Genomic DNA, 144179 nt, shown 5'->3' on the forward strand with positions numbered 1-144179 from the left:
AATCATTATTTTTCTGTTTATTTACATTATTCACTCAGACATTTCGTCTTAGCTTCCCTGCACTTCCCATTTATTTCATTCCTCGGCGACTTGTATTTCTGTAATCCTGAATGTCCCTGAACACTTTTGTACTTCTTCTTTCTTCGATCAACTGAAGTATTTCTAGTATTATCCATGGTTCCTTCGCATCTACCTTCTTGGTACCTATGTTTTCCATTCCAACATCTGTGGTTAATATTTTTAGAGATGCCCACCATTCTTCAGCTCTACTGCCTACTGAGTTATTCCTTATTGCTGTATCTATAGCCTTAGAAAACTTTAAGCGAATCTCGTCATTCCTTGGTACATCCGTATCCCACTTCCTTGCGTGTTGGTTCTTCCTGACTAATCTCTAAAATTTAACCTAATCTTCACCATTACGAAATTGTGATCTGAGTCTATATATGCCCTTGGATATGCCTTACAATCCGGTATCCGATTTCGGAATCTAGGTCTGACCATGATGTAAAATCTTACAGTCTCACCCGGCGTTTTCCAAGTATACCTCCTCCTCTAGTGATTCTTGAACAGCTTATTCGCTGTTACTAGTTGAAATGTATTACAGAATGCAAATAGTCTTTCTTCTCTCTTATTCCTTGTTCCAATCCCATATTCTCCTGTAACCTTTTCTTCTGCTCCTTTCTACAACTGCATTCCAGTCCCTGAGACTATCAGATTTTCATCTCCCTTCACGTACTGAACTTCTCGTTCAATATCCTCATATACTTTCTGTATCTCTTCATGTGCAACTTGCGACCTCGGCATGTAAACCAGAACTGTCGTTGTCGGTACTGGTTTGCTGTCGATTCTGACAAGAACAACCCTATCACCGATCTGTTAACATTAAAATATTCTCTGTCATACCATCGGATTCATACCGAATCCTACTCCCGTTATACCATTTTCTGCTGCTGTTGATATTATCCTGTGCTCTTCTGACCAGAAATTCTTGCCTTCTTCCCATTTCATTTTTCTGACGCCTACTACATCTAGAATGAGCCTTTCCATTTTTCATTTTCGTTTTTCTAGATTCCCTATTACGTTTACACTTATGACATTCCACGCCCCAAATCGTAGAACGTTGTCCTTTCGGTGGTTATTGAATCTATTCCTCATGATCACCTCCCGTATGGGATTCCTCTCCAGGAGATCCGAAAGGAGGACTGTTCCGCAATCTTTTACCAATGGAGAGCTCATCATGACACTTTTTTTTCAATTGAAATGAAGTCACACTGCGTCAACGAAGTGAATTATACTTGTAAATTATGCAAACTTGACATGTTGGAGATAAGAATCGCGAGAAAAATTACATACAGTAAGGACAGAGAAATGGAAATGAAAAGGTAGTGATGAAACACGTCACAATACGAAAGCACTGCAGATGGAGTAGAGAAAGGTTGATAATTTTTGGGAACTAATACAGAATGAATGTCAATACACAGTCAATAAATATTTTCAGGTATATTTAGGAAAGAAAAATAACCACAACATGGATCCGAGAGGACAAAAATATTTAAAAACTCGCACCATAAAGCAGACGAACCAGCACAAAGAGATATTTTCAGCGGAAATGTGTTAAAGTTTGAAGGATTCGTAGGCAGAAACAGTAAGATTGTGACGTCGGTTAAAATGGAAGGAAAGACACTGGGTCTTCAATGATATTCGCGGCAATCTGGCTCTACGAGGAAGAGAAATTACACGATATAAGATGTCAACGCTGCCCATTAATGAATACATCATCTTCATGGAGGTCAATGATAGCAGTGGTCAAGTTGATGGTTTGATAAACAACTTGACGGCGGTGTCACAGATCTCGATCATTTTACTGTCCGTAGTTTCACTGCCGTTTCCTTCATTTATTTTAGAGTCTGGGTAGACTGTGACTTTGCATGTAATATTTTAGTTGTTAACGCTTAAGCGCGTTAAATACGATTATCGCATCACAACATCATATGAATGAAAATGTTACTGCAAACAGACGTAGGTGGTCACTTTTTTTCAGATCTTTTCGGAAGATGAGAATTATTTTAATGACGATGCAAACTGTGACGTTCCATACACTGATGAGCAAAAACGTTGTAAGCCGGCCGGAGTGGCCAAGCGGTTCTAGGCGCTTCAGTCTGCACCAACGCGACCGCTGCGGTCGCAGGTTCGAATCCTGCATCGGGCATGGATGTATGTGATGTTCTTAGGTTAGTTAGGTTTAAGCAGTTCTAAGTTCTAGGGACTGATGCCCTTAGATGTTAAGTCCCATAGTGCTCAGAACCATATGAACCATTTGAAAACGTTGTAAACACCAGCTTAATGGAGCGGGGTGCACATTTGAAAGTAACTCAGCAGCAGTTCTGCTTGGAATGGATTCTGCAGGTCAGTTGTGCGTTAACGGAGGTCTGTCGCAACAGATATTGGCCACAGGTAGCGCAGTTCCCGCAAATTAAAGCCAGACGCTGAGGCCGAGCGGTTCTAGGCGCTTCAGTCCGGAACCGCGCTGCTGCTATGGTCGCAGGTTCGGGTCCTGCCTCGGGCAGGGATGTGTGTGATGTCCTTACGTTAGTTAGGTTTAAGTTGTTGTATGGGACTTATGACCTCAGATGTTGAGTGCCATAGTGCTTAGAGCCATTTGAACCACAAATTACAGGCTTGTGGTTTGTGGGTGTAGACCTGCTGCCCGTTGGCAGCACATATGTGTTCCGTCTCGTTCAGAAGAGTAGAATTTGGTAGCCAAGATATTAACGCCAGTTCACCATCTTGCTCTTAAAAGCACTGTAGCACTATAATAGCCTTGCTGGAAAGCCTTAAGGGATGCAGGTGACTGGCAATAATGTTTTTGTAGTCCTCATGTCTTATCGAAACACAGGTGAATGTCCCCCGCAGCAAAACATTGGTTTCACTTGCTTACGCCCTTGGTGTTGTAGTAGTTCCGAGTAGCTGTTCACCTGGGCGATGGCGTATCCGGACACGACATGTGATTCAGCAGACTTGACCACCCTTTCTAGTTAACTCACGGACCAGTCGCGATAATCCCTGCCCACTGCAATCATGACTGACGATGTTGTGTCAATATCGGAGAATGTAGTGGATGTCAGCTGCGGAGCCCCATATTCAGCAACGCGCATTGAACGATGTGCTCTGAAACACTAGTTCCTGACCATTATTGCTATCGACAGATCTGCTACAGATCGCCATCTATCCAGCTTAACAGAGGGGGCAAGCCTTCGACCTCAACATTCTGTAGTGACGCGTCGTCTCTCAATGTCTGTTGATTCACCTACTAGCGATTTTACCTTCTTCCACCACTTACCATGTGTGCTCACGACAGCAGCGAGAAAACAGCAAACTAGCTTCGGCATTTGCGAAATACTCGTGGCTCTGAACACTATGGGACTTAACATCTATGATCATCAGTCCCCTAGAACTTAGAACTACTTAAACCTAACTAACCTAAGGACAGCACACAACACCCAGCCATCACGAGGCAGAGAAAATCCCCGACCCCGCCGGGAATCGAACCCGGGAACCCGGGCGTGGGAAGCGAGAATGCTACCGCACGACCACGAGATGCGGGCGCGAAATACTCGTCCCCATGCTCCGCACAGTGTGCTAGAAACGTGGAAACGTGGCCATAATTGCTAAAACTGCTCCAAAATGGGGTCTCATGCCTTTCTGACATCGATTGTAATATCAAAATTGAAAAATTCAAAATGGCTGGCACAATATGACGGAGGTGAATAGAAAACGTTTTTGGAGAACATTCGTAACCTAGGAAACCTGCATCTGTTACTGTTATTACGGAAAATATATATTAGTAGCAAAAATTTAAACTTTCATAATGCACCTCTGGTCTAGGGGTAGCGTCGTCGATTAGCTACCAATACGTCATCGGTCCAGGGTCCGATTCCTCCACCTCTTAAACGTTGAACAAAAACCATCAGCATTCTCTGCCGAAGACTTCCACCATAACAAGTCACCCTGATTGTGAAAACGGTCTTGCGAAATAAGGCGGAGGAGCGGACACACTCTTACGCACGGAATGGGAAACTGCCCCTAAAGGTGGCAGAATCAGGAATGATCAACGGCACAAGGTTGCAGAACGTAATGGAAACCAATGCATTAAAAATATGTAATGTGTATCCAGAGGCTATGTGATGATGTCTCCATTGGCTAAAGATTCCGGTCTAGTCCCCCGTTCGAATCACCGGGAGGGGACACCTAAGTGGCGGATGACCATGAGGAAAGTATTCAATAACAAACAAAAGGATAACATTCTGCTAGACGGGGCATGGAATCTCAGAAGTTTGACTGCCACAGGGAAGCTAAAAATCTGAAATGGGAAATGCAGAGCTTCTGTCTACACATTGTGATTGTGAGTGATGTGAAATGCAAAGAAGACATGGATCTCTGGTTATATGAGTAAAGAGTAATAACAACAGCAGGAGAAAATGGTATAAAGGGAGTAGGATTCGTCATGAATAGGAAAGTAGGGAGGAAAGTGTGTTACTGTGATCAGTTCAGTGACAGGATTGTTCTCATCATAATCGATAGCGAACCACCAGAGATACGTGCCGACGTCGCAAGCTGAAGATGAAGCATATGATGATACTGAACAAGTAATCATTACGTAAAGGTAGACGAAAATCTGGTAGTCATAAGGGATTGGAACGCTGTTGAAGGAGGAAAGAGTAGAAGAAAGGGTTACAGGAAAATATGAGCTTGCTACGAGAAGTAAGAGAGAAAAAAGAAAAATTGAGCTCTATAATAAATTCAGCTAGTAATAACGAATCCTGGGAAATAAGGAAAGTTTTCAGATAGATTACATCATGGTCAGACAGAGATTCAGAATCAGATACCGAATTGTAAGGCTTATACAGGGGCATATACAGACTCAGATCACAATTTCATAATGATGAAAAGTAGTTGAAGTTTAAGAGATTAGTCAGGAAGAATCAATAAGAAGTGGGAAACGGAAGTATTAAGGAAGGAAGAAATTCGCTTGAAGTTCTGTAAGGATATAGATACTGCGATTATGAATAGCTCGGTAGGCGCTGTAGTTGAAGAGTAATGGAAATCTTTCTGAAAAGAGGAATCACAGAAGTGTGAAAGAAAAACTTAGGTATAAAGAAAGTGACTGCAAAGAAACCATTAGTAACACATGAAATGCTTGACCTGATCGATGAAAGAAGAAGTACAAAAATATGCAGGGATATTCAGGTATACAGAAACACGAGAATCCGATGAATGAACTAAATGGGAAGTGCAGGAGAGCTAAGACGAAATGGCTGCATGAAAAATTTGAAGAAATAGAAAAAGAAATGATTGTCGGAAGCACTGACGCAGCATATAGGAAAGTCAAAATAATCTTCGGTGAAATTAAAAGCAAGGGTAGTAACATTGAGTGTGCAACGGGAATTCTACTGGTGAATGCAGAGGAGAGAGTGGATAGGTGGAAAGAGAACAATGAAATTCTGTATAAGGGGGAAGACTTGTCTGATGTGATACAAGGAGAAACAGGAGTCGATTTAGAAGAGATAGGGGATCCAGTATTAGAATCACAATGTAAAAGAACTTTGAAGAACTTAAGGTCAAAGAAGTCCAAAGGGGTATATAACATTCCAACAGAATTTCTAAAGTCATTAGTGAAAGTGACCCAACGAGTATCAGATTTTTGTGTAGAACGACATTCGGAAAAATATCATCTAGACTGTACCGAAGACTGCAAGAGCTGACAAGTGTGAGAATAATCGCGCAATCTGCTTAACAGCTCGTTTACCTGTGTTGCTGACAAGAATAATATTTAGAAGAACGGTAAAGAAATTTAATGAAGTGTCAGATGACGACCAGAGTGGATTTAGGAAAGGTAAAGGCACCAGAGAGGATATTCTGACGCTGTGATTGATGACAGAATCAAGAATGAACAAAAATCAATTGATGTTCATAGGATTTAAATAGTTCAAATGGCTCTGAGCACTTTGGGACTTAACATCTGCGGTCAGCAGTCCCCTAGAACTTAGAACTACTTAAACCCAACTAACCTAAGGACATACACACATCCATGCCCGAGGCAGGATTCTAACCTGCGACCGTAGCGGTCGCACGGTCGCAGACTGAAGCGCCTAGAACCGCTCGGCCACACCGGCCGGCCATAGGATTTATTCTGACGCTGCGATTGACGATGGAAGCAAGACCTAAGAAAAATCAGCTGATGCTCATAGGATTTTTCTACCTGGAAAAAGGGTTAGACTGTGTCAAATGGCGCAATATGTTCAAAATTCCGAGGCAAATAGAGGTAAGCTCTAGGGAGAGACGGGTAATATACTGCAAGCTGTCGCTTGCTTTAATCATAAACATTTGTATATGAAATGTTGTATATGAAATTAGTCAATTTTCTCACGGCACTTTCGTTTCCTATGCATGCGTTCACTTTCTGAACTCAAATTACTAATCAAATTAATTAATGTAACAGGATTCAGTCCTACATTGCTGGTGTGCTCGTGTGCCACAAAAATTAAATAAAAACAGTGAATATTTGTCGGAGTATGAAGGCGAACAGTGGCTTAGTTAAGTTTACAAAATAATGATTAATAAGTTTTATTAATGCTCTTATAGCTACCACGAGCTCCTAAAACATACGCAACAAATGACCAACAAAAATCAAAAAAGGGATGGTGTTTGATTGGCAGAGCATACAGTGGGGTGGTAGCTATACAAACTCCTCCTTGAATTAATCCCTTTTACAACGCAATCTGACTTTGTGTACATCAATCCAATATGAGGCCCAATTCTATTCAGATGGAATCAGTTACAATCAAGTATACCAAAAACTATAGTTCCCCTCAGGACAGGGAGCTGTGAATATCATTTAACTACCCTGCGTCAGTGACGCAGCACCCATTTACCCTTTCACCTTGATTCAGGCGACAGCAGAAAACAGCGCGCTGTGGGCAAGGAGTGGTGCGCTGTAATGTTCTGACGCATCCACGAAAATTTGCATACTATGCGGTCAGGCGTTCAGATTGTCAGAACGCGGGTAACTTCCCTAACGCAGCCCTGAACTCTCGCCAGTCTTTAATGTGAAGTGTTCCCGTTAGTTGGGTAGGCCAAACTAATTTGACTCACAGGCAAGAGGGTGCGTGCTGTCGTTGTCTCAGGGAGACACACGATATGTCCGACATGATATGCAATCCCACTGTCGGTACAGCAGGAAACTGCCTCCGGCTCTTAGTCCACCGCAAGATACTGATCACAAGTCTCACCCTATGGTAAGACCTGAAGTGCTCCACCAGGGAAGGACCAGAAGATGAAGAAGCAAAGAATCACGAGTACTTTCCACCAAACTTCAGTACAGGAGCGGAATTAGAGAAAAACAAAAGCGCCCCCACATTGCACAAACCAATCGAACTTTTCTATAATCACTGAATCTCTCGTCTTGAATGTTCTGTTAGCCTGGTAGCCACAGCACTGGGATTCCTACGCTGGAGGAGCAACCCTCCACTTTGCATATCCTGCGAGGATCCAATCAGTGACTCCATATCTCTCTTGTCTGAGAAAAGAAGATTGTGGACCATGGAGGCGTCGTTCTCACGGTGAGCATGGCCACGCCCTATCTGACCCTAAGCGAAAGGAAGAGATTTCTACGGCCAGAAGTCCCTCTGCAGGTACGATCCACTGCTGCTTCCCAGAATCACTCACACAGCCAGGTCTTTGCACTTAGAATTTATGGCACCCAGTCCACATGTCTCCCTGTTCTCTGTCGCCTCCACTACGTTCCGCCGGATACAAGTTCTCTAGAGGTTACACGTGCAGTTACAAGAGCATTCTGCCCACAATTTCCAACGTAAACATTCATAAACTACACATACCAAATGTAGTACTGGGGAACACCGAGATTATGACCTAAAATCTGAACGTTAACCTGACTGACAGTGTTGTTAAAGTGAGAGATTGGCGGCACAACTTTTACAGGAACCAAGAAGGAATATTAAGAGTGGAAGACGAGGTGCTCGGATAAAAATGGTGTGTGATAGGGATATAGTCTTTCGCCCCTACTGTCAGTTTCTAAATCGATGAAGCAATGATAGGAATGAAAGCAACGCTTGAGAGTGGAATTAAAATACGTGGTGAAAGGATATCAATGATAAGATTAGCTCGCGACTTTGCTATCCATAGCCAGACTGAGGAAGGATTACAGGAGCTGCTGAATGGAATGAGCAGAATGTGGATTGAGAGTAAATCGAAGAAAGACGAAAGTAATGAGAGGTATCAGAAATGAGAACTCTGAGAAACTTAACATCAGGATTAATTGCCACGAAGTATATTAAGTTAAAGAATTCTGCTACCTAAGCAAAATAAAAAGCATGACGGACAGAGTAAGGAGGACCTAAAAGACAAAGTAGCGCTGGAAAAAATGGCATTCCTAGACAACGGAATTCTACTAGTATCGAACATTGGCCTTATTTGGAAAAGAAATTTCTGAGAATATGAAATACAGCACTGTATGGTAGTGAAATACGAACTGTCAGGAAACTGAAGAGAATGCAAGCGTTTGAGATGTGGTGCTACAGTCAAATGTTGAAAATTGATAATGTAAGTTCTGAGAAGCTTTTCCAGAGAACCGACGAGAAAAGGCATATATGGGAAAGGCTGACAAAAAGAAGGGACTTGATGACAGGACATCTGTTAAGACGCCACGGAATAACTTTCATGGAATTAGAGAGGCGTGTAGAGGTTCAGAACTACAGAGGAAACCAGAAATTAGAACACATCCAGCAAATAATATAGGATGTAGTTTGCGTGCAAGTGCTACATTGAGACGAAGAGGTTGGCACAGGAAAGGAATTCGTGATAGGCCGCATCAAACCAGTCAGAAGAATCATTGCAGCATGTACCAAGAGGGCAACAGCTTTCGATAGCAAACTTTCGATTTTCCTTGCAGATGGTTTCTGAAAAGAAGACTTATGTAACAGTGAAATATAATTTAACAAAAGTTAATAGGTCTAGGATATGAAATACTATTGCTTGTAAAAAGTAATTTTTATGTGTTTACTGTATTTACGTTTTATATAACATATATAAATTATATTTTTATATTTAGTAATAACATTTTTTTTCGTAAAAGCTTATTCGCGTTATTAGACAAATAAAATTTTGGATGATATGTGCATATGTGTTTCATTCGTATTTTAATAAAATTTTAAATTACTTTCCGCCAATGTAAATAATGGTATTTTGCAAGTCCTCAGTGCCAGAACTGGATTTTAAGGAAGTTTCGAGAGAGTTTTGAAATTCTTTTGTTTGCTTGCAGTTAAGAAGATAATTGTTAACTAATGATTAAAGAATGAAACAAGTATTCATAAATAAGTAGATAATTTCTGAAATAGCCTAGATTGAAAGAAAACTGTGATATCACTGAACAAAAATACTTGATCCAAACGAAATTTAATTTTCGGAAGATACAGTGGGCCGCTAAGACCACGATTCAATAGCTCCAAAATTACTGTAGCGATTCTATTAAACGTCTACATCTGCAAATACGTATGTACTCCGCAATCCAACATACACTGTGGGTACTAGTAGTTTCCTTTCCTGTTACACTGACAGAAAGAGCTAGTGAGAAACAAGTTATATGGCTCTATATGATGCCTAATTTCTTTTATCTTTGCTTCTTGATCCCCACGAGAAATGTTTGTTGGCTGCAGTAGGATAGTCCTGCAATCAGCTTCGTTTGCCGGTTCTCTAAATTTTCTAAATAGTATTCCTCGAAAAGAAGGTTGCCTTCCCACCACGAATTCCCATTTGAGTAGCTGAAGCATTTCCATAACACTTACGTGTTGTTCGAATCTACCGTTATCAACTCTAGTATTCAGCCCTTGAATTCATTCGATGTCTTCCTTTAACCCATCCAGCTATGGATCCCGAACACTCGAGCAGTACTCAAAACTATACTCAAAACTAGGCCAGACTATCGTCCTATAAGCAGTGTAGCGGCACCACCGTTTGGGATAGGGAAAGTTAGTTTTGAGCAACATTCTGAGCACAAGTTACAGCCAGCAGTGGGCCATATTGCAATGAGTTATGCATACCAAGAGTTGTGAAGTAGAAAGGAGGCCACAGGGCCGTCAGATTGCTGAAAGAGTATACGTAGCGGTTTTGCATGTCGCAAATCACAGGCAGAAGGGGCCCACTGGAATATCTAGCGTGTTATGAGTACGTGGCGCAAAGCGGCACTTATGTCAAAACAGAGGCGCATAGCCACGTATAAATAAGTGAGGGATTCTTACGAGATTCATTCAAGTGTGGCAGCTCTCCAGCACAGTGGGGTGTGTCACACCGCCAGCTACATGCAGCAACAGATGGGGTGCCAGCGTTCCAGTCAACTGTGGGTCGCTGGTTCGACCCTCTGTGGCTGATATGGTGTCCATAGCTGGCCAGAGGGGAGCCACTCCACAGCTTGCTACCACAGGCAGTCGTCCTGGCTTCCAACACATGATGGAGGCATCCCTAGACGAGGGCCGCAGTTTCGGACTCCGGATCACAGGCACTTTTTGCCACTCCGATCTTAGCAGTGCCAGCGAGAATAACACTGCTGGCCGCCTGTGGCTCACACCAAGCTGCACTGAGTTGGCGGGGACACAGACTGCAGAGTCAGCTGCCAGTATCCTGATGAAGCCGCAACTCCACTGCCGTACAAGGCCGACTCACAGCATTCCATGCATGGGTCGCTGAGGCAGCCATTCTGTGCCAAGCTGTTTTGCAGACAGTGAAGAGGTGTCCTCAGCATTGTGGGACCCAGTGATGCAGAACGAGAGGAATGGGGACACTGTAGTTAGAAACAATAAATCGCTGGGAAAGCTCGGACGAGTCTCAATACATTGCCTTCTACCTCTTTCCACTACATTTGGTGTTGCTGTTAAATTCGGTGGCAGAAGTTGCCACTACATTTGGTGTCAGAATAGCGGACGTCATCTGTCCAGTATGACGTTTGAGCCCACCGCCCGCATTACATTCACAAGATGTGGTGAGTTTTGACCAGAATTCTTTTCAGTATTAGACGTTTTCTTGCCTTTTTGTGTTTTTGAGTGTGCCTCATGCCAGGCCATTTTAGATGTTTTGCTTAAGCATATTATTTTTTTTCTCAGAATAAATGTTAGTGAATTGGGGCAGAAAGATTTATTATTTTTCTGTGGCATTTAAAAACTTTTGTATTGGTTTGAGTATGATGTTACCGAGTATGATGATCCTGAGGTGTAGAGAGTTGGATTATTCTTGTACTTAAATGTTCTGTTTCAGGACTAACTCGGAACAAAGGCAACACAATGTGCAGAGGGCAAGGCAATGCTGATGGAAGTTGCAGAGGAGTATAAGAACTAGCATGAGGCTACGGAAGCAGGTAGGATGGATGGAGGAAGCGGTGCCATGGGTAAGACAGAAACGAGGATGGCTAAACACAGGTGGGAAAATGTTAAAGACAGATTTTGGAACGGTACACGAAAGTGATATAAAAGGACTGAAGAACACAGTGGAAGCATTGAGGCAATTCACAGAGGAAAGTAGGGGAACGGAAGCTTGCCATGCAACTTGGGTAGGGACATTGGAAGGGGGCCGGCCGAAGTGGCCGTGCGGTTCTAGGTGCTGCAGTCTGGAACCGCGAGACCGCTACGGTCGCAGGTTCGAATCCTGCCTCGGGCATGGATGTGTGTGATGTCCTTAGGTTAGTTAAGTTTAACTAGTTCTAAGTTCTAGGGGACTAATGTCCTCATAAGTTAAGTCCCATAGTGCTCAGAGCCATTTGAACCATTTGAACCGTTGGAAGGGGAAGTCCTGAATAACAACACACGGTTGCTCCGCGCATTAGCAGGGCAGGTACTGGAATACGCTTAGGCGTCAGAAGACGTAAAAATTCGCAACCTTGGATCCCTATAGTGGCATCTAGAAGTGCTGGATAGCAGGGTGGTGTTAACCAGTCTTTAGCAAGGAGTAGCTGACGATGCGTGGAATGTACAGGGAGTAATAACGAATCTGCAAGAAGTGCTGCATCATGCATTGCAAGGCCAGATAAGTTCCAATTTGTTACCGTCATACCAATAATCACACAGCTTGTGCAAGACGCAGAAGGAACTACTGTCACGGTTATATTTAGTAATGGAGCCCAGCGAGCAAAATTTGCTGTTTTTCTACCATGTCGCAATAGTAAGGGTAATAACCGACCACGCACGAGTGTATAATTTGGTCCAATTACAGGTTTAGAGAAGAATGTGAGGTTTCAGTGTTACACGGTCCATTCATATCAAGTTAGGTGGGGAGCTTTGAGGAAGTTTGTTGAAGTGAAAACTAGAGAGATATTGCTGATCTCAGCAACAGGAAACCGGTACACTAAGATGGCAAGGCAGGAATTGCAAAGCTGCCACAGAGGGAAGGTAACGGTATGCCCTGCCAGGGCGGTATGTACTAATCCAGACACATGTTCGGTGCTGTTATTTTTATCCAGGGGGAAAGGAATAGACTGTCCAAGGGACATTGTAGAGCCAAAATTGAGCTTGCAAAGGGATGGGATGCATTGTATCTTCTCCATCTATGAGAATCTTTTAGTAATAGCAAGTTACTTTGAGCAGGAGTACTTGCAGAACCAAAAAAGTACAGAGCTTGAGGGGAGCGGAATTTTAATCAGTGGAACTCCATACAACATAATAGGACCACCCTACCACCTGCCAGCGTCAATTTCAGGAGCAATGCAATTGAATGTTACGCAGCCACATCTGTACTGGCCACAAGCCACTTTAGAGTTTTTGCCAAGGCAGAATCTGACCTTGTTAAATCAACCTCAGGAGCCAGCTCTGTTGAGATCCGTAAACCAGTTCATTGTAGAGCAAGAGGGGTGCATATCAGCCGAACAGCTTGTGTAACATGTCGCTCAGTACAGGGAAAGGAGACGGCAAATAACGATCATTTTGAGCACCTCTGTGCCATGTGTCATCACAGCCTTAACTTTGTTATGTGTTGTTTTCTTTCTGATCAGATGGAGAGTTAGTTCTAAGAGAGAGTCAAGGGTGGTCCAAGTCCCAGTGGATTGGATACCTAGGGCATAAGACGAGTAGGTAAGGGGTTGCTCGAGCAATGGTCGTCCAGTAAAGAGTTTTTAAATTTGGTTTCATGTCATGGTTTTAAGGGCACTAGACCGCATTTAAATTTTCCAATAGATAGGTGCCGACCCAAACAAGTTAAGAGCTTGTTAAGGGTCGACCTGAGGACCGAGTCTTTCCAAAGAAAGGTATAATGTAGCGGCACCACCGTTTAGGATAGGGAAAGTTATTTTTGTGCAATATTCTGAGATCAAGTTACAGCCAGGTGTGGACCAGATTGCAGTGAGTTACGCATACCAACAGTTGCGAAGTAGAATAGAGGCCACAGGGCCATCAAATTGGTGAAAGAGTATACGTAGCGGTTCTGCATGTCACAAATCACAGGCAGAAGAGCTCCACTGGCCAACCTAGCATGTTATGAGTGTATGACGCGAAGTGGCGCACATGGCAATACAGAGGCACACAGCCGCATATAAGTAGGTGCGCGTTTTTAACGAGATTCATTCAACTGTGGCAGCTCTCCTGGATGGCGGGGCATGTCACACCACCAGCTACATGCAGCAACAGATGGGGTGCCTGTATTCCAGTCCATGGCGGGTTGCTGGTTTGACACTCTGAGGCTGACGCGAGGTCTGTAGCCAGCCAGCAGTGGGCTACTCCATGGCTCGCTACCATGGGCAGTCGTTCTGGCTTCCAACAAATGGTGGAGGCATCCCGAAGTGAGGGCTGCAGTTTCAGACTCCAGATCGCAGGCGTTTGTTGTCACCACAATCTTAGCCTGTGAGAAGCACGCAGCTGGCCGCCTACAGCTCACACCGAGCAGTGCTGAGTAAGCAGGGACATAGACCGCTGAGCCAACTGCTGCCATCCTGATGACGACGCAAGTCCACTGCTGTACAAGGCCAAGTCACAACAGTGCGTGCACGGGTTGCTAAGGCAGCCATTCCGTGCCACGCCGTTTCGCAGGCTGCAAAGTGGTGTCATCAGCGTTGCAGGACACAGTGACACAGACAGAGACGAATGGGGCACTGTAGTTGGAAACAATAAATCACTGGGTAAGCTCAGACAAGTCTTAATATGATGCCCCGTACCTCTTCCCACTACACTTGGTGTTGCTGTTACATTTGGTAGCAGAAGTTGCCACTACAGCAACCTCCTTTACAGATTAATCACACTTACCTAAAGTCCTCCCAATACACTATAGTCGACTATTAAACTACTCTATAACATTTCTCACACACACGTTCCAACTCATATCGTCTTGACTCCGATCCAATATGCTTCCCTTTGCCAAAGTCGCTTGTCAGCAGATTTCCTCATTTGCAGCCCATTTGGTTCTGCTCCACTTATATAATTTCCTTGTCGTGTCAAATGTGTGTAATTTCATCGTACAGCATTCAATCTCACAGTGTGCAATTATCATACTGTGTTTTCTTGTCAATGTGCAGTGCGATGGTTAAAGCATACAGCGTGTTTATTAGGATTATCGCAACAATACAATCTGTGAATGTAAGTGGTGCTGCTAACAGTAGTAGGTGCTATATTTTTGCGAGTCTCCGCCTGAGGATGAGCTTGCTTTGTCTTCCGGAGACGTGTGTGTGTGAGTGTGTGTGTGTGTGTGTGTGCGTGTGCGTGTGCGTGTGGGGCTGAGGCAGCAGAGTCGCCCCCTGGCGAGTCGTTTGGCAGCGCCCCCTGGCAGGCTGACCACTGGCAGCCTCCCTAAACGACTGCGAAATTTGCCGCCGCGGGCCTAAGACCAGAGCCGTGGGCCGTGAGCCGTGGGGCGGCCCGCTGCCGCTGCCGCCTCATTCCGCATGCAAACTGCCCATTTGCTGCACCACGGCCCTCCACTTCAGCTGCGCGCACCAGAACGGCCTTTGGAAACACATTCCATTTAGGTTTTCCGCGTCACAACACCACCAGAACACGCCCGTAGCCAATATACACTGCCTCCGGCTTTCTTAACCACTGCCTTCAGCTGTCGCTTCTCATCTCATTACATGGCTGCTAATATTTTGCTAACGGAACTGTGCAGAAGAACGTCTCTTGGCGTGAACTAAATGTTACAGAGCTATCGGTCTCTTTCTTTTACTGGTTAATTCCCCACTAGCTCCGAGTTACTGAACATGTTATAAAAGTGTCAACGATTTCTTTGTTGTTGCTGTTGTTGTCTTCAGTTCGAAGACTGGTTTGATGCAGCTTTTCAGGCTACGCTATCCTGTGCCAGCCGCTTAAGCTCCGAAAAACTACTGCAACTTACATTCATCTGAATTGGCTAACTGTATTGATGTCTTGGTCTCCCTCCACGAATTTTACCCCCACACCTCCCTCCAATACTAAATTGGTGATCCTTCGGTGTCTCAGAATGTGCCCTGTGAACTGACTCCCTCTTCTAGTGTCTGCACCGTTTACATACCTTTGTTGTCGAGCAACGTTCACGCAATGCCAACATTCGACGTCCATCGCCTCGTGGACAGTGGTCATAATGTTTTAGCTTATTATTGTATATCAGCCTTTCTAAACGCTGTCAGTTTGCTTGAGTTGCCCTTGCAAGTCCTTTCTTCTCTCGAACAGAATTACAGAGTTATCGCCAAATCGGAAAGCTTTTGTTTCTTTTTCTTGGACTTTAATTCCTGCTCCTAATTTTTCTTTGGTTCCCTTTGCTGCTTACTCAGTGTACATACTGAATAACACTGGGGATAAGCTACAGCCAGATATCGTCGTATTTGCCACCCAAGTCTTGCAGTAAGTGTTATCACTTGGGCACATGTAGGAAACAGTAAAAAGTTATTTGCAAAAATGGTTCAAATGGCTTTGAGCACTATGGGACTTCACTTCTGAGGTCATCAGTCCCCTAGAACTTAGAACTACTCAAACCTACCCAGCCTAAGGACATCACACACATCCATACCAGACACAGAATTCGAACCTGCGACCGTAGCGGTCACGCGGCTCCAGACTGTAGCGCCTAGAACCGCTCGGCCACTTTGGCCGGCAGTTGTTTGCACTCAGCACATCTTAACAATTGCGTAATCTATTTCAAAACATAACCTGATAAATAGTAAATAATATTCTCCTGGTATTCACTGAGTGGTGTTGAATCAATAGCCTGAGAGTAGCTAGTATCTTCACTATCATCATTACACTTACCACTTTGGTTCTTATGGCACATAAATTCATGCACAATGAAAGATCTCACTTTCTCAACGTCATCCACATTGCTCTTGTCACTTGCAGTAACATTGTTCTTGAGCAACATTGTTCTCGGAGCAGACTGGAACTGTAATGTGATGGGATTCTTATTCGAACAGAGCAAAGATCTGGTGCAAGAAAGAAAAAAAAAGAGTGGCAGATGATCTTGTGACAGCTTGTATTTCAAAAATACCTAAGACGTTCAGTATCCCGCTACAGAAACTCGTGGGAGAGGCTTCTAACAATATTTACGCACATGAAAAATGCCAGCACAAATGCTTCTCGTGGATGTGCTAATGCACACATGTCATCAGTCCTCGATGTTTGAAGGAAATTTTCTGCACGACCATGAATGTCAATAAAATAATTTACATTTTCAGTTCTCAATGCCTGTTTAATCCCCTTATCATCAACATTCTTAGGGCTGCACAAATCAAACAGTTAATCTATAATTCTGATTAATTCTATAGTGGCAGAGCCGTCCTGCTCGGAGCTCCCTACAAATTCAATGGCATCAACAACACTAGAGCTAATTGTCTGGGCTGCTAAAGAGAAATTCATTTTCTTATTATTGAAATTCACATGTGAACCAGGCAGTAAATTGGCGAATTTTAAAGATTCACTCTCTTGCAGATAATGTAGTTTCAAAATAAAATTACATTTCATATCTCCAGCTTCACAGTTAACAATTTTCTTTTCGGCTGAAGTTTTACGAACTAGTATCAGTTTATGGCACGGATAAAGAATTTCATGAACATTACTTTCATTGGAAAGATGTTTGAAGTAGAGGGCAGAATTTTCCAGATTCGGAGAGCACCCATGATTCTTCAGTGTCTGAATATTGATAGCAGCACAATCACATGTCACTGACCTCACACGAACATCTACATAAAAGAGTCTTAGTGCCCAAACTATCAAAATTTCAGCTATTACATCTGATGACAGTTTATTTACAAAGAAATATGCAATTGGGCACCTAAAATTTTCAGTATATAACGTTGTCTGAATCATTATAGCTACAGTAGCCAATTCTTCTGCATCTATATTCATAATGTTGACCAAATCAACATAGCCTGCATACTCTCTATTGTTGGTGTTCCACACAAGCTACTCCCTAGTTGACATACTATAAAAAATTAGTGCACAAACGACTGGTATTATGTCTTAGATATTTGAAAACGTCTTGTAGATAACGAGTTTCAGAATTAACTGATCACATCCAAACATGAAGAATACTGGGGGTGGGCAAGAGAAACATGAAGCGAACAAATCTGTATGCCCTAGGGGACTAGAAAGGCAGAGTGAGGGCAAATTGTTTAGTTAGTTCACTGTACCTGCTATATTGCGTCTTTGTAACACTGTTTTTCAGTTGGGTAAGAATCAAGTCTCAGCCGCTAAGATGTTCCAGAAGAACACTTTCCTGATTGTCATTGATTTACACACATCAATTGGTTAGAAAATCGGTACCAATGTGTCACTAGATTTCCAAGTATTCTCCCCTGTCAGAATCATATTTCTGATTTGCAATCTACAAATGAAAGAAAACCATACGATTGCGTTATACACACATCAAAAAAGTTTGGCATCACATCGGTTCCGAGAGTTCCGGAACCTGTACAGAAAATTGGAGCAGAGATCAACATAGACATCATTTCCGCCCTTTCATTCCTCATGAAGACCACACATTGCATGTTGTACCACCACACAGCGGGACATTCAGATTGATGTATACATAGGTACCTCTAATACCCAAGAGCACGTCCTCTTGCATGCCTGTATTCATCGTGACATATTGTCCATAAGTTCACCAGGGCACTTTTGGTCCAGATTGTCGCTCTCCTCATCTGCGGTTCGGCGTAGATCTCTCAGAGTGGTTGGTGGGTCAAGTCATCTATAAACAGCTCTTTTCAATCTATCCAGGCTTGTGCGATAGGGTTCATGTCTGGAGAACATGCTGGCCACTCTAGTCGAACGCCGGCCGCTGTGACCGGGCGGTTCTAGGCGCTTCATTCCGGAACTGCGCGACCGCTACGGTAGCAGGTTCTAATTCTGTCTCGGGCAAGGATGTGTGTGATGTACTTAGATTAGTTAGGTTTAAGTAGTTCTAAGTTCTAGGGGACTGATGACCTCAGATGTTAAGTCCCATAGTTCTCAGAGCCATTAGAACCATTCTTTTTCTTGTCGAACGATGTCGTTATCCTGAAGGAAGTCATTGACAAGGTGTGCGTGATGGGGACTCGAACTGTCGTCCATGAAGGCGAATGCCTCGCCAATTAGCTGCCGATATGGTTGCAGTATTGGTCGGAGGCTGGCATTCACGCATCGTACAGCCTTTACGGCGCCTTCCTAGACCACCGGCGGCGTACGTCGGCTCCACATAATGCCACCCCAAAACATCAGGAAATCTCCAGCTTTCTGTTCTCGCTGGAATGTGTATCTAAGGCGTTCAGTCTGACCAGGTTGCCTCCAAACACGTCTCCGACAAGTGTCTGGTTGAAGGCATATTCGACATTCATCGGTGAAAAGAACGTGATGCCAATCCCGAGCGGTCCACTCGGCATGTTGTTGGGCTCTTCTGTATCGAGCTGAATGGTGTCGTGTTGGCAAAGATGGACCTCGCCATGGAAGTCGGCCATGAAGCTGCGCATCATGCAGCCAATTGCGCACAGTTTTACTTCCAACAGTCCTGTGGGTGCATGGAAAACATTATTCAACATGGTGACGTTGTTGTGAGGGTTTCTCCGAGCCTTAATCAGTAGGAAGCGTTCATCCACTGCAGTAGTAGCCCTTGGGCTCCCTGAGCAGGGCATGTCAGCGACGGTTCATGTCTCTCTGTATCTTCTCCATGTCAGAACAACATCGCCTTGGTTCACGCCGAGGCACTAGACACTTTCCTTGTTTAGAACCGTTCCTCGCAAAAGTAACAATGCGGACGCGATCGAACCGCGGTTTTGACCGTCTAGGCATGGTTGAACTACAGACAACACGAGCCGTGTACCTCGTTGCTGGTGCAATGACTGGAACCGATCAGCTGTTGGACCACCTCCGTCTAATACGCGCTGCTTATGCATTGTTGTTTACATCTTTGGGCGGGATTATTGATATCTCTCAACAGTCAAAGGAACTGTGTCTGTGATACAATATCGACAGTCAACGTCTGTGTTCAGTAGTTCTGGGAACCGGGGTGATGCAAAACTTTTTGTGTGTGTGTGTGTGTGTGTGTGTGTGTGTGTATGTGTGTGGTTTCTTTTTTTGAGCGCTGTAATCAATTCTGCCATTGTTTCTATCTTTCTTTCACACCGCTTCAGTTTCATCTGCAATCGTCTTACCTTTTTTCCTAAGGGCCACAATTCTGTACGAAACATAGGTCCGAAAGTTGCAGTCACACTTCTCTTGACGGCCATCGGATTCACACAACGTATTTGTTGTTTGAATCTCATTCTTTCCCACAAACAAAATTTAAAAAATCCGTCAGCAAGAATTACGAGCTACTATATTTCAGAAAGATACATTAACAGAAATGTATATTGATTGGTGACTCCATGGAGTGTTCTGTGCACCACGACCAGATAATGGATATAATTCGAAGGAGGAACAGCATTGGTCGTAATTTTTTTTTTAGTTTTTTTTAGTTTATGTGATCGCTCTAAGCTTGTTGATACCAGTGCCTACCAATTTTAATTGTATATTACAACACTGAGGATGGTCAATAAGTGAACGAAAATCGATTTTGCGGATAATAAAACAAGAAAACAAAAATACGACCAATGCTGTTTCTCCTTCCAATTATATAGAAATGTATATCCTTGTTGCCAGTTACATACATGGCTTTACATCAGAAACGGATGGAGTAAGTTGCCTTCTCCGATTGATTTCCACTTGCAAGTGGCCTGGAAAATTGAACAAACCCGACGTAACGCCATCCTTCATCCGCTGTGTCTCAGCTCTTGGCAGAAACATCCCGCTGTCTTTTATAAAACGAGAGCAGCAAATGACGCTAAGTTTGGATAGAGTCCAGTATTCTCTTCGGGCTACACGTGCCCATGCCTTTAAAAATTCTGGATGTGAATCAGGAAAACTTAGAACACTATTTCTTTTAACGTATATGAAATTATATGTAACTTACAGGTGCACTTGAATACCACTTCGCGTTGACTAAGGATTACTCCAATCGTATGCAACTCAGTTCTTGACATTTGTTAAAAAAAAAAAAAAAAGAAAGAAACAGAATCACTTTAAAGCCACAAGCAGAAGACAGACAAGGAGTACTACTGCCCCTTTACAATGTGGCGATTCTACCAAAGAGCGTCACCCTTTTTCTTGGGAAAGACGCCTCTTAGCAGTCTCTCAAGCTTAGTATTGAGCTCACTGAGCTTTGAATACGTCTACGTTAGGTCATAGAGGCATTAGTTGCCACCAGTTTGCATCCATTGTGAGGCTGATGCAGGTAGAAACCGCTTACGCTCTCTGAGCCGTTCCGGGATTCTATGTAGACCTTTCCGACGAGGCAGGTTACTTTCACTATTCCTTAGGACGCCGGTGAGTAAGGATGCTCCGAGTTGTATCACTAGTTGCTAAGTTGAAGTGGTAAGAGTTACCCTTGTTTGACTTTCCGGTAGTCACTCTGATGTGTGTCATTGATAATCATGTAGCTGCAATTATTTCAGTCAGGGAACAGAATTAATATCCTTAGTATGCAGTCTGTTTTATGAGATCTTTCGTGACCTCTACGGTCGCAGGTTCGAATCCTGCCTCGGGCATGGACGTGTGTGATGTCCCTAGGTTTAAGTAGTTCTAAGTTCTAGGGGACTGATGACCTCAGATGTTAAGTCCCATAGTGCTCAGAGCCATTTGAACCATTTTTGAGATTTTTCGTGCAACCGCATGTTGGCCCTGACGAACGGTGTCTTCACGTTATGTACAGCTTTGGTTAGTTTCGTGTATCATGTAAGAATATGTCGTGTGGTTTGTGGAATGCTTGTGTTAAATTTTACTTAATTTATCGTTCAATTGGTATTTCATCCCCATGGTGTTAGTAACACGTACTCTGCTGCACGATGTGCGTTTTTTTTGTAAACCATGGGGCTGCACTTCAACGTAAGTACCTCCCGTGTTCGAATTGAAGCATCAATCTCACCGCGGAGTAAATCTGATCATGTTTGGTAAATTTACTTACAAAATTACTTTCAGAAGTAGGCTTTGTTCTCTGAAATTGACCGCTGAGACAGTCGTGCTTTGACCCAGTGAGCTTACGTTTAGACTAGGGAAGCTTTCTTCTGAATTCTGCCTTTCGTTGTATGAGTGGTCAATGTAAAGAGAAGTGCGTGTGATCTTAATAAATCGTAACCAGTAATTTCGCGGACTTACCCCACTCGTGTCGGTCCAGTTGTTGCGTTGTATAAAATACAGTGAGTCGAGATTCACAGACGGGCAATCAAAGTAACTGTGTTTTAACTTAACATCTGTGTGTATGTTACTTTTAATGAGGAACTATATGTTAATTATTGCTAAATTCCTTGCTATTACATCTCAAAGCACCATTCCGCTTCCTAGACAGGATCCTCAAAATCAGTCCCTTTAATAAAGCTTGAATGAAATTTGTCATGATTATTGTATATCCAATATGTGGACTGGAATTTTATTAAATCATGAAATGATTTGTTACGTGGCGCCTTTTTATCAGTTTAATTAATTAATATTTAAATAAATATCAGATATTTTTGTGTTTGATACTTGTTCGAAGGAAGCGAACGTAGGCTCTTCTAGCATAGTCTTTCTTGGGATTTAGTAAACCCGAAAAGAGATATTTTGCGAAGCTGATCCTACCAGCACCCTGTAAGAGACGAGAGGTATCTTTCATAATGGTGACCCTTTTACCTAGGATTTCTGTTACATTAGGACTCTTCTGATGATACTGTGAGATTACTGGGATGTAGTAACATATAAATTTTTTTCCCTACAAATTTCAAACAATTTCTTTATTGCGGTTGAACAGCGTTCTTACCAGCGTTGTGCAATACTTCCTTGTTTTTTCTTTTATTTTCTGCTTTTGTCTGAATTATATGTAAGTCATTTTGGGCGATTTTAAGTGTCGAAATTTGGATTGTGGAAATTTATGTACTTTATGTGCGTATGACGATATGTTTTGCCTGACAGAAAATGTCAAAGCGGGTCTGGAAAGACTTACAGAGAAAACGGTAATTTTGACGATGTTGGAGAGTAGCGATAGGACTGTACCAGTAAATGTTACGAAAAGTAAAGAGGTCAAGTCCCTCTAGAAGATTCAGCAAGTGTAATATGAGTTTAATAGTGTGAGTTAACGAGCATTTCGCTCTCATTTAAGTATATGAGGGGAAGAGTCAGCCTTCAGGAATTGTGAAACAAACCCTGTCTTCCAGAACCGCGTGCCACAAAGGGCGCAGATTCACCACGAGATGAGGAAATTCACAGGCGTCTATTGTCTATTGAGGTCTAAGCGCTATGTGTGAGAGTGAGACAGACGAGGACCTACGTCACAGGGAAACCCAGTAGAAGCCGTTTGTGGCCGAGGAGACGTAGCAGTGTTAAAAATGGCGGACATAAGATTGGCTATAAGGGGAACCATTTATGGAAACCACTTAATTCTGTAGTAATGTTGGGAATTAAGCCACAGCTATTTTAGTCAACCATCATTCATAAATTTTCATCGTCATCCTAATAAAAACTGAATATTGATCATATCTATAATAGATTAGGATTTACTGTTAAAGTGAAATTCACAAGTTTTGTAACAAAGATCTGGATGCTAAAATCTGAACGCTTTACTCGATCTTAACGATCGACATCTCGTATAGAAGTGCATCATTAAAATGACAAATATTGTAAATATCAACTCTGTAACTTCAATTGTTTAAAATATATAGTAAATTTAAGATATCAGTATTTCCAATTAAGCATCAGATCATCGTTTCCTCCACACAAAACACTTTGAACGAAGGCACCATGACGCCTTGTTGAATCATTAGGTAATGGAATATTTGTTGTAAGGTTTAGTGCATAATCGTTACTTTTGGTCTTTATTTATTTGTCAGAAAACACACTGGTGCAAGGCTACTGGCCGTGACATTCAAAGTTAAGAAGGAAATTGTATTGGTTTTGTGTAAAAGAATTTAACATTTATTAGGTAATGGATATTGTTGTTACTTTATTTGGAACGTGAAAGTGGTCAAGCTCTGATTATTTAAATATGTTAAATTGTAAAATAATGTAGAATACGCTGTATCCAATCAGATGGACGGCCCCCTAGTCTGTTGAGCGAAGATGTTCGACGCGCAGGTAAAACGCGGCCTGGGATGTGCAGAGAGACTGTGCTGGTGCAGACGCGAAAGTGGACAGTTCGACTGGAGACACCAAAGGGTGCAGTTCGGAAGCAGACGCGAAAGTGGACGGTCGGTCATTAGGCAGATAGGAAGTGAAACGACTTAGAAATTTGCGCGTTGTGTGTTATCGCTGGACTTAGCCTCTGAGCGGTGAGTAGCCGCGCGCCTGATGTGAACTATAGCTTTTCGCGTAGACAACATGTATTTTGAGATGATATTGTGAATGATCGAACTGTGCCAAATGGATATGCGCTCGAGTGTAACAGTAACTCTCAATACGACCACTTTCGCTGTTAGTTTGCTTTCTGAATAAATATTATTCTAACCAAATCGCAACTGTGTGGCCTGTGACGGTACAAACCCCCGTTACTAGATGAATAGGTCTAGTATGCAAGAACTGCTTTGTGGAGAGCGAGCGCGCGACATGGTGCGCGATTAGCGGAAGCGCGTGGCGCGCCCGCGCGAGATTTGCGACGGTCGGTGGGATGGTCTCCGCCTCGGGCGCCCACGTGGCCCGCAGCTTGGGGCATTCTTTGGCTTCTCGCGCATTACGCGCAAACCATGTAACTTACAGTGAAGAGCGATGCGACAGTGGATTGTGGTCAGCAACATGCACCTTCTGAAAGATCGATCTTTACTTCAAGTCACGAGACGCAAATGTTATAATAACCTCTAAATCGGTTAATGTCACGAATACTGAAAGATTAATAAAAATAGTAAATAACAACTTACAGGAATGAGCGAGCACTCATTAAAAACGTTTCGTCGTAGCGGATCGAGTGCCATAGTCATAAGTTAAGATTCATATATAATTAAACCCATAAAAAGCAATAAACAAAGTTTGGTGGAAAATTGTTTGTAAAATTCAATAGAAAATTCACGACGTAAAGAACGGCACTATATAATAACGGTGTAATCACACGCATTTTAAATTAGTGAAGCTATACTACACACTTAACTTGCAAGTTTTCATTGTTTGCAAATTATTGTTAATATTTATCGCCCATAATTAATTAATTATTAAATATATGAAGATTGTGAGCAGCGCAAGGTGTATATCGCTATAGATTGCGTCTAAAAACGGTGCTATATGCAGTTATGTGTTAAAACTTTGCAGCACCGATGTAAACAAACAGATTTGTGCTAAGTGGCGAAATTTTGAAAAAACTAAAACTTGATTTACAGGCGACAGAAACATCATAGAAATTAATGTAACATAGTAAAAAAGATGTACTTTTCAGAGCGGTTCCGATGGTGTATTTATTTCTGTGTGTTTGTATCAAAATTTGTAACCTTAACTGGTGAGATTGGTACTTGTATAACCAGGGGTGGGGGTAGACGTCCGATCCTATATAACGGAGAGGCCATCTTGGCTAGGGGCCCTCTACAATGTCATCCTTGCCACTGGCTTCTATCCCAACCTGTGGAAAACCTCCCGTATCCTGGTGTTCTCCAAAGCCAACAAGCCTCCGTCTGATGCCTCTTCCTATCGTCCTATCTGTCTCACATCGGTGTTCAGCAAGCTCTTGGAATCCATCCTTTCCCGGCGCATCCATCACCACCTCCGCCAAAACCACCTCCTCCCCAACACCCAATGTGGCTTTCGACCTTTCTTCTCTGCCGATGACCAACTCTGCCTCACTCATCTCTTCTCCCTCCAGCTTAACTCAAGTCACTCCGCCATTTTTGTCTCCCTTGACCTCGAAAAGGCCTACGACCATGTCTGGCATCCCGGTCTCCTGTTTAAACTCCAAACCTACGCCCTTCCTATCAGCTACATCCATCTGATGGCCTCCTTCCTCTCCCACCGCCCCTCCCATGTTACCATCCATTATGCCAATTCCCACACCTTCTACCTCTCTGCAGGTGTGCCCCAGGGCTCTGTCCTCTCCCCTCTCCTCTACCTTCTGTACACAGCAGATATGCCCCAACACCCCCCTCCAGTACACCTCTTGCAATAATGCTGATGACACCGCATTCCTCTTCCTCACTCCTACCCTCCAATGGTCCCAACGCCTTCTCCAGAATCACCTTGACCTTTTTGCTGCATGGTGTAACCAGTGGCTCCTGAAAATCAATCCTTCCAAGACCCAGGCAATCATCGTAGGTCGTACCACGCACTCCTGAATTTCTCCCTTACTGTCTGCGCCCGTCCTGTCCGCCTCACCCCCACCCTCACCTACCTTGGCCTCAACATTGACCGTCACCTCACCTGGATCCCTCATCTCCGCTCCATCCAATCCAAAGCCCAAAACTGCCTCGGACTCCTCAAACTCCTCTCTGGCCGGACATGGGGGTTGCACCCCTCTACCATCCTCCACACCTACAAATCCTTAATCCGTCCCATCCTCTGTTATGCCAGTCCTGCCTGAATATCTGCCCCCCCCCAAATTCTATAAGTCCCTCCAGATCCTTGAGCGTCATGCACTCCGCCTCGCCTTTCGTATACTCCTCCCGTCCCCCATGTGGATCCTCTATGATCTCATTCCTTTCCCCCATCTGCTCCTATTCCTCGAACATATCCGCATCCTCTACACCTCCCGCCGCCTTGATCCCCCTCACCCTCTGGTTGCTCCTCTCCTCTCCCATCCCCACCCCCTGCCACATCTTCTCTGTTGTGTCCCCCCTACCCTCCATCTGTACATACTTCATCTCCTTTCCCAAGGAGGCTTCCATCAACTCCCCCTCCCGGATGATGCCCTCTCTCCCTCCATTTATCCCTCCTATCAACTCTGATCCTCACTCCCCCTCCTTTCCTCTGTCCTTGTCCCGGGCTCCCTCTCCCCCCCTTCCATCCTCTTTTTTCCCCACCTCCCCTCTCTCTGACCCCCTTCTCTCCCCCGAGTCCTTTTGCATTTTCCTCCTCTGCCTCCTCTCATTCCCTCTCTCGTCTGCCCTGCCCCTCTCCCCTTTTATTAGTCCTCTCCCTCCTTGGTCCCCCCCCTTTTTCGTTTTTTTTCCTTCCTCCCTCCTTGTTCTTCCCCCTCCTCCAGGTACCCCCCCCCCATCTGCCTTTGGCTCAGGAGTGTCATCTTTGTGCCACCCTTTTCGTGCAGTGTTTTACAGTGAGTGTTTTACAGTGAGTGTTTTACAGTGAGTGTTCCGTGTTGTGCTCCAGGGGAGCTACTGAAGAACTCTGGCCTCCCAGAAGAACTAGTCAAGAATCTACGACCAAGAGCACCAAGGCCACCCGGGTTATATGGTCTACCCAAAGTCCATAAGGATGGGGTTCCGTTGAGACCTATTGTTAGTGCTATTGGGTCTCCTACATATCGGTTGGCAAAATACTTGACCAAATTATTAGCACCTATAGTCGGCCACTGTAGCCATCATATTACTAACTCAAAAATGTTTGTTGACATTATAAAGCAGATGAGGATAGGTCCGAATGGCATCAGCCTAGATGTGGTCTCTTTGTTTACAAAGGTTCCAGTGGAAGATACGTTAAAAATGTTGGCTGCTCATTTCTCTCCTGAAATACTGAAGTTATTTCGACACACTTTGACGACCACCTATTTTTTGTATGGTGGAAGATATTATGAAATGATTGATGGGACAGCCATGGGTTCGCCACTGTCACCAGCCATAGCTAACTTCTTCATGGAGGATTTCGAAGAACGAGCGTTGAACAGTGCTCCCTTACGTCCATCCTGCTTCTTCAGGTATGTTGACGATACATTTTTAATCTGGCCACATGGCAATGAGGCACTGCAGCAGTTTGTTGAACATTTGAATGGTATACATCAGAACATAAGATTTACAGTGGAGGTGGAGAAGGATGGAAAGTTACCCTTCTTAGATGTACTGGTGGAGCGAAAATCAGATGGACGTCTCGGACATTCTGTGCACAGAAAACCGACGCATACAGATTTATATCTAAACGCGCGTAGTTTTCACCACCCAGCTCAGAAGAGAGCTATGCTGAACACCTTGGTACACAGAGCAAGGACTATTTCGGACAAGGATCATCTCGGCTCCGAGATTAACCATCTGACGACGGTATTCATAAAAAATGGTTATTCTGTTCGTGATATCAGATCTACTCTGGCGAAGAAACCAAGAAAGGACGCTGTTCGAACAGATCAAGAGGACCAACACATCGCGCGGCTACCATTCTGCGGTGCAACGACCAGCAAGATCGGCAGAGTCCTGAGCCGGCAAGAAATCAGACCATTCTTCCGGCCACCCAGGAAGATTAAGGAAATGCTTCGACCCGTGAAAGATAATCTTGGCCTGAGAGTACCGGGAATTTACAGCATTCCTTGCGAGTGTGGCAAAAGTTATGTGGGCCAGTCTATAAGAACTGTCGCCGATCGTTGTGTGGAACATCAGCGTCACCTGAAATACAGGTATCTAGAAAAATCAGCGGTGGTTGAGCACAGTTTGTTAAATAAACATAAGATTTTTTCGATGAAACAAGACTACTTGCTCACGCTTCAAACTATTGGGACTCTGTCATCAGGGAAGCAGTTGAAATTAGACTCTGTGAAAATAATTTCAACAGAGATTCCGGTTATGCACTCAGCAATGCATGGAAGCGCGCAATTGATATAGAAAGAGCACAGAGGGAGACTTCTTACATTCCTCGCAGTTCTCCGCCTGTTGTGATGGATGGCGCTGCAAGCAACGCTGGATAAAGCGCGCAAACAAAATCTATGGATTTAGAGGCCGCCACCTCAGTACGCATCGGTTTCACCGTGACGTCATCCAGCCAATGAGAAGCCGTCCACTGCTTATAAAAGCGGAAGCCTCACCGGTGTACGACAGTCAGTTTTACCCCTGACGAAGATGACGGAGGTAGTCATCGAAAGCTTGGGATTTTATCCAAATTTGACGCGGCAAGTAAAGCGAGAACTTTTTATGCAAGGACTCCGTAGCGAAAGACTTTGTAGTCATACTTTACTGCTATTTGTGGCTCGGAGTCAAATACTTATTATTAAAGTAAAACTGTAAACCGCCTCACTAGTGCTAATTTCATTGTGTAAAAGAAAAGGACAACGCCGAAAATACTGATTGAACTGCGTCGTGAAAACCTGATTTTGCTATAATAATCACCTAATTTTTGTTCCCTAGCATAAACTGTACTTATGTCTGAATGAATAATTAACTGGCCGGCCGGAGTGGCCGAGCAGTTCTAGGCGCTACAGTCTGGAACAACGTGACCGCTACGGTCGCGGGTTCGAATCCTGCCTCGGGCATGGATGTGTGTGATGTCCTTAGGTTAGTTAGGTTTAAGTAGTTCTAAGTTCTAGAGGGCTGATGACCTTAGAAGTTAAGTCCGATAGTGCTCAGAGTGTAAGTAGGCTGTTTTTCTTATTGGCAACGTTACGTAGCGCTCTGTAGCAAAATCACTGACTGTGCTGCATGCAGTCTGTGGCTAGTTTGCATTGTTGTCTACCTTTGTAGTGTTGGGCAGCTGGATGTGAACGGCGCGTAGCGTTGCGCAGTTGGAGGTGAGCCGCCAGCAGTGGTGGATGTGGGGAGAGAGATGGCGGAGTTTTGAAATTTGTAAGACTGGATGTCATGAACTGCTATATACATTACGACTTTTGAACACTATTGAGCTGGCAGTAGTGGCGCTCGCTGTATTGCAGTAGTTCGAGTAACGGAGATTTTTGGTGAGGTAAGTGATTTGTGAAAGGTATAGGTTAATGTTAGTCAGGGCCTTTCTTTTGTAGGGATTTTTGAAAGTCAGATTGCGTTGCGCTAAAAATATTGTGTGTCAGTTTAAACACAGTCTTGTATAATTGTTCTAAGGGGACGTTTCATATGTCGACCCTTAGCCGAGGATACCTCACCGGAATCTTCTGATTTTTTCCTTGTAGTTTGTGTAAGTAGTGTAGCTTTTGTTTATTGCTAGCGCTTAATTATAGAGAGAATTTCCTTTGTAGTTGTAATTTTTCATTGTTGTACAGTAAAACAGTTGTGGCATGCATGTAGATTTGCAGCAAGTATTTCGCAGCTGCGCTTGCGATTAACTAGATATTATTTTCAGTGTTATGTTAATGTGTTTTCTTATTTTTGCTCTTCAAATTGTGCTTTTCTGTATTATCATGTGAAATATTGTGATAATTATGGCGTGTGAAAAACGTAATACTAGGCTCCAAAGTAAACTGAGAAATAACAGTGAAGACGAAAACAGTGTGTTAGCGCCACCGTGTAATGAATTAACTAATGTTCAACATAGTAATTTGGTAATTGTGCATAGGGAAATGGAGCGAGCGGCAAACAATGGCGTAGACAGTGAAACAATTAGTGAACAGGGATGCATTATTGATCGATCGGTCGGCAACAGCTCGCCTCAGGATTCCGAAATGACAGGATTCAATCTTGCAAATACTGTAGATTCAGGTTCTGTGTCCTCACCGTTTTCTCAAATAAATCAAGACACATTTTCTGCTTTTCAAAATGCGAATATTGTCGGTTCAAATGCACTGCCGAATAACACTGAGGAACATGTTTCAGACATCAGTGCACTGTTATTACAGTTAATGCAACAAATGGGACAAAGACTACAAAAGTTAGACACAACGCTTGAACAAAATCAGAAACAAATGGGACAAAATCTTCAAAAGTTAGACACGATGGAACAAAATCAGAGACAAACACAGCAAAACCTTCAAAAGTTAGACGCAATGGAACAAAATCTTCAAAAGTTAGACACAATGGAATAAAATCTTCGGAAGTTAGACACCACACTTGAACAAACACGTGAAGATTTAACTACTGAGTTACATAACATTGAATCGAAATGTCAAAAAGTCTGTAATGACGTAATAACACAAATTTGTGAGCATTTTCAACCTATTTTTTCGCGGCATGAAAATGCATTACAGAATCACGAAGCAGCCATAAAAGAACTGCAAACCATTGTTCATGAAAATCATGAGACCTTGTGGGCTAAAATTGACTCAATTGCATCTACCGATTCGGTTACGCAACTTGCAAAAACTCAGGAAAACTTAAAGGACACAGTAGATTCGATTTCAACACAAATGGACACTCTGAAACTTGGTTCAGAAAAACACACTGAGGAAATGTGTTCACTGTCGGAGAAAGTAGCCGAACTTTCGGATCAGTTCACTAACTTATCTAAAAAGGTAGATGATGATCTGAATGACACAGAAGAGTATGAACAAATTAGAAAATTCAAACAAAATCAAAATCAAATCAATACACAGTACAAAAGAGAAATCCGGGAAGTAAAAGATCAGTTGACGCAGGTAATACATGAATTACATATTTCAGAGGACACTCGCGCTCCAGTACGGGAAGAGGGACATAGAAATACGGAACAACCACAAAACAATAACACAGGACACTTCGGAAATTATGAAAGAAATTGGCAAGGCGCATTGGATTTTGAGATGGAACAGCCGAAACGAAATAACAATGAGCGATGTGCGACTCGCCGACACGATGATTTCGACTATAAGCTGTTCATTACTACACGTACATTCAAAACATTTAAGAATTCTGACAACGACATTAATCCACAAGCATGGCTTCATCAATTCTCTCATTGTTTTCCTCCCAACTGGTCATTGCAGCACAGATTAGAATTTATGTGTGGCTACTTAGAGAATGAACCAGCTGTAAGAATGCGATCGGTCATTCACGATTGCCACAGTGAAGGAGAATTTTATCACGCCTTCCTCTCAGCATACTGGTCTCAAACTACACAAGACCGAGTAAAACATAGCATCATAATGATGAAACATTTCGAACAATCTGAATTTTCCAGTCTTGTGAAATATTTTGAAGACATGCTGTACAAGAATCAGTACCTGTCAAATCCATACAGCCCCGCAGAACTCATCCGCATTTGCTTAATCAAACTACCTGAACATTTAAAACATATGATTTTGGCAGGACGTCGCAAAGATGACATTGAAGCTTTTCAGGGACTGCTACAAGAATTGGAAATTGACACTGACAATCGCGGAACGCGAAAACAGGAACACAAGAATTACAGGTCACAGCCGTCACAATTCTGCGATGAAAGAAATAATAGGTGGACACAACAAGGCTATTCTCACAACACAAATCGTGACCAAAACAGACACCACCTGTATGACAACCACTGGCAGAGTAATAGTTACAGAGAAAGACCGCATTTCCGTAGTAATGAATATGACAATCACAGAAACAGACAATATGGCAACCAGAACTATTATTATCATGGGAGACAGAATAACATCAGACGCAACGGTCCATCGTGTAGTGATAATTCAGGGAGAAATTCTCTACCACTTAACCGACAAAAAAGAAATTACAGGAGCTACCGACATGACGACAGTCGATATAATCATAACGACAAACCTGAATTTCATCAGAACCCGCGGGATTCAAAGAGGGCTGGGCCCTCTCGGCAAGGTGAATTTGTAGAAGTTAGGTCTCCTAATCCCAGTAACGACGCACGCCAACAAAAAGATAGCAGACAATGACTCGCAATGTAGGCAACCACGTGCGCCGGCTGGCTCAGAGAAAAATAACATAAACGCTAACCTTAAGAAAAATTTGAGCATTCTTTACCGAAGTACCATATACCACATGATAATTCCGTTGAAGTTGAAACTCTGCGTACTAGGAAGAGTAAAGGTTTACACCACATTTCACATGTAAAACCGTTTATTGAAAAATAATCTGCTTTTTAACTTTGTCTTTGCCATATAACTTTTCACTTCATGTTACTAGTATCCTTTGTCAGACTTAGAATCTGTTAACATGCAACAATGTTTGAAGTTAAATATCCAGTCAAGAACCAAGAGAACTTATTTAAACAGAAATTACGAATACATTGTTATTGTGAACAGACGACACAGTGTTATTGTGTGTGTACATTCTTGCTTGTTAGTTGCACGATTTGGTTTACTTGAAAATACATTCTGGATTTAAAGTACTTTCTGTGAGATACCAGATGACACAGTGGTTAGTTTATGTGACAGCTACACGATTTTATCACGACGCTACTAATGAGTGACAATTTACAATGTTGCTTTTGCAGTGTTTCTGTTTTATATCTGCACAGTTTTTCTGAATTCTTCTGCAAAGTAAAACATGTTTTAGTAGTAACTTTTGTGGTATAGCTACAATGAGACTGCCTTTTCCATAGCACAACAATACGTTACAGCACAGTACTTTCTTCATCACGGCAATAAGCGTTATAACTAAGATATCTATACGCAAAGCATTTCACTTTTGTTTACCATGAGGTAAGTACATTGGCTTCTGCAGAACTTAGCTTTCGGAGGACAATAACTACGACACTTCCACAGAGATTATCTTATAACAAGACGCACAGTTTAGCGCTACAGTACACATATTTGTGTGATTAATTTTGTACTTAAAACATTAATTTTTAAAGATATTTGAAGTACAACGATACAAAGGTTTTCCGTGATACATTTCATTCCATTGCTGTAGTCTGTAACACCTGAGGGTATAATTACATTAATCCTCAGGGGGGTACACGTTTACTTTGTGTGCCATGCGTCTGGCAAGCAAAAGGAGCCCTAGCTAATATGGTATTTGCTTATACAACTTTACACATCGGTACCATATTTCTCTAACACACAAATTACACAGCTATCTGATCATTTAACTGAGGGATAAACATTTTTTTTTTACTACATCAGTGACACATGTTTACGCAATTACACAGTTGGGTAACTTCACACTTATGAAATTGTATTTTGTCTGTACTTTGTGAACTGTTCATATTTTTGTTGGAACCATTGTGATACTATGAGAGCTTTGAATGATGTATTTGGTAAGGGAGCATGATTTTTAAAGTACGTTTGAAGTACATGACACTATTGAAATGAGCAGAGAATTTTTTTAAGTTTTGAAATTATTGCAGAAAGCTACGTCGTTTTTGAGATTTGACTGGGGTGTTATGACATTATTACGACGACGATGTGTATTATGCTGTTGAGGTATGTTTATGATCAATAAGCTGATGCTATATGAGGAATTTGATTATGCTACATATTGGTTATGATGAAATATTGTAGAAGTGTCGACGATATGTATATGTATAATAAGATAAGGAATAATGAGTAGTGTTTAGGGACTCTGATTTGTGGAAAAGGTTGCTGGAAACCAAGAATCGTACTTTAAGAGTTATGAAATATGTCTAAATGCGTGAATGTATCACAATGCCGACAAATATTTTTTGGACACTGTTACATTTATAGGATTTTGTTTCTACACATTTGTAACGCAAATTCTCAACTTGTGAATTTTTTTTTTATATGAGACTGCCACTGTAACGGAAACTGCTGTCGTAAATATTTCAGTAAGAAAGGTAAGTGACCTTGACGTAATGCGTTTTGGGCGCCCAGCTGAGAGGTAGTCGTCTGACAAAAGAAAGCCATTAGGTGCAAAAAAAAGAGGCCACTAGCCTCGCTATTGACATTTCTTTGTCGAAAGCATCGCAAATACGACACACTCAAACTTGAAAACATATGATTATACTGTGGAGCTCTTAATTTATGATATTTACTAAAATGCCTAATGAAACGATGAGAAACATTTCACAGCTATTGTCTTGCCAGTTGAGAGAAATGCCATGTGGCTTGCTTTATGTATTTATTTACTCATTTTGTTTAATATCTAGTTTCTAGCTGCACTGCAACATTGGTTAAAATAAAATTTAATAGATGTACTAATAAAGTTATTTTATGCCTACTTCCAAGAAAACGAGGGAACATAAATAGACATTTCCCTTCACAGGAACTGCATAAATAATTTTTTTTTACGATTTGGTAACTTGTCTGCTAGAGTAAGTTCTCGTGATGCATCACCCTAGTGTTAAGATGTGACATAGGTATTAAATATGGCCATTTTTACTGTAATATTTTTTCTGCTTCAGCTATGTCATGTTTAGATATAAGTTATTGCATTTGCTGCTGCTGTTTGCCAGGCATAGTGCTACTAAATTTCACTTTAAATTACTCTGTTAAGTCAGTTTACTACTGATTTATTTTTCTTGTTTGCTGCTCATTGCCTTATATTAGTTGTAATATTGTTGCTTACTTTGCCAATATGAATTTTTTTTGACCTTGCTGTTTGTGTTAATTTGTTACGTGCTGCTGCATTGCCTCGTCCCTTGGTATATATATCTGAGCTCAGTAGATTTAAGTTAGCTTAAGAGGGGGTAGACTATATAAGAAACTAACTATGATGAATTGGAAGAAATGCATTGAGAAGCTATAAGAAAATGGTTTCGCTAAAAAAGTAGTGCACAGTGGAGAAAAACTATTTTTGAAAGAGGATGTGAACGGAATACAGAAACCATGCTTGGATAGGATTTTTTTTTTTTTTTGTGGAAACAAATGTTGAAATAAGACGAAAGATCTATGGAATGTAGTTTTGGGTTGGACTGCAGTACCAAATGTTACACTGAAAACAAACCCTGTCCTTTTCTACTGTGTTATTCTGCTATGTGTTTATGTACCCTTGTGTATTTGTCATTTTCCTGTCTTTATGTGTTTAGCTAATAAGATTTATGTTGTAGAATTTTTCAAATACTATGTTATTTTCTTTGTAAAGATGTTTAGACATTATTTATTCTGTTCTGTTTTAATGCTCATGTGTGAAGTTGATGTTTCAAAAGTTATTCTGATCCTTTATGTAGGTACTTATAATTCCTGTAACACTGATGTATATGTTATTTCGATTCTTTCGTAAAACCTGTTTTATTACAAATGTTATCTGTATTATTATGTTTTTAATGATGTTTTCTGTATCTTTGTAATTGTATTCTCTTGTTATAAAATTGTAATTGTCACCAGTTCATCATATTATTAACTTGTAAGTTACATTTCACTGCACACATTTCTGTTGGTCATAGTATATGGACAATACGTGAGAAGTAGGGCCTGTTAGTGTTTGCACGTGTGTTAATAATTCAGCAAGGGACTGGATAACAGCATTGCTGGTTCTAAGGACAATTCCAAACACTTTGTGAGTGCACAAGTGTTGGTTATGGACTTGCTATATTATCCGCAAGACTCTTCAATGATGATTGTGTACCAGCACAGTCACAACAGATGGCTGCTGGCCATCTCTACAAGGACTACAGTGGGTCTGTATCTTTGATGACCCACCAATACCATTATTTCTACAAGGACTACAGTGGGTCTACGCCTTTGCTGACTCACCAGTACCATTATTTCTACAAGGACTACAGTGGGTCTGCATCTTTGATGACCCACCAATACCATTATTTCTACAAGGACTACAGTGGGTCTGCACCTCTGGTGGCCCACCAATACCGTATTCTCTACCAGGACTACAGTGGGTCTACTCTGTGATGACCTACCTACCAACATTCTTCAAAACTTCAACTGACTCTGCTGTGGGTTTGCTCTGTTGTGGCCCATTACCTGTCTGCATGTCAAGAGTCAGCACTGTCTTTCCATTGGAAGGACAACACTACTTCTTCAAGACCGCATGGAAATCCACTACTTTCGTGTGTATTTTCTTTTACTGTTCAGACTTTGAGAAAAACACTGCTATTTTACTGTGATGAACGATCAGGACTGTCTTTGTGGACTGGGAGAAAATTTTAGCTTTTGACCAACATCAATAAGTATGTGCATATGTTTGTTATTGTAATTGAAGTGTTGGCAGAAGAGCTAACACCGTGTTGCTAGAGGAGACCGAAATGCACGCTTTTAAGCTCACGCAGACTGGCGTGAGGTCTGGAACAGTTAAGGGAATTTTTAGTAGCACATAAAGTACGTAGTTGATGTAATACTTAACTTTAATCCATAATTGGTGAACATCGGTCTGACGGTACAGGCATCACAAGTTAAATATCTATTGATAATGGCGCCTTGCTAGGTCGTAGCAAATGATGTAGCTGAAGGCTATGCTAACTATCGTCTCGGCAAATGAGAACGTATTTGTCAGTGAACCTTTCCTAGCAAAGTTGGCTGTACAACTGGGGCGAGTGCTAGGACGTCTCACTAGATCTGCCGTGTGGTGGCGCTCGGTCTGCAATCACTGACAGTGCCGACACGCGGGTCCGATGTATACTAATGGACCGCGGCCGATTTAAAGGCTACCACCTAGCAAGTGTGGTGTCTGGCGGTGACACCACATTCCTCCCCCGCAAATCGGCGAACGGTTGTGTTATAAGGCTTCCACCCGCCGTGGGGAGGACCCCATGTTGACGTATACGACGAGGTGTGGAGCCTAACAACAGGCGAGGCTGTGCCACCCGCACTCGGCCATTCGGCCCGAGGGGAGCTAGGAAACGCCTGAAAACCTAGTCCAGGATGCACGCCAACATGCAGTTTATGCGCCCGTAGAGAGACAGGAGGGGCCGAAAGGTCGACCTCCATCGCGTCGGGGTACCCGACGGGCGGAGACGCCATCTGGTACGGAGCAGGCAAGAGTTCCATGTCGGAGGACAGCTGGTCACAGGAAGCGATCGGCGGCGCGTGACCCAGGGAGGCGCTGGGCGGCTGCAGCGACGCGTCCACTGCGGGCGGCACCGGCGGGAGGACCGACGGCGGCGGCGGGAGGACCGGCGGCGGCGGCGGCGTGTCGCCATGGGGCAAAATGAAAGGCATCGTCGGTAACACCTGGGGATGAGGCGAGAGCCATTAGATGGGTCCCCAGGGCGCTGACATGACGGCACCGTCGCTGAAAACAGACGGGGAGCGGCAGAACCCGTGCGACGACAGAAGCGCAGCTGATTGAGATGCCGACGCACCTCATCAGAGGCCCCCAAAACCAGATACATAGCGCGGCCGAGGCAGCGAAGAATGCGCGCTGCGAGCCAACGCCGTGAACCGCGATAGTTGCGATAGTATACAACGTCGCCTGGAGCAAAAGCAGGTGGCTGCCGCTGCACAGGAACCTGATGCGGCGGGTGTAGCAAAGACATCAAGGTTCGATGAGGACGACCGTGGAGCAACTCAGCCGGCGAGCGACCATCTCGGGGCTGAGAGCGATACGAGGACAAAAAGAGCAATAACGCGTCCTCCCGAGAATGCGACTCTTTCAGCTTCAACATCTGTGACTTGAAAGTCCGGACCAATCGTTCAGCGGCACCGTTTGAGTGAGGCGAAAACGGCGCGGATGTCAGACGTTGAATACCATTGGCCTTGCAGAATGACTGAAATTCTGCCGACATGAATTGTGGGCCATTGTCGGAAACAATAGTCTGTGGGAGACCTATGCAAAACATCTTGACAACAAAAGGAAAATTACTGAATGAATCGACCGGAACCAACCATCTAGCATTCCAGAATGGACCAGCAAAATCGATGTGTAAGCGTTGCCAAGGGGAAGTGGCTTCTGGCCTTGCAAAGAATTTCCGCGGTGGTGCGGATTGTTGTTTGGTACACCCCACGCAAGAAGAGCACATATTCGTAATGCAGCATCGATTCCGAACCAAGTACAGTGCTGACGAGCAAGTTGTTTCGTTCTCACTATACCCCAATGTCCATGGTGAAAAAGCCGTAAGACAGAGGACTGTAACGAACGTGGGACCACGACCCTGGACTGATCATTATCAGAACGCAACAGCAAAACACCACGTCGAACAAAAAGTCTCTCCTTGTGAGCAAAAAATCGGCGAATCAACGGATCCTCGATCTGTGACTTTGACAAGGGCCATTGCGTAGCAACAAAACGCAAAACTGTAGCAAGGACAGGGTCAGCAGCTGTGGCTGTAGCTACACGACGAAAATCAATCGGAAACGATTCGACCACTTCGTCGGTTTCCGCATCAATGAACGTGCAAGCAAGTTCGGAAGAATCGAATGCTCTATCCTCAGCAACAGGCAAACGGGACAACGCATTGGCGTTTCCGTGCTTAGCAGTGGACCGATACAAGATATCGTAGCGGTACTGCGAGAGGAAAAGAGACCAGCGAATGAATTACTGCGCTGTACGTGGAGGTACAGGCTTGCTCGGATGAAAAAGCGATGTCAAAGGTTTGTGGTCTGTGATGATTGTAAAGTGACGACCATACAAGAAATCATGAAACTTCGAAACACCAAAGACGAGAGCCAAAGCTTCTTTCTCGATCTGTGAATAATTTCTTTGCGCAGACTATAGCAATTTGGATGCAAAGGCAATAGGGCGATCATGCGATCCATCTTTGTACGCAAGCGCATCACCGATCCCGAAATCCGATGCATCTACCATCAACAAAAGGGGTTTCTGGGGATCGAATGGCGTAAGGCAAGTAGTGGAAAGCAACGCCGATTTCATCTGGCGAAAGGCGCGTTCGCATTCCGTCGTCCAGACGAACGGAACACCTTTACGGCGTAAGCGATGAAGCGGAGCTGAAATGGAAGAGGCGTGGCGCACATATTTATGATAATAATTGATTTTTCCCAGCGCACTCTGTAGCTGCTTCAAATTCTGCGGCGAAGGCAAGTCTTGGATGGCACGGAGGTGCTCTGGACTCGGATGTATGCCGTGGGCATTGAGTACATGGCCCAGGTAGGGTAAGTCCCGAGCAAAAAACACACATTTGTCCTGCAAGCGAAGACCATTTTGTCGCAAGACCTGAAAAAATGTTCTGAGATTGGCTAAATGTTCTTCTTCCGTCTTTCCGGGGATCACAATATCGTCCAGATAGTTTGCTGCAGTAGGGACTGACGCACAAACAGTTTGTAGATATTGCTGAAACAATGCAGTGGCGGATGCACACCCGAACAGCAGTCATTTGAATCGGTACAAACCAAGATGCGTGTTAACCACCAAAACGCGCTGGGACTCTTCGTCCACCGGTATTTGCAAGTACGCATCTGCTAGGTCCAACTTTGAAAAATATTTTCCCGGGCACAGTTTGTCAAAAAGATCTTCCAGGCGTGGTAAAGGTAAAGTTGCAATCACTAGTTGTGGATTCACTGTTGCCTTGAAGGCCACGCAAAGTCTCAATTTTCCGGAAGGTTTCGGCAATATTACTAAAGGTGATGCCCAGAGAGAAGCCTGCACACATTCAATTACACCTTGTGATTCCAAATCGTGTAACGTTCTTGCGACCTCATCCGCAATGCGTGGGGAACATTGCGCGCTCTGAAAAATTTCGGTTGCGTGTTTACTTTCAGTTCCAAATGTGCTTCATAGTTCTTAGCGCAACCAAGGCCCGGTGCAAAAATGTCTGCAAATTCTTCACATAGACGAGAAACACTGTCTGAAGGCACAGATTTGTTCACTGATAGGACCTGATTGACCATAGACAAGTTAAACAACTGAAATAAATCTAAACCAAACAAGTTCACTGCAGAAGGAGAACGAAGTACGTAAAATGACACAAGTTTTGTTTGTCCCTTGTATGTTGCAAGAAGGCTGCACTGTCCTAACACAGGGATATTCTGACTGGAATAGCTAGTTAACTTAACATTGGCGGCACGCAACGGAGGTGTGCCCAGCTGTTTGTACGTGTCGTGATTGATCAGAGAAACTGCAGCTCCGGTATCGAGCTGGAATGGTATCACGTTGCCACGAATGTCCAAGTCTATAAAAAGTTTATTGTCCTGCTGACGACAAGAGCGACTGTCTCGTGCAACGTGAACTGACACTGGTACAGAATCACTTGCGACTTGACGGGATTTCCTGCGACGTCGACGCACACTATGTGCGGGACGAACACAGTCACTGTTAGAGAAAGTGGCACTGGGCGGAGTGGAATTAACTACATGAATGTCCATGGGCGAAGGTTCACGAGCCTGAGTATTCTTGGTTCGATTCCGATTCCGACGTGAAGCAAAGGGCCTGGAATGGTTGTGTGTGTCCGTTCTGAGCTTTTTCTGGCAAACACTTTGAACATGTCCTTTTTTATTACAGAAAAAGCAAATAGCTTGGCGTGATGGGCAATTGTCACGCGAATGTCTAGTAGCACACCACGGGCATGATTTTAGCACTGCATTTGCCTGCTTGTGCGGCACACGCGGCTGCGCGGTTGGGCGCAAGGGCTGTTTACTGTTCCGAACAGCTCGCCCCGTGGGCCGGTTAACGTGACACACGGCTGGCGAAGATTCAAACGATTCCTGAGCAAATTCAAGTGTGTCTTGCCTATCCAATATGACCATCACTTGTTGAAGGGAGGGATTGACTAGTTTCAAAATCTGTTCTCTTATACGAACATCAGAAACGTTCTGTGCGATTGCATCACGTACCATTGTATCTGAATAAGGGAGTCCACATTCACACTCATAAGCACAAACCCGATTAGTTTGACCTGCCGCACGTTTGGTACGAAAGAACGTATACCGTTTGGCAACTACATTGACTGATTCCTTGAAATATGCATCTAATGCAGACAAAATTTCGTCGTAGGACAGAGTTGCTACGTCGCGTCGGGGAAATAATTTCACTATCACTCGGTACGTCTGGACGCCTACACAAGAAAGCAAAAAAGGCTGCCGCTCAATACCTTGAATTCTGTAGGCGGCGAGATGGAATCCAAATTGTCGTGACCACTCCGTCCAGCTTTCCAGTGCCGCATAAAAAGGACGAAAAGGTGGTGCAACTGCGTGTTGTGGCTGCGGTAGCGGTGGAGCGGCGGCTGCCGCATTGTTTTGCATTGCACGTTGACCCTGGACGAGCTGTCCAAGGGCATCCAATAAGGCCTGCGTCTGCTGATTCTGCAAGCGATAAAATTCGGACAGTACACCTGGAGATTGTGGCGAAGCCATGACACAAGTAATTTAAGCAAGTATAAAGAAGAAGACCGTTTTTACACTCGTCGCCATATGAAGTGTTGGCAGAAGAGCCAATACCGTGTTGCTAGAGGAGGCCGAAATGTACGCTTTTAAGCTCACGCAGACTGGCGTGAGGTCTGGAACAGTTAAGGGAATTTTTAGTAGCAAATAAAGTACGTAATTGATGTAATACTTAACTTTAATCCATAATTGGTGAACATCGGTCTGACGGTACAGGTATCACAAGTTAAATATCTATTGATAATGGCGCCTTGCTAGGTCGTAGCAAATGACGTAGCTGAAGGCTATGCTAACTATCGTCTCGGCAAATGAGAGCGTATTTGTCAGTGAACCTTTCCTAGCAAAGTCGGCTGTACAACTGGGGCGAGTGCTAGGACGTCTCACTAGACCTGCCGTGTGGTGGCGCTCGGTCTGCAATCACTGACAGTGGCGACACGCGGGTCCGACGTATACTAATGGACCGCGGCCGATTTAAAGGCTACCACCTAGCAAGTGTGGTGTCTGGCGGTGACACCACAGTAATTATGAAAAATTTTATCAAATCATTATTGGCCACTGCCAAAAACAATTTGTAAAATTTTTTGTGAGGTGCATGGGGGCTATGTAAGGCTGTTTATGTTTTCTTATTGGCAACGTTACGTAGCGCTCTGTAGCAAAATCACTGGCTGTGCTGCATGCAGTCTGTGGCTAGTTTGCATTGTTGTCTGCCATTGGAGTGTTGGGCAGCTGGATGTGAACAGCGCGTAGCGCTGCGCAGTTGGAGGTGAGCCGCCAGCAGTGGTGGATGTGGGGAGAGAGATGGCGGAGTTTTGAAATTTGTAAGACTGGATGTCATGAACTGCTATATACATTATGACTTTTGAACACTATTGAGCTGGCAGTAGTGGCGCTCGCTGTATTGCAGTAGTTCGAGTAACGGAGATTTTTGGTGAGGTAAGTGATTTGTGAAAGGTATAGGTTAATGTTACTCAGGGCCATTCTTTTGTAGGGATTTTTGAAAGTCAGATTGCGTTGAGCTAAAAATATTGTGTGTCAGTTTAAACACAGTCTTGTATAATTGTTCTAAGGGGACGTTTCAAGAGACATTTCAACCATTTTTGAATAATTAATTCAAAACTTTAACTAATGCGCTGGTGTGGAACAGTGTACTAATGCACCAAGTGTGGAAATCATCCCCTGAGACTTACGTGAGAGCCAAAATTTGCACTAACACTTTTAAACGAGCATTTGTATATGCACATTCGTGAGAACACGTCAACCGCACTTTATTTATCGTCCCATCGCAGGTCCACGTCATTTATTGATCGTTTATTTAGTTCCTGCCTCGAGATGACTGTGTGTTGTTGTGTAGTCTTCATCATCATCATTCATCCCCATTGCGGTCGGAGGAAGGCAATGGCAAACCACCTGCGCTAGGACCCTGCCTAGTCGGCGGTGCGGGTCTGCCGCATCGTTCCCTACGCTCCTCGGAGTATGGGATCTCATCATCATCATCATCATCATTATTACTGTTATTATATGTTATGTTAACTTTGCATTTCGTAAGCGTGCCATCATCCAGACAATTTAACCAAAGAGTCAGAAGTGTCTAATTTAGGGAGTGTAATACGACACGTGCGGTTCAAACCCTAGACGAGTTTGAGCCAAGACATTTCGATTAAGAGGAACCGCTTGTGAACCCGAACATCTTTGGGATGTTAGCTCGCAATAGGAGGCAACGACATACCATGAATGAATTTCACGAACGCTTGTCTCACGTGGACAACCTCCTCGAGTGTGATGCACAGCACAGAGTATACTTGCTGAAGAATATGAGTGAAAATAATGACGACAGAGAGTAGGGTGATGAAGATGAATTTGACGTTAGTTGCGTCTTTAGCCATAGAAGTAGTCGGGAGAGGGACAGAAACCTTTGCGAAACGTCGCACAGTGAGGAGTTTCAGGGTTTCGTGTACAAGCATTCCTTTCTGTCCTAAAGTTTGAAGTATTTAGGAATAATCACAAAGGAGTCACCCTCGACCTCGGCTTGAACAGTATCAGTATTGCCTTTCTCCTACTTGACCGAATGAGCATAAAATTGAGTTCATGTGTGGACATCTAGAGGGGGAACCAGCCTTTAGAATGATGCCACTGTACATGACTTCCACCTAGTATTTATACAGCACATCAGTCCGAAGCCTCTCAAGACTGAGTGCAGCATGGAGTAAAGATTGTGCAAAATTTTAATCAGAATCTGCGAGTGCAGCACAGTTCTTTCAGCACCTGCTTCAAAGCAACCGGTTTTCATACAACTTCTTGACAGATTAAAACTGTATGCCGGGCCGAGACTCGAACTCGGAACCCTTACCTTTCGCGGGTAAGTGCGCTACCATCTGAGCTATCCAAGCACGACTCAGGACCAATCCTCATAGCTTTAATTCCGCCAGCACCTCGTACCCTACCTTCCAAACTTCACAGCTCCTCCCCTGCGAATCTTGCAGAACTAGCACTCCTGGAAGAAAGGATATTGCCACAGCCTGAGTGTAGAGCACTTGCCCGCGAAAGGCAAACGTCCCGTGTTCGAGTCTCGGTCCGGCACACAGTTTTAATCTGTCAGGAAGTTTCATAACAGTGCACACTCCGCTGCAGAGTGAAAATTTCATTGTAGAGTTTTCATACAATCCCTACACTCCGAGCAGGTAATTAGGGTTTGTATAATGCCGCTACCAATGCATATCCTTTTAGCGGGACGGTGCAAAAATGACTTAGAAGCCTTCATGTTACTATTACAATAATTAGCGTATGACTCGCAGATTAATGCGGAAGGTCATTATGTTGCGCGATCGCGAGTAGTAGCGGCCGGAGCAAGAAAAAAATTGAGAAATATGTGGTAAAGGTCTTACGGGACCCAACTGCAGAGGGTATCGGTCCCTAAGCGTACACACTACTTAATCTAACTTAAACTAACTTACACTATGGACAACACACTCACCCATGCCCGAGGGAGGATTCGAACCTCCAACGTGGGGGGAGCCGCACGGACCGTGACAAGGCGCCTTAGAATGCACGGCTACCCCGCGCGGCCCCGGAGCAGGTCTATGCGGCTCAAACAGACACTCGAAGGAGAGCGCAACGATAACTATTACCAGCCTTATCGCAATTAGTAGAGAAACGGAAATCAATATCACAGAAACGATGGGTGGAATAATAGGAACAGGCATAATTGGCAAAGAAATGGTGAAGGGAATCTAGGAAATTATCGTGACCAACGGAACAACGAAAATGGCAGGATGGTTGTTACAGGGGACGTGGATATTTGGTTAGCCAATCCCCAAAATAAGAGTCTGCAGCCTCAGTTACGACTGTTATCTGACGAGGAAGGCGTTGTTACACTGCTCATACTAACAAAACATGTAGTATGCGCTACATTGGCCAGGAAGATGTAAGAGAAGCATTGCTGGAGGAATCAGCTACTAATCTAATTTTAGCGGTTAGCCCTGTTATTACGATCTCCATTGGAGAGATATCTTTATCCTGCGTCGTCCGTACCTGTACCCCTTTTTCTACAATAAGTGAGGCTGCATTTCAGAAATGGGAAGAGGCAGGCGCTTGGCTAACTTTGCCGTTGCGGGAAACGAAGGTGAACGGAGCAATTTATGGAGAAAGTGTAGAGGTCAAATGGCAGACTCGGGTTCTTTTTAAGTGCCAGGGTAAGGGGTTTGAAGTTAACGAATGCGAAACTGATTCTGGGGTCGACTTCATGAATGACCACCATGCCGTTGTGGATTTCGGTGGAGGTATCATGACGCTCAACGTCGAGGGGAACTACTTTGAGTTGGATTTTAATTATTAGATTTTGAGGGTCGAATCAAAAGTGAGCTGCCTCCTAATATTTCCTTTTCCAGAAAGGCGACGGTAACCGGAAATCCTTATCAATTACATTGAAGGGACAAAGAAAGTGATATAGGCATCCGTATTAAAATACAGAGAAATGTAAACAGGAAGAAAACGGTTCTGCGGACGACAACGTCTATTTAAGACAACAAGTGTCTGGCGCGGTTGTCATGATTGGTTTCTGCTAATACAAGGCTGGCTATAGTCGGAGCACGAGCGATGGCACACAGCATCTCCGAGGTGCCAATGAAGTGGGTATTTTGACGTACGACGATTTCAAGAGAGTACCCTGAGTATTAGGAATCGACTAAAACATCAAATCTCCAACATCGCTGAGGCCGGAAAAAGATCCTACAAGAACGGGCTCAACGACGACTGAAGAGAATTGTTCAACATGACGGGAGTGCAACCCTCCCATAATAGCTGCCGATTTCATTGCTGGGCCATCAATAAGTGTTAGCGTGCGAACCAGTCAAAGAAACATCATCGATATGGGTTTTCGGAGCCGAAGACCCACTCGTGTACCCTTGATGAATGCACGTTACAAAGCTTTACGCCTCGCCTGGGCCCGTCAACTCCGACATTGGACTGTTGATGATTGAAAACATGTTGCTGGTCGGACGAGTGTCGTTTCAAATTGTGTCCAGCGGATGGACGTGTACGGGTATGGAGACAACCTCATGAATCCATGGACACTGCATATCAGCAGGGGACTGTTGAAACTGGTAGAAGCTCTGTAATGGTGTGAGACGTGTACCGTTGGAGTTATATGGGACCCCTGATACGTCTAGATACAACACTGTCAGGTGACACCTACGTAAGAATCCTGTCTGATCACCTGCGTCTATTCATATCCATTGCGCATTCCGATGGACTTGGGCAATTCTAACAGGACAATGCGACATCCTACACGTCCAGGATGCTACAAGTGGCTTCAGGAACACTGCTCTGAGTTTAAGCGCTTCCGCTGGCCACCGAACTCCCCAACCATGAACATTATTGAGCATATCTAGAATGCCTTCCAACGTGCCGTTCAAAAGAGATCTCTAGTCCCTCCTACTCTTACGGATTAATGGACAGTCCTGCAGGATTCATGGTGGCAGTTCCATCCAGCACTACTTCAGACATTAGTCCAGTCCATTCTACGTCGTGTTGCGGCACTGCTGCGACCTAGTAGGGACCTACACGATATTATGTGGGTGTACCAGTTTCTTTGGTTCTTCAGTGCATATCGGTCGTATCAGTTCTCCGCTTTCCGAGTTTGAAAGAATTGAAGCTTTCGCAGAAATTGTAGAAGAGAATCGTCGGAGGCCGACCGAATAAGTTTGTATGAGATACTGCAGGGCCATGAGCAAATACTTTCCGATGCACCTGGCGCAGTTAAAGGGTCTGATTATAAGTTCCAAGGACAGGAACATAAAAAGCTATTTGTCAAACCGTAACCGACTTCATAAGCTCACAAGGCGAAGTAGAGCCTCTAATTGGCGAGATACTGGATCGGAGGATTTGAGCAAGCCCTGAACTCGTGTAATTCTCCTCTCTTGGTCGTTCAAAATAGATTAATCTGCGACGTTGGTGTTGGATTCTAGATAGATTAACACAGTTATTAAGTCAGAAACAAAGCGGCTGACAGCATGGGTCAGTTGTTAGAATTGTGTTAATGTTCTTTCCTCGATCGACTTGAGGACTAATTATTGGTAGATTGTACTCCATCCATGATGTAGGCAGTACATGCTATGGGGGTTACTATAAATTAAAACAGCTTACGTTGGGCAAAATGTGTCACCTGCAGCTTTCATTAGAGTCTTAAACAACGTCCTACGCGAGGACTTGCGGGATACTGTGACACTTTCCATAGATGACATTTTGATCGTGGAAAAAATCGTGGGAAGAACACAATGGCCTGCTCAACCGTATATTGGATGAATTCTAACACCAGATCTGACTGTAAAACTCGAAAAACCCCAATTTGGCAGAAGAAAAAGGACGTTCTGGTGGCATATTCTATCGGCAGACGGAATCCAACCCGACCCTGATTAGGTTAAAGAGATTGCGGGATTACCTACTCCAAGGATGAGGAGACAAACTGGGGGACTTCAGGCGACACCAGCTTTAATAAAAAAAGAAGTTGTGAATCTAAGTGTGTTATGCACACCACGTTTGTGTGCTCTCACAGGGAACAATACCGTTTGGAATTGGGATCAGCAGGCACAAGATGAATTTATAAATCCAAAGAATGCGTTTGTAAACGCTCCCATTCTGGCAAACCCTGATTTAAGTCAGGAATTTTATTTGATGACGGATAGCTCGTTGAATAGGGTTGCAGTGTTTTTGTTCTAGGCGGAAGAATTAAGTGAGCCTTTTACCGGGAGAACTACATCATTTGCAAGACGTGTTCTATCTACGCTGAAATAACCTATTCTGTAACGGAACTCGAATATACCGCGATAGTCTGGGCATTTATCAAATTCAGATACTTCCCATATGACCGGAATACTAAGGTATTCACAGATTACCGTGCTCTACGATTTTTAATGTCGGCGAAGCTAAGGGGAGATTGACTCGCTGGGATCTATATCTCCAAGAATATCAATCCACGATCGAGTATATTCCGGGAGAAAAGAATACAGTCACGGATGCACTTCACGGGCGCCTGTAGGGCTTGTGCAAGGGGGAGATGGAGGTCTGGAGGAGAATAACTTCAGCATTTTTTATCTCAAGAACACAGCGACCGAGAATTCTATTATCACATCTTTCAGAAATGTTGGCCGCAAGAAAGACAAGAATCTGATACTGAGAGAGGTAAAAGAAAGGCGGAGATGTAGAAACCAAGCGGTTATTCAACAATATTATTCGGTGAAGTACAATATTCTTTTCAGAAGACGGAATTTAGAGGATTCAAAGTGGTTATTGGTGATCCCGGACGTACTGGTAAAGAAGTTAGTTTGGTATATTCAACTAAGTTACGGTCACTATGAAGCGACAAAATGCCTCCAAAAACTACATGAGACTTGTTATTTCAATAACATTTTGAAGAGGATACAGTGTATTATTAGTGTAGCATCCCTGTCAAAAGGCCAAATCACCCCTGTGTCATTTGCCGCGCCTATCTTCCAATCATTCCGAGTAAACTGCTAGATCTCGATGCGGTTGTCCTATTCGGGCCATTAACACGTACCAAATAGGGTTATTTATACAATCTTTTGGCAGGGGAACTAACTTCAAAGTTTGTGTGGCTCACTCCATTGCGGAGGGCAACAGGGAAAACTGTTGATGCACCGTTCACCAATAACTTCTTACGTGAGATCGCGCAGGTGCAGCGAGTTATCTCCAATAAAGGACTGAGTTCCAATCACAATATTGTTTACGGATGCTCAGAAAGAGAAGGATAAAGCCGGCCTCCATCTCATTGTTCCATCCATTTTCAAATCCTTCAGAACGCATAATGAGGTAATTGGGTAAATTACGTTTCTTTATTTATTTATTCTTCAGAACTACAGCCCATTAACTGAAAATCTTAAACTGTCCACACAAATCACTTTTCCCTGGCCAGTAAAATTTTATATATTAAATATTTATTTCTGATACTTACTCTAATAAAGAATGAGATAACTACTTCTACTTCTGCCACTACTTCTACCACTAAAAAATTACATTAAAACTCCTAACTGATTACCCAGTTACCATCTACTAGAGACACTACAGAATTTGTTCTCTGTTTGTTCATTTATTTTGTATTTACATTGTTGATGGTTTTTTACGCCACTGCATTCACCCTCATACTACCCCGGTCAACAGCTGTACTCTGCTGGATTTCTAAGACTTCGGGCAGCACGTCAGCAGCGTTTCTACCGTAGATAGTAATTTCTTTCCATCACAGTTACTTCTTAAAGTCCACGGTTTCATGATCTATGATCACCTGCACCAATGCAATGTAGATTCTTGGGACAATAATTCGTTCGGTGGTAGCCGACCTCAGCTATATTCTCTCAATCTGCAGAATATGTTGTCTAGATTGGATGGCAGCATGATGACTTACGGTTGGATGCTTCGTGAAGCCTTCCTTGGCCTTCCTGGATACTACGGCTGCAGTATCGTCCAAGATGCGCCAGGTCGACTCGCTCCTTAGTGCCGCTTTGGGGTCCACAAAGCTTAACACTTGATGCCCATTGACCGCTACATCTTCATTAAGCGTGTAGTCCCACAATTTGGGCAACAGGCGCAGTTGTCATTCATCGATCTTCTGATTTTGTGTAGATACGTGGCATAACGGACATGGCCAGACAGGTAATGTTAATGGGTTAAGAAATTTCATTTTTCATCTCTCCCTGACGTTAGGGAGAAATTCGTATGTTCTCCTACCAGTGCCTGCAGTGTCCCATTCAGTTTCCCACAGTTGTCTTTTGTTGCCTTTTTAGAATTGGCCACAGTTCCACGCAAACTTCGTACTTCCATTTGATTGCCTTTCTAACCAGTAAAAGGCTCCAGTTTCGTAATTTCCAAGTCCAATGGGCACATTCCGAGAATTACTAAAATAGCATCATTCAGTGTAGTGCAGTAGACGCTCGTTAATATTAGTGGTACGTCCCGTTGAACTCTGAGGCTGGATTCACTAGCTGCAGTCTGCAAGCCCAGATGCTCGAAACATATCCTACGACTGAAGCTAAAATAAATTGGTGGTACACTCCGACTGCCTTCAAGGTAAGCCGAAATTTCCTGCCTGCAATGGTTATAATTTTATTCATCACGTTTGTACCTTTTCTACCTGCTCTTCTACATGATGTGCAAATTAACGACTTTCGTCCAGAAATACCCCTAGATACCTCGGTAATGCGCTTCTCCTAATGTTACATCTCCTAATTTTATTTTGTAATTTCTTATTAGGTTTCCTTCCAGTAAGAGGTAAGTTGTTTTGTGAGATGCTAGTAACAGTTTAACACTTCGACACCAGCCCTCAAGTTCGTGGGCGGCCGCATTACATTTGTCTTTTATAATTATTCTGGAGTCACCACTTAACAACGAGCAGCACGTCATTTACAAATGCCATCAGTCCGCTTATGTTACCGCTGTCATGTAACTCCTACCGTATGGACTGCAGAGCTACCTTACAAAACTCCGGACCACGCACTGATCCCTGCGGCCAGGCATCTGTTACTGTTTTCGTTATTTTCTTTCCTGGGCAGATTAAAAAAGCATGTCGACCGCGGCAATGATCTCTCAGGCAATCATACAGCGCTTCTGGACACTCCAAGTTCCTACTGGGACCAGAGAAAGTCAACCACCACTGGTTATCGAAAGCTCTAGCAATGTCAATCATCAACGCTAGAGCTTACGTAGAATGAACTGCCTTATGAATTGCGTCTTCACTTGATATGCCCCTTCTAAACACATACTGGTGTGGGTGCGTCCCGTGTAGCAGTCTGTGATCTAGCAGTATTTTGCATAATACTTTTTTAAATATCTTGCTGGGAACACCCAAAACAGAAATTTATCTGTGTAATTTGGATATCATGGGATCCCTGTCTTGTCTTTTACTAATTATTACTACTTCAGCGTACGTCCACGGAGCAGGGACCCTCACTGTAAAGATTGCACAAGTAAATATCTAATTGGTCACTTAAGGCTTGTATTACTTCGGCAGGAAACCCGACAGGTCCTGGAGGTTTTCTTCTTTTTCAGTCTTAAAATTATTTGCCTAATTTCTTCTTGTGCGAAAGGGAATACGTGTTTATTGTTTCTATATAATTCCATAACATTTCCCGTAACTTACGCTGATCATCCGTCTCGTCGTCTTCTCCATCGTCAGGAAGAATTGTTTCCATTAGCAGGGCTCCTGACTCTTCCCACTTTTTTGTTACCATTCCATCATTCCTTTTGGGGCTGACAAGAGTATTGGTGATCATATTTTCTCGAAGACTATTTTATACGTACACCCCTAGGGATCGGTTTCTAAGTTAGCTTCCACAAATTGCCTCAATCGTCCCAATTTTTGCTTTCCACAACTCATCCTTAAAACGTTGTTTAACATACCTGTCTCCATGCAACCTTCGGACTCTTTCTTCTTGGGTCATGCTGCTTTGGTATATCTTCCTGGCTCTTCTTATTCCGCACCTTAATTTCTACACTGCCTCAGCCCAGATGCAAGATACTCCATTAGAATGACCTTTGCCGACAGGTTCTATGTCTCCTTTGCTCTATGTACAGCCACTGTCAGTTCTTGCACCTTAACATCTAAATCATCACCTAGCGATTGACTTCCTGGATACTGAAATACCCTTGTTAGTTCTTTCCAGTTAGCTTCCATGGTGTGACATTTGGGCCTCATGCGCACATTTTCTGTGGCGTCTTGGATTTTCCTTCCAGTGATGGTATAGCAAATTATGTTGTGGTCACTCGATGTCATGCCGCTCACAACCTTCCAGTCTTTCACACGGCTTTCCCCTGCCGCATTTTCTGCGGTGAAGTTAATGTTTTACGTTGCTCCGATTCTCTCCTCGTAGGTTAGCGGACTGTGAGGTGCATTCAGTACCTGTCGGTTGAGTTCCACAATGGCTTCTTCCAGTTGTCTTCCTCGATCATCAGTCAGGCCACAATACGGACTTCGCATTTGCATCAGTTGAGTGCACAAGAAGCTCTTTAGTCTTAGCAGATACTCGTCGATCTCAAAGTATGGAAGGCCGAGTTTCATATTGGTCAACCGGTCCTAGTTCGCTCGTCTAAACTGTCAAATAGGAGGGTTATTTGGAAAGTAAGGGACGGTCGGTCGCGAAATGGAAACCACACCGAAAATCCAATGAAGTTTTTCACGGGTTTGTTGGGTAGTGTCTCTAGTGTGCCCATCGATCGCATTACATCGTTCTTTTTAGTTCTGAGCACATAAGGAAACCTAGAACAATAGTGTCTCCCGTCAAGTACGAGGGCCTGGTGAGAAATTTCGCCTGAAGCAATGCAGTCAACATTACGTAACTGTCGTGCGTTTTCTTCTTCAAGATAATGCAGCTGCATTCTGCAGGGGCAATGAAATGTCGTGTGGCTAGGGCCTCCAGTGGGGTAGACCGGTCGCCTGGTACAGGTCTTTCGATTTGACGCCTTTCGTCGACCTGCGCGTCGATGGGGATGAAATGATGATGATTAGGACAACACAACACCCAGTCCTTGAGCGGAGAAAATCTCCGACCCAGTCGGGAACCGAACCCGGGCAATGAAGTTGCTCCTGAATCGTTTTCCATTGGAAATGTTTGATTACCTACAATACAGCACGTAATTGTCTCCCTCTGAGTTTCATCTCTACTCACATGAACCGCTGGCTATGAAGACAACATTTTGGCACATTCTATAACGAGGGTATTGGAAAGTTGGTACAACGCTACGACAAACGTGTAAGTCGGATCGGCGACTACGGAGACAGGTAGCTAGAAGTTGTAGCTAACTGTTGGAAATAAAACAGTTTTGATTTTCACAGTGGTTTCCATTTCGCGACCTATCGTTCCTTGCTTTCCGAATAGGCCTCGTGATATAAATGCTGTATGTAACAAGTTCTTTAGCGTTTTCAGAGTACGTCACATTCCACAGCCCAAGGCGGTGGAGGTCCAGAATCTTCAATCGCTTATATCACGGGGGATTACATCATAACCTCATATCTCCAATCTCATGCCGCTCGTCGAGTGAACGAGACAACGACATTAAGCGGTGATCAGTATGTGAAAACAGGTAGTATGTATGTTTCGTTTCATTGTCAAGTGTTCTATTAGTGATAAGTTGTAAATAATCGGTGCACATTGCGGACAAGTACGTGATGACTAGATTTCTCTACGGATAAAATCAAGTTGAAATGTCAAAAGCAAGTAAGGAAAATCAATGATTTCCGAGAATATATATGACAAAATTGCATATTCTCATTTGTTTGGAGTGTGTGCTTGGGTGCGATGTTACCTGTCGATGGAATTATGTCCTAGATATGGAGTACCATCTGGTGACATGTGGGAGACAACAGGAAGGCGTCGCATCGAGCGTGAGGAAGATACCGAGCGACGTGAAGCACATCATTATCCACAGAGGAGTACAGGCAAAATTTATGTTTCCGTAGTGACAGAATGGTGTCTTAAATCATGGTACATGTTTGTAGTAATCGAACTGATTTCTGTTGTATAAATAGTAATATGTGTTTATGTGGCTGTAGTAATGGAAGGCGGTAAGAAGCGTAGTTAATTACTATAGTGAGCCACGTGTTTAGGTAATTGTAACGTCACATGAGGTGTAGATTTGTGTGGAGCTTCATACATTACTTTCGCTGGGCGAGAAAGTGTCCTCTGATGTGTGAATGGATATGGACAAGAAAGAATCTAATTTTTTTACTGTGTGACTACTCTTAGTCGTATCCCCGTTCACGGTTAAGTTAGTTAGTAATTCTTTTGTCGCTCATTCAGTTTCCAATCATTACTGATGCATAACATTTTTAAATATTTTGAAGCCCATATTGTATATAATCTACGGGGGCATGTTCTTCAATTTTGCGGCCCCAGTGTGGCGCAAACTCACATGTAAACTTTTTAGGAATTTTGTGGTACCTGCTTTGTAAAAGTCTCTGAGGCACACCTTTAATTTCCAAAACATGAAATTATATAATTTTTCTTTAACGTTGTGAAGAACATATTACGAAAACCTAGGGGCAAATCGTCTTTTCTCATTCTAAGTTAGTGGAAAGTTAAGATTAGCTTAGGTTACAAATCCTCTGTGTATAGATTACGTGGGGAGGCCAAATGGATTATGTAATTTCCACACTGTAAATGTACTGCGATGTGTATTTGTCTGTGCGTCCGGTAGTCAGCGAGAACGCGACCGCGGCGGTCAAGCAAGGTCACAAAAGCAGTGGCGGGCGTCATTGGCGGCAGAATAGATGGGGAATGACGGCCTCTCCTGTGGTCACTGCTGTCGCAGCCTGCCTCGACTGCAGATCGGCAAAGCTGATAGCAACAGCGGCCCAGAGTAAACACCTGTGGTGGAGGGGAGGACAACTGGACATTACCCCTCTTTCACCGCCTTGTGAATTTCAGTACACCACACAGGACTTTTAAACGAAAAGACACTAATGACATGCGAAAAAAGCAGTACTGAAGAGATTAGACCATTTCTTATAAAATTTTTGTAACTTCTATCCAGTTCTTTTACATTTACTATGTTAATCACTTAAAAATTACATTCTTAAGTATTATATTTGGCATGGACTTCAGGTCAGTAAGTTGCCATTTGTGTGAAGTGTGTTCTTACTCTAATGATGAAGTTCTCATCTTAATGAGCAATGGGTCATATGTTTCTCTTTTAATTAACACTGCTATTGTCAAATGCCTTTATGGTCAAAACCTTCACGTACTGATGTATTAGTTACCTCGTCTGTAGCCCGAGGTCTATATTCCACTTAATGATTTCAAGTCTTTACTTACGCAAATATATATTTTGTTTAGCGATCACTTACGTGAATTAGATGAAAAACTTTTCATGTTAACTGAATCTTCTTTTGAATCTTGGTAAAACAACATTATAATAAATGAAAAGCACCAGGTGGCTTTTGTTCTACAGCATGCTGTAGAACAAAAGCAAACTGGTGCTTTCACTTACTGGAAAACTTTTTCTGTTTGCCTCTCGAAATATATTCTTAGTGGCTGAGCCTCTAATGCCTTTCTGATGGAGAAAGTTACTCATCACTACCACTATTATACAGGGTGTTACAAAAAGGTACGGCCAAACTTTCAGGAAACTTTCCCCACACACAAATAAAGAAAAGATGTTATGTGGAAACGCTTAATTTCCATGTTAGAGCTCATTTTAGTTTCGTCCACCTACGCTCAATGGAGCACGTTATCATGATTTCATACGGGATACTCTACCTGTGCTGCTAGAACATGTGCCTTTACAAGTACGACACAACATGTGGTTGATGCGCGATGGAGCTCCTGCACATTTCAGTCGAAGTGTTCGTACGCTTCTCAACAGCAGATTCGGTGACCGATGGATTGGTAGAGGCGGACCAATTCCATGGCCTCCACGCTCTCCTGACCTCAACCCTCTTGACTTTCATTTATGAGGGCATTTGAAAGCTCTTGTCTACGCAACCCCGGTACCAAATGTAGAGACTCTTCGTGCATCGTATTGTGGACGGCTGTGATACAATACGCCATTCTCCAGGGCTGCATCAGCGCATCAGGGATTCCATGCGACTGAGGGTGGATGCATGTATCCTCGCTAACGGATGATATTTTGAACATTTCCTGTAACAAAGAGTTTGAAGTCACATTGGTACGATCTGTTGCTGTGTGTTTCCATTCCATGATTAATGTGATTTGAAGAGAAGTAATAAAATGAGCTCTAAAATGGAAAGTAAGCGTTTCCGGACACATGTCCACATAACATATTTTCTTTCTTTGTGTTGGAGGAATGTTTCCTGAACGTTTAGCCGTACCTTTTTGTAACAACCTGTATACATGAGTTATCAATATTACCCAAAGCCAAATTTGGGCATATGATTGATTATACTGTGGTTATTTACCTCCCTCCCTTCTTTATGGTGTTAGTACAGTATTTCTGATACACTGGGCTTCTAATTAAGCACTTTAACTAAACTTTACTTACATGTGATGGTTTCCTCCAAATGTAATCAATATTTTACAGTAATGGTTGACCATCTTAACTTAGATGCTTATGAATGCCAGTTGACCTATTTCTGAACACTGTATTTTAGATTTTAGATTGTTTTTATATTAAGGTAATACTTTTATTACGTCTCTGATATAATTGATGCTTGTTTACATACCTTTCATCGAGTATATGCAGTGATTATGCTATTGTTTAACATTAAGGTTTTATAGTAATTTCAATCTTATATTTTATGATAGATGTTATTCTATGTTTGGGAACAGCTACTTGGTTTTTCTGTTTACAGCTGAAACTGTACCAAAGATGTTCGCCTAAGATAGTCCAGTTCCGTGTATTCAGCAAGAAACTTATGATAGAGGTATAATGACAAAAATACTTTCTAAAGTTCTTTGACCAACTCCTGAATATTTTGTCCAATTGTGTTCGATCTTCTCTTCAGTACTGCTTTGTTTCGCATATCATTAGTATGTTTGCTTTTAAAAGTTCTGTGTGGTATACTGAAATTCGTGGCATGCTCTACGTGTGACACATTGCCATTATTTACATAATGACAGATGTGATCTTGTTGGTTAAACCGTACTAGCCCTGTAAGTATTTATGCACATTTTGTACTTTCTCGGAAGGAAATTATAACGTTTCCTCTATGCTACATGTACTTTTTCCTTTTTTTGTATTTTCGGGTAGTATCCGTGAAGATGGTGTGTGACCGAAAAGGCTGATATTTTGGTTTTAAATAAAAAAGCGGCTGACGGCCAACCATGCATTTTTTCATAAAGAGGGCTGTCTGACTGAAAGCTGGAGCCGGGCATTGCGGTGTTGCGTGACCTGCATCCATGGTAGCAGTAGAAGAATACGCACACTCACGGCGATGAGTTATCAGCAATTGCTGTCGATACTCCACTCACTGACAAGACCACACCACCACGAGTTGTAAGCTGGGAGAGTCCCTACGAACGAACAGACAGAGTATGGGCAACGTAACGCTCAAGTTGCTGCCATCCGGTCTTTTGGTCGACGCCCACCTGTAGCATCTGCACGTGGCACTGAGTCTTGTGGACCGGCTGCGGAAGCAATACGTTGTGGGGACGACATAAGCCACATCGAGGCAGAAGAGACGAGTCAGAGGCAAGGAGGTTACTTACCTCGCAGATGAACAGTCAACAGTTGCTGACAACTGCACATCAAGTCCTCCCCCTTCCCTCACCGTAAATATCCCGCGTCAAAGTCCACCCCCATAGCCCGACCCCAGCAGTTTTTATGCATGTGACCTACGTTTCAAAGTGCTACGACCATAGAGTGAATCACGTGTGTTTTCTTTCAGTAGGACTGAAAGTTATCCATTGCAGTTGTTTTACATTGTTGTTTTTCATGAGTTGAATGAAATTTAATCTACATGATTAACTGAGTGGAATGTTTATAATCTACTCTCCTTAAAAGTCCTCCGTGCTTGAGAGCACAAATGAACAAACATTATCAGATTTACGTGTTTAATATTTCACTTGTAAAATTCATGAATTTCAGTCTATTTGACCAATTCACGACGACATGTTTTATCACTTTCATGAATAACTAGATGTCTTAGTTTGAGAAATATTGATTCATCTCAATTTAAGCCAGTTAATGTTCTGGGAGTGACTCAAAGACGGAACTTCCATGTAAATCACTCCCAGAATGTGAGGAAAGCTACAAAATGGTTCAAATGGCTCTGAGCACTATGGGACTTAACATCTGAGGTCATCAGTCCCATACAACTTAGAACTACTTAAACCAAACTAACCTACGGACATCACACACATCCATGCCCGAGGCAAGATTCGAACCTGCGATCGTAGCGGTCGCGCGGTTCCAGACTGAAGAGCCTAGAACCGCTCGGCCACACCGGCCGGCAGGAAAGCTACACCTGATGTCCTCCACATAGAGACGTTATGACATAATAGTTGTACTTGTTTTATTTGTTGATTTCATCTTGTAAACTACATACATTTATTTCTCAGTCACTTGCATTTTTATTTGTGTTTTCTTTCTGTTATAATGTACATTTCTGTGTTTTCTGCTTGGATTTGCATGTAGATGACACTTAGTTTATACTGATGTTCTTTTGTGATCTTATCTTCTATTATTATGTATTTTATTCATTTGTTTTATCTCAAAGATGAAGTGCTCTCTGGCAATTTTGTATATAGTCATGCTTACGTGTTGACCAACGTCTATCTTTCGGAGTCACTTGTCATACAGTCTGCATAAGATAAAATGTTTAGTTTATCACAAGACCGATACTGGAATCCTAGGCACAAATATTGGTTTCTGACTAACACATGTCTGTCTCATCTCGATACTGTACAAAATTTTCATTTTGGTAAGAAAATGACACTCCTTGCTCATTTTTTTCTCCGGAAGGGTAAGGTTATGAAATGTCCCCATGTGAGCTGTTCCAGTGATGTTGGAAAGCAACCTTCTGTTTCGCTTATGACTCAGATGTTCGGTATGAATATGTCTGGAGACAAAGATGGACGAGAGTGCATGATATTACAGCGGCATTTCAATGCCGAAGGAAGAAGTCTTTTTCAGTTACAATCTCACAACTGTGTTCTGCGTGTGTCTGTGTATTCATGTGTATTCATTATCATGTATTCATGTCGTATCTTTCTCGTACCAACTGTCGTCTGCTAGGATGAATGTATGGTTTGCCTGTAGCTCACACTGCAGGTTTCCTCAGTTGCCAAGAGGTTTCCTCGATTGTTAACAGCAGTTTAGCCAAACTTTGTGAAGAGCTTCAAACACGGCTACGTTAGGTCAGAGAGGCATTATTGGCCACTACTTAGCATCCATTGTGACGTTGGTGCAGGCAGAAACCGCTTACGCTCTCTGAGCCCTTCCGGTTTCCTGTGCAGACCCCGGCAACGGGGTAGGTTAATTCCAGGCTTCCCAACGACGCCGGCGAGTAAGGATGCTCTGAGTAGTATCTCTGGTTGCCAAGTCGAAGTTTGTAAGAGTTAGTTTTGTATGAGTTTCCGCTAGACAACCTGGTGTGTGGGATTGACAATCACACCGCATCAGTTATTTCAGTCAGGCAGCGATTTTAATTTTGTTAGTATTCTGATGAAATCTTTCGTGCATCTGCAACTTACCGTGCATGAGTGGTGCTGCCATGAGATGTACAGTCTTAGTTAGTTTCGTGTATAAATGAATGTGTCGTGTGCTTTGTGGAATGTCTGTGTTAAATTGTATTTCATTTATCGTTCAATTTGTATTTCATACCCATGGGCCTAGCAGCGTTCCTTTGTAAACCATGAGACTCCAGTTCGACGTAAACACCTGTCGTGTTCGAATTGAAGCCTCAGTTGCATCGCGGAACAGATGTGCTCGTGTTTGCTAATTTTATTTACAAACTTCCTGAGTTGTACGGAATTTCAAAAGTGGGCTTTTTTCTCTGAAACTGACCGCTAAGACAGTAGTGCTTTGACCCAGTGAGCTCATATGTGGACTAGAGAAGCTATCTTCTGAATTCCATCTTTCGTTTTAAGAGTCACTGGTGTGAAATGGCTTGTGTGATCTTGATGAATCTCAACCAGTAATCTGGCAGACTTACCTCAATTTGTCGGTCCAGTTGTTTCGTTGTGTAATGTAACATGTGTCGAGATTCGCGCGCTGGCATTCCAAGAAACTGTGTTTTAACTGAACATCTGTATGTATATTACTTTTAATGATGAAATAAATGTTAAATATTTCTGAATTCGTTGCTATTACATATCACAGCGCCATTCCACTCGCTAGTCAGGACCCTCAAAATCAGTCAGCTTGCACCACCCCTTAATAATGTTTCAGTGAGATCTTACTGGATATCTAATGTACAGGTTGAAATTTTATTAAATCATAAAATAGTCTGTTAGGCTGCGCCATTTTATCAGATTCGTTAATTAATATTTAAATAAATTTGGCCCACTATTCAGAAATTTTGTGTTTGGTACTTGTTTGAGGGAAGCGAAGGTAGGTTCTACTTGCATAGCCGTTCTTAGGATTTAGATGACAGGTATCTTTCAGTGTACAATCTTTCCTTAAACAAAATTCCAAAATCTAATTGCCGGCCGGTGTTGCCAAGCGGTTCTCGACGCTTCAGTCTGGAAACGCGCAACCGCTACGGTCGCAGGTTCGAATCCTGCCTCGGTCATGGATGTGTGTGATGTCGTTAGGTTAGTTAGGTTTAAGTAGTTCTAAGTTATAGGGGACTGATGACCTCCGATGTTAAGTCCCATAGTGTTCAGAGCCATTTGAACCATTTTGAACCAAAACCTAATTCTTCAATCGATTTCTCACACACTGATCAATGAAGCCTAACAAAAAAAATGAAAAGCAGACAGATAACTGATCTGAATGTCTGACGAACCAAGATAGCTCCATTAACAAACCGCTCCGGCAAATAAAACATACTTACTCAGTACTTGTAATCCATTCTTCACAAACTGTATCAATGTACTAGCGTAAAAATCTGTACTATTTCCCTCCATAATAAAGATTCCATTAATTCATAATACAACCGTGAAAAATCTCCATTGTGTACTGCTTACTGCTATTAAACCAAAAGTCTACTGTTGACATCAAACATCAATGGTCAAATGTCCGTCACTTCTCTTCTCCTCGTGATCAACAGATAAATCTGTCGCGCATCTTCGCAGAGCAAAGATCGCCTCTGAGTCATCTCTGTGCAGTGATGCTTCTCCGCTGCGGCTGCACGCGTGTGTCTAAGCAATTCAAACCTTACGACAGCGATTACAGACACCCACAGCAGGAAAAATTTGTAAAATAATGTACGCACACACCTTTCACAATCACTCTCCCTCTTCATTCAGAACTTTGCTGGATAAGATTTTGTCATTAACATGGATTAGACTGTAAAATTCGCTAACAAAGTTAAAACACAAGGTACATAAGTAGAAATAAAGTAATGATAACGGCAATAGCATAAAAAGATAAAATGATTCACAGTATTTACAAATTATATTCAGCTGTCGTCCACAGGTGCATTAATAGTACTTGCCAAATTGTTTTAAATCATTGTGCATAGGCGCTCAAACGGTCTGACAGAAATAGGTTTAAATCACTGTGCACAGGCACACCAACAGTCCCACAAACAGCGTGCTTCAGGCATCAATAAGAAAACAAATACAGTAATATTATTTATGGTAACTGATTGATTGTTTTACTCTGCACATTGTAGGTGACTCCATTATTAAGAAACTTGTTGCCTCAGAAAGATGAAGACAAAAATCAATGAAATGTCATATTTATTTAAACCATTGTAAAAATTATGCTCCCACCGTTGAATTATACGTTTTCAGTGAAAATCATCGTTAACTTATGTGTACCCAGTATACACCACTAAAGAAAACTCGCTGAAGTGTGTCTTGAAGACTGTCTTGAAGTAGACAACTTTTGTAGAAGACTCAGTGCACACCCATGGTTTGGCTTGTTTGTTGTATAGGTTTATTTGTGAGGAGGCTAATAGCAAACCCAAAAGATGTAGTATTGGCCCCTAAATATTCCACAGACAACTCACAGACACGTCTGTCACACCAATACTGTAAAATTCATGGTATGGCGGAAACGTAGCATTTGTTAAGCAGATGCCTGTGAAATAATGGCACAAGCTCAACTGAAGTGACCTAACATATCTTTGATGCATAAAAACGTCCACTCGTTGCATAAATGTCTCATAATGAAGAAGAGTATGCAAAGAATGCTTCTTATAGGGCAGCCTCAACTATACAAGTCTGTTTTGGAAAACGAAGAAATCGCAGGACATTTGCTTCATCCTCGCTCTTTTATTGCATACACGACCGATTTCGGAACAGTTACACTTCCATCATCGGGTATAGAAAAAAAATCACTTAATCATCTGAAGTCATCCTCACCTCAACATTGTCATGGAAGCAAAGCTTCTGTCAAAAGAAAGAATGGGACAAAAAAACCGGAACAGCTATTCTCCTTTGCTGCGCGACCGGGAACACAAACAGGAAAACCAGTCCTTCTGTCTCTCTTGTGATTGATTGATCTGAACTGTCCCCTACTGCGACTGTCATTGTAACGCCGGTTGTTCGGCTAAAAGTTTGTTTTGTACTTATAATCGGATTCTTGAATCCCAAGCAATTGTAAAACGTCACGAAATGCAATGACGTTTTCTTTCTTGTGTTCTGTCAGCAAAGAAACGCTAAAGATCTTGTAAGTTTATAAATACAAAGCTGGAATAAAGCAGATCACTTATAAGGTTCTGTCAACTGTTGTATCTGTTGTTGCATGTGCTCGAAGAACAGCGTTAACGTTGCAGTTGTGCCTTCTCAAAAGTTGGCAAACTAATGAATTAGTCGTTACCTCCACGCTGTGTAGTCTCTGACCAATATTCTGCGAGAAATGCATTTTTAATTCCTCTAAAGAAAAGCATTATTTTGCTATGGATAGCTTGCGCATAATAGGTTCACTACAAATAAATCCTAAATTGTGTGTCACTGGCCAAGCTGAAGGTAAAGGAAAGCTAAACTGTTGGTTCCAGTCTAAGAGATGTCACTGCGAAAAACTTTAACCTTCATTGCTGATAGAAATTTTTTTAGCCAAATCCGTCGTATCTTTTTAAGTCACTGAGATTCTGTCGGTTGAAACACGTGTGTGAATGTTCGCGGTCATTTACAAAGTTTGTTTCACGTCTATCTCGGCCAAATCCTTGTACATGCAAGAAATCTTTTTCTCGTCCGTGATAGCTCCCATTATAAGCACTTGCACTGTGTTCTTATGTGAAATGCTTTCTATTGTCAAAAATCAATAAAGATAGTCTCGATCGTGTTTTCATATTCTTTATTTGTTGGCAACCGGTTTCGGCCCTTTCCTCAAACCATCGTAAAGGTTACAGCGCCATTATGGCTACTGGAGGCGGCATACTGTCTGAGAAAGCGATCGAGACGATTTTTATTGATTTTTAACATTATATACCGATCGCTGTACTCCAGTCAAGAATGCTTCCTAAAATTTTATTGTCAGCTAGATGTCTGCGTAATCTGTTGATTTATGGTTTGTGTTATTTTTGTACCGTCATATATCCTTCTTTATAATGGTCGAAGGTTTGAAATTCATCGGTCTTCTTAAACTGTGTTGGTTGTGTATCTGTATTAACTTCGATATTTTCAACTCTGGCAGTTCATCTAAGCTTTCAGTGTTTCAAATTATTTCTTTGCTCTGGTTCAGTTTTATATGTTTCTGTTTCCAAATTCTGTATCTGATCCAAATGCTTTTGTGATATGCACTGCAGTTTTACCACCGCGGCACAAGGAACTACGTTACTAATTTTTTCAATTTTCGAAGCATCCTCCTTTCAATATGTATGTGTAATTTCTTTAAATTTTGTATCAATCTGAGCCCCTCTCTGAGAAAACTGGTGATGTAATGTGTGTCTATGCCAGTCGTTACATTCTTTACGCTTGAATAATTGCTTTCTTTTTGTTTTGTTTAAAGTATTTTGTTGTTTCATGCAATTTTCTTTCAAGGTGACTTGATAACTGATTTGCTACTGTTTTGTTACTCTCTAGTGAAAAGTGCTGAAGCATACGTACATGTTGGGTCTTCTGAGAAAAATTCATGCTAACTGTTGTGTGATGAACTAGTTGTTCGTCTGTGTTTTCATTCATTGCTGCGTTTTCCGAAAAATTTTGCTTCGCTTGTGTGGTAATACCACCAGACTCAGCGAATCTAAGACTTTTAATCTCGAGTCTCGCATCAAATCATCAAAAGAAGTAGTTTAAGTTCGCAGAAATGTTGCCATCTGAAATTTGTGTATTGTTCGTATTTCTATAACCTAACTGTCTGGGAGGAAACAATCAACATCAAGCACATTTCTGTCTCAACTGGTCTCTGTAGCATTAATAAGTTATTCATCAGATAATGAGGTGTTGTTGTTACTTGGATTTTGCATATTGGTTGCCTGAATGATTGCTATGCGACGTACTGTTTTCTGTTTTGGCGGCATGGTGATTATTACAGCAAAGAAAAACATTCAAATTAAACAACAAAATTTTCAGAAATTATGCCAATGAGTTGCAAGAAAACGCAGAATGTTAGTAAACAGCACAGCAGCAAAACAAAGCCATAAGTAAATAGCATAGCAATTGAGAACAGTGCACTTTATCTGCCTATTCGGGAAAGAAAATCCTTCAGATCAAGCCTATAAGTAATAACAGTAATCAGACTAAATATATTTCAGTAAGAGTCGATCTGTAGTGATGACTGTGCTTTTAATGATGATAGGTATGTTAGAAGCTAGACTTCGGGCTTATAGTTTATAACAGTAATCAGACTAAATATATTTCAGTAAGAGTCGATCTGTAATGATGACTGTGCTTTTAATGATGATAGGTATGTTAGAAGCTAGACTTCGGGCTTATAGTTTTGAATGGTGCACTTACCAGACCTTAAAGCTGATTGCTTGCGTAACACTCTGTTGGTGATGAAATTCAGCTGCGAGAATGCATGGAGAAATAGTTGCTAGAATTCAAAGAAAATTATGCCCTGTCTAAAACCTATTGATATCACAAAAAATTACTGTCAATTTTGATGAAAAACTGATTAGGCTACTTAGGAACTTAAGTTGGTCCCTGTGAAATTGAATTAAAGAAGTACTCTCTTATCTACACTATTTGACTTACCTGGATCACACTGGATGACGTGGTGGTAATAGCTCTCGTAGCTTCTGGGCCACTTGATAACAGCGTTCCGAAACCTAACTGCTGAGATACACAAAGGTGCAATGCGTTCTAAATTTTTGGTAACGGTTTTCAAAAAATTGAAAATTAATTGACTCTTCAGATGTGGACAATGGCGGTGTTAAATGAATTCCATAGCATAACATTTAGTGAAACTTCAAGCTTTATCTGAAATCACATAACTGTAATCCAAAAATTACAAAAATTAAACTACAAATGCATAACCTTTCCTGAAACAAAATTCAGAAACCTAATTCTTAAATCCATATCTCTAACAATGGTCGATAAAGCCTAATAAATGAAACGTAGAAATATTACTGCCTGACGAACCAAGAATGTTACATTATCAATCCGCTGCCGCAAATAAAACAAATTTAATTAATACCTGAAATCAATTCTTCACAAAGAGCATACTTGTACCAATGTGAAAATCATTTCTTTTTTCCTTCACAAAAGTCTTCCATTAATCTATTATATAATTCCCAAAAATCTCCGTTGTCTGCTGCTCACTGCCAATAAAAATCTCGACTGTCACATCTAACATCAAATCTCAACTGTCCGTCTCCTGTCCTCTCCTCACGTTCAACCGATAAACCTGGGACGCATATCCGCGGAGCGACGATCACTAAATCATTTTTGTACAGCGTAGCTTGAGACTGCGCTTGCATGTCTAAGAAATTCTAATCTTACGAGCGAGATTCTAGAGAAGAAAAATTCCTACCAAAATCTACACCCACACCAATAAACGTATGTTCTGGCAGTGCTCTTGTTGAGGAACTACACGGCGAGCGGTGTTTGACGCTGCTGAACGTTTCGTAACAGTACGACGGATTTGGGCCCTATTAACGAATTTGTAGGCTGTCATAGTTCATTTTTTGCATAACTGCTTCCAGACAGCATTTTCTTTTGTATGCTGAACACGTGGTCTGCATGGACGTTGTAAACAGTATTTTTTGGTCAAACGTTCGAGCAGATTTCTGTCCGAATCACACTAAGATCGGGAAATAGACAAATTGAGAATCATAATTACTGAACAAGTTTAAAAATAAAAAAAGCTGAAATATAAACTTCAACTCTTTTGCGTAATGATCTGTTTAAAAATAAAAAATAAAGTAGATGACAGAAGCATTTGACGCATCTTTGAATCATCTCAGGGGCACAACGGCAGACTGCGAGATCTACGAAATGAAACAGACAAACATCTTCTTTAAGACACATTGAACTTTAAATTTTCCGTCGGCACCCGTTTTGGTACACGATTTCTGGCGTCAGCAGAGGCTCGTCATACGCTTCTCTAATCTATTTTATTTCTTACTGTTAAGCAAATCATTCCACAGAACATTTGACTTTTTTCTCTCTCAAAATCTTTTTATTCCCCATGAGCCTTGGGCACTGACGTTGATGGGGGAGGCGAGCGTTTCTCAGCGATTCAGATATCCCTACCATAGATGCAATCACAACGGAAGATTATCTCCTGAGAAGACAGACAAACCTGTGGTTTCTGAAGAAAGACAGCTGGCTTTTCAATAGTTGCAGACGCAAAAGACTGAATGACTGACTGGTTGGGCCTTTTAACATTAACCAAAATGGCCTTGCTATGCTGGTGCTGCGAACAACTAATGGCAAGGGGAAACTACAGCAGTAATATTTCCCGAGGGCATGAAACTCTGCTGAATGATTGAATGATGGTAGCATCCTCTTGGCTAAAATATTCCAGAGCTAAAATCGCCCCTATTCGAATATAGGGACTGGTTTATCCAGGAGGATGTCGTCATCAGGAGAAATAAACCTAGAGTTCTATAGATTAGAGAATGGAATGTTGTATCCCATAATCTGGCAGGTAGGTTAGAAAATTTTAAGAGGGGTTAAAGTTAGAAATAGATGGAACTACTGAAATTCGATGGCAGGGAGAGCAGGACTTCTGGTCAGGTTAATCCAGGGTCATAAATACAAAATAAAATAGCGGTAATGCAGGAGTAGGTTTAATAATGAATGACCAAAATCGGAATGAGGTTAAGGTAGTATAAAGAGCATAGTGAACGCATTATTGTGGCCAAGATAGACACGAAGCCTACGCCTACTACAGTAGTACAAGTTCATATGCCAACTAGCTCTGTAGATGACGAAGAAATTGAAGAAATGTATGACGAAATAAAAGCAGTTATGTAGATAGTTAAAGGAGACGAAAATTTAATAGTGATGGGTGAATGGAATTCCATAACAGGAAAAGGAAGAGAAGGAAAAATAATAGGCTAACATGGACTGAGAAAAACTAATTACAGAGAAATGGATCTGGTAGGATTTCGCACAGAGAATAATTTTACCATCGCTAACACTTGCATTAAGAATCATGAAAGATGATTATGCACGTATTATATAATGGTACCACAGAGATTCTAAATTGTAAGACATTTCCAGGGGCAGATGTTGACTCTCACCGCAAATTATTGTTTCTGAACTGTAGCTTAAAACTAAAGAAACTGCGAAATTGTAGGAAATTAAACAGATGAGCAGTTAATAAGTTGAAAGAACTTGTTGAGAATTTCAGAAGGAGCACTAGGCAAAGATTGACAGGAACAGGCGATGGAATACAGAGAAGACGAAATGGTAGTTTAGAGGGACGAACTGAGGAAGGATCACATAGATCAAAAGGCAAGGCCTACAAGAAATCCTTGCATAACACAAAAGATATTAAACTTAGTTACGAAAGGAGATAATATATAAATGCAGTACATGAAGCAGGGGAAAGGGAATACAGGCGTCTAAAAATGGCATTACCTGGAAGTGTGAAATAGCAAAGCAGGACTTAATTGAGCACAGATGTAGAAGCGTACATCACTAGGAAAGACTGATGCTGCCTTTAGGAAAATTAAAGTCATTGGGTAAAAGAGAAGCAGCGTATGAATATCAAGAGCTCAGATGGAAAACCAGTCCTAATCAAAGAAGCGAAATCTGAAAGATGGAAGGAGTACGTACAGCGTCTGTTCATCGGAAAAAGGAGGTAGATAAAGGTGAAATTGCAAATATGATACTGCGAGAAGAATTTGACAGAGCACTTAATGGTCTAACTGGAAACAATCCTCCAGGAGTAGTGACATTCGGTCACAACTACTAATTGCATTGGGAGAGCTGTCCATGATAAAATTCTTCCATATGGAGTGTAGGATGTAACGGATAGGTGAAATAACGGCAGACGTCAAGAAGAGTAAAACAATGCAAATTCCTAAGAAAGCTGGTGCTGAAAGATCTGAATATTACCAAACTACCAGTTTAAGAGGACAGCTGAGAAACGAAAGAATACGGATTCGAGTTCCGGTTTGCCGCAAGTTTCAACTTTGCCCACTGATTTAATCAAATGCCCACTATCAGTTAATATAAGCATCCCTTTTGATTAATTGTCATATAAAGGTTGTAGGGTCAAATATGGTGTCTGTTCTTTCGCACATACCTGAAAGAATAATCATATTCAGGGTGGAGAAAAACTGTGTCATGAAATTTTAACCCTGGATAACTGATGCCAGTAGGAACCAACATTACCAACATTATTAACGTTGTATAGGTCGACAACCCCCCCCCCCTTCCAAGCCCCAAGAACTATGGACATTGCCGTTGGTGGGTAGGCTTGCGTGCCTTAGCGATACAGATAGCCGTACCGTACGTGCAACCACAACGGAGGGGTATCTGTTAGGCCAGACAAACGTGTGGTTCCCGAAGAGGGGCAGCAGCCTTTTCAGTAGTTGCAGGGGCAACAGTCTGGATGATTGACTGATCTGGCCCTGTAACACTAGCCAAAACGGCCTTGCTGTGTTGGTACTGCGAACGACTGAAAGCAAGGGGAAACTACAGCCGTAATTATTCCCGAGGGCATGAAGCTTTACTGTATGGTTTGATTATGGCGTCCTCTTGGGTAAAATATTCCGGTAAAATAGTCCCCCATTCGGATCTCCGGGCGGGGACTACTCAGGAGGACGTCGTTATCAGGAGAAAGAAAACCGGCGTTCTACGGATCGGAGAGTGGAATGTCAGATCCCTTAATCGAGCAGGTAGGTTAAAAAATTTAAAAAGGGAAATGGATAGGTTAATATTAGATATGGTAGGAATTAGTGAAGTTCGCTGGCAGGAAGAACAAGACTTTTGGTCAGGCGAATACAGCGTTATAAATACAAAATCAAAATGGGGTAATGCAGGAGTCGGTTTAATAATGAAAAAAAAAAAAAATACGAGTGCGGGTAAGCTACTACAAACAGCATAGTGAACGCATTATTGTGGCCAAGATAGACACGAAGCCTACGCCTACTACAGTAGTACAAGTTCATATGCCAACTAGCTGTGTAGATGACGAAGAAAATGAAGAAATGTATGATGAAATAAAAGAAATTATTCAGATAGTGAAGGGAGACGAAAATTTAATAGTCATGGGTGACTGGAATTCGGTAGTAGGAAAAGGGAGAGGAGGAAACGTAGTAGGTGAATATGGATTGGGGCTAAGAAATGAAAGAGGAAGCCGCCTGGTAGAATTTTGCAAAGAGCGCAACTTAATCATAACTAACACTTGGTTCAAGAATCATAAAAGAAGGTTGTATACATGGAAGAAGCCTGGAGATACTGACAGATTTCAGATAGATTATATAATGGTAAGAGAGAGATTTAGGAACCAGGTTTTAAATTGTAAGACATTTCCAGAGGCATATGTGGATTCTGAACACAATCTATTGATTATGAACTGTAGATTAAAACTGAAGAAACTGCAAAAAGGTGGGAATTACAGGAGATGGGAACTGGATAATCTGACTAAACCAGAGGTTGTACAGAGTTTCAGGGAAAGCATAAGGGAACAATTGGCAGGAATGGGGGAAAGAAATACAGTAGAAGAAGAATGGGTAGCTTTGAGAGTTGAAGTAGTGAAGGCAACAGAGGATCAAGTAGGTAAAAATACGAGGGCTAGTAGAAATACTTGAGTAACAGAAGAAATATTGGATTTAATTGATGAAAGGAGAAAATATAAAAATTCAGTAAATGAAGCAGGCAAAAAGGAATATAAACGTCTCAAAAATAAGTTCGACAGGAAGTTCAAAATGGCTAAGCAGGGATGGCTAGAGGACAAATGTAGGGATGTAGAGGCTTGTCTCACTAGGGGTAAGATAGATACTGCCTACAGGAAAATTAAAGAGACCTTTGGAGAAAAGAGAACCACTTGTATGAATATCAAGAGCTCAGATGGAAACCCAGTTCTAAGCAAAGAAGGGAAAGCAGAAAGGTGGAAGGAGTATATAGAGTGTCTATACAAAGATGATGTGTTTGAGGACAATATTATGGAAATGGAAGAGGATGTAGATGAAGATGAAATGGGAGATACGATACTGCGTTAAGAGTTTGACAGAGCACTGAATGACCTGAGTCGAAACAAGGCCCCGGGAATAGTCAGCATTCCATTAGAACTACTGACGCCCTTGGGAGAGCCAATCCTGACAAAACTCTATCATCTGGTGAGCAAGATGTATGAGACAGGCGAAATTCCCTCAGAATTCAAGAAGAATATAATAATTCCAATCCCATAGATAGCAGGTGATGACAGATGTGAAAATTACCGAAGTATCAGTTTAATAAGTCACGGCTGCAACATACTAACGCGAATTCCTTACAGACGAATGGAAAAACTAGTAGAAGCCGACCTCGGGGAGGATCAGTTTGGATCCGTAGAAATATAGGAACACGTGTGGCAATACTGACCCTAAGACTTATCTTAGAAGCTAGATTAAGGAAAGGCAAACCTACCTTTCTAACATTTGTAGACTTAGAGAAAGCTTTTGACAATGTTGACTGGAATACTCTCTTTCAAATTCTGAAGGTGGCAGGGGTAAAATACAGGGAGCGTAAGGCTATTTACAATTAGTACAGAAACCAGAAGGCAGTTATAAGAGTCGAGGGGCATGAAAGGGAAGCAGGGGTTGGGAAGGGAGTGAGACAGGGTTGTAGTCTATCCCCGATGTTATTCAATCTGTATATTGAGCAAGTATTGAAGGAAACAAAAGAAAAGTTCGGAGTAGGTATTAAAATCCATGGAGAAGAAATAAAAACTTTGAGGTTCACCGATGACATTGTAATTCTGTCAGAGACAGCAAAGGACTTGGAAGAGCAGTTGAACGGAATGGATAGTGTCTTTAAAGGAGGATATAAGATCAACATCAACAAAAGCAAAACGAGGATAATGGAATGTAGTCGAATTAAGTCAGGTGATGCTTAGGGAATCAGATTAGGAAATGGGACACTTAAAGTAGTAAAGGAGTTTTGCTATTTGGGGGCAAAATAACTGATGACGGTCGAATTAGAGAGGATATAAAATGTAGACTGGCAATGGCAAGGAAAGCGTTTCTGAAGATGAGAAATTTGTTAACATCGATTATAGATTTAAGTACCAGGAAATCGTGCCTGAAAGTATTTGTATGGAGTGTATGGAAATATGGAGTATGGAAGTGAAACATGGACGATAACTAGTTTGGACAAGAAGAGAATAGAAGTTTTCGAAATATGGTGCGACAGAAGAATGCTGAAGATTAGATGGGTAGATCATATAAATAATGAGGAGGTATTGAATAGGATTGGCGAGAAGAGAAGTTAGTGACACAACTTGACTAGAAGAAGGGATCGGTTGGTAGGACATGTTCTGAGGCATCAAGGGATCACTAATTTAGTATTGGAGGGCAGCGTGGAGGGCAAAAATCGTAGAGGGAGACCGAGAGATGAATACACTAAGAAGATTCAGAAGGATGTAGGTTGCAGTAGGTACTGGGAGATGAAGAAGCTTGCACAGGATAGAGTAGCATGGAGAGCTGCATCAAACCAGTCTCAGGACTGAAGACGACAACAACAACAACAGGTCGACAACGCAGAATATTTAAACGACGGGAACTTGGTGCCACGCGCTCCGATTGGCCGCGGGATTGCCCTGTTGCCGGATGTTCTGGGGAACGCATAACCACGATTACTTTGCCTGCCGGAGATCGCGATGTATCCAAGGCGGTCCGCACGCTCGGTGGTAGCACGCCAGCCTTCCACCCTGGGGTGCTGGGGGCGAATCCGTCGGGATCCCGACACATCCATTGTAGTTTCATTATATGATGTACCGATAACAAACCCGTCAACAGCTGTTAGTTCGCGTACTTAAAGTCTTTCACAAATTGTGTCCGCCCTGAAAAGGGTCTTTTTTGAAGCTAGGACATTGTTGATTTTAAGCAGGTGCTCTAACTGGCGACCCTCTGACGCGACACAAGCTTGGTAACGTCGAACGGTGTTTTGTCGAACTCTTTCAAAGATTCGTGGCATTGTCCTGACGTAATTCGTGGCACGTTGAATGCGATCCATTAATTTCTCTTCGTCCGTAGATTCATCGCGTCCGGTTGGGTGAACTAGAACCTTGAAGAATACCCACAGGATAAAGTCCGTTGGTGTGAGGTCTGGTGATCGCGGGGGCCTTGTCCTACGAGCACCTCTGCCTATTACCTGGCCGTCGAAGACTTCATTTAAATATCGTCGCACAGCACGACTGTTATGTTCCGGCGCCCCATCATGCTGCAAGCACATGCGTAACCATATGTCCAGGGGAATTTCTTGCAAAAAGTGAAGGTAATTTGCCCCAGAAGTCGAGGAGGTAGACGGACCTGCCCAATCAGATGGTCACCCACAATGCCAGTCCAAAAGTTAACCGAAAATCATTTCTGGTGTCAGTTCGTGACGTAAGGATTTCCCCTTGCCCAACAATGAACGTTTAGAGTGTTGTAAAGACCATCCCCATGGCAGGTACTCTCGTCGGTAAACAACACAATGGCGGGGAAGACGGGATCTCACGCAACACGTCACGGAAACCACCAGCAAAACCCTAGGCTGTGTTCAAACCACGGGATTTAGGTTTTGAACAGGGTGGAAACTAAATGGATGCTGGCCGTCATTTCTCAAAACATCCCTGACTAACTGATAAGTGTCCCGACGTCGTGCCCAACCGCTCGAGTACCTGTCATAGGTGCTTTCTTGAAGCGCTGGAGAACAGTCTCTTCAAATTCAACATCCCGTCGTGTTTGAGGTCTTCCAGCATCACCATGATATCACGCTAACGAGCCTGTCTCGCCAAGTCGCCGGTGAATTGCTGTAAACGTTTGCGGGTATGGGTGGCGTCTTGCTGGGTACCGTTCCTCATACAAGCATCGAGCTTCATGCGCATTACCGTCGGCTAGTCCATAAACGAAAACCATATCTCGTTGTTGTTTAAACGAATACTGTGCCACCATGCCTAATGTATGACTAAATTGCACGTGATGTGTGTGTGCTCCGAAGCGAAGATTACAAGTGAATACCTCTGACGTGACGTGGAGACAAACAGGAAGACCTATTCGACACGTGTGTGTATCACATTGGGGCAGTGCCGGAGTGAGGAACGTTTGTATGTGTGAACCGACAACCATAGCGATTCCCGTCAACCGGCTAACGACAACGGGGCAATCCCACAGCCAATCGGAGCGGGTGGCACCTAGTTTACGTAGTTTAAGAATGGTGTGTTGTTGACCAACACAACATTAGTAATTCTGGTTCCTACTGGCATCAACTATCTAGGGTTGAAATCTGGTGACACAATTTTTCTGCCCCCTATATATACTGAGATGACAAAAGTCATCTGATACTTCCTAATATCGTGTCTGACCTTCTTTTGTCTGGCGTGACCTGGACTCAGTAAGTTGTTGGAAGTCCCCATGAGAAATATTGAACCATGATGCCTCTATAAACGTTCAAATGGTTCAAATGGCTCTGAGCACTATGGGACTTAACATCTGAGGTCATCAGTCCCTTGAACTTAGAACTAATTAAACCTAACTAATCTAAGGACATCATACATATCCGTGCCCGAGGCAGGATTCGAACCTGCGACCGTAGCGGTCGCGCGGTTCCAGACTGAAGCGCCTAGACCCGTTCGGCCACACGGGCCGGTCTCTATAAATGTCCATAATTGTGAAAGTATAAACAATACAAGATTTTGCTCACCAACCGATCCCTCATTATCCCATAATTGCTCGATGGGATTCATGTTGTATTATCCGAGTGGCGCGATCGTTTGTTCGAGTTGCCTGGAATTCTCTTCAAGCTAATCGTGAACAACTGTGGCCGGTAAAATGATGCGAACATTCATGAATTGCTGCAAATGGTCTCCAATCAGTTACCGGTTTAGTTGGACCACAGGACCCAGTTCACTCCATGTGAATACAGCCCACACCATCATTGAGCCACCCCCACTTTGCACAGTGCGTGCCTTGTTGACACGGCTTCGTGGGGTCTGCGCCACACTCGAAACCTATCATCAGCACTTACCAACTGAAATCGGGACTCGTTTGATAAGGGCACATTTTTCCAGTGGTATAGGGTCCAACGGATTTGGTCACGAGCTCAAGAGAGACGGTGCAGGCAATGTCGTGCTGCTAGCGAAAGGACTCGCTAGCATCTGCTGCCATAGCCTATTAACACCAGATTTCGCCACACTGTCCACACGAATAGGTTCGTCGCACGTCCCAAATTGATTTCTGCAATTATTTCAAGCAGTATTGATTCTCTGTTTGTGCTGACAACGATACGCCAACGCTGTTGCTCTCGGTCTTTAGGGAAGGCCTTAGGCCACTGCGTTATCAGTGGTGAGAGGTAATGCCTCAAATCTGGTATCCTCGATTCGTCGGTGTCTTTCACAGGAGCCTGAAAACTATTTTTGCTGTCATCCTGAAAGCAAGTGCATATTCCTCTTTTGTTCACTGAAAGAAACGTTCCTACTTCCTGTGATACTCAGTGGGATTAGCAACTATAACTATACATATAAAGTTTTGAGTTCTAACTAATTAATAAATTCAGTAAACGTTCACACGCACAGAAATAGTGATATTCTTGATAGTAATAATGACAATAATAATAATAATAATGTGTCTGTCATAAACAGCACTTCAGAGGTGACCTTATGGTTAGTTCCAATTCAAATGGTCTCCGTCCTGACTTGTGATCATCGAAGTTACTTGCTCGCCTCAAAAGTGGAAAATTGCCACGCGGTTTTGTCAACATTACAGGTGGCACACAAACAGTTACTTCCATGAAATTTAAGCCGTCCATGACAGTGTACAATCCTCACGAGTTCAGTTTCTAATTTTACCAAAGTCTTACAGAGGACAGGCATGCAGCGAGAACCTGTGTACATGTGCCACCGTGACAGTTTTTGAGTAAAAATTTAATGTCGTGCACCAGAAATCTTTATTGTAATAACACCCATCAAGATGGCTGTATGGGTGTCAGCCGAAACATAGTGTCATTACGCTGATCTCTTCCGGATGCAATCCGGAAACCACATGGAATTATTCTATTGTAGTTTGCCCTTCTGCAGCCAGGTTATTGGGGAGATCGCCTACTAAAAAAAAATCTAAACTTACCTTGAAGTTTTAAAGTGGATTTTGTTTTGAGTCATCAGTCCTCTGACTGGTTTGATGCGGCCCGATTCTAATTTCTATTCCCTGCCAACCTTTTCATCTCAGAGTAGCACTTGCAACCTTCGTTGTCAATTATCTGCGCGATGTACTCCAATCTCTGTTTCTCTCTACAGTTTGTACGCTCTATAAATCCCTCTAGTACCATGAGAGTTATTCTTCGATGCCTTAAAAGAGGTGCTATCATACTGCCCCTTCTTCTTCTCAGTGTTTTCCATATCCTCCTTTTCTCGCCATTTCTCAGAAACTCAAATTGCTTACCTTATCAGTCCACCTAATTATCAACATTATTCTGCAGCACCACGTCTTAAATGCTTCGATTCTCTTCTTTTTTTCTTATTTTCCAACAGTCCATGTTTCGCTACCATACGAGTGCTCTGCTCCAAACGCCGGTCCTCAGAAATTTCTTCCTGAATTTAAGGACTGTGTTTCATACTAGTAGACTTCCCATGGCCAGAAATGCCCCTTTTTCCATTGTTAGTCTGGTTTTTATCTCCTCCTTGCTCCTTAAATCATGGTTAATTTTGCTGCCTAGGTACCAGAACTCCTTAACTTCGGCTACTTCGTTATCACCAACCCTGATGTTAAGTTTCTCCCTGTTCACATTTCTACTACTTCTAATTGGTTTCGTCTTTCTTTGATTTACTCTCAGTATATATTCTATATTCATTAGGCTGTTCATTCCATTCAGCAAATCCTGTAACTCTTCTTCGTCTTCACTGAGGATAGCAATATCATGAGTGTATCTGATCATTGGTATCCTTTTATCAAGTATTTTAAATTTACTCTTACATCTTTCTTTTACTTCCTTCATTGCTTCTTCGACGTATATCTTGCTCACTAGAGACAAAAGGCTACGTCCTGATTAATACATTTTTAATCTGAGCACTTAGTTCTCAGACTTCCACTCTTATTGTTCCCACGTGGCTTTAGTGCATATTGTATATACCCGCCTTTCTCTGTTGCTTACCCCATATTTCCTCCTGCTCCTACCCACATTCTCATAAATCTATTCATGAAAACGAGGACTACGTTTAATCCTGAAGACTTCTTTTCTGCAGGAATGCGCCTATTACCTGTGCTAGTCTGCTTTCAGTGTCCTCCTTGCGTAATCCGCAGTTTGTTATTCTGTTTCTAAAGCAGCAAAATTCCTTCACATCGTCTACCTCTTGATCTACAATTTTGAACTCTAGGTCATGGCTAATCTCACTTTTGTTACTCTTAATTAATTCCGTCGTTTCACTGTCAATCCAAAGCTTGTGTTCATTAGCCTGTTCATTCCTCTCAAAGGTCCAGCAATTATTCCACACTTTCACTGATGCTAGCAATGTCATCGCAAATCTCCTAGTGATTAGCAATCAGCACTTCGTCTTCTCTCACTGAACAGTACTCAGCGTTTCAATTTCTTTTGCACGAAAAGTTCACGTACCACTGCCTTATGTTAAAACTTCAACGATCAGAATGGACTTTTCACTCTACAGTGGAATATGCGCTGATATAAAACATCCTGGCTCTGCCGGACCGAGACTCGAACCCGGGAGTAAAGCTGTAAGGAAGGGTCGTGAGTCGTGTTGCGTTTGCTCAGCCGGCAGAGCACTTGCCTGCTAAAGGCCAAGGCCCCGAATAAGAGTGTCGGTCCGGTTCAAATGGTTCAAATGGCTCTGAGCACTATGGGACTTAACTTCTGAGGTCATCAGTCCCCTAGAACTTAGAACTACTTATACCTAACTAACCTAAGGACATCACACACATCCATACCCGAGGCAGGATTCGAACCTGCGACCGTAGCGGTCACGCGGTTCCGGACTGTGGCGCCTACAACCGCTCGCTGTCGGTCCGGCACACAGTTTTAATTCACCAGGAAGTTTCTGAAACCATCAGTTGGAGACACAGTGGGAACAATTGCAAAAGTGGATGTAGAACTTCCAATAAAATTCTGAAATTTCAAGCCAAAACGAAATGGTTAGAAAGAAAAAAAAAATGTGACTCGCAACAGGCAGAAAACCTTCTTCTAATACATGAAGTGAAGAGATAGAAATATCGAACGTCACGCTATAATCGCACGGTGTGGGGCTTGTCGTCGGTAAGGTGTCAAAGGTGCGTTGGACAGGAAGGTCGAGCACTGCTAGTCGTCCGTAATTTCGGGATTTGTAGTATATGTGACGGTTCAGAATAAATATGGGGGTATCAAGAAGGAAAAGTATCGCACCGCCATATGTACAGCCTCACATGGAGACAAAACCATTTTTTGTTGGGTAATGTTATTGGTAGTTATCTATGTATACAGTGTACATTGACCTGCGAAACTTAGGAACAGTATAAATAAAGTATCATAACATACTAACTACTCGATGGAAATGAGTGAACGTGCGGGACCATGTTGCCAGAGTTCTCCCAGGCGTACGATGGAAACTGGTCATCCCGAAATTGCTGCACTGTGCAACAGGAAAGACCGGAACCACGTCAAACACCGTGTATTAATGCAACCCCAGTTAACAGATTGCACCGTTTGCGATGGTGCCTAGAGCATCTAAACTGGACTCGAGAGGAGCTGGGTCGCGGAGATTCGATTTGAGTAGTAATTCTGGACATAATCGCATAATACGAGACGTGGGATCACGTAATGCACTCACAAACATTGTCGAACATGACCTTTTGGTCTACAGGGGGCTACAGTGGGGGTAGGCATAATGTTACATAGGCGTACTGACTTCCAAATCTTTGGATCCGGTATACTCAGTGGTCAATGCTACTCCGACACTGTACTCCTTCCTTACGTCTTTTCGGGACTTCTTTCGTCTGGGATTTCATTTTAATCGATGACTATGCGCAACTGCTTCGAACAGCGCAGGTGCAGAAGTTATTGGGGCGAAACAGCAATCGGCGAATTGACTGGCCTGCCCGTTCTCCTTACTTAAATCCTATCGAGCACGTTTGGCAGTAGTTGGGGAGACGTATTGTACCACGTCCACAAACACCAACGACCATTCTGCAGTGATCAACTGCACTGTTGAAGGAATGGAACGCCCTACAACAAGAATTCTTTAACAGTTTTGTGGCCCGCAAGGGAGCCCGTTGCAAAGCATGTAACCCGATCGCGGTGATGACACATCCTATTGAGACTGATCTCCCGTCTTTTGGAAAACCCAGGGGACCACCATAACCAGCCGTGACTTTAGTGTAGTTCATTAAATGTATTCACAGTTGCGAATGCGGACAACCATCAGCAATCGAATGTCCACAGTAAAAAGTTGTTCCTGACCGAGTTTTAAGCCCGTCTTACCTGCTTATCGCGAGCGGTTGCCTTACCATAAGCCTGTCCGAGCACGATTCACGGGTAGACCCAAGCTACATATGTCGTCAACCATCTGCCTGCAACCTGCACTCGGATATTCATTATCTATATTCCTGCACAGGGGAGACATTTTACTCGAAAGATGCTTTCCCGGTGTCGGCGGGTAAATACGACATTGCAGTACCTGTGCTGTTCCTTCGGACATGCATGCAGTTGCCTTCTGTACCGTATTGCACTGCAGCCAGGGGAATCCCCGTCACCTCTAGAAATAAAAAATCTTTCCCGCAGGCAAAAGGGGACGGTACTATTCGAGTTGAGCCAAATAAACCCGGAACGGTGAATGCCAATTCCTGTTTGTTTATGTGGTTGATCCGGTGTGTGAATCATAAGCGTTGTTATAATTATTACCAAAATTAGTAGATTCAGATTATCAGAGTAGAAATAAACGACTAACAGGAATAGCAGGTAACAAAGATTACATATTTATCTTCTCGGTGTATCACAGAAAATTAAATTTAGACAGATAATGTTTGCCAGATCGCTACACTACTAAGGGCCAGTTGTACACTCCCCAATTACACCTGCTTATGTTCTAATCTCGAAATTGTGCGAGAAACATAATAACACCTACCGAAGAATGAACGCGGGAAACCAAACTGTTGATTCTGGCACGGTTAGTGAAGTAAACTGAAGAATAAGTTTTGACCATGACCGGAATAGTTACAAAATTTGTTATGGCAACATTGTTTGTTATAACGAGGGAGGAGAAGAAACAGAGACATCACAAATTATGTGGCAGAATACGACGATTCCAAATTAACATAAAAATGCCGTACTACTACTACTTTTCGATATCATGCTTAGAAACTGGAGTATGTTAATAAAATGTGAAACTATTTCCTAACAAAAATTTTCACATGTAGCATGCCTAATTGGCATTTGATATTGGTTCTTCGTCAGTAATATTCTGTTGTGTCTTTTATGTAAACGGTAGATAAAAATGACCATTGGTGCCAAAATAGTCTCGCTTATTTGGCGTGTGTTAGATTTACTGCGTTATTACAAAGGTCTATTTCGTTTTATCCAGCAGACATTGACAAAAATGACGTAATCAGATCGAGAAATCACACCAGTCTTGTGTACTATCCGTTTTAACATCTTTTTCAGTATCAGGCTACGACTTTTTGATTTGACGAACTTCGATGGGTAACTGATTCTTTCTCAGGAGGGAAAGAACGCCGTGTAAAGCTGTAAAAGTGGCCTTTATTGGTTTTATGTTTCCTGTGTATAATTTTATGTCACACGAAAGAGGAAGTTATTAGGTAATAAGCAATGAAAACTGCAAATTTTCTGAAGAGTTCTTATTCTTCCTGTGACAAACAATCCCATTCAGTATTAATTGAGATCTTTTTAAAAAGGGGTAGGATGTCAAACCGGCTGACTGCGAACAGGAGAAGCACCACAGAACATTTTAATTTCCATTGTCCTGAACATGGGATTCATGGCTTCCGTTACAAAATATACACATTAGAATTTCACAGAAAGAAATTCAGTGCCCTGCGGTAGAAGACTGCAATGTAAAAAGGCGTGGCACTGCACTTTTGGTACACTTAAAGCCAAACAACATGTCTCACATTTCCTGGAACATACATGTTTTATTTATCAAACTCTTCAGAAAGAGGTGCGCTATAAGATGAACATATTTCTGAAAAACCGACGTTTTTAAATTTTTGACATCCTATCTCAATCACTCGAGGAAGATGAGGGGGGAGGCGCCACTATAACATTTTTGCCCCAAGTCGGAAATTTCGTAGATCTGGGGCAGCTTCATTCAGCCATTTCTTTCAATGATCCATCGTAAACAAAAAGAGTTATATCAATTCCATATAGTTCCTATATGTAGTTCAGTTGGCTCTGAATTCGATTTGAGTTGCCATCTAATTCCGCATGGGTCTAGGTTATGTGAAGGTTGCTGTCTCGTTATCCATGCACTTCCAACCTAGGCAGTGACCGGAATAAGTGTACTGAGCACATTAGTGAAACAGAATCCGGAACCTAAGTGATATAACAAAAAAAAGCGGAATTTTTTAAAAATTGGGATGCAAGTCTTATTTTCAACGTAATAACCCCCTCCCCCCCAAGTTCTATACACATACATCAGCGCAGGACAAGCTTCTCAAATCCACGTACAAAGAATTCTGAGGGCGTCTGCATTACCGGTTATGCGCTGTTGCCTGGACTTCTTTATTATCAGCGAACCTTGGCCCACTATGAGGGTCTTTCGGTGCGTCAAATGTGTGATAATCTGAAGCTGCTACATTCGAGGAATCCGGGGGCGGGGAAGAGGGGAAAAGGGCAGAGCACGTAGCTGAATTGTAAGTCTTTCTGCACACGCATTTCTGATGTCAAATGTTTTGGAACCCACCTCGCACACACTTTCTTGAATAAAGTACGTCTATGATGGGGTGCTACGACGCTAATATTCATTGTTGCTGCAGTGCACTCACCGTAACAGGAGTTTCTTCCGCACACTATTAATTTATGACCTCTCTTAATGTTGTTCCCCGCAACTGCACAGCATCCTTGGCGGGGCGAATCTTCAACACTTGTTACACCCTGTTTAAACTTATTTGCCTTTCGCACCCATGTGTTCATATGAAATAAATTTCACCATATAGCACCGTTATTCGACAATGAATTTCGGCTGGATTCAGTCCTCCAGCTACAAAAGTCTAACGACACTTCGCGGCTCCACATTAGTGCAAACCTGCAAGGGTTGCGGCATCTTGTTTCACTGAATCCCAGTAACCCGTACGCGAGGCAGGCGTGCCACCCTCATTTGATAATAGCTTTAGATTGCCAACAAAAGTAAGAAAGAAACACAAAGTTTGTAGAAGAGAAATTATTGTTAGTAGTCACTAAGAAAGTGTGGCTCCAGCTAAGTTAACAGAGCGTTAATTCGGCTGAATAGTTTTAACGATAATTGTACCAATTGTTAGACCAAGAAAAGCTAGAAGGTTAGCTGTTCTACTCATGTAGTATTTTAATCTGAGGCAAGTACGTTGCAGAAAAGTGACTGTAGTTAAAACGATAACATCCTAGATATTTCAGACAGTTCTAGATGTTAATAATGTGTGATTTATAGAAAGCACAACATTGAAAGCAATTTTAAATACATATGCTAGGGCTCTGTAGGTTTCGGAACTCTTTGTAACGAGAATAACTAGCTTTATTCTTCGTTTAACAACTGACTGGTTAAATGTTGCACAAATTGAAGTAATAAGCATGTTTTCGAATTATTTTGGTGAATGACATATTGAATTGAATGACATATTGAATTGAAGTAATAAGCCTGTTTTCGTATTATTTTGGTGAATGACATATCAACACATGGAGTGGCTGAGACCTTTTCTGCTTGTCTTTTAGTAGGGGCAAAGTGGTGGTGTCAGAACAGATGTTATTTTTAATGGGGAGTGGCTAAATGTATAGGTAAATCCTAGAACACCAAGGAACTCTAGATCAGTAAATTTATGAAATAGGAGAAAATTAAAAAACTAATTATTTTGCAGGAAAAGTGTAAGAAATTTCATTTTCATCCATCCCACAGCCAAAAGGACAACTATAAAAAAAGAGATAACGGCAAAAATTGACGCTTCTTTGGGTCTGTCCAGTAGAAAATGAAATTTTCTGCTTGTGTTTTAGTAGGGGTAAAGTGGTGGTGTCAGAACAGACGTTATTTTTAATGGGGAGTGGCTAAATGTATAGGTAAATCTAGGAACACCAAGGAACTCTAGATCAGTAAATTTATGAAATAGGAGAAAACTAAAAAAACTAATTATTTTGCAGGAAAAGTGTAAGAAATTTCATTTTCATCCATCCCACAGCTAAAAGGACAACTACAAAAAAAGAAAGAACAGCAAAAATTGATACTTCTTTGGATCTGCCCAGTAGAAAACGCAAACTATCGAAGTATGTACATAATAGTGATCGATAAAAAATTTTCACTAAACGGAACGCTTCCTGAAATGTTATTTCTTTCTACTGTATCATAAGAAGCAGCTGTCTGGTCATTATGTTGTAACAGAATGAAGCAAAATGCTTTATAAAACACAAAAATTAATTACTTATATTGCTAGTCCATGCTGTTAGCGAGTTATCTCCGAACCAAGCTTAATGTCCTTGAATCATTGCATAGAATAGAAATATCTCTTGATTGAGCATTCAGGTGCATAGAACAGGCCACGTGATCTTGGGACGTCGTAGGTTTGTCTGTAAAGCGCCCATTTGGTTTACATGATCATTACCTCGCTAGTAAAGACAAATTTTCTTTGTAAGTACTATGGATTAAGTATAAACGTTTCCTAGACATCATGAGAATTTGTGTTTGGTACCTGTAACGAATTAGGTTCTTTGTTTTGAAGAGCAAAATGAATGGAAATTAGTATTTATATATCAAGTGTGACAGCTCATATGTCAGTTATTTAATTTTTGTTTCGATGCAAAGTGAAGTGGTAGTAACTCACTGCATTTGAAAACTGTTGCGAAAAACATCGGATCTGCCGAACATTACCAAATTTCTTACGTATTTTGTTCTCTTTTTGCAGATTGTCACACAATGGTACTTTCTGATAAAACACTGACGTATTTGTTTAGCACTTGTGTTTCTTGTATTTCTTCTTAATTAATCATACATAATAAGCATCAAAGTAATCGTCGGAGTCTGTTAGTCAAATGACGAGGACAATACGCTGAAGGAAAACACCATCAAAGCAGTTGAATTTGAACCACATGATTACACTCTATTTGTGTAGGTCTTGTTTTGTTTGTCTCGTTTGTGTTTCCATTTCTAATATACATGCTCAATCATTTAATGTCTTGTTCACGTGTTTGCAATAAAGAATATAAATCCAGTCTGCGAATGTAAAGACTGACATACAAATAAACAAATGAAGTGTTCTGTACAAGGATTTGGCAGCTTTTATTGAGTTCACATATCTTCATTTCACATTCCTGTCGGCACATGTTTAACTTCTCATTTACTTTCATACTTCGGTACCGTAAAGACACGTTGTTTCATTTTGCAAACATTGGCTTTTCAATAAAATTTAAAACCATAAGGTAAGACGTCCCATTTTAAAACAGAGAACTGACCATAAGTAATGCAGGTGTGTGGAATTGGAAATTTATCTAGAATGAAACTACCTAACTCCTACACAGTCTCGTTTCGAGTTTCACCATTGTCAAAAGAAATGAACATTTTTCCAGCCGTCCATTTTCATTGTCTGTTATATTTGTGAACACCAATATTGAATTCACTACTATTAGAAATGATTTGATCAATATTACTACACATTTTGCACATTTATTCAAAATACAACCAAAACAGCATAAAACATGAAAGAACTCAAACAATACACACTTTCTGTCCGTTCACGGATTTCTCACTGCACTCGACAACAACAATAGTGGTTCACCACTGTTATTACGAATCATCAGCTGGTAAAAACTAGAGAAGTATGTGTAATATTAAAGTTTCGAATTCTGCGAAAGCATGTGCAAACAGCGTTACCCCGAAATTACGTGACAATCCCTGTTTAATGTTGACAACATACGCAGAACGCAATGCTTACACCAGAGACGTTGCGGTTCTATAGATTACTGAAGGGTAGATTTAAAATAATAATAACAAAGTACTGTTGTGATGATGAAAAGGAACACCTGTCGCTACGAATGGAAAGAAGCAATTCATTTGTTAGTATTTCAAAGGCAATTCTATCAATCACTGATCTAGAGACGTTAGTAGCAGCATATTAGAAATATTGTTTTATTACTGTAAACTAACGAAAATTTTGTCTTTTATAAAAATAAAAATCGATCTTCAGAGGAGGACGCATTTTTGTTTTGGTTAAAAATTACGCATTGCAGCTGCTAAACGACGGCTATGAACTTAATGGAAAATTTGATCACATTTATTGGAATTTTGAAGTAGATAGCAAAATATTTTATCCATGGAGGCCAAATTACATATAAGTAGCTAACAACACACCAAAAGTTCCTCTTTTTTACTATAATTATCGGCATTAATTTATTTGTATGTGCACATTTATGATAAAAGCTTTTACATTCCTATTATTGCCTCTATTTTGTCATACTGGTATCTTGCTAAGATGTATCTACAATATTTATCACTCAGTTAATGCGCTGATTCTGTTGGCTGAAAAAGATAATTATCATCAGGACACTCCAGTGGAGAGTCATATTTCTATGCCGTAATCGGATTTCCCTCTTTCTCTTATTTTCATTTTTACAATAGTCGGCCACAATACGACACAAAATCACTCACAAAAATTGTTCACTCAGCACCTTCTCACAACTGGTATCTTAGTTCACTGCGTAAGGAGAGGGTCAGGGCTCGTATTTCAAACCGTCACATCAACACTCAAAAATTAATTCATAATACAGGGTGATTCAAAAAGAATACCACAACTTTAGGAATTTAAAACTCTGCAACGACAAAAGGCAGAGCTAAGCACTATCTGTCGGCGAATTAAGGGAGCTATAAAGTTTCATTTTGTTGTACATTTGTTCGCTTGAGGCGCTGTTGACTAGGCGTCAGCGTCAGTTGATGCTAAGATGGCGACCGCTCAACACAAAGCTTTTTGTGTTATTGAGTACGGCAGAAGTGAATCGACGACAGTTGTTCAGCGTGCATTTCGAACGAAGCATGGTGTTAAACCTCCTGATAGGTGGTGTATTAAACGTTGGTATAAACAGTTTACAGATAATGGGTGTTTGTGCAAAGGGAAAAGTTCTGGACGGCCGAGAACGAGTGATGAAAATGTAGCACGCATCCAGCAAACATTTGTTCGCAGCCCAGGAAAATCGACTCGCAGAGCTAGCAGAGAGCTGCAAATTCCACAATCAACTGTATGGAGAGTCCTACGAAAAAAACCACATTGGCACTTATCTGTCCGTAACTACCTGAACGTCAACTACCCGGGGCGATGGATCGGCCGCCAGGCAGCCCGTGACAGAGCACTTCATCACTGGCCTCCAAGAAGCCCTGATCTTACCCCCTGCGATTTTTTCTTATGGGGGTATGTTAAGGATATGGTCTTTCGGCCACCTCTCCCAGCCACCATTGATGATTTGAAACGAGAAATAACAGCAGCTATCCAAACTGTTACGCCTGATATGCTACGGAGAGTGTGGAACGAGTTGGAGTATCGGGTTGATATTGCTCGAGTGTCTGGAAGGGGCCATATTGAACATCTCTGAATTTGTTTTTGAGTGAAAAAAAAACCTTTTTAAATACTCTTTGTAATGATGTATAACAGAAGGTTATATTATGTTTCTTTCATTAAATACACATTTTTAAAGTTGTGGTATTCTTTTTGAATCACCCTGTATTCCGGTCCGAACTAAAAAATAAGAACTGAAACAGTATTAAACGTGTAGTGAATGGAGTATTTTTATGAAGCTAATGCACAAATTTTCCTTTTGCCCACCGCGGACACGTATCCAGGAAGGTTGTAGTACGATTCGGAAAAAAGATAAGCTCAGCCGCTTTCGACACGATAGTTGAGTAACGTCGGGATAGGATTAGTGTTGCAGACTCGTTAGAAGAAACAATCCGAGCAGGAATATGACGCAGTCATGGTAGCCTTGAGGACAGCAAATTAGGTAGCCGGACAGGAATGGAAACTTGTTTAGAAACTTGTTTGTTGCGAATCCATGTTCCGAGTGTCAACCACTGCCATCAGTCCCTCAGTCCCTCCCTCAGTCTGTGCCTTGGTTGTAATTATGTGAAGTGAGTATTTCTTGTGGCTGTTTCTTTTCTCGAAATTGTGAGTTAATTATGTTAAGAAATATAGTGCAGTTCCTTTCCTTTCAAATCTTCGAAGTGTTAAAGGATGAGTTCGTACAGTAACCTCCATAAGTAATTACTACAGGCTGAACCACTGAACACCTAATGTTAGCAAAATAAGGGATATCTGAAGAAAGAACGAATAATGGGTTTATCTTTTCATAAGGATGTAACACAAGTTTTGGCAAATGATGCACATGTTTCATTTAACAGGAAGAGTGTACGGATTCATCCGCTTTTGACACAGTTAAGAGTAACTTCTCATTACTGGACCCACTGTTAATATATAGCTTACACAGCACGAGGAGCTTCACTCTCAAATAGCTTAATTAGTCCACGAGTGTGTGCGAAGACAATACGTTTATTAATACAGGTAATCATTGAACCAGAGTTCACCATTTTCAGAATTACACTCGAATTATTTCATTGTCTAGTAGTGTGTATGATGAATGAAAAGGTAAGAATGTGACAATAAAGTGTTTCGCTCGTTTTCTAGTTTACAAACGCTTGTCTGTTTCATACACAGCAGTTCACAAGGCAACCCAGCCACGATGTACACGCCTTGGGACGATGTCCCGTTGCCTGGAGCCTAAGCAGACACTTCCTGCTACGTCCTCTTCCGGTGGAGAGTAGTTCCACTGTGTATTTCTGAACAGGCGCCAAAGGCACAGCGCTACGTCCGTAATCCAATATCACTCCAGATCCGTCAAAGGCAAACAACCGTACTGTTCTGTGTAGCCATCTGACCTTCTCAGGGCAGAAGCCAAGCTGGCGGAACCTGCGATGCCCCGCACGTCGTTTTTGTCCGGGTCAGAGGCCAGCGAACAGAATTCACTGTACCGTTGCCTGCCATGCAAACGTGGCCCGCGTATCGGATTTCGATGCGAGAACTGCACTCCGTTGAGGAAATGGTTGGCTGGTCGTGAAAGTATTCGAAAGAGTCGCTGGTCTGGAGAGAAGCGGTGGAAACTTTTCACGGCGGACAAGGGCGGGTCGCCGCCTCACATTCAAATAGCTCGCCCTCATTCTAAGCAGCCCCTCGGCGAGTAATTTAAATGCGTCGAGAGCGACGTGGGGAGTGGGTTAGGATTTTCTCCCGAAACTAATTTGCTTATTGGTCGTCTCATTAAAAAGGTCTGCTTGAAGCTGTAGATCGCAGGCAAGGGTGAAGTACGTGGAGTCTATTTTCAATTATTCTTTACATGTTAGTAAATACATTGAAACCCGTACAGCTTGTATTGATTACGAAAAATCAGAGAACTAAGTAGGAAAAAATTATGGGAAACCATGACTCAAAGAGGATATTCGAATCACCTAATTAACGTATATATAAAGATACAACAATCAGCTTATATGTCAGAAACGGAAGGTTTAGCAATGAGATACATATAACCCAAGGTGAAGACAGATCTGTTGCTTTTCACCTATTTTGTTTATAATACGTATAGACGATCTTATTACAGAATAGATGCATAAAATTAAAGGAGCCACTTCTATAGCACACTCTTTTTTGCTTAAGGCTCTGCTGTTTGCTAATGATCAGACTGTTACAGGTAAAAATGAAGATGAGCTGCGAAGAACAGTGCACAGGGTCAGGTTACCCACTATTCAGAGGCTGTTGCACGCCGCAACTGTTATGTTGACTTGTAAATAATAGATTTCAGCTATCAGTCGTCCTTTTGAAATTTTATTGGCAGATCTAGATTTCAGCTGGAAACTACCCATTCTCAATGCACTATCATTTTTGATCAATGTATGTAAAACCTGTTGGTCGGGCTTCATCCACAGTTCTGGTCTTGTGACAAGGACAGTTATGCTGTTGGATTTTGGTTTTCAATAATGTTCACGTTACATACAGCAGTCATGCTGTCTTAGATTACTGCTTTTCTTTTTTTTTTTTTTTTACGGCAGGTCTTGTCATGGGGGAAGCCTCGTCAGAGAGGTCCACCGCATGAGCGTTTAGGGAAGTGATTCCAGTTTTTTTCCCTTTGCCTTCAGCTGATGATGATGAAATGATAATGAGGACAACACGACACCCAGTCCCTGAGCGGAGAAAATCTCCGACCCAACCTGGAATCGATCCCGGGCCCCTTGGGAGTCCGCGGCACGGTACATTTTCAGAGCAGACGTCCATCTGACGACAACTGACCTTGTGTAACAAGAAACGTCATTTATCCGTCCAGGAACCACGTATCCATTGATCGATGGTTCAATGTCGACGACCCCTTGCCCAAAGTACTCGCATTTTACGAAGTCATTGGATCATAATGAGAACACAAAAGTGTCGTCTACTCTGGAGGTCTATGTTCTACAACGTGCACTCAAAAGTGGTGTGCACCGAAACACTCGTTGCCTCAACCTGAACCAAGAGACATATTTATTATTTGAAAATACTTTTCGATTCTTGCCGACCACTTCATCAATGAATGGTGTCTGCCACACACAAAACCTACCTAAATGGACACTTACGCACATCACAAGGAATGGTAATTTGCAGTCGGTAGTGTGCAGTGGTTTTAAGAACATGTATATGAAATTTAAATAGTATCGTGGACCTCAGATTCGTCCTACGTAAGCAGAGCAGACCAAAGTTGTCACCGAAAGTCAGTTCAGAGTTGACTAACCACTACCACGCATACATAATGCCTAGACAGGAGCCGGCCGCCGGTGCGGCCGAGCGGCTCTAGGCGCTTCAGTCTTTAACCACGCGACCTCTACGGTCGTGGGTTCGAATCCTGCCTCGTGCATGGATGTGTGTGATGTCCTTAGGTTGGTTAGGTTTAAGTAGTTCTAAGTTCTAGGGGACTGATGACGTCAGAAGTTAAGTCCCATAGTACTCAGAGCTATTTTTGAACCTAGACAGGAGCACCTATACACAACTGTCTCAGTGGGCATCATATAAGCTACAGAAATTACGTGATGCACACTTGGCATCGTGAACCTCCAAGTGTGGATCTAAGACCTTAAAAAATCGCGACAGAAATAGTATCATCCATTTATGTGGGTGACTAATTATCTGACTGTCTATGGTCAATGAGGCATAAAATTTCTCATATTGTTGTTGTGATGTTCCTTGAAGATCATTTTCATACATGTCACCAAAAAGACATTATAAGTCGTTTTCTGTAATATTTTTCAAGTATTTCTTCATCATGTGCTGGTCCAGAACATAACACATAAAAGGAGCATACAATTTTAGTGAAGGGAACCATGTGTACAATACTATATCCGTATTATACCTTTAAGTACTTATTTTAAAGCTCAAAAGTGGCTTATAATATGTGCTTATAATTGCACTATATGTTAGATATATACTAAATAGGCCGGTCGGTGTGGCCGTGCGGTTCTACGCGCTTCAGTTTGGAACCGCGTGACTGCTACGGTCGCAGGTTCGAATCCTGCCTCGGGAATGGATATGTGTGATGTCCTTGGGTTAGTTAGGTTTAAGTAGTTCTAAGTTCTAGGGGACTGATGACCTCAGATGTTAAGTCCCATAGTGCTCAGAGCCATTTGAACCATTTATACTTAATATTGCGAAAACAAATAATCTTATAAATACAGGCACACAACACAGCAGAACCGTAGTACAGTATATCAATATCGGTTGCCTTCATAATTATAAATTACCTATTGTACACCACATTATCGCCGTGCAGGGTAGCCGAGAAGTCTGACGCACCTCGTCACGGATCGCGCGGCTACCCCCGTCAGAAGCTAGAGTCCTCCCTCAGGATGGGTGTGAGTGTTATCCTTAGAGTACGTTAGTTTAATTGAGATTAAGTAGTGTGTAAGCATAGTGACCGATGACCTCAGCAGTTTGGTCCCATAAGACCTTACCAAAAATTTCCAGAAAAACACATCATCATTCAGCACCCAAACGCAAATAAACTGGAACACAATGTTGTTTATTTTGAGGTCACAATACGCTTAACTACCAATCTTGGTGCCGAGTACTACTGACGCTGGTATAGTACGCACTGTTCTACTTCGTTATTCCTGTTACATGCAGATTTTGTAACGTATCGCAATAGAAAATAGGCTGTTCCAGCGCTTCATATAACGTGGTGGTGTATGATACAATAATTAAACTTAATCCGTAAAAATTGTGTCATAATATCCGAAAATATCCCTACAGTAAGAATCAACGAGCTACCTATATCCTTATAAAAAAAACTCATGCCTTGAAGTTGTCCGATTCTGAAATATCGACTATGTTTTCTCAACGTTTCATGCATTAGCGTGTGGTTTTCAGGCGATTTCCCACATTCAGCTACAAGTTGAATAGCTAGTTGGTCCCTAGGCCAGCCTCAGATACCAGCTACTCAATCTTTTAGAAAACGTTCTCACACTTAAACACGCGACTTACTCTAGACGCAGATAGGTGGGGTGCACAGATTCCGTCAGCATGGAGGTGGTAGCGTCCGGAATGGCAAGCGTACACCGTCACAGTTGATTACTGAGATTAGCGGAGACAGTCAAATGCTAAGTATACCGCTGTTTCATATTACAAATGTAGTATGTAGTAATACACTGGAGTTTTTTTTACCTTCTTGCAGGTAACAAGCAATTAAATTTTTAGTTTATTGATTGTTCTGACTCTTTAGCGTTGCAATGCCTGTCGGCAAGGCAATCCAAATTCCTGCAAGTTCCGTACTTTATTTTGTTGTGAACGGCACACAAAAGATACCAATATGACATGGTGTGGATCTCCGTCATCTCTGTATGTTTACTGGGAAAAACCTGTCGCTCTAGTCATGTAGAAGTGTGCAGTGAAACATGCATGTCCTGGCCTTATTCGAATAATGATGTCTTTTCTTCTTGCAGCTGTAACATATTGGTATGTTCCTCTGAACTGGAGCAAATAAAAACCACTTTCCCTGTTGCATCTGTTCAGGTGTAACAACAAGCGACGGCACGAAATGAAGAACGGAAGAGCAGAGAAGGCTGTGAGACGCCGTCAGCCAATAGCCCGCCGACTAGGACCGCACCACAACAGGGGCGGCCTCTATACGAAGAGAATATAAGCCCCGCTCCTGCCAGCCTCGGCTGGACAGTAGAAGAACGACACTGCTAAAGCTGTTACTTGTGGTCCATATCCCTTACTTGCAAGGACACTCTGCATAGCGAAAGACATTGATTATTAGCATGTCGCCAATAGCTTCCGACAAGACATTGTAGACACAAAGTTAAATACTGTCAATCTACCTTATTGTAATAGAAATCACTAATGTGATGTGCTTGAATTGTTGTATAACCATCCGAGGAAGCAGTATCCATTAAGCACCCTATGAGAGACGAGTAGGCAGGACCCAACATTGGCGATGAGGTTGGGATGAACCCAATGTCTGGCGGCCACGGATTTTTTTTTTTTTTTGTATTTTTCTGGCACCTTAATTCTCACTTCTCTTTACCTTGCAGGGGCGTTTACTTCTTTAAGAGTCTCTTATCGCTTTTGCTAATCAGTGTTTTCAGATGGGCGTCGCAGAAATTTTCTTTGCTTTAGTCCTTATTTTGCTTGCTTGCCTCGTCTGTTTCTTGCCTTTGTCTCTTCGAACATGCTCACCCCAACTGTCCCATCCCCTGTTCAGGCGCCACAGCCGCAAGCGTTAAATGCAACACAGCTAATACAGATGATTCAGTTCCAGATGCAGCAAATCTCCACCCTACTCAACAGCATGCAGCAGCTACTAGGCAACGCTGCGGGCCTGACCGAACAAGCACCACCTACAGCAATAGGTACTGCTATACCGCCTTTTCTCCCATTTCGTGAACAAGAAGAGGAAAGGCTCGAGTGGTTACACCATTCGAAGCACACATCCTCGCTCACAACGTACAGGGTACAGTGAAAAGCCACTACTTCTTATCCACAGTAGGAAGTGCAGTGTTGCGCCTCATCAACAATATTTTTCCTTACGCCACTCCAAGTGAACTTGCTTATGAACATGTGGTACAGTCACTAACCAACTATTATGACCAACAAGTGAATGTGGTAGCAGCTAGGTATCAGTTCTTTAATTGCAAAAAACCGGCCAGAACAAACTTATCGCAAATGGCTGACAGATTTGCAGGGTATGACATGGAAATGCAAATGCAAATGTGCTTACGGTGCTTTATACTCAGATGTTATGATACGTGATGCGATCGTGTACAATGTACCTGATGTCAAACTCAGAGGACAGATATTGAAACAGTCTGATACATCATTCCAGCAGGTGGAACAAATCTTAGCTCAGTACGATTCCAGTGACCTGTAAGTTTATAAATTAGAGCAAGGACCTATTTGTCGGATTAAGTACCATGTTTGCAATCAGCCCATTCAGTGGCAGCTTGCGCTAGCCACGCCGAGTAAACAATGCTTCTCACCGCGTAAGCTGTTCACTAAACAGGCGCCTACACACGTGAACAGAATTAAGTCTTGCCCTCGGTGTTAGTCACAGCACAAACGCCAAGACTACCCCTCCCAACCGGCTCAGTGTGATGTTTGTTGTAGGAAAGGACATGTACAATCCGTGTGTTTTCAATGGAACAAACATAAGAAATCCGGTCACTCACAAAAATCTTGTCACAAGGCCCGTGTAATTAATGCAGCATATTCCAAGTCTCCAACAGGCATTCGAAAAACTGGCACGCGAGCAGTTTCTTCAGTGATACACCAGTCAAACAAACTTTTTGTTCAATTACTTCTTTGTGGGAAACGTGGGAAATTTCAGTTGGACATGGATGCCTTTGCCACATTGTTAAATCGTCACACATGTTAATTGTTTGGCTCCCCACGCCTGTCTAAAAGTAGAACTCAACTGACGACTTATAATGGACAAGACATTCTCGTTCTTGGAACATGTAGTTTGCCTGCCATGTATCTCTCACAAATGCGAACAGTGATTTTTACAGTGCTACAATCACGTGATGGTGACAACATATTTCGTCTTGATTCCTTAGATTTACTTGGCTATAATATTCAGGAACATGTGTTGTCAGTATCCACATTCCATGCCAAAGACGGTGTAGTTAACTTGCTAAAAGAACTCCCAGAACTCTTTTCTGAAGGTTTAGGCAAGGCTAACAATTTTGTTGCACGCATTACTCTGAAAGGCCAATGATTAGCCGAAATTTGCCTGGGCCAGGAGTCGGAACCTTCAAGCTGCAAGTATCATTTCGCGCCGCATTATGTTGTCTTTTTCAGGGTTTTTGACGGTAGCAGCTTGGTGTCCGCCGACTTGGCGCTTAGATGTATCTTATTTCAGGCCCAGATGGGTTGCAGCGCCGACATCAAAATCAACTTCGCCTCTGTCATATGCACGATGATCTTGTAGTGTCTCCTCCCCCACATTCTAGGATCCAGAGGACAGCCGCCAGAGGGTCTCATAACGACACCGCGGGGCGATCCCATGGCGACTGAGCCTTTGCCTCCACCGCCTCCTCTTGTCCACCGATGGAACTGGACCCGCCCAGACCGCAGCAGTCGCCGCCTTCCTCACCCGGCTCATGGCATCAGGAAGTGGACGCGTATCCTTCTGGTCGTTTCCGCCAGAGCGAAGGCGGATGGCGGGCACGACCGGAAGCTCGACGCCTCCTGCAGCAACAGCTTCCGGTCCAGCACTGCGCCCTCGCTCCTGCCTCCCCCGCCGTTGTCGCACTCCCTACACGACGACGGTTCAGCGCTTTGGGGAGATGGGGGGGGTGGGATGTTCAGGTATAACAACAAGCGACGGCACGAACGTGAAGAACGCATGAGCAGAGAAGGCTGTGAGATGACAGCCAATAGCGCGCCGACTAGGACCGCACCACGACAGGAGCGGCGTCTAGACTAAGAGAATATAAGCGCCGCTCCTACCAGTCTCGGCTGGACAGTAGAAGAACGACACTGATAAAGCTGTTACTTGTGATCCATATCCGTTACTTGCAAGGACACACTGCATAGCGAAAGACGTTGATTATTAGCATGTCGCCAACAGCTTGCGTCACCACATTGTAGACACAAGGATAAGTATTGTCAATCTACTTTATTGTAATAGAAACCATTAATGTGATGTGCTTGAATTGTTGTATAACCATCCAAGAAAGCAGTATCCTTTATGCACCCTATGAGAGACGAGTAGACAGGACCCAACAGCAACAACTACCACTGCTCTTCACACTGCTGGTAAGTTCAAATGGCTCTGAGCACTATGGGACTTAACATCTATTGTCATCAGTCCCCTAGAACTTAGAACTACTTAAACCTAACTAACCTAAGGAAGGACATCACACAACACCCAGTCATCACGAGGCAGAGAAAATCCCTGACCCCGCCGGGAATCGAACCCGGGAACCAGGGCGCGGGAAGCGAGAACGCTATCGCACGACCACGAGCTGCGGACTCTGCTGGTAAGTCTCTTTTCTAGAAACATCGAATGAATTGCGGTTGAAAGCCGTATAAGTAACGGATTCCCATCTTTGGTGCTGGCTTTTGCAGCTTCATATGCTTCTTCGTTGTGCCGAAAATCTGTATGCTTCTTTAACCTTAGTATATAAACGATTTTATTTCCTTTTGTGGGTTTCATTATTAATTCCACCACGTCATAAATGCAGCTGTCACCTGTTTTCCTCTTACCAAGGTCTGATTATTCCAAAGAACTTAAAAAAGTCAATAACTATTACAACTGTTCTTCACTGTTTGGATCGAAACATAATTGCTGCTTTAAGACCTTAAAACAAGTTTCCTTGCAGAATGTAAAGTTTCACTGCCGGAAATGTCACAATTAACAGAAGATCTTGAACTGTTATGCTATGGTCGAATGGATTTCACCTTAAAACCCAACGTCTCGTGGGAAAACTTTTTCAAGGGGGATCGAAGCTTCTTTGAAAGTCCAGTTCATACCCTGGCTCGCTACTGACTGCAGCACAATTCGTCCGGCTGCTTCCGTGCAGTGGCGTGAAGCTACACGTTTTGATTGCGCGAGCGCAATGAATCGTAGCAGTAGTCCGCTGTTACTTTCGGCCACATGGTGATACCCTCCTCATTCCTATTAAATTCCTGCGGCGTTTTATAATCTCTATGGCCTCTCTGTATAACCCTTCATGGTAGCTGCTCGTGGTTCCCAGTACTTGAGTCTTCTTCTTATTCTTTTTTTTTTATTTTTCTGAGTCATCAGTCTTATGACTGGTTTGACGCAGCGCGCCACGAATTCCTCTCCTTTGCCGACCTCTTCATCTCAGATTAGCACTTACAACCTAAGTCCTCAATTATTTGCTGGGTGTATTCGAATCTCCTGAGTCCTGTCAAAATCAATGTGGTGGTCTACTGGGTGCAAGGAATGTTCCGCAAAAGCTAATCTGTCAGTCTCCCGTGCCTGCAACTGCCCTCGTGTTCTTCTAGTCGTTTCTTCAAAGTTAATTTCGTAGTACCCGCTTACACTTTCCCACAGCTACTTGTAATCCTATAAATCCCTGCTTTTCCCAGCGGTTGGCCAGCATCCTTGGCTGAGTTTAGGTGATCTTCCATCTTCGGGGTAAGTCTGGAGATGTTCCACTTTTCTTGTTTTTCCTGTACGGTCGGTAACATCCTTAACAAAGGGCAAGAAAACTTTAAATTTTACCGCCGGTTGAGCATCGCTGTGATTTCTACGCGGTGGTCTTAAAGATATTTCCAGTTCAGCGAACGAATAACCATTCTTGAGGAATGCATTGCTGAGATCTTTCAGTTCTCCGTTAGGCAGTTCTGGTTCGCGGATTTTCCTTGATCTAGCCGCTAACGTTTTTGTGATGCCTCGCTTTTGCTGTGGGTGGTGATTTGAATCCCGTTGTAGGTAACGGTCTGTGTGCGTGATTTTTGTTAAAACGTGTGGCCGAAGCTACCATCTTCTTTCCCGAAAAAACTAGCAAATCAACAAAATTCAATCTTCCGCCCGCCTCCTCCTCCTCCTGCATTGTAACCTGATTCTTCGGACTGATCCCGCAGAGATATCTGTGAAAACGCCTTAGGTTCTCCATGCCATACCGCCAGGAAAAAATCGTATCTTCAAGTACCGGAACCAAGTATTCTGTTTCTTGTTCGCAGTTTCTAATGCCTCCTCCTCAAATTTTTCCATAAAGATGTTCGTTATAACTGGGCATAAGAGACTCCTCATAACGACACCATCCGTCTGCTCATAGAAGCCGGCCGCGGTGGTCTAGCGATTCAGGCGCTCAGTCCGGAACGCGCGACTGCTACGGTCGCAGGTTCGAATCCTGCCTCGGGCATGGATGTGTGTGATGTCCTTAGGTTACTTAGGTTTAAGTAGTTCTAAGTTCTAGGGGACTGATGACCACAGATGTTAAGTCCCATAGTGCTCAGAGCCATTTGAACCCTTTTTTTGCTCATAGAACCTATCGTTACATTTGAAAAATGTGTTTATGAGGAAATATTTAAACAGTTCTGCAACTTCGGAAGGAAAAATACGATTCAGCTTTTGCAATACTTCATTGAGCAGGACAATAGTCGACAGCGATACCACATCCATGCTATTTAATACGTCCTCCGGCTGTACCACATAGCCGTTTAATTTACTGATAAAATCTGCCGAATTCTTGACATACGAATCCGATAGGACCACATACGATCGTGATAATTTTGTCAAGAACTTGCCAATCGAATACGCTATGTGATCAAAAGTCTCCGAACACTTGGCTGAAAATGACTTACAGAGGGATAAAGATAAGAAGGACATTGAATTTAGGAAATGTGGTATAGTAAAGATTAATTTTAGAAGATTTTCAGGTGCTGCTGTTACATCTCTGCTTCATTATATGGAATTTATTATGCATTTCAAAAGGACAAAGTTTTATTACTTTTTTATTTATTGATCTAGGTTAGTTAGTTTCACTGATCAGTTGTGGTTAAGTAGGATGGTTTATTCACATGGCCTGCACTCAGGAGTTATAGATATTCACTCCTTTACCGTTTCAGTAATTTATCCCATGGCAGAATAATATTTGTTACAAGAATCGCTTTTTGAATGATCTTATAATTTTCATGAACGAGTTTCAGTACTCACTACATCGTTTTTAAGATTAGTTTCTTTTCGGTTATTTAACAAATTTAAATGCCATCACCGTCCCCTCACTAAAATTTAATGATCTTATAATTTTCATGAACGAGTTTCAGTACTCACTACATCGTTTTTAAGATTAGTTTCTTTTCGATTATTTAGCAAATTTAAATGCCATCACCGGTTCCTCACTAAAATTTAATGATCTTATAATTTTCATGAACGAGTTTCAGTACTCACTACATCGTTCTTAAGATTAGTTTCTTTTCGATTATTTAGCAAATTTAAATGCCATCACCCTCTCCTCACTAAAATTTATGTTCTGACTACATGCTACGCGCTGCTTCGCTCGTATATCAATAGTTTTGTTGTGATGAGTGATACTGAGTACGCAAGCTAATAGATTTACGATATGGCTGTGTATATAGTGGTGTAGAGACGTACACTATGTAATCAAAAGTATCCGGACACCTCGCTGAAAATGATATAAAAGTTCGCGCGCCAGTACTCACTACATCGTTCTTAAGATTAGTTTCTTTTCGGTTATTTAGCAAATTTAAATGCCATCACCCTCTCCTCACTAAAATTTATGTTCTGACTACATGCTACGCGCTGCCTCGCTCGTATATCAATAGTTTTGTTGTGATGAGTGATACTGAGTACGCAAGCTAATAGATTTACGATATGGCTGTGTATATAGTGGTGTAGAGACGTACACTATGTGATCAAAAGTATCCGGACACCTCGCTGAAAATGATATAAAAGTTCGCGCGCCCTCTATCAACAATGATGGAATTCTATAATGTGTTGGCCCTCCCTTAGCCTTGATGAAAGCTTCCACTCTCGCAGGCATACTTTCAATCAGGTGCTTGAAGATTCCTTGGGGACTGGCAGCCCATTCTTCACGGAGTGCTGCTAAGAGGACAGGTATCGATGTCGGTCGGTGAGTCCTGGCGTGACGTTGGCGTTCCAAAACATCCCAAAGGTGTTCTACAGGATTCAGATCATGACTCTGTGCAGGCCAGTCCATTACAGGGATGTTAGTGTCGTATAACCGCCACAGGCCGTGCTTTACGAACAGGTGCTCGATCGTGTTGAAAGATGCAGTCGCCATCCCCGAATTGATCTTTAACAGTGGGAAGCAAGAAGATCCTTAAAACATCAATGTAGGCCTGTGTTGTGATAGTGCCATTCAAAGCAGCAAGGGGTACAAGCCGCTTCCAAGAATAACACGACGGCACCATAACACCAACGCCTCTGAATTTTACTGTTGGCACTACACACACTTGCAGATGACGTTCACCGGGCATTCGCCATACCAACACCCCGCCATCGGATCGCCACATTGTGTACCGTTATCCATCACTCCACACAACATTTTTCCACTGTTCAGTCGTTCAATGTTTACGCTCCTTACACCAAGCGAGGCGTTGTTTGGCATTTACCGGTGTTATGTGTGGCTTATGAGCAGCCGCTCGACCATAAAAGCCTAGTTTTCTCACCTCCTGCCTAACTGTCATAATACTTGCAGCGGATCCTGACGCAGTTTGGAATTTCTGTCTGATGGTCTCGATAGATGTCTGCCTATTACACATTACGACCCTCTTCAACTGTCGGCTGTCTCTGTCAGTCAACAGACGAGGTAGACCTATACGCTTTTGTGCTCTACGTGCCCCTTCACGTTTCCACTTCAGTAGTTAATCGGAAACAGTGGACATAGGGTTGTTTAGGAGTGTGGAAATTTGTGTACAGACGTATGACACAGGTGACACCTTTTCACCTGACCACGTTCGAGGTCCGTGAGTTCCGCGAAGTGCCCCATTCTGCTTCCTCACGACGCCTAATGACTACTGAGGTCACTGATATGGTTTACCTGGCAGTAGGTGGCAGCACAGTGCACATACTATGAAAAACGTATGTTTTTTGGGGTGTCCGGATACTTTTGATCACATAGTGTAGGTGGTCGAACCAATAGCCTTGGATGAACATGTTCCATGTGCACTTTCGGCATCCATAAAGTCTTAGTGGTACAGCAAGAGACTTTTTCTGAATGCGCTTTTCAATAGCGGACTTCTTTATCAACCACGTAACGGTTCTAAGAACTTTTTCAGTGGGCTGTTTACTCAGTTTCCTATATGTTTACGGAAGTAGTAAGTCTTTAATCTTGCTATCATAGTTGCTCACATTTAAAAAAATCGTTGCAAATCCCTCGTCAGCGGGAAGAGTAATGTCACTATCGTGCTCATACAGGCGATTTACGGCACTCCACTCACCCACAGTTAAATTACCTTTTGGAGACTTTGCGCGAGACAATACTTAGAGCTTCTATGATATATCTTGAGCTGTAACCGTGTCCGTACGTCGAATGCCTACTTTTATGCTTGCTATTATTTCGTCCTTGAGTTCAAATCGCGGGTTAGTGGCAAAACAAGTGGTGTTTTCTTTTACGTTAAATTCCATCGATCCTAACACAAAATTCAAGATGAATATGGAAAAAGAGGACTAGTGGCTTTTACGTGGCTTGTTACTAAAGAGAAGACACGTCGGATCCCTGGGTCACAGTCTACGGAGAAAGCTTGCAAACACTGACCTATGTCTGCTCACCTAGAGCCATCATCATCTATAACAACGAAAATCGATGGTAAAGACTCTGATCCATAGAGTTCGAACACTTTCAGACAAGGAGAACTTTGCTGAAGGCTCTAATAACACCTTGCGTTGCCGTCATAATCCAGAACCCATCTGAAAAAGTTTGAGGCTGAGACAGAGAAAGAAAAGTTATCTACTCCATACTGGTACTCTATCCGGAAAGATCGGTAGGTACCTACGGAACCATGCCATTGATTGTATTCCTCTCGGCTTAACGAACGTTAAGTCCGCAGCGCGTGGTCTTGCGGTAGCGTTCTCGCTTCCCGAGCGCGGGGTCCCGGGTTAAATTCCCGGCGGGGTTAGGTATTTTCTCTGCCTCGTGATGACTGGGTGTTGTGTGTGCTGCATCATTATTTCATCATCATTGACTTGCAAGTCACCGAAGTGGCGTCAGCTAAAAAGGACTTGCAATACGGAAGCCGAACATCCCTGTATGGGGCCTCCTGGCCAACAATGCCATACGATCATTTCATTTCAGCGAAAGTGAAACGAACTATTTCTGATGTTACAGACTATCTACGTCTCCGAAACCGAGCTGTGCACTACAGTCCTTGGAAATCGCCATGTCTTAGTGGGCATCGCGTTAGACTAGTCGAGTAGAGATGCAAGGAACATCAGCGACATCTCTGACTGAAACAACCAAGAAATCAACTGTCACCGAGTGCTACATCAACACGACAATGACGCACCATGCATAGTATTGCCAAATCCCACTTTCTGGGTCAACGTAATTAAGGGGTGTACCGAAATCAGGATATCGCAAAACTTAATGAACAGGGGCGGAAGTTTCGTGTAAATACGGTCTAGGGTCCGGCAGTCAGTTTATTAGCATCTCGTCGGCCTTCAGAGTTGGAGAACGCCGATAGGATATGCGTTTCAGAGAATAGTAGTGCATCAAGGGGCGTAGTTGGCGTCGGCTGTCGAATTCGTCTTCCACACAGCAGTGTGCCACCAACAGTTCTCATGCTGATTGGAATCCAAGCGAGGAGTACCACCAAGAGCACAACTCACAGCACCTGAAGATGACAATTTCGTTGGTTGTCGAAATATCGTGCATAAAATGGAAACAACAACACGGATAGACATCCTGAAACACACCACTCTTTTCATTTCATGTTTCCTTACAGTGTGTGGTGGTTCCTTTTGGTGTGAGGTGCACTGCGTCCTATGTTGTTTCAGGAAATCCGGTATACCGGGGCGTACGTGTCAAATCAGCGCCATAGGTTTTAATTGTATGCCGCGGTATCGGGCTTCATGGCATTTTCTCACTTTGAAAGGGTTATGGGCGAGCTAGAAATAGAGCGGCTGACCGCGACAGCCAACGAATCCAGAAGGTCGTGGCTTTCGGCAGGTATTGAGGAAAGAGTTCTGGTGGATGACGACTCTTATGGCTGCCGTCTCAAAAGATTTATGGAAACGGTTTTATGGCCGCCTTGTTAAAAGCAGCCATTCACCAGCGACCGACACTAAAACATTATAACTCTGAAAGCACTTCCAAATTATTTCATTCGCAATCGTGCGTAATAAACATGAAAAATATTACTGGAATATGAGCGTATACAACAGCGTATTTAACAGTTTATTACCGACACATATATTAATAATGTAAAATTTCCCGCCAAAATGAGTGACATAATATGACACGAAAAATTAATGAGGACTAAATATTTGAATACTCAGTTGCCGAATGGGCATAGCACATCGAACATCTCTTCACGATTTCTCCCCTGAGGTGCCTAGCAACTTATTACTAATCTTATATGGTATCTGTCAGCAATGATCTTATCTGAGAAATTCACGAAGCATATGAAAATCGTTTCCTGAAAAAGAAACTGAAACAACTGAATATAACGGTGAGCCACTAGCATTTTTTGATTGTTAAAGTAAATATTTCCCAACAAATATTAGTGAAAGGTGGAATGTTTTGACAAGCAAAATACAGTAATCAACAAATAAATCAAAATAATGTTTTAGTTTGTTCGTTGACGAGAACACAACACACAAAAAATTAATCCCCATTTCTCTCTGCTTATAAACCCAATAAACTATTTCTGCAATTGACCCAAGACATCACTAATAATAAGAATTTCAAAGTAATTGACGGGTGAGCTGCCGGATGTCAACGTCCAACGGGTCAATATTTCGTCAAAGGACGACTTTGTCAATATCAGATGATTTGTTTAAGATATACAGGTAAGTCATCAACAGTTGCCACCTAGAATATCCCCGAAATTATGATAGCAGTTGAAAAGTTTGTGGAACAAATAGGAAAACGAGGGCCACAATGTGACGTTGGTTTTATGATGCTCGGTGGGGTCGCGTCAGAGATATGAAGGTCTACTTTGTTTTTTAAATGGGATGCTATAATTTGGTACTTATTTTCTAATAGCAGCTGTCGAGACGAATCCAATGATGTGTAACTGTAAGGTCTCTGAAGGTCAACGAAGGTCAAAAAGGTGGCATGAACGTCTATTTACAGAAGGTGTTCGAAGTAATGACTATTGGTATCAATGGAGGGCTGCTCTCTTCTTATCTTTGATAGAGTGGTATCCCTTATCACTCATCACTTATCACTTCTCACTTATTGAAGCACATGCTCTGACACTTCTCTCTCGTATATCGTGCAAATAGTAAATATTCGCCGGATAAGGGGTATCCATCTTGCGTGCCATTGACATGTAAACTTCATTCGACGGTTTCGCAATACAACATTAACAGGAACGGTATCGTCGAATCAAGTGAATGTGAATGATATATTCCTTCGAAGAACAAGACGATTTGCTTCTCATTTAATGAGAACGTCAACGAAATTCAGTTAGAGCTAGAGACTTATATACTGAAAGATAACCTCTACGTACTCTCCCTATACGTCGTACATTTAAATATATGTATGATGAATTGAGAACAACTGGATCTTAAACGCTTCGAAGATATATCTGGCAAAGGAAAGTTACTAAAGAGGAAATGGAAATTGATACTCTTGCCACTGTGGTTCGAGATCCTAGTGTTAGTTTGCATCAAATCGCAAGGGCATCTGGCATGAGTCAAAGTAGTTAGGGTTCTGCATCGCAATAAATATCATCCTTACCATATCAGTCTCCACCTAGAATTAACTGGTAAGGATTCTTTGCGTCGCATTGAATTCTGCCGATGGGCTCAACTTCAGATTCAGCGGGATGACACATTTATTAATTTGATTTTATTTACTGACGAGGCTACATTCACGAACCAAGTAATTGTTAGTTTGCATAACATGCATTATTCGGCAACTGAAAAACCATGTTGGCTGCGGCAAGTTGCACACTAAAACCCATGGTCGGTGAGTGTATGGTGTGAAATTCTGGAGAACAGAATTAAGGAAATCTTAAGGATAGGAAGTACACCACATTCCTGCAAGAAACATGAGGTCTGTTATTGGCAGAAATACCTTTAAGAACAAGGAACAGAATGTGGTACCAACAAGATGGGCATTCGGCATATTTTTCGCTGATGGCCAGAAATGAGTTGCAGAGACAATTCCCAAATCATTGGATTGGACGCGGAGGATATGTATCGTGGTCGGCTCGTTCGCTAGACGTGATGCCTCTGGGTTTTTGTTTGTGAGGATTCGTAAAAGACATTGTTTATAAAAACGTTCCAGCTACATCTGAAGATATGCAACAGCGAATTGTCAGAGCATATGCTTCAATAAGTGCCAATGTGATAAGGAATACCATTCAGTCCATGATAAGAAGATTGCAGCACTGCATTGATACCAATCGTCATCACTTCTAACACCTGTAAATGGACGTTCGTGCCATCTTTTTGACCTTCGCTAACCTTAAAAGACCTTACTGTTACACATCACTGGATTCGTCTCGATAACTGCTATCAGAAAATAAGTACCAAACTATGGGATTCCATCTAAAAAAACAAAGTTGACCTTCATATCTCTGAAGAGAACCCACCTAGCAACAAAAAACCGTCATATTATGGCCCCCATTGTTTCATGCCACTTTTGTCCCAAAAATTTTTCAGCTCCTACCATACTTTCGGAGCTATACTTGGCAGCAATAATTAGTGACTCACCCTGTATTCAGGTACACTATGTCAGCGACTGCTGCGCAAACCCTGTCTCCACGTACGCGTACACCATAATCTACTGCACCACGGAAACATTTGGGATTACACTCTTCTGGTATGAGACGTTCCCGGGGAGGCGGGTTCCACTTGTGGCTGAACCGCACAATAACCTTGGATTCCGTGTGGGGCGGCGGTGGGGTGAGTAGGCTGCTGTAGCCTGTTGTGGGGTTGTGAACCACTGAGAGCTACGGCGGGGACGAAACCTCTCCATCGTTTCTAGGTCCCCATTTCAATACAATATAATACAATACACCCTGTATTAATTGTTTAATGTTTTTCCATTTTTATTGATTTAACAACTTCTTTTCTGTTGTTTTATTACTGAATAACTGGTGATAATTGTTTTTATTCTAAATTTTCTTTTCGTGACAAGGGTTATTATATTGCTTTTGGAATAATTCTTTAATGTTTGTTTCTGCTTTTGGTGCTAGACCTTAATCTTGAATGAGGTTCCCTGTTTCTCATACAATTTGCCTTATTATTTTAAGTTTTGACAATTACTCTTGTTGTCTTACGTCTTATTTGGGTTACTTTATGTCTAAATTTGATTTTTCTTAAAATTTATTTTCTTTAAATATATTATCTTTTGTTAGGTTTGCTCATTCTATATGATTTATACAATTATTAATCTTATACTTAGTATCGTTTTGTGATGATGTCTTTTGAGATCATGAAATATGGCTGCTTCTTCTTCTTTAGATTTAGTAGCTGATTTAGTATTATTAAACAGAACTATGTCTTGATTTTCCTTTAGATTTTGGTACTGAGTTTTTATCTTTTTTTAGGGCTGTTTATACTTTGTACACAAATTCTCATTCTCAGCACGGTTCTTATAGCACTGCTGTATATACCTGCTCTCTTGGATATTTGTGTGAATGTAATCTTTTATTTTAGCTTTGATTGTCTTTAAATATTCTTTGTTTCAAGTCTGTGTTTCTTTATTTAAATTTTTGCTTAAGTATTTTAATTAATTATATTGTTTTGTGGGATCAATGAGATGTCTTTCAGCTTAAGGTCATGTATTTGATCACTGCGTTTTCTTCTTTGCTTTTAACTAGAACAGTAATTTATTTTCATATATTTACTTATATATATTACTCCTTTAGTAATTTATTACAAGGAGAATTATATGTCGGACGAAAACATATAAATTGTTTTATTAGTTCATCACTGCATCTGAAGAAGGCAACGTGGTCGTTTGCCGAAATACTGTGCTCGTTAAACACAGACAACTGGCAGCTCATTTGTGAAATTCTACGTCATGAAATACACAGATGTTCAAAAATACAAATTTCAATTAAAGAGGTGTTCCATTTAAGATGTGACTTGTAATTTTGCACTTTTTACGTTGAATACTTTAGAAAAAGTTAACACTACTTTTTTCTCTAAAGTTCGGTTACTGCTAAACATGAAGGAAGAAAGTATTAAACTCAGCAGTTTCAATTGGAGAACACATAAAAGAAACGGCGAAAGTTATAATTTGCTATAGAGAGAACGTAATGTGGCTTTTCGTTCCACGAGGCAGTAATCTATCTCGGTTATTAATCAGCACTAAACAAAAACGAACGTCCATCGCCCTCTTTCCCATCAGAAACTGATACCACTCTTGTGTCCATGTTTATAATTACCGTTTTTAATGAGTCGAATTTCGATGCAAATTAAAGCACAAAATTTTTAAATTTTCGTTTGTACATTCAAAGAGCCGCAGCAAAAAAAATATAGGGCAAGGAACACTCTGTACAGCTCTAATGGTATCGACTATTACGGTCAACTAGTCAGTTACGTAAAAACAACGGTATTAAATGTTTTCAGGCTCCACAGATTTCATTTCTGTCCACCTTTTAGAGATCTGTATGTCTATCCAGGCAATGCTGTAACGATACCTGGTGTATATGCGCTACATTATTGCAGAACTTCATTGATGGACAATATTATTTAGTGACTGTCGAAAAGAACTTGAAAAGAAACGAACCAGCAGTAAAAGTATCAGAGATACTTGGAAATGATGCATCGTTGGTGAAGAGGAAATAAAACCAGTGGGAACGAAGATGAGTGCAAATGTTTTCTGTAAAATATCTTTACTGATATCGACTTCCATGAGTGAATATCTCTGTTCATATGAGTTTCTTCGTAATGCTGTACTTTCAGTCTTAAGAACATCGTAGTATCTTCAGGCAATTTTGAATCTATAAGTAAAAGCACCACTTTAAAAACTGATGTATCAGAACAAAAAGTCTAAAATAAAGGAACAACATGAATTCGAAGCAACTAGGTAAAAGTGCATCTGCTACTAAAACAGTTAAATAGAAATTTAAATCATAGCCAAAGAAAAAACTAAAGAGACTAACAGACACTTAGTTTAAAAACCAGCGTCAGTCATTAAAGGGGTTTTCAGTATCTTCCAATTTCATTTATTCAGTGTCTCTTCATCTATCCCTGAAAATATCAGCTAAGGCTGTGATCAAATAAGGCAGAACACGCCAAGTACTTTCCTTCTAAATGTCTAAAATCACTGGCGGGAGCGGCGCTCTATCGACTTTTCAAGTTGCTTAACAGAGTATGTGAGTCTGTAGACAAATCATCAGACATTCGAAAAAAATGTAATTGTAGACATATATCACACCTTCGAAAAAAGATCACCCACGCAATCCCAAAGATAGAAAGGGCAGGCAAGAGGTTCCGCACGATTCAGCTTAACATCCCGTGCTTTCAAACTGCTGACAGAAATAATACGAGGAAGAACTGAAAAGTAACTGGAGGATCCGTTATATGGAGATCAATTTGGCTGTAGGAAAATTAAAGGCACCAAATAAGCAGTTCTGGCGATCAGCTTGATACTGAATGTAAGAGTCAAGAAAAATCAAGACCTTTTCGTAGGATTTGTCGACCTAGAATAAACGTTCAGCAACATAAAACGATGCAAGATACTTTTAAATCTCAGCAAAAAAGGTGTTTGAATCAGAAAGGGATGTAATCTTTTACCACTACTCTTGTTTATCCCATTTATTGTTTGTCATCTTCTATTATGGTACTGCCGCCTCATTTTCTTATTACATTTACTGGCGTCACTAACTCCTGCCTTACTTGCCCGTGAGCGGCAGCAGCTGCACATATCGATAAGTGCACTGACGTACCATCTCTGGAGCGATCGATAGTATTTCCGGATCGTCGTGTGTCTGGCAATCAGTTCGGGACGGACCAGCAGCAGTGAAGTTGGGGGATGGACGCCGGTGAGGCGCCGACAGACAGTGCTCGCCGACCGCTGGCGACACACATGAGCTGTCCGACGAAGGGAGATTGGAGTCGGACGACCGTTGGTTGGTCTTTCGGTTGTTCGTCTCATCGGCCGCCGTATACTTGGTCCTTTCACCGTTTCCAGGCCTGGGAGTCGGTCAGTTGGCGTGGAGCAGCGAGGAATTCTCCACAGGATGTAGTTGGGCCGGGGCAACTGGCAGTTTCTACGCGGTGTCGGAGTATGTGGGGCTGTTCCCATCGCTACCAGGTCTATGGCTCACCGACCCTGGACACGAAAGTTGAGTTTTGATTTAATCTACCAGCAAGTCAAGACTGTTCACATTGTGTCGTTTGGAGTTGGTTGTCGGTTTTTTGGATATTCCCGCGAGCAACAACGTAGTTTTCAAGTCGGAAAATTCTTGCCACCCTCCGGTGGAGTTTCGCTGTATTTGGTTATTTGACTTGAAGTGCACCAGTGGAATCTTCTGCCTTGTGGGCGTTAACGTTCCGGTTTCCTGCTCTGGTCTTTGGCGTAAATTTCAGGCGGTGTATTTTCCTCATCGTGTTGTTGCTGTCCAGCAACAGTGTAGTGGTTTGACAGCTCCATGTGTGGATTGGTTGTGGGTGCCAGTATCTTTTACGTTGTTCCATTGAACTCCTTGTTGTGCCCTGGTCGGATGAAGTAGAAGTTATCTTGTACGTGGGTTCGTTGACTGTCGGTCGGTTGGTTGTTGTTGGATCATGAATGCTTGGCCCAACTGCCTGTCTCACCTATGCGAGCATTAGTGTTTGAATTCCAGGCCGATCCTCGAACATCTGAGCACCCTTGGGTGTTCTGCATTTTTTTTATTTGTTCTTGCTGTTTGTATTTGTATGGCTTCTAGATGATTTTTTTAAAATTAATGTTGTTTTGCCCTTAAGGCGTAAGATTCTTTAGGCCTTCAGCCCAATTTAAGGAACTGTTTCATGTAAGACCTTTGGCATTTTAAAGGTTTTAATGTTATTGAATTTTAAATGTTAGGCCTTCAGTCGGTTTGAATTTAGCTTGTTTGCTCTTGAAGTGTCTCATTCTTTGGGCCTTCAGCCTAACTAAGGAACTGTTTTAAGATAAGGCTTTGCCTTCTAAATTTATTTTTTGGTTGAGTTTTGCATAATTAAGAACTGTTTTACGTAAGGCCTTTGTTTTATTTTAAATTAATGTTGTTTAGCCTTAAGTGTTGGGCTTTCTGCCTATTTTGAATTTAAATTGTTTGCTCTGAAAATCTCAGATCGTTTGGGCCTTCAGCCTAAATAAAGACCTGTTGTAAGATAAGACTTGCCTTTTAAATTTCTTATTATGCTTGCGTTATAAGTTATTGATCTTCAGCCGTTTATAAATTACAGTGGCTTTCAACAGGTAATTGAGTCCCAAAAAAAAAAAAGTTGTGTGTTAAAACATATTTTTTTTTTTTTGCACTTGTAATGTTCTGATCAAATAACAGTGTTCGAGTGTAACTGACAGCCCCTTATTTTGGCCCCTTTCCACAATTTAAACTACCTGTCCTGCCCTGCGGGTTAAGCTGGGCGTTTCTACTACTTTTCAAACTGCACAGTGAAGAAGTAATGATGGAAATAAAATAAAAGCCCAGGTGTCAGATTTATATTTGGGGTGAAAAGATAAGTTTCGACAATGACATTGCTAACGTCATGAAAGTGAAGAAGAACTGTAGGATCTGTTGAATGGAATGGTGTAATCAGTAGACTCTAATGTGTCGAATGTAATGAGGAGTAACAGGAAAGAGCTCAGAGACAAACTTTACATGAAAGTTGGTCATCATAAAGTAGAAGACATGAAGGAACTCTGTGGACTTTGAAGCAAAGTAACATACGATGGATTAAGCATAAAGGACATAAAAGCAGATTAGTACAGGCAAAGAGGTCATCTGACAAGAAATATCTGGGAACGTACATTCGTGCACAGTGCTTTATGGTAGCGAACATGGTCTGTGGGAAAAGAGAAAAGAAGAAAGTCGAAGAGTTTGAGATGTGATGTGGAAGCATGCTGAAAATTGGTCGGACTGATAAGATAAGGAATAAGGAGATGATTCTGTGAGGTTTTGGGATCGTAGCCAAATCATGTTGTCTTCTTGCCACAATATTTCTGCTGTCAACCATTCAGCCGTCTCCACGTGAGTGTTCGCCAATGCACATGCGTCTCCGCGCCAATGTTTGCCATAAAGCCGACACTGAGAATTAGCATTCTCCAGTGACAGACACTCATCTGGAGATGCCTCAACGGTTGCCAACCGAAGCATTTTGTCAAGAAGTCAACATGATGCGGCTGCAATCGCGAAACCTCATAGAATATTCAGTACCCCGGGAAAACTTCAAGAATCACAACGAAAAGATTCTCCGCAAAATCGACGACGAAAGGAGCGTATGGAAAATACTTACAAGAAGAAGGGGCAGAATGACAGGACATGTGCTAAGACATCAAGAAATAACTTTCATAATACTTGAAGGATCTTCAGAGTGTAAAAAACTGTAGGCGAAGACAGAGACTGGAGTACTTTCAATAAATGATGTAAGAAGCTATGTGCAAGTGCTGTCCCGAAAGAAGAGTTTGGTACAGAAAAGGGCCCCGTGGTCGAATGACGGCAACTTTAATCACAAAACCAGGAGCTGCAAAAACTGACTTGAGACGGTAAACGATGGTAAGAAATGTATTAAGATATCGGCGAGTAACTTCCGTGGTACTAGAGGAACCTGTAGAATTATAAACCGTAGAAATACACAGAGATTTTAATACATCCAACAAATAATTGGGGACAAAGGTTGTATGTAACACTCCGTGATGATGTGTTTGGCACAAGAGAATAATCAGTGGCGGCCCGCAACGAACCACTCTGAAAATGACTATAAATAAAAGAAAAAAAATGTTTCTCAATCAAATCGAGCAAATATATATACGTATGGTACAGTCAGAAAGTAGTAAGCCAAAATAGCAAACAGAATGTCAGTCCAGGTTGTGATTAACTTCGTGACAGAACTGAGTGTTCAGTGTCTCTCTGTACTGTGGATCAGACATTGCAGTTTGGTTCGAAGATTCCACTATTGGCCCTTAGTGAGCCGTGGCGCCATTGAGTTAGTAGACTGTTCTGTCTGGCGCCACTGACACAGGTGTAGTTTCTACTATCCCTATTGCGGCCCCATTGCCAATATCTATGAGGAAGAGTTGGTATATGTGGGTTGTGCACGTAGAAGTGCTTTGCTTGCCGATATTCGGGGTTCGATCGCCCGAGAGGGTGGCACAAATTTTGGGGATTGGTCGTAGCGTCGCGACGAGAGGTGGTCACGAGGTCGGAGTGCCCGAAGCCACGAGCGAAGATACCGGAGTACTTCACTGGGATCAGCGTCGACTAGAAGCAGCAGGCCGACATTCCGTCGGTTGCTTGGCAGTATTCGTGTCGGAAACCGCTCGAGGCCTGGCTGCCCTCTTCTACCTGGCTTTCATCGGCACCACTCAGTAACCGCTGCGAGGTACTGTGGATCCATGGAACTGCTTGCTGATAAAGGGTAGTAACATTCTGTAATCCTCATTGTGATTTGTTTCGTTGTCTACCTGCCCTCCTTATTATTGTCTGGTTTGTACCCGACCCTCAGAGCTTTACGCGATTGTTTAGTCGTAAATAAAGGCCATAGTATTGTACTAAGACACTAGTTGTCGTTTGAAAAGTAGTAGTTCTGAGTTCTAGGGGACTGATGACCTCAGAAGTTAAGTCCCATAGTGTTCAGAGCCATTTTTTTAGATGCACCAGTCGGAAGCTACGATTTCCTCGGCAGTTCACCGGATACTCCAATCGTTTGTACGATGATCAGATGACCGCCTGCTCCGTGTGTTCCGGTGGTACTTGTCTTCTCCTAGACTCCCACAAAGATAAACAGAAGGAGTGCACTACTCGGAACAGCAACTTGCTTGCCGGTTAATCGTAGATCTGGGACATGGCACGCTGCCTAGCGATCATACAGTCCCTTTAATGTTTGTTTGCTCATACTGCTTCCTTCAGAGCCGACAATCCACGTGACAGTAGTACTCGTATTCAACTTCTGACTCCTCTTGGGGCGACTGTGTCCGAAATGAAATATGTCAAAGACCTGTTCACATATAACATCATCCTAGGAATTTTGCGATGGCATTCTGCCTCCATATGACTCGAACACGTTGTGCCAAATGTACTGAACACAGAATCACATTCATTATAGCCAAGATCTCAGCTCTCGCGACTGTATTGGGACCACTCGAAAGTGTTGTTAGAGTGTCATATACACTGAGGTGACAAAAGTCATGGGATCCCTCCTAATTTCGTTTTGGACCTCTTGTGTCCGATGTAGTACAGCAACTCGACATGCCGTGGACTGAGCAAGTCGTTGGAACTTACTTTCAGAGATATTGAGCCATATTGTTGCTATATCATTCCATAGCTGCGAAAAAGCTGCCAGCGCAGGTTGTTGTGCAGGAACTGACCTCTCGATTATGTCACATGAATCTGCCGTGGAATTCACGTCGAGCGATCTGAGTGGCCAATCATTCACTCAAATTGTCCAGAATGATCTTTAAACTAACCGCAAACGATTGTGGCCTGGTGACATGACGTCTTTGTTTGGGATCATGAAGTTCACGAACGACTGAAAATGGTCTCCAAGTAGTCTAACGTAACCATTTCCAGTCAATGATCGGTTCAGTTTCAACAGAGGACCCAGTCCCTTCCAAGTAAACACAGGTTACACCATTATGGAGCCATCACCAGTTTGCAGAGTGCCTTCTTGATAACTTAGGTCCATAGCTTCGTGGCGTCTGCGTCGCACTCGAACTCTACCATCTTACCATCTGAGCAGACCACGGTTTTTCAGTCGTCTAGGGTCCAATCGATATGGTCACGAGACCAGAAGAGACACTGCAGGCGGTGTCTCGCTGCTAGCAACGGCATTAACGTCGGCCGTCTTCCGGCATAGTACATTAACATCAGATTTCGCCGCACCGTCATAACGGATACTTTCGTCGTAGATCCTATACTTATTTCTGTGTTTATACCACGTGTCGTTGCTCGTCTGTTAGCACCGAAACCCCTACCCAAACGCCGCTGTCTCGGTCGTTAAGTGAATGCCGTCTGCCACTGTATTGTTCGTAGCGAGAGGCAATGCCTGAAATCTGGCATTCTCGGCACACTCTTGATACTGCGGACCTCGGAATAATGAAGTCCCTATCGATCCCGAAATGGAATGCCCAATAAATTATCTCCAACTACCATTCCGCATTCAAAGCCTTTTAATTCCCGTCATTCGGCCAAAATCACGTTCGAAACCCCTTCTCACGAATCACCTGGGCACAAATGACAGTTCCGCCGTTCTATACCTTCTATAGGCGATACTACCGCCATCTATGTATGAGGATTTCGCTATCCCATAACTTTTATCACCACAGTGCAAATTATATCTGTTCAAATGTGTGTGAATTCCTAGGGGACCGAACTAGTTAGGTCATAGGTCCCCAGACTTACACACCACTTAAACTAACTTAAGCTAAGAACAACATACACACCCATGCCCGAGGGAAGACTCGAACCTCCGGTGGGAGCGGCCATGCATCCATGGCATGACGCCTCAAACCGCGCGGTCACTCCATTATCCCATGGATATAAGTACATTTCATGATGTATGGACCAGATTTGTCCCAGCGCAAGGAAAATAATTCAAGTGACTATCAGGACTTTATTTCATTATTAGAGCTGAATGAAAGCAATACGCAATCCGTAAGCTGAATTTCTCGGTTCAGTATGACAATCTATTTAGTCAACATCAATAAAAATTAACTATTGCAACTTGGAAACGCATCAATTCTGAACGGTGGGACCGATTTGGCGAATTCTTTTTATTGTTCGTAATAATCCGAATAAGATTTTTATTGGGAGAAAAATTGGAAAAGGTGCCTGGAAAATTGCAAAATTCGGGAAAACCTGAAAGTGCTTTTTTCTACGAGATTTTTGTATGAACGTACGATCATAACTCAAGATTCGAACAATTAATTTTTCTGTTTTGTTCGTTATGGTCCTGGAAAAAGTTTTTAGGAAAAAGAATAGGGAGAATTACAAAGGAAAGCTGGAAAATTCGCACAAACTGCAATCATAATTTTTGTATGCTCTCAATCATAGCTGAAGATAGGATCGACAGATGTAGTTGATTCAGTTTTTTTCCGTTATGCTCCCGGGATGGGATTTGAATAAAAGAATTATGGAAAAATGCATTTCTGCGTTAATTCAAATGAAATTACATTGACGATAGTGTATTGTCTGTGTTGTTGAGAAGAATGTTACGATGTTCTTTCGGACACGAATGCTTGTCTGAAGGAACAGACACTGTGGTGACTACAGCAGTTATGAAATAAATTAAATATATTGCGAATACCAACAACCATCAATCGTATAAAGGAATGATGTCAATGAAACTTTGTATCAGACCAGGATTTTACGCAAGGGGTCGAGTTAACAGCTTTAGCTATCCGTGCAGACACACGGTCATATCCAAAAATTCCATACGTCGTCCTTCATGCGTCGCATACTGCAGTCGTAGACACATTAACAAATTCCCGTTCAGGGGGGAAGAGGGGGGACTTTTAATTGAAAGTCCTACCTGGTATGGTAGGACAAAAAGTGCTTGTGTAGTTGGGAAGAGCAATGCAAGCATGCTTGCATATTACACTTGTTTTTGCGAATGCTGCTACGTTGTGTCGTAAGTTGCATAACTAAAATGAATTGACACAATTTAATTACACTGTATTCCCGCCAGTGGGACAGGCAACGTAGGTCGCAGAGCTCGCAATACTACAAACCGAACGAATTTTGATCTACTCGAACTGGCGAGTAATACGAAGAGCGAAGTGAAATTTAAGTGGCTCGATTATCACGAACACATTCACGACGTGCACAAGAAGAAAGAGGAAAGGTCGAAGACGATAGGCATCGAATGAGACATCATCGGTCAACAAAAACCAGTGGCACGAAAATGGATTTGAATAGTCGTGCAAGTAGAGAAAAAATTGTTGCGCTGAGCACCCATCGGGCTGCATTCCATTACAGATGACTGTAGTGCAGGCTAATCTGTTGATGCTCGATCGATCTTGGCTGTCTGCCCATATGGTAAGCCACTGAAGCACAGAAATGAAACCCCTTGATTATATTTTTCCAATGGTAAAGCCTGATTGGTGCCACTGGTCCCACCACCAGAGTCATAGCGCCCATTAGTTTCTGGAACAGGAACAGTTTCCACACACTTCCTAGCACAAATCCTAAAACACAACAGTCACTTCAACACGACTCCATCTGACCCAGCAAATCTGATACGGGACAATTTTATGTTCACTTTCAAGGTAACTGCAATACAGTCATCTTTCACATCATACGACACTTCCAGATAACACACATTCGCATCCTTCGACACTTCCACGCAACATGATTATTCAGCAACGCTATTACGGAACGATCAGCTGCAGCGCGTACAGACACGCACCGATCAAGTGATGTGTTACTGTATTCCATCATCTTTGGTCGAGGAAAGACGGTTATCACTTCTCTGTCAAGATGATTATACAGCTTACGGGTGAGCAGCATATTCTTTTGTAATAAGATAAATTCATTTCATTGAGAAGAAATTCATTCACAAGCGCTGAAACTAAAAAGAAAGTCAGTTCAATGAACTGTTATTCATATGTGGTTCGCGAAAATTAGGACAATGACATCATGAAATATCTGCATCTGTATCATCGATATGTCGTCGATATGTTCGTCAAAGTAGAAAGTGAGCGATTGACGGCCATCACATTGAACAGGACAAAGCTGGTTCCGAGGAGTATATTCACCTTCGATATGTTATGAACGCTGATGGAAATGCACGGAGAGTCGGTGGAATGACGATTCTCCCAGCAGTATTCGTCGAAAGTCCGCGACATATGCGTGAATACGCTCAAGGCGCTTTATTTGTTCGGCATAACGGCACACCATATTTGTTCACCACGTTCACGTACAATCCCCAGTGCACAGAAATCCGACCAGAATTATTCCCTGGCGGCAACTACACGTCGATCACGGTGAGATCTCTGCGAGAGTGTCCAAACAAAAATTGAAATTGCTGCTGGATTTCATTGTGAAACATCGTGTTTTCAGCGAGACGCCTTGCTGGATGTACTCAGTACAGTGGAAGGAACTCTGATTGCCACACACCCGCACATATTCCCCGTTGGTTGCTTTAGAAGATAAGGCCGAATGAAATCGATGATCTGATATCAGCAGAAAATCTCGACGAAGACGATCCAGACCAGTCTGAGGTTGTTACTAAGAACGTGATTCATGCCCGTGTGAAACATTAAATAACGAGTCTGTGTGTATGTTCGATGGAAAATTTCGAAGCATTGTCCACGGGAATTAGCAGCAGGTACAACTACAATATCAACAATTACACGAGTGAATCAACAAGTCATTGACATTGGTAATCGTTGTATGGTTCGGTATTCGACATTACTCTCGAAGACATTCATAGCGTGGACGTCGATTCTTGCTATTCCATGAAATCCATCAAATATATCTGCAAATATGTGACTGAGGGAAATGACATGCCTATGACTGAAGTTGGTATGGAGAATTCTAATGATTAAGTCACTCAGTACCTCATGGGCCGCTATGTTACCAGTAAAGAAGTAATTTGGCCCATTTTTTCATTCGCCGTTCATCAAAGACATCATACTGTTGTTCACTTGATCGTACACCTGGAGAACGGTCAAAGAGTGTACGTCATTGCGGAAAACACATTTCAACGATGTCATCAACCGCTGACAACAATACATGAGCCGTATGTTTTTTTCTTTGTTAAGTGTACCAGACTGACGAGTTTGCGTGAACGCTGCTATACTCCGAAATGCCAAAATATTAACCTTGGACTCAATCGTCAAAGTGATTTCTACGACGGAAGGAAGGAAATCCAGCCAAAGTTATCCACCGACGCATTAGGTTGCATTAGTGTAGTTCATCCAAGGAACGACGACGTTTTTATTTGCATCTGCTGTTAGTCAATGTTAGTGACCTAATAACTAAGAATTGTTGATGGTGAATTTTGTGGCACATCTAGAGAAGCCTGTCAACGTTTGCGATTGCAAGAGAATGACATTCATTAGAATTACACCCTCAGAGACACCGTGATTCCGTCGAATCCTCATCAAATACAATTACTTTTTTTATAATTACCTCAACATTGTCCTCATTCACACCGATTGATTTGTATACTAAATACGGATATGACATGTCTGATTATAACGAGATATTACCACAATTAGGCAAGACAGCGCCCAATCGTCTGATGCACAACGCATTTAACCAACGGTTGAAGGGAGAAAAAAAATATGATTGTGATGCATTGAAAAAATCAGTTTGAAAGAACGTTCCTCTGTTGAATATAAGTATGTGTACGACACTCTTGTGAAAGTAATGAACGATGGAATTGGAGGGGTTTTCTTCTTGGACGCTCCAGCTAAAACTGGAAAAACTTTTTCGATCGCATTTATCTTAGCAACGATTCGCTTGCAGAATGAAACTGAATTTGACTTGCGTCATCAGGAATCAAAGATACGCAGTTGGACGGAGCGAACGGCTCATTCAGCACTCAAGTCGCTGGTTAATATACAAATCCATGAAACTTCAACGTAAAACCCGTCAAAGATCTTTGTGATGGCAAACGTTTTGCAGCAGTACAAACTGATCGTTGCTGTTGAACGTCTGGTGGCCCATAAAAAGTTATTGGAGGCATTAGACCAAACGATGCAGTATCTACGAAACAATCAACACCGGTTTGGTGGTGCGATGATTCTATTGGAGCCGATTTTCACGAGATTTCGTTAGTGATTCCACGGACAACGCTAACAAATGATCTTAATGCTTGTTTCATGTCACCCGTTATCGAGCAAGGTTGCGCAGTGGTTAGCACACTGGACTCGCATTCGGGAGGACGACGGTTGTAACCCACGTCCGGCCATCTTGATTAAGTATCTGTGATATCTCTAGATCGTTGCAAGCAAATGCCGGGAAGGTTGATTTTAAAGGGCACGGCCGACTTCCTTCCCCATCCTTCCCTAATCCGTTGGGACCGATGACCTAACTGTTTGGTACCGTCCCCCAAAACCACCGATCAAAAAAGGTTCAAATGGCTCTGAGCACTATCGGACTTCACACATCTGAGGTCTCAGTCTCCTGGACTTAGAACTACTTAAACCTAACTAACCTAAGGAAAATCACAAACATCCATGCCCGAGGCAGGATTCAAACCTGCGACCGTAGCAGCAGCGCAGTCAACCGATCAACCAATCATGTCATCTGTTGTGTGGAAACTTGTCAAGACATCCAAATAAAGTATGATCATGCGTGGACAGTTGCAGAACGTCAAATCTCAAGTTCTTTCTAAACAATTGCTGGGATCTGGCAATGGGAAAATTCCCAATGACATTTCGGCTGGCAGCACTATATTCTCCGTTGCTTTTTGCCAGTTCACGGACTAATAGTCGAAACTAATCTGAAAATAGTTCCCAAACATTTCTCAAAACTACGAAAATCAAATTTGGTTGAGCAGAAGTGCTATACTGGTAACGAAAAAACAAAGATTTCGACGAACTATATTTCAAGATTCAGAATTAAATTTCTGGCGAATTGATGGGGTACAAATCGTTGGATTCTCTTACTTGGCTAGATGATGTGAACTACACAACCCAATTTTTGTATTCGTTGGCATTGCCCTGATTTCCGCCTCGCGATCTCCAACTGAAAGTCGGATCGGTGATCATAATGTAGCGAAATGTCAAGTTACCATCTTTGTAATGAATCCAGCTTGCTGTATAGAAATTGATTAGGAACGTCGTCGAAGTAAAAGCTGTTAAAGTACAGGGGAAGAGACGTTTTGACACTATGCACCCCAACTATTCCAGCAGATATGCCAGTTTACTTTAAACGCTTGCAGTTTCCAGTGCGGTTCATATTTGTGATGACAATAAGCAAATTGACTGTTGGCGTCTTTAACCTTGAAAATCCATCGCGTAGTCAGTTGTATATTCCCTGTTCCCTGGTCGGAAAACTGTCAGATTTGTTCGTTTACGTGGCAGACCACAACAAAAAATATCGTCTATCATAAAGCATCTCAATGAACGAAATAATGATGTCACAGTAACCAATCCAAAGTAACCAATTCTTTGTTTTCATCGTTTACTTGAACATCGATCATGAAGTCGAAATTGAATTGTAAATGAACACCTTGAGAAGGATTGTGATCTCATATTTAATGTAATAAAATCAATTACTGGGATGTCTAAAATTCTAACTCAAATTCTGGAAAAAGAAACACATTCCAGACGCATCACACATATCCAGTTTTTCAGCGTTTGCAGTGCGGACAGAATTCACTCGGCATGTAAAATTTCCATTGGCGTGCTCCATGATGCATTCCTCTTCAAATTGACTATCACTGGCCACATTCGTTAGTAAATACAACGTTCACTCAAAACTACATTTTTTCTCATTTTTACATTGTTTACACATTTCCAATAGCTTTTACAGAATGCACAAAACGATCACAAAATCTGTGGAAGTTTGGAAAGAACAATATTTTTTCGGGTCAGCTAGAAACAACTAATCCATTATGTCTGTTTTTTGTTTTAACGTTACTTTTTTGTGGATGTCATTATTTCACCACACTATTCATGAAAAGAAAGAAAGGAAGATTAGGGTTTGACGTCCCGTCGACAACCAGATTATTACAGACGGAGCAAAGGGTGGACTGTTTCAAGAAGGGGGAAGGGAATTGTCCGTGTTCTTTCAAAGGAACCATTCCGACATTTGCCTGGAACGCTTTAGGAAAACCACGGAAAAAATAAATCAGGATGTTCGAAGACGGATTTAAATTGTCGTTCTCCCGAATGCGAGTGTAATGCGTTAACAACTGCACTACCTCGCCCGGTATCCATGTAGAGTGTTGCGGAAGGCATCTGCAATCGTGAAAGTGCTGTCAGAAAACTCCTGAGCAAACCTGAAATAGCTAAACCCTACCGCTTCTTGCAGCTCCTTCCGCAGAGAAACTTATTTACTCAAAGACGTCAATTTCGTAACTTACACGTAAGTTATAAGTTTGCCAATGCCAAGGATGAAAGTGATACGCGTAAGTTTACACTGCAATGTAGCGCAGAGAGAGAACTTCAGGACCTGCATGCAAAATGAAAGTGATGAAATATCGTGCGCTTTCATTGGCACAAGCTCTCTTAAATGCTTTTAATTTCGTTAATAATCAGTAAAATTTGGTGTTTTACAGCTTTTAATAATGGATGAGTATTTATTTTTTCGTGCAGGATTATTTAATCATATGTGACAGCCCCCATAATAAGCTACGGGAGATAAATCTCACTTTTCCAGATCATCATAACAGATTATCGTCCCATTAGTAAAGAGGTACTCCCACAGAGTATGTATGAATTTTTCGAGACGTAAATGACGTTTACTGAATAAATGCAGCTTGCAGCTGTTATTCACATTTTATTATGATGTGAAAGCACAGTGAAAGAAAATCTGATTGTAATACTTCACGCGTAAAAAAATACCTCTGCATATGGCCCTTAATAATATCAGAATACGTATACGAGAAAAATACTCGTGTTAAAGAACAATTCAAGGCCCTCCCAGACACTTTATAACGCAGGAACTATCTTACTAATTGTTTCTTCACTTTTTCATAGTTTATACGTTCTTGCGGGAGTAAGGTGTTTTGGATCAAAGGCCACAAGTATTAATTTTACAAAATTAAGACACTTGGCAGTGCATTAATTACACCATCTGATGAAATGGATGTGTCGATCAGTTGCCTTTATGGCGCCTTGAACTGTTCAGAGGACACGTTCAACGAAGTGTCTGAATGTCTGTGGAGTAGCGATAGCCCCTTCTTCCTCATGAGCTGGAAAGACGGTAGTGACTTTGGACACGGGCCTAGAGCGATGTCGACGTTCTAACTCATCCCAAACGCATTCCGCTCCAGAGTGAAAATTTCATTCTGGAAACATCCCCAGGCTGTGGCTAAGCCATGTCTCTGAAATATCCTTTCTTCCAAAAGTGCTGGTCCTGCAAGGGTCGCAGGGAGGGGAAAGTCAGAGTTGGTAGGATGGATAGACGGACGGGACAAGGACAGCATCAGGGAGGGGGAGTTAGCGGAAGCCACCTTGGGAAAGGGTATGGAGGTTGTGTAGATGGAGAGCAGGTGGGATGCAAGAATACAGGTGCAGCAGCGTGCTGGGATGGGTGAGGATGGGATAGACATGCTGGTGTGGGGGGTCGAGCTTGCGGGAGGTGCAAAGGATCCATATCTGTTTGAGGAATAGGAGAAGGTGCGGGAAAGGAATCAAGTTGTACAGGATCCGCGAGGGGGATGGGAGACAGATCCGATAGGCAAGGCAGAGTGTGTGGCGTTCAAGGATTTGGAGGGACTTACAGTAGGTGGGAGGGGCGGAAATCCAGGCGAGGTGGGCATAGCAGAGGGTGGGGTGAATGAGGGATTTATGTGTGTGGAGGATGGTGGAGGGGACCAGACCCCGTGTGTGGCCAGAAAGGAGCTTGAGGAGGCAGAATCTGGAGTGTGCCTTGGCTTGGATCGTCCAGAGATGGGTCCAGGAGAGGCGATGGTCTAGGATGACGCCAAGGTACTTGAGGGTGGGGGAGGTTGATAGGACAGCCATAGATGGTGACATAAAAATCAAGGAGGCGGAAGGAAGGGGTAGTTTAGCCTACAATGATAACCTGGGTTTGGAAGGATTGACCTTAAGCTGCCACTGGTTACACCAAGTGATGAACCGGTCAAGATGGGATTGGAGAAGGTGCTGGGAGCATTGCAGGGTGGGGGCGAGGGCAAGGAAGGCGGTGTCATCGGCGCACAGGAGAGGGTGTAAGAGGGGGGGGGGGGGAAGGCGGTGTCATCGGCGAACAGAAGAGGGTCTAAGAGGGGGGGGGGGCGGAAGGCGGCGGCATGTCCGCCGTGTAAAGAAGGTAGAGAAGAGGGAAGAGGCCTAAACCTTGGGGCACACCGGTGGAAGGGTAGAAGGTGTAGGAATCCGTGTTATGGATGGTGACATAGGAAGGACGGTGGGAAAGAAAGGAGGCGGTCAGACGGACGTAGTTAACAGGAAAGACGAAGGTCTGGAGCTTGAAGAGGAGACTGGAATGCCATACACGGTCCTAGGCACGTTCAAGGTCGACGGAGAGGAAGATGACGGAACTACGGGTTCTCCATTCCATGGGCGCCGAACGGTAAATATTGTGCAGATAAGTCGATATTCAATTCGAAGACTTCATGTGACGCGCACGTCGTAGGAGAATCGTTCGCTCTCGGCAGTAATCCGTAAAGCCTGGCCTGTGAGCAGATCGGAGTGCTCTAGTAACCGTGAAATACGAACTAGATCGCAGGCGCGGACGCGCGTGCCAACTGGCGGTCGCAACGCGAACTGACCTTTTCACCCGGTAGCGCGCGGCCGATTACCATGCATTAGCCGTTTATTGGCTAGCGTTTATCCCCGCAGCACAGCAAGCGGGCAGTAAGCTAAAAGTTCACAGCCGACCATGCCACAGCAGCTGTCGCACTTTCGTTGCATTATTCATGAGTGCCGCCCAGTCCAAACAAGCGTGCGTCGTCGGCACGCTCTCTCTCTCTCTCTCTCTCACACACACACACACACACACACACACACACACGTTGCCAAAGGTATGCGTGGCGTACATCGTCCGTAGCCTCTTGACACAGACTACGTTTTATTTTACGAAATTATGTACGCAAACTGCATAGCACGGTTAATGACTTTTATCAGATAAATTCTGCCAGGCAGAATATTCGGAAGCGCTAGAAAGCGCCTATAATAGCATCTACGTTAAATACGCTTTCGGTAGGTTAAGAGTAATTACAGTATAATCTCATCACACGTGCAATATACTACCATTATAAAATGCAACACGCATGCATTCCATTTTAAAATTAATAACGGACCGTATTCATAGAAGGAACTGTTATTAGGTATCTATGATCTACGTTTTTAGTATAGAAAATATGACAGATGAAATCTTGGAACCTGCTATCAGCCATGTAAAGGGTTGTACTTCACTAAATCGATATACATAATTTGACTGAAGAAATAAATTTTCACAATCTATTTTATAATTAGGGCAACCGCAGCTGTTTAAAGGCATAATGTCACGAAGAACTCCGATTACAACTGGTAGAATTGTTGTTCATTAAAACAAGGCTGGTTTCGCGGCTTCAAGCCGCATCATCAGGTGAACCTACACGATAAAACGCCAAAGTCACCATATTTTGTTAAAATTAATAAAGGAGTGACTAAAATATACCCGTAACGTTGAAAGATCATGGTATACCCATCGCTCCTAGTCAAAATTTACTATTCAAAGAATATCGTCAGTACTATGGCCAGGATAAGGTAAAAAAAACTGTGTTTCATTCTTTAAAATTTTCCTGCTTCTATGAAAGAAAATTATTTGAAAGCGAGCGGACGCTCAATTTTTTTTTTAAACAAAAGAGGTCGGACTAACGATAAAGAACTGTCACTGCTAACATGCTCGGTACAGGGCAAGGCAAAAGCGGCCCGCCCTAACGATAAAGAGAGACTAGATGGCTAGTGGAACGAAGCTCTCCATGTGGACAGTGTGACGTCATATTCTCAAGACTAGCCCTGTGGCCGAGCGGTTCGAGGTGCATCAGTCCGGAACCGCGCTGCTGCAACCGTCGCAGGTTCGAATCCTGCCTCGGGCATGGATGTGTGTGATGTCCTCAGGTTAGTTAGGTTTAAATAGTTCTAAGTCTAGGGGACTGATGATGACCTCTGATGTTAAATCCCATAGTGCTTAGAGCCATGTGAACCACTTGAACCCATATAAAAAGACTTTAAGGTGTACGGAATAGATGTTTTCCGATAGAGAGTGTCATCGGCATCACCCGTGGTCTAGGGGTAGCGTCTTTGGTTCATAATCAAAAACGTCTTCGGTCCCGGGTTCGAACTCCGCCACTGCCTAAATTTTGATAAATAATCAGCATTGGCGGCCGAAGACTTCCGGCATAAGAAGTCAGCCTCATTCTGCCAACGCCCATGTCAAAGAGGGCGGAGAAGTGGATAGAGGTTCAGGGCACTCTCTTGTCCCAGGGGTGGGAAATTGCCCCTAAAGGCGGAAGAATCAGCAATGATCAACGACATGAGGATGCAGAAGGCAATGGAAACCACTGCATTAAAGACACGTAACGTGTATCCACAGGACATGTGGTCTGTAATTGAAGAAGTGTCATGATGATCTCTCCATTGGCAAAAGATTCCGGAATAGTCCCCCATTCAGGTCTCCGGGAGGGGACTGCCAAGGGGGAGGTTACCATGAGAAAAAGATTGAATAATCAACGAAAGGATAACGTTCTACGAGTCGGGGCGTGGAATGTCAGAAGCTTGAACGTGGTAGGGAAACTAGAAAATCTGAAACGGGAAATGCAAAGGCTCAACCTAGATATAGTAGGGGTCAGTGAAGTGAAGTGGAAGGAAGATAAGCATTTCTAGTCAGATGAGTATCGGGTAATATCAACAGAAGAAGAAAATGGTATAAAAGGTGTAGGATTCGTTATTAATAGGAAGGTAGGGCAGAGGGTGTGTTACTGTGAACAGTTCAGCGACCGAGTTGTTCTAATCAGAATCGACAGCAGACCAACACCGACAGCAATAGTTCAGGTATACATGCCGACGTCACAAGCTGAAGATGAACAGATAGAGAAAGTGTATGAGGATATTGAAAGGGTAATGCAGTATGTAACGGGGGACGAAAATCTAATAGTCATGGGCGACTGGAATGCAGTTGTAGGGGAAGGAGTAGGAGAAAAGGTTACAGGAGAATATGGGCTTGGGACAGGGAATGAAAGAGGAGAAAGACTAATTGGATTCTGTAACAAGTTTCAGCTAGTAATAGCGAATACCATCTTCAAGAACCACAAGAGGAGGAGGTATACTTGGAAAAGGCTGCGATATACGGGAAGATTTCAATTAGATTACATCATGGTCAGACAGAGATTCCGAAATCAGATACTGGATTGTAAGGCGTATCCAGGAGCAGATATAGACTCAGATCACAATATAGTAGTGATGAAGAGTAGGCTGAAGTTCAAGACATTAGTCAGGAAGAATCAATACGCAAAGAAGTGGGATACGGAAGTACTAAGGAATGGCGAGATACGTTTGAAGTTCTCTAACGCTATAGATACAGCAATAAGGAATAGCGCAGTAGGCAGTACAGTTCAAGAGGAATGGACATCTCTAAGAAGGGCCATCACAGATGTTGGGAAGGAAAACATTTGTACAAAGAAGGTAGCTGCGAAGAAACCATGGGTAACAGAAGAAATACTTCAGTTGATTGTTGAAAGGAGGAAGTACAAACATCAGGAATACAGAAATACAAGTCGCTGAGGAATGAAATAAACAGGAAGTGCAGGGAAGCTAGGACGAAATGGCTGCAGGAAAAATGTGAAGACATCGAAAAAGATATGATTGTCGGAAGGACAGACTCAGCATACAGGAAAGTCAAAACAACCTTTGCTCACATTAAAACCAACGGTGGTAACATTAAGAATGCAACGGGAATTCCACTGTAAAACGCAGAGGAGAGAGCAGATGGGTGGAAAGAATACATTGAAAGCCTCTATGAGGGTGAAGATTGGTCTGATGTGATAGAAGAAGAAACAGGAGTCGATTTAGAAGAGATAGGGGATCCAGTATTAGAATCGGAATTTAATGAGCTTTGGAGGACTTACGGTCAAATAAGGCAGAAGGGATAGATAACATTCCATCAGAATTTCTAAAATCATTGGGGGAAGTGGCAACAAAACGACTTTTCATGTTGGTGTGTAGAATATATGAGTCTGGTGACATACCATCTGACTTCCGGTAAAGCATCATCCACACAATTCCGAAGACGACAAGAGCTGACAAGTGCGAGAATTATCGCATAATCAGCTTAATAGCTCATGCATCGAAGCTGCTTACAAGAATAATATACAGAAGAATGGAAAAGAAAATTGAGAATGCGCTAGGTGACGATCAGTTTGGCTTTAGGAAAAGTAAAGGGACGAGAGAGGCAATTCTGACGTTACGGCTGATAATGGAAGCAAGGCTAAAGAAAAATCAAGACACGTTCATAGGATTTGTCGACCTGGAAAAAGCGTTCTACAATATAAAATGCTGCAAGCTGTTCGAGATTATGAAAAAAGTAGGGGTAAGCTATAGGGAGAGACGAGTCATATGGAATATATACAACAACCAAGAGGGAATAATAAGAGTGGACGATCAAGAACGAAGTGCTCGTATTAAGAAAGGTGTAAGACATGGCTGTAGCCTTTCGCCCCTACTCTTCAATCTGCACATCGAGGAAGCAATGATGGAAATAAAAGAAACGTTCAGGAGTGGAATTAAAATACAAGGTGATACGATTCGCTGATGACATTGCTATCCTGAGTGAAAGTGAAGAAGAATTAAATGATCTGCTGAACGGAAGAACAGTCTAATGAGTACACAGTATGGTTTGAGAGTAAATCGGAGAAAGACGAAGGTAATGAGAAGTAGTAGAAATGAGAACAGCGAGAAACTTAACATCAGGATTGATGGTCACGAAGTCAATGAAGTTAAGGAATTCTGCTACCTAGTCAGTAAAATAACCAATGACGGACGGAGCAAGGAGGACATCAAAAGCAGACTCGCTATGGCAAAAAGGCATTTCTGGCCAAGAGAAGTCAACTAATATCAAATACCGGCCTTAATTTGAGGAAGAAATTTCTGAGGATATACGTCTGCAGTACAGCATTGTATGGTAGTGAAACATGGACTGTGGGAAAACCGGAACAGAAGAGAATCGAAGCATTTGAGATGTGGTGCTATAGACGAATGTTGAAAATTAGGTGGACTGATAAGGTAAGGAATGAGGAGGTTCTACGCAGAATCGGAGAGGAAAGGAATATGTGGAAAACACTGATAAGGAGAAGGGACAGGATGATAGGACATCTGCTAAGACGTGGGGGAATGACTTCCATGGTACTAGAGGGAGCTGTAGAGGGCAAAAACTGTAGAGGAAGACAGAGATTGGAATACGTCAAGCAAATAATTGAGGACGTAGGTTGCAAGTGCTACTCTGAGATGAAGAGGTTAGCACAGGAAAGGAATTCGTGGCGGGCAGCAACAAACCAGTCAGTAGACTGATGACAAAAAAAAAGTGTTATCGGTCAGGGAGGATACTGGGAAAAGAGGATGATTTTTATCGGGGAAAAGGATGTATGAGAATAACCAATGCGTGCACGGTTAATATAAATCCTTTTTGTTGCCTTAGTAGCTACGTCATTAACGGTCTTCTGCAGATGGAGATGCTATTCAGCTCTCTATTGTACTGCGAGAGGTTATTCCAGGGTGGGGTTCCTGCTACTGAGAAGGATTTCAAGAAAGTGGAACGTGGAGTAGGACAGAAATGATTTTGCTGTGGTGGGAACGGGCGTTTCTGCCGTGGTGTTCAGATAAGGGCGTTAAGGTCGAGATGTGAGGGGCAGTGTTCATTGATAAGACAGTAGAGAAAGCAGAGGGTATGGAAATTTCTGAGCTTGACTGCAGCCAGCGTAGCCGTGGACGTGATGGTTATATATGATCAAAGAGTCGAGCATTACAGATATAGCGCGCACAGGCATTCGTAACCGATTCCAGGCGCTGTGAGCCTCCCTAAGAAAGGCCTTGCAGGATAACAACGTGTAATCAATATTTAAGAGTATAACTGTTGGTACTAGGTCAAGAGAGGATAGCTTTTCATATTTTTGCCGTGTATGTGGCGATAGTCATGTGGAAAGATACTGATGCCTTCTTGCACATTGCAGTTAGGTGCTGACTACAGTTCACTATTACTTTCATGTACCAAAAGTGCGTTCGTGTTGTCTAGAAGTATATGCTAAATGAAGGAGTGAACAGATATCAAACACTCAATAAAACAGACTTGTGCTCAATAGAGTGGTCCAGTTATATATGTTAAATTAATATTCGTAACCCGAAAGTAATAGATCTTAAACGGTTTTTGAGTTGTGAGAAAAGGGCAACAAGAGTTAAAAGTTCTCTTTATTAATAGTTTTGCAAAAATCTGTTACATGTCTATAGCAAAGGACATCCGAACCAGTTTAGCGTTCGGGTGAATGGAGACGTGGGAATGCGGTGGAGGTACAGAGCAGTAGTCTAAGAACAATGGGCATGACATACGCAACCAGGCGTTGTTTTCTCAAGAATCAAAAAAATATAAGATTGTGATATAGTCAGTAGTTGCACTGTATTCAATCTGAACAGACATGTTTATAGTTTCGCCTGGCCGCGGCTACTGCAGTTATCACTAATATATCTGGAGCCGTTTAGGATGAGGCATAGTGCCTACAATAATACTGGCAAAACACATAACATTTTAAAAACAATCATGTATAGTTTTCAAAAAGATCTAAATTGAAATTGTACGCTATTTATTTTCAAATTATTTTCCTTATTTTACAATTTTTGAACTAAGCCTGAACTATAATCATTTATTCCGTGAATTAATGTGTTATATTCACATTCTACTGCAGCCAGACGGTAGCTTTAGGCCTTTTGTTATGACTTTCATATTGCGAAAAGGAAATTTGGTAGGGAATTCTTAATTAGGTCCCTTATTGTTCACCAGAGCGAAATTCTAAGCACTAGCATTTTGGCTGGACTTCAGCATTCGGGACTGTAGACTATGTCGTAACATGTAAATAAACTTCTCCCCCTTATAAGAAACAGAACTGTCACAACATAATAAGTGAAAAAAAGTACGGTACAGATAATTACAACAAACGTAAGTAGTTGTTTCAATGGAAAAATTAGTGTATGACACTGAGATAATGAAAGTAGTTGTGACAGGTATAGCGTTGCATCTAGAAAATCACAGAAAATGCGTGACATCTGTTGAACTAGCGAATAGCGTAAAAACGGCGTATTGTGGAAAAAAGGACAGAGTTACTGCTGGCGGCAACAAGTGTTTGAGTTTTGTGGTTTCTGCGTCCATAGTTATAATCGTCGATTTGTAGTGTGGAGCTTGCAGTTTAGTTGGCTGGCTCTGAGCACTATGGGACTCAACTGCTGAGGTCATTAGTCCTGCAGTTTAGTTGATCAGCGGTTCATATATTACTGTACATAGTGGGTACGATAACTAAGCAAACGGAGCAAGTGAAGAAATCCTTCTTTAACGAAATAACCCTACTAATACAAGATGTTTATCGTCCCACGGGGCACTGGAACTGTTACGTAGATTTGGTTTCTGGAGACCAATTTGATTATCTCTGTTTCATTATTTTTTTCTTCTTCTTTCGCGAATGTGTCGTTACGAGTCACACTAATTTATTATGCTGTCCCGTCTTTTATCCCTGTTTCCTATCATGTATAACTATTGAGTGTATTCCCCTGGTCCTCTCTTCTTCCTCAAAATCCCAAGTTCGCGTCATCTTTCTAATAGCATTTCGGTCCTTTAAATTTCTTGATCTTAATTTCCTAAGGCCTTTTTCTACTTGTTTGTACAAGTTGGGTCCAGTGTCTGCCACTACGCTGAGTAGAGGAACGGTGACTTGATACATAGGTCTCACACCCTCTACTGCAATGAGAGCCTCGGCCAAGAACCTGAATGACTGAGGACGGTATTCCGGGAAGACGGATTCACAGTGTGGCAGATTGGATATTTCTTCGTCGTACACCAACTGTACCATTATCTTCTGGCCACCATCTAGAACACAGCGACTGCTTGGTAGTGTTAAGGACGATCCTGTTTTATGGAAATCCAGAGTCTATCAGATGCCTTTGCCAAGGGAACATGACTTACATAGGTCAAACGGTGCGTACTGTTGAAGATGATTGCCGACAACAGCAGCACAACAGACTGCTGCAGCCTAAAGAAGCTACAAGCAGCGGAACACTGCCTGTCGGATTTGCACGGAACGGTTTACGACCATTCTAAGGATCTGACACTTCTCAAAATCCTGGGTATGTGTTATTAAAGAATCGATAGAGATTCGAATATGGGAACCGCAGATCAACAGTAGCTACATCCTTAGTAAGGTGCCGCGCGGTGTAGTCGCGTGGTCCACGGCGTCCTGTCGTCCTGTCACGGTTCGCGCGGTCGTCTCCCCCCCCCCCCCCCCCCCACCCGCCGTCGGAGTCGTCGGAGGTTCGAGTCCACCCTCGGGCATGGATGTGTGTGTGTTGTCCTTAGCGTAAGTTAGCTTAAAACTTGTAGTGTGCAAGGCTAGGGACCGATGACCTCAGCAGTTTGGTCCCATAAGACCTTACCACAAATATCCAAATTTATCCGTAGTAAGGTCAGGCAGTCCACATTGAAACTAATGAAGAAGAAAAAGAGACACAACGAACAGATTTCAGGTGCAGGCAAAGCAAAAGGTGAGAGACGCTGCCAGCACACGTATCTGTCACAGACCTCGGATGGAACAACTTGCAGTCGGGTTGCCGATGGTGTGGGGACTGCAAGATTTTGGTTCAAAAAATGGCTCTGAGCACTATGGGACTTAAGATCTATGGTCATCAGTCCCCTAAAACTTAGAACTACTTAAACCGATCTAACCTAAGGACAGCACACAACACCCAGTCATCACGAGGCAGAGAAAGTCCCTGACCCCGCCGGGAATCGAACCCGGGAACCCGTGCGTGGGAAGCGAGAACGCTACCGCACGCCCACGAGCTGCGGACGTGCAAGATTTTGGACACGTGCCCTTCTCTGACCGACATAAGCAGTGCACCAGCTCCCATGCTGTTAGTTCGTCAGCGCATTTGGTGAGGGTAACGTGGGTGCTCATTGAAATATTGTGCCAATTGGACAGTGAAATCCAGCCGTTCAATTTCGTCAAACTGTTTTTCATTTTGTGCTCGTGTGTATGTAAACAACACTTTATTGTTGAGCAGAATCTTTATATTTGCGGAAAGCTGTATATTTGTGTGAAAAGTTAGAAGGATTGTAGTTTCTGTAATATTTTGCGAGAGACGCGAGCTATGTACTACATCGACAGGTCACTACGTGAAGCAATAACAAGGCAGGTGGTGAGTGAGCTATCCATGATGTGTGAAGAGTGAGCTCTAAGAGAATGTACATTTTATTTAGTGAAGTGGAGAAAAAGAAGTTTTCGTGTTCATTGTCATATACAAATATTTATTGGATTTTTGCTTGAATTACTATGAACAGAGTGCGAGATCAAAGTTCCTCTTCTAGTGGACGATTTGCCACAGTGCAGAAAACTATGGCTTGAATATTTACACATCGAATATTTTTGTAGACCGTTGAAATGGGTGCTGAAGCAGCTGGGTGAGTTTCTGCCAGTGAAATTGAAATACAAGGACCTGAGTTAGAACGTAATACGCTGTCGGATAAAAAAGTTGTGTGTTATAAATGAAGCATGGTAGGCTTGTTTTCATATTTGAAAGGTGATGACTATTAAAATTTCCCTTCCGTCGCGTAAGAGTGGCACTAGTAGCGCTACTATGAGGATCAATTCAGGTTATTTTTTTTAAACACACTCTGTAACGGTCGTGAGCGTTGGTTACCTTTTAGATTTGACGTGGTGAGTTGATGTTAGTCAAGAACACCTTTGACGCAACAAAGACGCCATTATCAACCTCTCATTGAGTTTCAACGAAGTGGTGTTATAGAGCTACTATAAAACAGATGTTCCTTCTGCGATATTTCAGAAAGGCTTGGTAAGAATGTAAACATTATACATGATTGCTGGCAGCGGTGGTTACGAGAAAGTACGGTAGGAAGAAGACAGGCCTCGGGACGGCAACGTGGCACTACCGATAGGGACGACCATCGTGTTCGGCGTATGGTTCTAGCGCATCGCACTGCATCTGCAGCAGCAATTTGAGCAGCAGTTGGTTCCATAGTGACACAACGAGTTGTTACAAAAAGGTTATTTTAAGGATAGCTCTGCGCAGAAACCCCGTATATGCGTGCCAGTGACCCCAAGCCCACGCAGTTTGCGACTTCAGTGGTTTCAAGCGAGAGCTCATTGGAGGGGAGGGTAGAGGTTTGCTGTGTTTTCTGATGATAGCTGGTCCTCAGGGTTAGTAATGGCCATGTGTTGATTAGAAGGAAGTCAGTGGAGCACGTGCAAACAATCTGTATGACTGCTTGACACGCTGGATCTACACCTGAAGTAATGGTGTGGGGTGCCATTTCATATGGCACGAGAACCACTCACGTCGTTACCGCACGCATCTTGACTCCAATATCGTACGTCAGTCTGGTGCTTCGACGTGTTGTGCTGCCATTCACGGGCAGCAGTCAAAATATTCAAATGTGAGTGAATTCCTAAGGGACAAAACTGCTGAGGTCATCGGTCCCTAGACATACACACTGCTTGAACTAACTTATGCTAATAACAACACACACACCCACGCTCGAGGCAGGACTCGAACCTTCGGCGGGAGGGCCGCGCAGTCCGTGACATGTAGCCTCTAACCGCGCGGCGAACAGCATTCCAGTGAGTGTTTTCCAACAGGATGACGCTCGCCCACATACCGCAGTTGTAACCCAACATGCTGTACAGAGTGTCACCACGTTGCTTCGGCCTGCTCGATCTTCAGATCTGTTTCCAATCGCGAACATATGGGACATCTCCGGACGACAAGTACAGCGTCATCCACAAACAGCATTAACCGCGTGCCTGTAATCAACATTCTGGCCTTTACAGCAGTTATTAATGTACCATAATTTCACATTTGCAATGAATGACATTTCTCACGCATACATCAACCTGTGATCTTGCAATGTTAATCACTTAAATTAGACAAATATATTCCGGAAATTTCATTACTCTACGTTAGAAATGTACTTTAAACGCCGCTTAAGGCAGATTTTGAATGTGCAGAAGATGTCCAGGTTATGTAAACCTATGTGTACTGTATTTCTGTGATGTGACAATCATCTGTGTGCGGTATATATACGGACATGACCATTTGCAGAAGGTGCTTACTGTTTTTAAAGGTTTAAGTATGACAAATCGTTTGCAATTTGTTGCTTCTATCAACATGACAGCTTGAGAGAGGTACAATTAAAAATGGACAATTTTCATAACAAAAACTTTAAGATCATAAGAAGACCGCGTAGTCTGTCGAAACTGGTTGCTTTAAATAAAGAAATATTTATACGATCTCGGATTTAGGAAGTTTTTAGTACGCTACATTAATTACGATTTGATGTTACGATTTTTCTTCCGTCAGTATGTTTCAGTCTGTTCCACTCCATAACGTCCATTCCTATTTTTCGTGATTGGGCTGAGGTAATCTTTTTTACGATAGTGGATCTCAATCAGGATTATTACCCAACGGTACTGACAAAAGAAGCTAAGCCACTAGTCACCTTCGAACGGACTGGAAGTTATATGAATTTAAGGGGCCTCCGTTCAACCTCTTGGCAGCAGCGGCAGTTCTATTTTATAGGATGTGAGGTTTATATTAGTGTATCATTATTTATTCTATTTAGTAATCGTTAGTGAATGGAGGAACCTTTAAACATCTGGTATAGTGCTGAAGGGAGTATCTAGGTGACCGCGCCAATTCCTCATCACAGATTAGGTTCAGTTTATGGTGTATGAACCAGAAATGAAAGTGACAGAAGTACGGGCTCCATATGGACAAGCGTTTGGAAAAGAACTGCACAAATGGAGTGTGAATCGCATTCTCAGGGTTCTGTAGAAGCCTTATTATTTATTATTTGTAAACGAGTAGATGAAAATAACAAAGCCATGTGGCTGAATGGCCCGGTACAAGTCTTCTTATTGCACGCCACATGGGCAACTTGAGTGTTTCTTCATTTATATACCCGGGGAAGGGGACCTATAGTTTATCACTGGACATCCACAGACGTATTGTTTCGGGTGACCCCTAACATCGTTGAGAGGACAAAACTACGTTACAACGAAGACCGAGAGAGCCACCTTCCGGCCGAGATTTGATGCCACGATCTCTCGGTTTCCATGTACACTTTTTACCGCTAGACCACCGGGCCGGATAGGTAGTTCATCTGTATGTTTTAATGAGTGAGTTTGCGAATATCGCATATAGCCGTATGTTTTGACTGCATAGACATAGAAGTTTTACACCGCCAAGGGGTCGTCAATCGTGGTACTTGAGATAAACTTCAGATGGATGTCTCTACCCGTTCGTAACAAAAGGGATCATAACAGATGGTCAAACTGATGGACAAGAAATGGTAGAAATATTTTTCTTATGATTTGTAATTACATATTAACAAATTTCGGTTTTTTTCCGTTTACTTATAGTGTGAAATCTGACTTCTTGCAAAATTTTATTATTCTGGATCGGCGTAAGTATTCTATAGGTTTTGATGAGTCAGTTTGCGAATATCAAAACATGTTAAATAAATGGCCTTTTATATTGTTTACATTGACTTAGAAGTTTAGTACGTGACATGAATTTCAACTTGCTACCTCTAACTGTTTCTGAGAGAAAGGGGTCTTGACAGTCGAACAGACAGACGGACGAACGACAAAGTGATCCCATATGGGTTCCGTTTTCACCGATTCGCGTACGAAACCCAAAAATGTCAGTTTTGGCGCGGGTCGGGGATGGCTCCACCCACTTAATGAAGCGCAGTTACCAAGCAGCGGTTGGCGCAGTGGAAAGAGTACAGATCGGTAATCAGAGAGTTTTAAAGTTCATATGCGAAAATTTGTTTTTATTTTCAACTTTTACATTATTTACGTTCAGAATAAACCGAAATACTGCATTTACTAGCATTTGCATGGTAAACATGAAAGAAAGAGGTAGAGGAAAGTTCTGCATTAAAAATAAATTTCCTGGAAAGGATTGTAAGGTGCACTCGAAAACTTCTTATGTAAAATTAGATACCCTTATTATTTTATAGATGATGATTTTCTAGCGGTGGAGTGATTTTCATTGTAAAAACAGGGTAGACAGTAATTTTGCCGCCGTCTTTTACATGTTATAATAAGCGCATTTTTACAATTACATGACTGAATTGAAGTTTCTGTACAAAAAAATTGCCATTTATATTCATAAAATGTCCTCTCTTATCCCACACATTAGCAACAGATCACGCGTAACGTATCAATTGGCCAAATACCGGCGAGGATAGCTTGTAATGACGAAAATACGGAAACACCAAAATACAACACATTACCATCCCTCTTCATCTAAATCTACATGACTACTCTGCAATTCACATTTAAGTGCTTGGCAGAGGGTTCATCGAACCACAATCATACTATCTCTCTACCATTCCACTCCCGAACAGCGCGCGGGAAAAACGAACACCTAAACCTTTCTGTTCGAGCTTATTTTATTTTATTTTATTTTGATGATCAATCCTACCTATGTAGGTTGTGCTCAACAAAATATTTTCGCATTCGGAAGAGAAAGTTCGTGACTGAAATTTCGTAAATAGATCTCGCCGCGACGAAAAACGTCTTTCCTTTAATGACTTCCATCCCAATTCGGGTATCATGTCTGCCACACTCTCTCCCCTATTACGTGATAATACAAAACGGGCCGCCCTTTTTTGCACTCTTTCGATGTCCTCCGTCAATCCCACCTGGTAAGGATCCCACAATATTCTAACAGAGGACGAACGAGTGTAGTGTAAGCTGTCTCTTTAGTGGACTTGTTGCATCTTCTAAGTGTCCTGCCAATGAAACGCAACCATTGGTTCGCCTTTCCCACAATATTATCTATGTGGTCTTTCCAACTGAAGTTGTTCGTAATTTTAACATCCAGGTACTTAGTTGAATTGACAGCCTTGAGAATTGTGCTATTTATCGAGTAATCGAATTCCAACGGATTTCTTTTGGAACTCATGTGGATCACCTCACACTTTTCGTTATTTAGCGTCAACTGCCACCTCCCACACCATACAGCAATCTTTTCTAAATCGCTTTGCAACTGATACTGGTCTTCGGATGACCTTACTAGACGGTAAATTACAGCATCATCAGCGAACAACCTAAGAGGACTGCTCAGATTGTCACCCAGGTCATTTATATAGATCAGGAACAGCAAAGGTCCCAGGACGCTTCCCTGGGGAACACCTGATATCACTTCAGTTTTACTCGATGATTTGCCGTCTATTACTATGAACTGCGACCTTCCTGACAGGAAATCACGAATCCAGTCGCACAACTGAGACGATACCCCATAGGCCCGCAGCTTCATTAGAAGTCGCTTGTGAGGAACGGTGTCAAAAGCTTTCCGGAAATCTAGAAATACGGAATCAACTTGAGATCCCCTGTCGATAGCGGCCATTACTTCGTGCGAATAAAGAGCTAGCTGCGTTTCACAAGAACGATGTTTTCTGAAACCATGCTGATTACGTATCAATAGATCGTTCACTTCGAGGTGATTCATAATGTTTGAATACAGTATATGCTCCAAAACCCTACTGCAAACCGACGTCAATGATATAGGTCTGTAGTTCGATGGATTACTCCTACTACCCTTCTTAAACACTGGCGCGACCTGTGCAATTTTCCAATCTGTAGCTACAGATCTATCGGTGAGCGAGCGGTTGTATATGATTGCTATGTAGGGAGCTATTGTATCAGCGTAATCTGAAAGGAACCTAATCGGTATACAACCTGGACCTGAAGACTTGCCCGTATCAAGCGATTTGAGTTGCTTCACAACCCCTAAGGTATCTACTTCTAAGAAACTCATGCTAGCAGCTGTTCGTGTTTCAAATTCTGGAATATTCCATTCATCTTCCCTGGTGAAGGAATTTCGGAAAACTGCGTTCAATAACTCCGCTTTAGCGGCACAGTCGTCGGTAACAGTACCATCGGCACTGCGCAGCGAAGGTATCGACTGCGTCTTGCCGCTTGTGTACTTTACATACGACCAGAATTTCTTCGGATTTTCTACCAAAATTTCGAGACAATGTTTCGTTGTGGAACCTATTAAAGGCATATCGCATTGAAGTCCGTGCCAAATTTCGCGCGTCTGTAAATTTTAGCCAATCTTCGGGATTTCGCGTTCTTCTGAACTTCGCATGCTTTTTCCGTTGCCTCTGCAACAGCGTTCGGACATGTTTTGTGTACCGCGGGGGATCAGTTCCATCTCTTACGAATTTATGCGGTATGAATCTCTCAATTGCTGTTGCTACTATATCTTGAATTTGAGCCACATCTCGTCTACATTTGCATAGTCAGTTCGGAAGGATTGGAGATTGTCTCTTAGGAAGGCTTCTAGTGACACTTATCCGCTTTTTTAAATAAAATTATTTTGCGTTTGTTTCTGGTGGATTTGGAAGAAACGGTATTGAGCCTAGCTTCAACGACCTTGTGATCACTAATGCCTGTATCAGTCATGATGCTCTCTATTAGGTCTGGATTGTTTGTGGCTTAGAGGTCAAGTGTGTTTTCGCAATCATTTAAAATTCGCGTGGGTTCGTGGACTAACTGCTCGAAATAATTTTCGGAGAAAGCATTTAGGACAATCTCGGAAGATGTTTTCTGCCTACCACCGGTTTTGAACAAGTATTTTTGCCAACATATCGAGGGAAGTTTGAAGTCCCCACCAACTATAACCTTATGAGTGGGGTATTTCTTACGGTATAGGGAAGCTGTTAGCATTCAAAGCAATTTGCAATCGTCGTTTACGGTTTTCAAGGGAACCTTATGTAAGTAGACTGTTTAGGTTTTTATGTTGGTAACGCCACTCTGTATGAAGATCACTGACTGTGCTTTGTGCAGTCTGTGACTGGTTTGCATTGTTGGAATATTTGCTATTGTAGTGTTGGGCAGTTGGGTGTGAACAGCGGGTAGCGTTGCGCAGTTGGAGGTGAGCCGCCAGCAGTGGTGGATGTGGGTAGAGAGATGGCAGAATTTTGAGACTGGACGATCTGGACGTGTGTCCATCAGAAAGAGTAAATTTGTAATATTGGATATCATGAACTGATATATATATATATGATGACTTTTGAACGTTATTAAGGTAAATACATTATTTGTTCTCTATCAAAATCTTTCATTTGCCAACTATGCTTATCAGTAGTTAGTGCCTTCGGTAGCGTTATTCAGCTGGAAGTATTGGCGCACGCTGTATTGCAGTAACTTGAGTAACGAAGATTTTTGTGAGGTAAGTGATTCATGAAAGGTATAGGTTATTGTCAATCAGGGCCATTCTTTTGTAGGGATTATTGAAAGTCAGATTGCGTTGCGCTAAAAGTATTGTGTGTCAGTTTATTGTTGATCAGAATAAGTAAAGAGAGAAATGTCTGAGTACGTTCAGTTCTGCTCAGCTGTTTGAATATCAAGAGGTCTATCAGCACTGTAACTCACAAATATTCCTAAGGGGATGTTTCACTTATACCATTCTTACTGCAAAGCAGTGATAGGTTAAGGTAATGTCGAAGACAGTGGATAGCGATCACGCACCCTTCTCTCCAAAGTGGACCAGGAAGAATAAGTAATACTGTGACCTGGAGACTGTGATGTCGAGGGGAATTGCGACAATTCATCCTCGTGCTCACAAAATCAACCCTGGGCACTGTGACCTGTGTGAACAGGGGCGCTGCCATCTCGGAACATAGCGTCGCCGTTGGGGAAAAAATGTTGTACCATGGGATGGATTTAACCTGCCAAAGTTGTCACACAGATCTTTCGAGTAGTTGCGATCCTGCAGAGTATCCCAAGGAGTAGCACGATATTACTGCCCAAATCATAACCGAATCCCTTCCACATTCGCTCTTAGGACTAAATTCGGGCAGAACCTGGAAACAATGTGAGACAAGACCTATTCGAGCAGATGAATTTCTTCCGTTGCTTTATAGCCCAAGCTTTGTGGTTTTGAAGCCACGTTTTCGCGTTACGGACATTTGCATCACTATGAGCGGTTTTGGAATCGCAGCTCTCCACGTAATTCCCTGACTGTGGAGCACCCTTGATGTTATTTTGGGGCTGACAGGATTCGCGAGTGCAACATTGTGTTCTGTAGTGACGTTTGCAGCTGTCGTCCCATTATTTTTCGTCACAATCCTCTTCAATAATCGCCTGTCACGATCACTCTCCACACGCTTTGGTCTGCATTGTTTCCGCTTTACCTGTATGCTGTATAAATCTTCGATATGGTGCTTCTTCAAACAGCAAACACTTCGCCTCCATCGGGTACTTAAAGCATGCAACACATGAGCATCCGTTACTTAACCACGTTGGAATTCACTTAGCTCCAACACAGAAAAAATGACCAAGACTGATACCTGCAGTGTACTCAGCAAGTTTCACAGGTGTCGTTCATGGTCAAATTCAACAGGGCAAACTGCGGGCTTGGCTGACACCTGTATGTATGTTCAAGTATGCACTTCTCGTGGTGTCTCCACATTTTTCTACAGTCGCTGTATGATGGGATAATTGTGATGCAGTCTTCTGTTTTCTTTTTCTGTCTTCATGAGACAAGAGCAGTTAAAATTCTTTGCGTGACAATAAAAACCGATACAGCAGCGTTTCAGTAGTTTCCAAGGGCTAATCCAGAGTCTAAATAAAACTAGCGGAATACTAAGCCATTTTCGCTTTAATTTCAATCTCTTCTTGGAAAGTTGCTTGCAGAGTCCTCGTGGGCATCTTCTTCCTTGGAAATTTTTTTCAATCCCAAATCTTGGTCTGTATTTTCTTTTCATGCTTTCTATGAAAATACCAATAAATACATTATATGAAGCATATTTTCGGTTTAGAAGTGCAAGTAAAGTAACACTTGAAAAAATGTTCCCGCAGAAGTAATCCATCACACGACTCTCGGATTACCGTTCTGCACTATATCCGCAGCACCAGATGGCTCATGATTCAGCGACCCCCGTCCTAAGTTATATTTTTTTTTTCTTACCTCGTGGCCATCTAGTGTTCACCCTTCTATCACTTTCTGGTCAAGTCCTGCTTATACCAATAATTTGAACGAAACCACGGATGACGGGTAGATGCGGTCCCCTTGTAAGAAAAGCGGAACAGATTTTCGAACAGTCCAAGGATACGTTTGCAAGTCAGAAGGACATCCCTATATCCTCATGAGGTACATGCTGACTGTGTACCCGTACTGCCTAGGCATGGTATGAAAGAAGACGCTGAAGAGATTGCAAGGGTGGTCTCTTTGTAAATGAATGTACCAGGACAACGTGATTGAGAAGTGGAGCGTTGGGATTTTTGTGACTACGAAAATTTTGGGCTGAAATTATTTTTTGTTAATCCTTCAGTTTCCAATTCCGTAATCACTTGGACAGCGGTCTTCGGAATCGGACGAGACGTTCGACAATCCAGCGTTCAGTGTCAAGATCTTGGTCATTTGGCAAGATATTCCGATAAACAAATTGTAGACTTTGTGGGAAAGAAGGCCATATCAAACTGGGGGATTGTATGTAGAATACGACAGCACACGTCCTGAGGTATACACTGCGCTGCGTACAGAATGCAACGAAGTCAAGCAAGTGGCAGTGTATGCACCCTGTAAATATACGGACAAAAATGCACAAGCAACAGAGACGATTGCCACACGTATCAAACACTCCTAACAAGGCATATTTTAAGAATGGATTATGGGTAGGCGTCGCATAACACTAGCAGGGAATGACACCTCTAATGACACCATCAATAGCTGTCTAAGTAAGAAACTTAAATCGCCGTCTAGGAAGAGGTGGGGACGAAAGAGCGAGGATGTTATGGCAAAAAGCGAGCAGTAAGTAACACAGAACAGAGCAAGCGACACAGATCGAGGTAGATCATCATGCACCTACGAAAAATCAGAAAAGAAGTTTTAGGTGAAAGTTCGAAACTATGCGGTATAACAGACAAACATCGTCACAGACGGATGTAGGAGTGACATGTGATATAGGCGATCAGGATTTGGTGACACAAACTGGGCGATTGTACGCAGAATGCGACAGCATACGTCCTGAGGTATACACAGCGCTGCACACAGAAGTAAAAGAAAATTTACCAATGCAGGACGTGAATATTCAACAAAAACGGTACGAGACTCAGAACTTTGCAGGAAACACACCCATTGCAAAGAAGTAAACAATGAAAAACAGACCGGAACAGATCAGCGACAGATTTGTGAAAGCATAGAAAAGATTATGCAACTTACTAGACTGGAAGAGCCGACGACGCTTACTACAGCGTTAAGGCATCTAGTAAGTAAGAGAGTATATTACTTTTTCTGTACCTGATTTCGTAGATAGAATCCATCTCGGAGTGAACGATCTGCTAACAGACGTGAAAAAAGTGGAGGAGCAATTGAAGCAAGTTTCTGCCAGAAGAAATGAATCATTCTTCTTAGATACGTTCTACATTCACTTCGGGATGACGCAATCGATTACAGGCGAGTAGGGCAAGACCGTCGAACACATCCGTCACCCCTGATGGAGATAAATAAAGGATAGCTTAACGACATGAGAAGTGTCAGCGTATTGCAAGAGGCTACAAGAGAGGCAGAAGAGTGGCAGTTAAATGTATTGTGCCTCCAAGAACCTTACACGAAGGCAGGAAACATCCCTAGTATACCAATAAATGCCCAGGTAGTCGTACAAGGCAATGTCCTACGGCAGCAATAATAGCAATTGAAAAGGCCATAAAAACTAAACTATCCTCCGCCCGAACAGGCCATAAAGGCTCAACGGTACCGACCGGCATCACACCTCAGCCCAGAGGCGTCTCTGGATGCGGATATGGAGGGGCATGTGGTCAGAACACCTCTCTCCCGGCCGTATGTACGTTTACGGCACTGGAGCCGCTATTTCTAAATCAAGTAGCTCCTCAGTTTGCCTCACAAGGGCTGAGTGCATCCCACTTGCCAAATGGGCTCGCCAGACCGGATGGTCACCCATCCAAGTGCTAGCCCACCTCGGCTGCGCTTAACTTCGGTGTTCTGACGCCAATCGGTGTTATCGCTGTGGTAAGGCCGTTGGCTGACAAGGCCATCGCAAAAATTTCACAATATTGTTCAGAACGCGTAATATATGGGAAAATGTTAACCGGAAGGGAGAGTTGAACCCGTATGTGGGAAAATGTTAACCGGAAGGGAGAGTTGAACCCGTATGTCCATGTATCTTCAGTCTAGTGATGAGATCGACAATTATCTGCTAAGACTAAAGGATATTAGTCACCTAGAATATAGAAAAATATATCACTAGTGGTAAGATAGATACTGCCTACAGGAAAACTAAGGAGACGTTTAGAGAAAAGAGAATCACCTTTATGAATATCAAGACCTCAGATGGAAAACCATCTGAGCAAAGAAGGGAAAGCAGAAAGGTGAAAGAAGTATATAGAGGATCAATACGAGGGAGATGTACTTCACGGTTACGTCATGGAAATGAAAGAGGACGTAGGGGAACAGAAGGAGATATGATGCTGCGTGAATAATTTGACAAAGCACTGAATGATCTAAGTCGAAACAAGGCCCCTGGGAATAGACAACATTTCGTTACAGCTACTGATAGACTTGGGAAAGCCAGCCATGACGAAACACTTCCATCTAGTAAGCAAGATGTATGGGACAGGCGAAGTACCTCAGACATCAAGAAGTTTATAATGATTCCAATTCCAAAGAAAACAGGTGTTGACAGATGTGAAAATTACCGAACTATCAGTGTAATAAGTCATGGCTGCAAAATACTAACACGAATACCTTACAGAAGAATGGGAAAACTTACAGAAACCAATCTCGGGGAAGATCAGTTTGTAGCCGTAGAGAAAGCTTTTGACAGTGTTGACTGGAATACCCTCTTTCAAATTCTAATATAGGGTGCGAAAGGCTATTTACAATTTGTACAGAAACCAAATGTCGAGGGGCACGAAAGAGAAGCAGTGGTTGAGGAGGGAGTAAGACAGGGTTTAGCCTATCCTCGATGTTATTCAATTTGTATATTGAGCAAGCAGTAAAGTGAATAAAAAAAATTTACAGTAGGAATTAAAGTCCAGGGAGGAGAAATAGAAACTTTAAGGTATGCCGATAACACTGTAATTGTCACAGACAGCAAATGATTTGGAAGAGCAGTTGAACGCAATGGACACTAACTTGAAAGGAGGGTATAAGATGAACACCAACAAAAACAAAACGATGGTAATGGAATGTAATCGAATTAGATTATGAAGTGAGACACTTAAGGTACTAAGTGAGTTTTGCTATTTCGGAAGCAAAAAACTGATAATGGTAGAAATAGAGAGGATATAAAATGTAGACTGGCAATGGCAAGAAAAGCATTTCTGAAGAAGAGAAATGTGTTAACATCGAGTATAGATTTAAGTATCAAGAAGCCCTTTCTGAAAGTATTTTTGGAGTGTAGTCATGTATGGAAGTGAAACATGGACGATATGCAGTTTAGACGAGAAGAGAATAGAAGCTTTTGAAATATGGTGCTACAGAATAATGCTGTAGATTAGATGGGTAATTGTGTGTCTGAATTCCTAAGGGACCAAACTGCTGAGGTCATCAGTCCCTTGACTTATACACTACTTAAACTAACTTATGCTAACACACACACCCATGGCAGAGGGAGGACTCGAATCTCCGGCAGGGGGGGCCGTGCAATCCGTGACATGGCGCCTCAAACCATGCCGCCACTCCTTGCGGCGTTAGATGGGTAGATCACGTAACTAATGAGGAGGTAATGAATGGAATTTGGGAGAAGAGAAATTTGCCGTACAACCTGCCTAAAAGAAGAGATCAATTGTTAGAATTCATTTTGAGGCATAAAGGGATTACCAATTTATTACGGAAAGGAACAGTGGGGAGTAAAAATCGTAGAGGGAGACCAAGAAATGAATACGGTGAGCAGATTCAGAGGGATGTAGGTTGCAGTAATTACTCGGAGATGAAAAGACTTACACAGGATAGAGAAGCATGGAGAGCTGCATCAAACCAGTCTTTGGACAGAAGACCACAGAAACAACGGGACGAACTAAACCTCTTGTGTACTCCATGGATGAAAATGCGAAGTTAGTAGTGTTGCATAGCCGCCTGACTGGCGACGGCCACGCGGGATTAGCCGAGGCGCTGCAGTCATGGACTGTGCGGCTGATCCCGGAGGAGGTTCCAGTCCTCCCTCAGGCGTGGGTGTGTGTGTGTTTGTCCTTAGCATAATTTAGGTTAATTAGCGCGTCAGCTTAGGGACTGATGACCTTAGCAGTTAAGTCCCATAAGATTTCACATACATTTGAACATTTGACTGACGACGGTGGTAAACAACTATAATAACCCATTATGGAACACAACCTACAGATTTCAATGCACCTCTCAATCCGCCAACCTACGAAGGGAGTGTCGGGGCAACGTTAAATACTGACGCCACTTTAGCAAACACGACAGCGCTACGCTATATGAAAAACTGGAAAGTTGCGAGTGGAATGACATCGAGTGTTCACAATATAGTACACTACTCCATCACTGGAATGAAAATCCAAGAAGCCACAGAAAACACAACGCCCAAATATGAGATCAGGGACGCTAACTGGGAAGAATGCAGAAGATTGTGCCAGTGTCCAGGAAGACAATTGCTGGGTAAAAATGTAGATGTTAAAGCGCAAGATCTGACAGTGGCATCGAAACCTGTGAGCGGAGGTCATTCTAAAGGAGTACCTTGCATCTGTACCGAGACGCTGCAGAAATTAAGATGCGAAACAAGAAGAGCCAGGAAACTATGAGAGAGCAGCTTGATTCAAGAAGAAAGAGCCGGAAGGTTGCATAGATACAGG

Source organism: Schistocerca serialis, chromosome 1 (genome assembly GCF_023864345.2).
Source record: "Schistocerca serialis cubense isolate TAMUIC-IGC-003099 chromosome 1, iqSchSeri2.2, whole genome shotgun sequence".
Lineage (NCBI taxonomy): Eukaryota > Metazoa > Arthropoda > Insecta > Orthoptera > Acrididae > Schistocerca > Schistocerca serialis.